The 141,435-nt window shown below is 49.4% G+C and overlaps 7 protein-coding genes, 1 long non-coding RNA gene and 1 pseudogene across 17 annotated transcripts; 5 read left to right on the top strand and 4 right to left on the bottom strand.

The window, feature by feature from the left end:
• The first annotated feature begins 1,709 nt into the window (after positions 1–1,709).
• LOC120667160 lies at positions 1,710–3,507 on the top strand (annotated as a pseudogene).
• A 34,892-nt stretch (positions 3,508–38,399) lies between these two features.
• On the top strand, positions 38,400–40,413 carry LOC120667159 (AAA-ATPase ASD, mitochondrial-like). The gene has a single exon (XM_039947213.1). It carries the CDS (start codon positions 38,533–38,535, stop codon positions 40,063–40,065), a length of 1,533 nt encoding a protein of 510 aa, XP_039803147.1. The 5' UTR covers positions 38,400–38,532; the 3' UTR covers positions 40,066–40,413.
• Positions 40,414–40,599: 186 nt separating this feature from the next.
• On the bottom strand, positions 40,600–43,700 carry LOC120668089 (protein NUCLEAR FUSION DEFECTIVE 4-like; the record flags this gene model as incomplete). The annotated part of the gene is made up of 2 exons (XM_039948034.1): positions 40,600–41,930; positions 43,218–43,700. Coding segments are annotated over 2 exons (1,635 nt in total), but the record flags the coding sequence as incomplete, so codon positions are not given.
• Positions 43,701–45,750: 2,050 nt separating this feature from the next.
• On the top strand, positions 45,751–48,394 carry LOC120667158 (1,4-dihydroxy-2-naphthoyl-CoA thioesterase 1-like). The gene is made up of 2 exons (XM_039947212.1): positions 45,751–46,311; positions 48,060–48,394. Exons 1-2 carry the CDS (start codon positions 45,949–45,951, stop codon positions 48,228–48,230), a joined length of 534 nt encoding a protein of 177 aa, XP_039803146.1. The 5' UTR covers positions 45,751–45,948; the 3' UTR covers positions 48,231–48,394.
• A 552-nt stretch (positions 48,395–48,946) lies between these two features.
• Positions 48,947–54,436, top strand: LOC120667156 (pentatricopeptide repeat-containing protein At1g18900-like). Of its 2 annotated transcripts, none has more exons than XM_039947206.1 (3): positions 48,947–49,214; positions 50,477–50,573; positions 51,546–54,436. In XM_039947206.1, exon 3 carries the CDS (start codon positions 51,549–51,551, stop codon positions 54,117–54,119), a length of 2,571 nt encoding a protein of 856 aa, XP_039803140.1. In that variant the 5' UTR covers positions 48,947–49,214; positions 50,477–50,573; positions 51,546–51,548; the 3' UTR covers positions 54,120–54,436. The 2 variants fall into 2 exon arrangements, with proteins under 2 accessions (XP_039803140.1, XP_039803139.1); XM_039947205.1 differs by having other exon boundaries at positions 48,979–49,209.
• Positions 54,437–54,490: 54 nt separating this feature from the next.
• Positions 54,491–63,129, bottom strand: LOC120667157 (uncharacterized protein YtfP-like). Of its 4 annotated transcripts, none has more exons than XM_039947207.1 (16): positions 62,016–62,159; positions 60,650–60,968; positions 60,385–60,576; positions 60,161–60,274; positions 59,958–60,045; positions 59,719–59,864; positions 59,526–59,627; positions 59,160–59,231; positions 58,970–59,069; positions 58,244–58,326; positions 55,603–55,680; positions 55,427–55,525; positions 55,272–55,322; positions 55,146–55,202; positions 54,971–55,067; positions 54,491–54,882 (listed from the first exon to the last, which is right to left on the bottom strand). In XM_039947207.1, exons 2-16 carry the CDS (start codon positions 60,797–60,799, stop codon positions 54,794–54,796), a joined length of 1,518 nt encoding a protein of 505 aa, XP_039803141.1. In that variant the 5' UTR covers positions 60,800–60,968; positions 62,016–62,159; the 3' UTR covers positions 54,491–54,793. The 4 variants fall into 4 exon arrangements, with proteins under 4 accessions (XP_039803141.1, XP_039803142.1, XP_039803144.1 ...); XM_039947208.1 differs by having other exon boundaries at positions 55,026–55,067; positions 62,016–62,155; XM_039947209.1 differs by having other exon boundaries at positions 54,501–54,882; positions 55,026–55,067; positions 60,650–60,952; positions 62,016–63,129.
• Positions 62,862–69,171, bottom strand: LOC120667155 (plasma membrane ATPase 1-like). The gene is made up of 21 exons (XM_039947204.1): positions 68,633–69,171; positions 68,059–68,178; positions 67,865–67,963; positions 67,610–67,747; positions 67,373–67,507; positions 67,101–67,280; positions 66,803–67,009; positions 66,559–66,678; positions 66,362–66,481; positions 66,152–66,274; positions 65,918–66,022; positions 65,654–65,798; positions 65,272–65,436; positions 64,952–65,190; positions 64,837–64,869; positions 64,529–64,610; positions 64,278–64,438; positions 63,941–64,126; positions 63,677–63,859; positions 63,412–63,590; positions 62,862–63,129 (listed from the first exon to the last, which is right to left on the bottom strand). The coding sequence occupies exons 1-21, from the start codon at positions 68,684–68,686 to the stop codon at positions 63,033–63,035; spliced, it is 2,871 nt and encodes a 956-aa protein (XP_039803138.1). The 5' UTR covers positions 68,687–69,171; the 3' UTR covers positions 62,862–63,032.
• A 3,613-nt stretch (positions 69,172–72,784) lies between these two features.
• On the top strand, positions 72,785–89,391 carry LOC120667154. Of its 4 annotated transcripts, XR_005672086.1 has the most exons (6): positions 72,785–72,972; positions 73,640–73,733; positions 74,409–74,468; positions 74,570–74,800; positions 74,915–75,049; positions 88,497–88,813. It is a non-coding gene; the product is annotated as an uncharacterized LOC120667154 (long non-coding RNA). The 4 variants fall into 4 exon arrangements; XR_005672085.1 differs by lacking the exon at positions 88,497–88,813 and adding an exon at positions 88,882–89,391 and having other exon boundaries at positions 74,409–74,800; XR_005672084.1 differs by lacking the exon at positions 88,497–88,813 and adding an exon at positions 89,008–89,388 and having other exon boundaries at positions 74,409–74,800.
• Positions 89,392–94,491: 5,100 nt separating this feature from the next.
• Positions 94,492–105,734, bottom strand: LOC120667153 (uridine kinase-like protein 3). Of its 3 annotated transcripts, XM_039947200.1 has the most exons (16): positions 105,538–105,734; positions 105,197–105,363; positions 105,008–105,099; positions 104,704–104,773; positions 104,501–104,616; positions 104,036–104,132; positions 103,581–103,660; positions 103,185–103,379; positions 102,957–103,040; positions 102,819–102,879; positions 102,161–102,221; positions 101,723–101,816; positions 101,580–101,652; positions 100,535–100,617; positions 95,157–95,347; positions 94,492–95,007 (listed from the first exon to the last, which is right to left on the bottom strand). In XM_039947200.1, exons 2-16 carry the CDS (start codon positions 105,357–105,359, stop codon positions 94,998–95,000), a joined length of 1,470 nt encoding a protein of 489 aa, XP_039803134.1. In that variant the 5' UTR covers positions 105,360–105,363; positions 105,538–105,734; the 3' UTR covers positions 94,492–94,997. The 3 variants fall into 3 exon arrangements, with proteins under 3 accessions (XP_039803134.1, XP_039803135.1, XP_039803136.1); XM_039947201.1 differs by lacking the exon at positions 105,538–105,734 and having other exon boundaries at positions 105,197–105,384; XM_039947202.1 differs by lacking the exons at positions 94,492–95,007; positions 105,538–105,734 and having other exon boundaries at positions 95,156–95,397; positions 105,197–105,359.
• Between the last annotated feature and the right edge of the window lie 35,701 nt (positions 105,735–141,435).

Here is a 141,435-nt window from a genome sequence, read left to right as displayed (position 1 = left end):
TAATGCTTGCCGCCTCCCCCAGTCGGCCAGTCTCCTATCACTGGCGCGGGAACGGGCAAGCTGCAAGCAGGTTGAAATGAATGCTGCCGCGGCCGCGCTCCTCCCTTCCTCATCCCTCACTAATCACTATTGTGTTCTGCCTCGTGCTAGAGTTTTGTTGCTGCTGGCGCGGAGGTCGTGGTGCGAGGTGATCGTCATCGACTTGGTGCGTGCAGCTACGGACGATCTCCGCTCTTGGCAAGCATGCGCCACCGTAGGACATAGGGCAAGGGCGACAAGAGTTGCAGTTTCAAAGAAGTAACTTGTTCGTAAGAATTTAGCAAGACATCAATCTTGACATTCTCAAATTGTTACAGTATATAGTCCGTCTCAAATTGAGCAATACATTGAATTTACAATCCCAAATTGACACCGTACCAATTTTGAATCTGAAATCAACATCATTTGTTTACTGGCTGCAACTGGGGGACCACCAGATCATTCTTGAACTCGCGATATTTATGGACGTATGCTTAGACCTGACTGATGGGTACCTCCTATCTTTTTGACTCTCTAGAAGCACATGCATGCACTACTAGCTCTTCTGTAAGTGGGCTGCATGCCATGACATGCTCTGACGCTCATGCTTACGTACACAAATCCTTTGAATGTAGTACCAATTAAGGAAACTTGATCCATCACCAAGCCGCCTCTTCTCTCTCCTCTCACGTGTAGTATATTTATTTATGTTCCTTAATACTACTACAATACACTGTGTTCCTTAATTCATAAGAAACACGTACCTACTACACATGCGCTTGGCGTTTATTTATTTATTTTTTCATATCAAGAAAACTAGACGTACAGCCCGCGCATTTGCGCGGCTAGTATGAAAAGTTCAAAAATTCACATATTGTTGTATTCTTACTTAAAGATTATATTTTTTTTACCATACATTACCCTATTCATTATCATAAATTATGTCTTATTGTTGGTTAAAATAATTTAAATATGATCTACATGTAATAACAATTTGATTTTTTGAGCTTTAATAATATTATACATATAATTATTCTTATTTTTGTTTTATTTTGATTGATTATTGTTAGCTTTAGTTTTTATTAATAGTATATATTTGTAACTGATACATAGCTAGCTAATTGGTATTTTATATTTAATTTTTCATAATGGCATTGGTGGGTGATTTTTACTTAGGCACAGGGGTATTTTAGGCTAATTTTTCATAAAGTCATTGGTGGGTGATTTTTAATTAAGCACCGGGTATTTTAGGCTAATTTTTATTATAATGGTATTGGTGGGTAATTTTTATTTTTTCTATTTTTCTCCGATTAACGTGGGAATTTCTAGACCTTGAGAGCGAACGTGGAGGCTTCGTTTGTTAGCCAAATAATAAGATAATAGATAAAAGTGTGCTAGCTAGAGAATAGAGAATATGTTCCTTCGACCTTCTTTCGTTTTTTAGACCTTCGTTTGACTATTCGTCTTTTCTACAAATATTTATACAAATAGCCAAATCTTCAAGTTAGATTTAAGAGACTCTTGATAATAGACGTAAATGTATTCATTTCACTTCATTTAACTAACTGATTAATTAAATAATATTAATCAAAGTTGAAGAAAAAAAATCAACGGTTTCATATAAAAAAAGAACGGAGGGAGTATATACCTTGTTCATCGTGATGATTTTGCATCAATCCATCTGTGCTGTGGTTACATACAATACAATACAATACAATGGAGCTGGCGGCGGAGTCGTTGGTCGGCGACGCTGCTGATGTTCCCCCGTACGGCTCCGGCTCCGCCTTCGGCTGGGCCGGGGTGTGGTCCACCCTTGCTAGCCTGCTCTTCCTGTGGTCCATGGTGCAGGACCACCTCTCCTTCCAGCTCGAGGACCACCTCGCCGCCCTGGCGCGCCGCCGTCTCCCCCTACGTCACCATCACCATCGACGAGCACGCCGCCGACTCCTTCTCCCGCAGCGAGGCCTACCGAGCCGCCGAGGCCTACCTCAGCGCCACCTGCGCCAACCGCGCCGCCAGGCTCCGCTCCGACCTCCCCGACGGCACCGACCGCGTCACCCTCGCCGTCGACGACCACGTCGAGGTCGTCGACGACTTCCGTGGCGCCAGCCTCCGCTGGCGCAAGACCAAGACGCTCCGCCGCACCAACGTCATCGCCTGGAACCCGCGCGAGGAGGAGCGCCGCGCCTACCGCCTCACCTTCCACCGCCGCCACCGCGCGCTCGTCGAGGCCGCCTACCTGCCGCACGTCCTCGCCGAGGGCCGCGCCGCCACCGTCAGGAATCGCCAGCGCCGTCTCTTCACCAACAACACCAGCGCCGACTGGGCCGCCGCCGGCGCCGAGGACGGGCCCCGCGGCCCGCGCCCCCGCGTCTGGAGCCACGTCAAGCTGGACCACCCCTCCACCTTCGCCACGCTCGCCATGGACCAGGCCAGAAAGCAGGAGATCGGCGACGACCTCGAGATGTTCGCGACGGCAAGGACTACTACGCGTCGGTGGGCAAGGCCTGGAAGCGCGGCTACCTGCTGTTCGCCCCCCCCCCCCCCCCCCCCCCCCCGGGGCACCGGCAAGTCCACCATGATCGCCGCCATGGCCAACTTCCTCGACTACGACGTTGAGCTCACGGCGGTGAAGAGCAACACGGAGCTCAGGAGGCTCTGCATCGAGACCACGGGCAAGTCCATCATCGTCATCGAGGACATCGACTGCTCCATCGACCTCACCGGCAAGCGCAAGAAAAGCAACAAGAAGGACAAGAAGAAGAAGAAGATGCCGCCGTGGGACAACGACGACGGCGACAAGGACGGCAAGGTCACGCTCTCGGGGCTGCTCAACTTCATCGACGGCCTCTGGTCGGCGTGCGGCGGCGAGCGCATCATCATCTTCACCACCAACCACAAGGACAAGCTGGACCCGGCGCTGATCCGGTGGGGCAGGATGGACATGCACATCGAGATGTCCTACTGCTGCTTCGAGGGCTTCAAGGTGCTCGCCAGCAACTACCTGGGTGTGTCCGACCACGAGCTGTTCGGCGAGATCCGGCGGCTGCTGGAGGAGGTGAACATGACTCCGGCGGACGTGGCGGAGAACTTGATGCCAAGGTCGAAGAAGAAGGACGTGGATGCCTGCCTTGGGAAGCTTGTCAAGGCGCTCAAGGAGACCAGCAGCAGGGAGGCGGCATGGGCCACCAAACCACTGGCTGGACACAAAGATGATGAGGACAAGGACGAGGAGGGAACCGATAAAGACAAGGACGATGACAGCGATATAGATAAGCAGAAGGGCCGAGGCCCGGTAGCCGGCCCAAGCACGGGCGACCCGGCACGGCCCAAGCACGGCACGGGCCCGAAGACACTGGGCCCGGGCTAGGCACGGCACAGGTCCCGGGCTGGGTTTGGGCTGCCAGGCAGGCCCGTCGGGCGGCACGGCACGGCCCGCAATTAGTGGAAGGCACGGTAGAGGCATGTTAGCTTATATATAACTATAATTATATACTTATATATGAATTTATAACTTGTCATTTGTCAATAAATTAACTTATAGATGTAACTTATGTGTTTTTTTAATATTTATGAACTTAATGATATTTGAGAAATGATATTTAGATTATACGATTCTTTAAACATTTGTGAAATTGATATCTTCATATGTTTATGGGCCATTTGGGCCGGCCCGACACGTCATTTTGGTCGGGCCATTTTGGCTGGCCCGGCACGAAAATAGGCCCATGGGCTGGGCCCGGGCCGTCGGCCAAGCACGAAGCCTGGGGCAGCCCGGCATGATCGAGCCGGGCCGGGCAGCCTGTTTGCTCATCTATAGACAGCGACGACTCCGACTCCGACCATGAGGAGGCCGAAAGGAAGACCAAGAAGAAGGAAGACAAGACAAATGGATAAATAATTTTAACTCAATATGTAAGTACGTACATATATAGGAAGTAATACTGGATATCATTCTTCATTAGCTATAGCTCTATAGATTATGTTAAGCAGCTTCAAACTGCAATATATAAAAAGTTGTGCATATTTGACTAATATAATGAAGGAAGATGGTGCTGTGAAATGTAAAATAAGATGAATATATAAATCCAAAGGTTCATTTGCGATCTATAGAATTATAGCCCACAAATGGTTGTACTTTTTTAAGTTGCGAGGATAGTGGTGGGGTTGTATATGCTATAGAAAATTGTTACGAATGCTCTTGAGTCTATTTGATCAAGCTCCGATCCATGTAGCTCCTTTTTCAACCTTGAGATGAACTCTTTGTGTGTGTGTGTGTGTGTTGGTAAAAAAAAACACAAATAGAGACGCAAACTCCTTTCTTGCTTTGTTGGACGGAGCCAAAGGCTGCTTATTATCAGAATGACTTGAATGTAGCAGCGGGCGGAGCCTGAGGCGGTTTATTTATTTTTATATTTTTATATTTTTGTTTTTTTACAAAAATATATTTTCGATTTGGAAATTTACAGAAATATACCCCGGCCGCCCTGCTGTCGGGCGGCCGGGACCTGGCCGACCGGCAGCGGGGCGGCAGGGGCATTTTTGAAAAAAAATTTCACGGAGAAAATTGCGCCCAGGTCCCTGGAGGCCAGTCGCCCGGTGAAGCGTCCCCTCATAAGAGAAGACTTATATGTGTTACAAACATCAGTCTCAGGAGGCTGATGACACATTTATTACATCAGATGGTTCATTACCGTACAACTCTACGCGGTAGTGAGCAGAGAAGCGCCACTATCGCGAGGATTATAATCCACACACACGCAACGATATTAAATATAAAAAAATCATCATAGTCTTGTGCCATGCGGTATCTCCTGCGGGTGACCCTAATCCACAGGCAAAGGCTGGGTGCAGGACGGTACCCTACTCAACGTCCTCTGGAACGAAGTTTGGGTCTTCCTCTGTAAAAATTAAGAATGGGGTGAGTACAAACGTACTCAGCAAGTCCAACCACACCCACGGAGGGGGTATAAACATAATATAATGCACAGGGTAAATTAAGGATAAGGCTAGGGTTTGATTTCCGGAAAGCAATATTTTATGCAGGGGTTCTTTTGAAAGAAACATTTTTCAAAAGTCAGTTTTCTTGTACCGAGTAACACGAGGGGTTGATCCACACAGAAAGGCCGGGCTCTGCGTGACAGATTCCGCCAATCCATCCATTGTTAGCCATCTGGAACAGGGCAAGAACCAGTGGTGAGTGTTTGTGTGAAAGAAGGATTAAGGAAAGACAAGTCCTAATGTGAAAGGGCCAGAAAAAGGGTTTCGCTCCTAGGGTCACGTCCTACGGCCAACCTACGGCTCTGATACCACCTGAAGCGTCCCCTCATAAGAGAAGACTTATATGTGTCACAAACATCAGTCCCAGGAGGCTGATGACACATTTATTACATCAGATGGTTCATTACCATACAACTCTACGCGGTAGTGATCAGAGAAGCGCCACTATCGCGAGGATTACAATCCACACACACGCAACGATATTAAATATAAAAAAAAGTCATCAGAGTCTTGCGCCATGCGGTATCTCCTGCGGGTGACCCTAATCCACAGGCAAGGCTGGGTGCAGGACGGTATCCTACTCAACGTCCTCTGGAACGAAGTCTGGGTCTTCCTCTATAAAAATTAAGAATGGGGTGAGTACAAACGTACTCAGCAAGTCCAACCACACCCACAGAGGGGGTATAAACAGAATATAATGCACATGGTGAATCAAGGATATGGCTAGGGTTTGATTTGCGGAAAGCAATATTTTATGCAGGGGTTCTTTTGAAAGAAAGCATTTTTCAAAAGTCAGTTTTCTTGTACCGAGTAACACGAGGGGTTGATCCACACAGGATCCAAGTTTCAAGCTGCTACCGGACTCCTCATCCGCCGTAGCACACGGCACAACTGCCGGACACATTTCCAAAACAACTCACGCCAACCCATCCCACAATAAACACTAGTTATGTGACCACACCGTAACTCGCCCAGTACCGTGGGCACGACTATTCGAATAGATTCTTAACTCTGCAGAGGTGTGCAACTTTACCCACAAGTGGGGTACCACAACTCGATCACCTTAGTGTCGGTGCAGATCCCAACAAAGCCATTACCCACCTTAGCTAGACCTGAGTAGCCATCACGGGATGCACCAAGGGGTCATTGACCTATCACAGAGCTTCTAACCGGGGCATAAGTCACACAGAGCTAATCCCTTCTCCTTGATCACCCGTTGCTCTCAGCTCTCCTAATGGCTATCAGACTAACTAGTGGGGTTTATGCTAAGTCGTTGCCCATACAACGGTCGAGTGGTTTGCACGATAGAGGAGTTAGGTGAGATGACACACCAACTCGGTCCTTAGTGGTGACAAGATGGATATCTCCCTTCCTTGCTCTGCCACACAGGCACAAGCACACCAAACGACAAATCACACAGAAATGCCATCCATCCCGTCTAAACTCATCTTTCGAAAATCCACTTTTATCCCTTCCCACACACACACACATTTTCTTTATAAAACCAGTTGTATAAAGTAGCAGGTCCTAAGCGTTCTAGTATCGATTAACGTCCAAGCAAAATCAGACATTAATCTAGGTGGTCAAGGAATGGTTATAACAAATCAAGGTGTGGCTATCCAACCGTGTTTTCAGCAGGCAAAACATATACAATTTTGTAAAATAGGCCAATAGGTTGTTTTTATAAAACTAGGACAAAAGCATGCATCAAAGGATGGGATTGAATTTGCCGTCTTCGAAGCCTTCGGGGAGGTCCTGGTCGAAGCACTGTCCTTCGGGCTCGGTGTCGTGGAACTGGTCCTCGATCGCTGGCTCGCAATACTGCTCGTCAACAGCCTCTCCTTCGTTTACACCGTGGTCTATGACGCACACAAACAAACACACAATCAAGAAAAGAAATAAAAGTTTTATCGTTGAGCTCGAATCGGAAATAATTAGGATATTGAGTTCGGAGTAATATTTTCTGGCGGTTTCCTAATGGCATGGACAAAATTATGTCATGAGAGGTGTGGTAAAGTTTTAGGTAGATCTGAGGTCATTTGGCGCATGAAATGATGGGTTATATAAAGGTTTAAGGGTTAAATAAGGGGTCAGGGACCTGTTTGTAATTATTTCTAAGGGTGGAAGGGCTTGATTGTAATTTCTAGAAATAACCGGGACATACTGAAAAGGTGTAGGGGTTTATTTATAATTAGTTTTATATGGTGGAAGGGTCTATTTTGAAATATAACAAAAGGGGGGTTTCTTTTGCAAAATGGTTAAAAGGGTGGGGGTTCTTTGGTAAAAGGAGGGAAGGACTCTTTAGGAATTTGAGAGAAGGGGGAGGGGCTTTTGGGCAAACTGCCCTTCTCCTTCCTTTCCCCCGCGCAGAACAGAGGAGGGGTAGGGGGGCGCCGACGTCCCAGGCCACAGTGGCGGCCGGGAAGAGGGGGAAACGGAGGAGGGGAGCGAGGGGGTCCGTTTCCCTCACTTACCCGGAGCAGAAGCGGCTTGTGGAGGGGAGCGATGGAGGCCGGCGGAAGATGGCCGCAATGGCTATGGCGGCAGCGCAGTGGGCAGTGGGAGGGGGCGCGCGGAGGCTGGGGTGGCCGTGGTGGCGAGGGAGCGGCGCGGGGCCCTTTTTATAGGTGAAATAAGGCGGTGGGGAGAGCCGCGGTGCGGTCGGCCGGCGAGCTCCGCGGGCGAAATTAATGGCGGGTGGCCGCGTTGGGTTGTCGCGGAGCGGTGTGTAGCGGCGAGGGCGTCGAGGCCGCTCACTGTGGCACGTGGAGGGGGAGGCTGGGCGCTGCTGCTAGGCGACGCACGGCGCGGCGGTGCACGTGGAGCAGCGGCCGGGCGTGCGTGGGTGAGCTTGTAGCAAGGGCGAGTGGGGTCGGGGCACGGCGAGCGGCGCGGGTATGGCTCGGAGAGCGGCGCGCGCACGCGGGGGAGGCAGCGACGGGCGGCATGGCATGCGACGCGAGCACGCGGTGCGCGTGCGCGCGTGTCGTGGCTCGGCACGCCGAGCGCCGCATGCGCGCGCGCGGGCACACGGGCAGGCCGATGCGGCGCGCATGCACACGGGCGAGCGGGCACTGCGGTGTGCGCGAGCGCGGCGGCCAATAGCAGGCCGGAGCGGGGAGGGGCGCTCGGGCGGTCGGAGGGTGGCGTGGCTCGGAGGCGTGCGCGCGTGGGCAGGCGGCCGATGGGCGCGCGCGTCCGCGTGGGCCAGGTGCGGCGGCGGGCCGAGCATGGAGGAGGGGCGACGCGGTTGGGCGTGTGCGACAGGGGAGGAAGGGGGGCCGGGGCAAGCCGGGCCAGGCCGTGCTTGGGGCAGAGAGAGGGAAGGGAGGAAGGAGAGGGAGAGAAATAGAAAAGAGAAAAAGAAAAAAGGAGAAAAGAAAAGGAAAAAGGGAAAAAGAAATGGAGAAAAAGAAAAGAGGAAGGAAAGAAGGGCGCCGGCGGGATTCGCGGCAGCGGTCGCAAGGCCGGTCGCGCACGCGCGGCGGTGCAACGCGTCGTGCGGGGCAAGGAAAAGAAGATGGGACGTTAATTGAATTCGGGTGTCGGGTTGGCGAAACGAATTTCCGGGAATTAGGGTTCTGGGTTTAAAGAGTAATTGAGCTCAACGACGAAAAAAATATTTTTAGCGTGCGATTTAATTGGTAGATTTTTTGGGATGTCACAAACCTACCCCACTTAAAATGAATCTCGTCCTCGAGATTCGGTTAGCTCCTAAACAGATGGGGAAACTCCTTCTTCAGAGCATCTTCACGTTCCTATGTCGCTTCTTCTACTCCATGTCTGCTCCACTGGACTCTGCAAATCCGTACTTCGGAGTTTATTATCCTCCTAGTGACCGTGTCCAGAATCTTGATTGGTACTTCCTGGTATCGCAAGTCTGGCTATAAATCTATCGTTTCTACTGGCACGCGTTCTGCCTCGGGTACCCTCAAACACCTTCTTAATTGCGAGACATGAAACACTGGGTGTATATCCGACATTTCCTCTGGTAGCTCCAGACGGTTTGCTACTGCTCCGACCCTTTTCAGAACTTGGTACGGTCCGATGTACCAAGGGGCCAACTTTCCTTGTACTTGAAACATCCGAGTTCCTCGAATAGGTGAAACCTTGAGATACACGAAATCTCCTGGGTTGAAACTTATTTCCCGTCTTTTCTTGTCAGTGTAGCTCTTTTGCCTTGACTGGGCTGCCTTCAACTTTTCTCTAATTTCAGCAGCTCTTTCTTCCGCTTCTTTTATAAGTGCGGGCCCGACCAGGGCACGTTCTCCAACTTCTGACCACATCAGCGGTGTTCTGCACTTCCTTCCGTATAGAGCTTCGAACGGTGACATGCCCAAGCTTGCTTGGTACCCGTTGTTGTATGAGAACTCGGCATAGGGTAAACTCTGTTCCCAATCCTTGCCATAGGTAAGGACACATGCTCTCAACATATCTTCCATAATTTGATTCACTCTTTCTGTCTGGCCATCCGTCTGTGGGTGATAAGCAGAGCTGAAATCTAATTTGGTGCTCATGGCTTTATGTAAACTCTTCCAAAACCTAGAGGTGAACTGGGTCCCTCTATCTGAAACAATGCGGCTGGGCACACCATGCAACTTCACTATGTTCTCCACATAGAGCTTGGCTAGCTTTTCCCCACCGTAGTTGGTTCGTACGAGTATGAAGTGAGCCGCTTTAGTGAGTCGGTCCACTATTACCCATATGGAGTCATGTCCTTTCTAGGTCCTAGGCAAACCCACTACAAAATCCATTCCTATCTCGTCCCACTTCCAAAACGGGATGTGTAAGGGTTGCAACAACCCTGCTGGCTTCTGATGTTCGGCCTTGATCCTTTGACAAATATCACAACAGGCGACAAACCGTGCAATATCCGCCTTCATCCCACTCCACCAGTATTTTTGTTTTAAGTCCATATACATTTTGGTGGATCCTGGGTGAATGGAATATGCCGAGTTGTGAGCTTCATCCATGATTATTTGCATGAAGTCGCCTTTTTGGGGCACACAAATTCTATCTTTATACCATAAGATTCCCCTATTATCCACCCTAAAATCTGGTGCCTTATTTTCTCCTGTCTGCCTTTGGATTTCCATCAGTCCCTTGTCCGAACTTTGTGCCTTTCTGATCCTATCCTCTAGTGTGGATTAGACGTTCAGCACTTGGCTGGAACCTCGAGGAACAATATGCACATTCAATCGTGTCATTTCCTCTCGCAGATGATCCTCCTTGGTCCATATGATTTCCGACTTAGGGCATCGGCTACTACGTTTGCTTTCCCCGGGTGGTAATGGATTTCCAAGTTATAATCCTTAACCAATTCCAGCCATCTTCTCTGCCTTAGGTTCAGATCCGGCTGGGTGAAGATGTACTTCAGGTTCTTATGGCCGGTATAAATTTCGCACTTATTTCCAATCAAATAATGCCTCCAAATTTTAAGAGCGTGCACTACGGCTGCAAGTTCCAAATCATGGGTCGGATAATTCTGCTCATGAGACCTGAGCTGGCGGGAAGCATATGCAACGACTTTCCCGTCTTGCATCAGTACACAACCCAATCTTTGTCGGGATGCATCACAATAGATGACAAAATCCCGATGAATATCCGGTAGGGTTAGTACTGGAGCGGTCGTCAGTCTTCGCTTCAATTCCTGGAAAATTCTTTCACACGACTCCGTCCAGGTGAATTTCTTCTCCTTCTTGAGTAGCTCTGTCATGGGCCAGGCTATCTTGGAAAATCCTTCAATGAATCTCCGATAATACCCAGCTAACCCAAGAAAACTTCTGATCTCATTGACGTTGGTCGGTTGCTGCCAGTTGGAAACTGCTTCGACCTTCTCGGGGTCCACTGCTACTCCTTCCGCGGTCGGAATATGACCATGGAAGGCTAGTTTCTCCAGCCAGAACTCACACTTGCTGAATTTGGCGTATAGCCTATGCACTCTCAACTTTTCCAAAACTACCTTCAGGTGCTGCTCATGCTCCTGAATACTTTTCGAGTAAATAAGTATGTCGTCGATGAAGACTACGACAAACTTATCTAACTCGTCCATAAATATCTTGTTCATGAGGTTCATGAAATAGGCAGGGGCATTTGTGAGTCCAAAGGACATCACAGTGAACTCAAATTGCCCGTATCGGGTGACAAAGGCTGTCTTTGGGATGTCGCTCTCTCTAATCTTGAGCTGAAAGTATCCTGACCTTAGATCAATCTTGGAGAAGTACTTGGCTCCTTTCAATTGATCGAAAAGGTCATCAATCCTGGGGAGGGGGTACTTATTCTTAATGGTGACTTCGTTTAGCGCCCGGTAATCCACACACAACCTCATACTCCCATCTTTCTTCTTGACAAACAGGACTGGGGCTCCCCAAGGCGACGAGCTTGGTCTGATGAAGCCAATTCATTGTAATTCTTCTAACTGCTTCTTTAGTTTTGCCAATTCGGAGGCTGCCATCCTATAGGGTCTCTTGGCTATAAGGGCGGTTCCAGGGACAAGGTCAATGACAAACTCTATATCTCTATCTGGTGGCATCCCAGGGAGTTCTTCCGGAAAAACATCTGGGTACTCATTTACCACTGGGACTTCTTCTAAGGACTTGGCTTCCATGCTAAACACCATCGGGTCTGATCCACTTACCCGGGTATGGCAGGTCACTCGTACTCCTTCCGGGTTTGTCAGGTGTACCACCTTGTCCGTACAACCTATGAGGCCATTATGTCGGCTTAACCAGTCCATTCCAAAGATCACGTCTATCCCCTTAGACTTAAGTACTACTAAGTCTGCTAAAAATTCTACCCCACTTAAATTGATCCTTACCCATAGACAACCTAGTTGACACTTAAATTGATCCTTACCCATAGACAACCTAGTTGACACTTGATGTCACCTCCAGGCGTCCGGGTTAATAGGGGTGTCTTTAGTAGTACTGTAGGTATATTGTGCTTTTCCACAAAACTTGAGGATATGAATGAGTGTGATGCTCCAGAATCAAATAATACTGTTGCAAGAGCTGAGCTGACTAGGTACTCACCGAGCACTACGCCCTGAGCTCCCTGAGCCTCCTATGCATTGATGTGGTTGACGCGGGTGTAGCGAAAATGGCCTCTCATGCCATATTTCAATATAATGTTTTGGCGATTGATGACACACACAACACTTGGACTAATGTGATTGTTAAGATGACTATTCTCAGGCTTTTAGGTTCAAGTGATGACAAAGAGAAGAGAGGCGTAGCAAGGCCCGAAGGGCCACCCCTACGGGGGTTCCTCTTCGGTCCAAAGGACAAGAATCGAAGAGACTGTGAAGAAATTCAATACACCGGTTGAACCGACGTTAAGGAAAAGACACACGCCGGTGTAATTGTCCAGAAGCTGGAAACTGAAGATACACTCACCGGATTAACCGACGTTGAAGAAAATGCATACGTCGGTGCATTGCCAAACGAAGACCGATGAAAATACATACACCGGTTGAACCGACGATGCATCGGTCAATTGCATCGGTTCAGTTGTCCAGAGAGGTGGTTTTTGGAGGAACGTGAAGAAGTTACAATCACCGGTTAAACCGACGCTAATTTTACATACACCGGTTGATTGCATCGGTTAAACCGGCGATACACTGGTTAATTGCTAACGGCTAGTTTTTCACGTAGCAGTTTACATACACCGGTTAAACCGATGATGGCTTTTGGGGTACGTCGGATTAACCGGCGTTACGCAGTTTTCTGGCAGCTTTTCTCCAACGGCTATATTTGCTTGTGCTGCCTATATATACCCCCAAGGCCGGGTCATTTGAGAGTGCTGGAGTTCAAGGAAGTATACAAGAGCTAAAGATCATCTCCAACCACCATAGAGCTTCATTGTACATCATATAGGCTTAAGCACACTTGTGAGAGTGCTTAGTGCTTGTTTAGGCTTAGTTCTTGAGAGAACTAGCTTGAGAGAAAGTCTTGCTGCGGCAAGCAACTTGTGTACTCGTCGTGTGACCCTCCGACTTGGTGTGGAGTGGCAACGACACTTTGTGCGGGGAAGGAGGCCCCTACTTGGTGTTAAAGCTCCAAGATAGTGAAGACGGTGCCGTGGTGACGCTTCGAGATAGACGGTGGCGGTGACCTCGTCTTTGTGACTTGGCGTCACTTAGCCTTTGCTTGTCGGGAGCCTTGGAGGCGTGGCAAGACGGTGATCAAGCGAAGAGACTCGGCATCCCACTTGTTCTTTGTGAGCAAGTGGCCGTGGACGTAGGGAGGGACTTTGGTGTCCTAACCGAACCACGTTAAATCGTGTGTCTTGGTGTCTTCACGGGAGTTTGCATATCCTCTCCCTTACCGCTTTACTTACCGCATTACGTTTCCGCATTTACTCTTTCTTGCTTACCTTTACTTTCCTAGTTAGTTTGATTAGGATTGGCTATAGGTTGCAAGTCTTTTGGGATAAGTAGAGGGTAGCATAGATAAACCTTAGTCATAACTAGCATGTGTAGGACGTGTTAGGTTTATCTTATGCAATTAGATTGAGCCCTAGGATAGAAAAGCGATTAGCGACCCTATTCACCCCCTCCCCCTCTAGGGTCGGACACCCCGGTGATCCTTACAGCGGGCTCGTCCAAATGACTGCTGGGGCTGCCTCATCTGCTGACTGTTGTTGTTGGTGTTGTTGCTGTTGCGGATGGGCACTCGGTTGGCACCTGACAGCACTGGCCTTGGTCCATTCACTGTATTGGAGAAGGCTGATGTAGCAGGCTTGTTCTTGGCATACGGGCAGTTGACGATGAAATGCCCTGTCTCTCGGCAGTTGAAACAGACCCTAGCATTACTGTTGTTGGTGGTGACCTAGCTTACATTGCTCTGCGGGGCCTTCATGGTGTTCTGGCTCCGGAATTGTGTGTTAGAGGCTTGTGCGCCTGTCACTTGAGATTGAGTCCTATACTGCATTGGAGCCTGATACCTTGGTGCAGTATAGTTGAAGCTTCTTGGTTTCTGGAAGCGATCCTGCTGACGAGACTTGCTTTCCAGAAACTTGCGCTTGTTATCTTTCCTTTCATCAATTTTGGCCCTCTCTGTAAGAATAGCCTTGTTCATCAGGGTGTTGAAATCCGGGTAGATATGTGGAGTAAGCAGGGTCCGGAGTTCTGGGTTTAATCCTTTCTTGAACATATCCTGCTTCTTCTCATCGTCATTCACCTCTTCTGGGGCATATCGGGCCAACTCCATGAACTGATGGTTGTACTCTTCCACCGACATGCTTCCCTGCTGCAGAGCGTGGAACTCATCTGCCTTGCGCTTCATGGTGGCCGAGGGGATATGATATATGCGGAATTCCTTCACAAATTCCTTCTAGGTGATGGTGGAGGCATCTTCGGCGGCGGCACAATAATTCTCCCACCAGGCTAAGGCAGTCCCGGTGAGTTGGTGTGCTGCCAGCAGGACTTTGTCTTGGTCTTGACACTCGAATGGCTCGAGCCTCCTCTGAATCACACGCAGCCAATCGTCTGCATCCAAGGGGTTGCTGGATCCGGCAAAGGTAGGCGGCTTGGTCCTCAGAAAAGCCGTCAGCTTGTCATTCATGGTTTGCTCTCGGGGTCGCTTGTTTATGAGAGCATTGGCTAGTGTTTCCAAGATGATGGTCTGGTTGTGAATTATCTGGGCTAGATCTCCGAGGGGTGGAGGTGGTGGCAGTGACACTTCTCCTTGATTCTCTCCTCGGTTCTGACTCACTTCCTGTTCATCCTGGGGAGGGTTCTGTCCATTCGGCTGCACTCCCGTGCCAGCGACTGCAGGGTTCCGAATGCGGGAGGCCCTCGTAACGCCTCGGGAAGCCATCTATAGATTGGGTAGAGTTCTTGTGAGATTGGGATTAAGTGATGTTTAAGTTGTTTAATTCGTATTTTTGAAAAGGCAGAATCTACCTTCTACCGATAAGCACACAAACAACAAGCACACACATCACAAACAACAAGCACAAGCAACTTTATTACAACAAGGAGGGTACAACACGGGCAAGACTAAAACGCGTACTACACGACCGGGTACAGGTTCACCCTCCAGGGTACAACTTAAGCCAAGGAAGCTGGGAGTGTACAACACTAGGATGGCATCGGGCATTCTACTCGCGGGGTGAGCCTTCTTCCGGGGCGCAGTGTGCGAGTAGTCCTTGTTCGCCGTCCTCTAGGTTTCCATTTGCCAAGGGTTGCGTAGCAGTTTCTCCTTCATCGGCGGCAGTAGACCTTTCAGGGTTCTCGGGTGGGGCTTGTGGGGTTATCACGAGTGGTCCCCATCCTATGACGGGTGTCCCGAGTAGAACTTGGTCTTCCCCAATTGCCGGGACTAGGGTTCCACTTCTGGTCCATTCTTGCATACGCCGGTCTCGGGCTTGCCTGAGGCTCTCCTGAGCAACTGCTTCACTGCTGACCGCGGCTGCGGCTCTTGCCTCGGCTTGTGCTGCTCGTACCTGTTGCAGTCTCACCACGAGCTCTGCTTGCTCGGCTCAATGGGTCTGCTCCCTCAGAATGTTGGCTTGCTCGTCAAAGAGCTGATCCAAGGCTGCTAGGTAGGTAGCCACTTGGTACAGAGGGTCCTCTTCATGGCGGCGGCGTTCCAGACTTCTCATTCGTGCTTCCCAAACTGGGGTTCTGATGGCCGGCGGAAAGAACCTCATTGGTGTGGGGGCGAGGTGTCTTTCAAAAATCCGGCACAGGTAACGGAGCGCCTTTCTGACGGCCAAGGGATAGGTGTCTTGGTGCCTGAATCCTATAGCGGTCACTCACCACGGCTGGATGTCGGGGTAGCGATCAATCCCGGCGATGACCAGGATCACCCTGCAGCGGAGGGTACCATGGTGCTCGTACTCTCTGCTATAGTACCTTGGGCGTTCCGTAACACCAAGGCTTTCCAGGGCGTTGATCAAGAGACTGGGGAAGCCAGTTGCAGCTTGGCAATTGCCCTGGGTCCATCCTTCCTCAGCCATCTGAAAACAAGGATAGGGTGAATAAACTTGCACAATTATTTGGGGTACACAAAGGGAGTAGATGATATTTATTATTGCAACATGGTGGGATACAGACTTCATGGATACACGATTATTTGGGCAAAGGTTCTAGCTTGGGGTGCTACTTCTATCATGGGGATTCTTCCTCGATCCTAAGAGGGCGCTTCTTCAGTGGAAGATACTGATCCATCACGTCATCTTCGGTCTGAGTACCTTTATCCCAGTGGGTTTCTTCGGGTTCTTCTTCTTCGGTCTGAGTGCCTACATCCCAATGAGTTTCCATGGGTTCTTCTTCTTCTTCCTCTATCCACCCACCTATTCCTCTGCGAGCCTCGTACTCTTGCATCCGGGCTTGGAGAGCGGCTAGGGAATCCTCGGCGCGTGCGGCTCTCATCTGTTGTTCTTCCAATTCTGCCTCACATTCTTGCATTTGGGCTTGGAGAGCGGCTAGGGAATACTCGGCGCATGCGGCCCTTGTCCGTTGTTCATCTAGCTCTTGGGTTGCCTTCTCTGCCCTGTGGACTTGTTGCTTCAGTTGTGCCGCTTGTTCGCGGTAGAGCTCATCCAGGCCGGTGAGTTAGATGGATAAGTGGGAGACCGTATCTTCCAGGTCTTCTTCTTCTCTTCCGAGTCCTCTCATCCGGGCAATCCATGTGCGTCCTCTTCCTTCAGTCCGCGGGAAAAATCCCATAGGAGTCCGCTGAAGGTGATGCCTGTAGATCACGCGTAGACGTCGCAGGGCTTTACGGGCGGCTTTTCGATAGGTGTCCGGGAAGCGAAATCCAGTGGTGGAGATGAACCAAGGGTCCACATCTGGGTAGCGGATGCTCCTTCCCACAAAGACCAGCAGGTCGCACCGAAGAGTGCCTTTGGAATCGTAGTCCCGGTAGACAAACTCTGCTGGGTCCACAACTCCGATGCGTTCCAGGCTGAGTATCAACAACTTAGGAAGGCCGGGCTCTGCGTGACAGATTCCGCCAATTCATCCATTGTTAGCCATCTGGAACAGGGCAAGAACTAGTGGTGAGTGTTTGTGTGAAAGAAGGATTAAGGAAAGACATGTCCTAATGTGAAAGGGCCAGAAAAAGGGTTTCGCTCCTAGGGTCACGTCCTACGGCCAACCTATGGCTCTGATACCACCTGAAGCGTCCCCTCATAATATAAGACTTATATGTGTCACAAACATCAGCCCCAGGAGGCTGATGACACATTTATTACATCAGATGGTTCATTACCGTACAACTCTACGCGGTAGTGATCAGAGAAGCGCCACTATCGCGAGGATTACAATCCACACACACGCAATGATATTATATATATAAAAAAAGTCATCAGAGTCTTGCGCCATGCGGTATCTCCTGCGGGTGACCCTAATCCACAGGCAAGGCTGGGTGCAGGACGGTACCCTACTCAACGTCCTCTGGAACGAAGTCTGGGTCTTCCTCTGTAAAAATTAAGAATGGGGTGAGTACAAACGTACTCAGCAAGTCCAACCACACCCACAGAGGGGGTATAAATAGAATATAATGCACAGGGTGAATCAAGGATATGGCTAGGGTTTGATTTGCGGAAAGCAATATTTTATGCAGGGGTTCTTTTGAAAGAAAGCATTTTTCAAAAGTCAGTTTTCTTGTACCGAGTAACACGAGGGGTTGATCCACACAGGATCCAAGTTTCAAGCTGCTACCGGACTCCTCATCCGCCGTAGCACACGGCACAACTGCCGGACACATTTCCAAAACAACTCACGCCAACCCACCCCACAATAAACACTAGTTATGTGACCACACCGTAACTCGCCCAGTACTGTGGACACGGCTATTCGAATAGATTCTTAACTCTGCAGAGGTGTGCAACTTTACCCACAAGTGGGGTACCACAACTCGATCACCTTAGTGTCGACGCGGATCCCAACAAAGCCATTACCCACCTTAGCTAGACCTGAGTAGCCATCACGGGATGCACCAAGGGATCATTGACCTATCACAGAGGTTCTAACCGGGGCATAAGTCACACAGAGCTAATCCCTTCTCCTTGATCACCCGTTGCTCTCAGCTCTCCTAATGGCTATCAGACTAACTAGTGGGGTTTATGCTAAGTCGTTGCCCATACAACGGTCGAGTGGTTTGCACGATAGAGGAGTTAGGTGAGATGACACACCAACTCGGTCCTTGGTGGTGACAAGATGGATATCTCCCTTCCTTGCTCTGCCACACAGGCACAAGCACACCAAACGGCAAATCACACAGAAATGCCATCCATCCCGTCTAAACTCATCTTTCGAAAATCCACTTTTATCCCTTCCCACACAAACACCTTTTCTTTATAAAACCAGTTGTATAAGTAGCAGGTCCTAAGCGTTCTAGTATCGATTAACGTCCAAGCAAAATCAGACATTAATCTAGGTGGTCAAGGAATGGTTATAACAAATCAAGGGGTGGCTATCCAACCGTGTTTTCAGCAGGCAAAACATATGCAATTTTGTAAAACAGGCCAATAGGTTGTTTTTATAAAACTAGGACAAAAGCATGCATCCAAGGATGGGATTGAACTTGCCGTCTTCGAAAGCTTCGGGGAGGTCCTGGTCGAAGCACTGTCCTTCGGGTTCGAGGTCGTGGAACTGGTCCTCGATTGCTGGCTCGAAATACTGCTCGTCAACGGCCTCTTCTTCGTTTACACCGTGGTCTACGACGCACACAAACAAACACACAATCAAGAAAAGAAATAAAAGTTTTATCGTTGAGCTCGAATCGGAAATAATTAGGATATTGAGTTCGGAGTAATATTTTCGGGCGGTTTCCTAATGGCATGGACAAAATTATGTCATGAGAGGTGTGGTAAAGTTTTAGGTAGATCCGAGGTCGTTTGGCGCATGAAATGATGGGTTATATAAAGGTTTAAGGGTTAAATAAGGGGTCAGGGACCTGTTTGTAATTATTTCTAAGAGTGGAAGGGCTTGATCGTAATTTCTAGAAATAACCGGGACATACTGAAAAGGTGTAGGGGTTTATTTATAATTAGTTTTATATGATGGAAGGGTCTATTTTGAAATATAACAAAAGGGGGGTTTCTTTTGCAAAATGGTTAAAAGGGTGGGGGTTCTTTGGTAAAAGGGGGGAATGACTCTTTAGGAATTTGAGAGAAGGGGGAGGGGCTTTTGGGCAAACTGCCCTTCTCCGTCCTCTCCCCCGCGCAGAACAGAGGAGGGGTAGGGGGGCGCCGGCGACCAGGAAGAGGGGGAAACGGAGGAGGGGAGCGAGGGGGTCCGTTTCCCTCACTTACCCGGAGCAGAAGCGGCTTGTGGAGGGGGGCGATGGAGGCTGGCGAAAGATGGCTGCAATGGCTATGGCGGCGGAGCAGTGGGCAGTGGGAGGGGGCGCGCGGAGGCTGCGGTGGCCATGGTGGCGAGGGAGCGGCGCGGGGCCCTTTTTATAGGTGAAATAAGGCGGTGGGGAGTGCCGTGGGGCGGTGGCCGCGGTGCGGTCGGCCGGCGAGCTCCGCGGGCGGAATTAATGGCGGGTGGCCGCGTTGGAATGTCGCGGAGTGGCATGCAGCGGCGAGGGCGTCGAAGCCGCTCACTGTGGCACGTTGTGACACCCCGGCCTACAAATAGTACAAGAGAAGTTGAGAATCTCTCAGACGAAACAGAAGAGTTATGCTCTAGTTCCTTGTTCCCGGATTTATGCCACACCTATCTGGAGTTATCAGCAGTAATGCCTGTGCAATGTTGTCTAAACAGGATAGAACCTTAAATAATGGAGTTTTTCTCTCTTCCTTGACCTTACCTGTGTTTCCTCTTTACCCAGCTCAAATGTCGGCAGAACAAAAAGACCTTGGAGACAGTGCAATGGGTGATGGTGAGAAAACTTGCCCATGTTGCCAATTCTATGGTGTTCCTTGTCGTCAAGTTCGTGCGACTGAAGATGAAGCCACAACTAGGAGGAACCAGAGGTTGTTCTCCGGTACAAAGAGAAAGATGTCTCATCAAGAGCAGCTAGCAGAGGATTCCCTTTTCCTCGACAGTCCATCGGTCGAAGAGCTACAGTCTAACCAGAAGAGAAAGGATCCTAAGTGCTCTAGAGATACACAGGTCGAGAATCAAGCTCTCCATGATTATGTTGATGGGTTGACTATCACTATGAAGGTGATTCAGCCACGTAGTCACAAGGAGTCCAAAGAGCAGGCAGCAGAAATAATGCAAGATGCGATGTTAAGTTCACAGGGAAGTCAACCAAGTAGCGCCATTCACCACCACCGCAAGTGCTACAAGTACGGACAAAAAGGTCATTATGCCAAAGGTTGTCCACAGAAGCGTCTTTCGCCGGCTCCACGGCAGGCGGGACAGCAGGGGCGCCCAGCTCAGCCCAGGGCGCCGCTTCAGGGCAGAGTGAACCACGTGACGGCTGAGTCAGCGGCCAAGGCTCCTAACGTGGTTATTGGTACGTTCATGGTCAACTCCCATCCAGCTACAGTGCTTTTCGATACTGGTGCTACTCATTCATTCATCACCAAGTCATATGTTGAGCAGCATAGTTTCTTTACCACCCCATTAAAGAAGTATCTGCTAGTCTCTTCACCGGGAGGGGAGTTGAGATCCCATATTGTTAGCCCTCGAGTCAGTATAGCCATAAGGGGGGCAACGTTCAGCACTGCTCTGAGGGTGCTAGACACCAAGGGTATCGATGTGATTCTGGGAATGGATACTCTTGCCAAGTGGGGAGTCAGAATTGATTGTGCTCATCGGGCAGTTCACTTGACAGCATCTGATGGCCAAGAGGTGACAGTCAGTGCTACAGAGCCTTCTGGTTTTCTTCATCAGATGGAGGCTAGACCCACGGATGGTATTCGCGTGGTGTCTGAATTCCCAGACGTCTTTCTGGAAGACTTGCCAGAAGAAGGAAGAGGAGTTGATGAAGACATATACTAATCTCTTTGCTAGCCAGCCCAGAATCTCGGGACGAGATTCCTGCAAGGGGGAAGGATTTGTAACACCCTAATTTAATTTTCCTAATTAATAATAAATTTAATTGGCTTTAATTAAATTTCTAAGGTTTATTGTGTTTAGTTTGGCAATTAATCTAATTTTTGTTCCATAAGTAATTAAAATTTATCATAGGGTTAAAAAATGTTTGTTGCATTCATGCTGGGGCATCTCTTTTATTGATTGAGTGTGGTTTGAATTCAAATTTCAATTTGAATTCAAATGTGTTTGGTTTGATATAGAAATAGAATAGGAAAAGAGGAAAGAAAATCAGAAACCAAACCAGCCCAGCTCCTCTTTCCATCTCTCCCTGCGAAGCCCAGCACCGCGGCCTAGTTCCCAGCCAGCTCTCGTGCTCAGCCCGGCCCAGCAGAACCCGCAGCAACGCAGCGCCAGCAGCTGCGCGTCGCCCCCTCCTCTCACCGACAATGCGACCCCACCAGTACAGCTCCCTCCAGCGTCCCCTCTGGCTGACCAGCAGGCCCCGCGTGGCAGCCTCCCACCGACGCACCACGCACTCAGCCCGCGGACTCTTCCTCGCACTGACAGGTCGGCCCCGCGCCCTGCTCGCCCCACCTGGCAGCCACCACGGCCCACCTCCCGCTCAGCTCAAACCCAGCGCAGGCCCAGCCGCGACCTCCCTCCGCGCGCTCGCCTCAGCCGCTGCGCTCCCGGGCCCGCACGCCAGCGCCACTCTCGCTCTGCATCGCTCGCCCCGCCGCTGACCAACATGGCCCACCGCTCAGGCCCGTCTTCTCCGGCCGCGCAACGCTCCCCCGTGATTTCCTCCTGTGATCTCCGTTGCGACCCGGCCGGGCACGCCTCCCCGGGATCCCTGGCTCCCCCCCTTAAATCACCCCGCGCTCTACCCTGCGCCTCACCCCGCCCTCGTAGCCGCAACCAAACCCTAGTACAGCACCGCCGCGTTCCCGGAGTTGGAGCAGGGGACCAGCGCCGCCGAGGTCTCGCTGTTCCGCCGCCAATCCGTCACCGCAAGCCGACGCAGGAGCTTCTTCGTGTGATTAGCAGCGTCGCCGAGCCCGCCAAACTCGAACTCAGCCCCGCGCGCACAGGAATCTCTTCCGTGGCCGCCACCGCAGGTGAGCTCGGCTCCGAGCCATTGCTCAACCCCAGCGATCCTCCAGCCGTGCTGACCCTTATCCTAGGAGCGCAGAGCACCGCTGCACTCGCCTGTGGAGTCCCGGAGCCGGAAGCGCTCGCTTTCAATCTTCTTCCACGAGCTCGGCTCTGCACCGCAGCCGGAGCTCAACGCCGACCACCCCTGCGCTGTACCTCCGGCAAATCCCAGCCCCGGTGAGCACCCCCGTGATCCCCTCCTTCTTTTGCACTAGTTATCCTAGCGCGTAGATCCACCTTGAGCGAGATCACCGCTGCCGGTGCGCCGTGGGTCCGCCCGCCGCCATGGATCCGCCGCCCGCTCGTTGAAGTGCGGTAGCTGGGTACCTGGGTAGTTTCGCCTGGCCGTGCGGAAGCTTCTAATCCCAAAACCCAACCTGGATCGGGCCCGGAACCGTGTTGTCGCGGCACACCGGCGACCAGGGCCGCCTCTCACCACGGCGAGCCACGGTCGAGCCCAGAACAGCCATCCTATGCCCTCCAATGGGTTAGGTGTCGCGTACACATCCTTTTGCACCAAACAGAAGCTCGAATGACCCTCCGTAGCGCCCGAATCGCCCACGCCGGCGAGCTTTCGAGCAGCGCCGCCGTTGGAATAGGCTCCGGCGACTCCGCGCCGCCGCCCCCTCGCGACCCCAGCCCTGAGCTTCCCGATCTCGCGCGGACGGATCAGATTAGAGAGGGTGTACCGGTTCGCTGGCCCTTTTGCTAAAGAACCCTTGCAGTTTTCCAAAATAAACCCGCGGTCCTTTTTAGTTCAAAAGAAATTCCAGTTAGGCCCAGATTTTAACGTTTTAGCCCCTGAGTTTTACCAGAATAGAACCCGCAGTCCACACTTGACTTTTTTGCGAGTTAGCCCCTGAATCTAAGGTTTAATTATGTTTAGACCCTCGATTTTTGCAGAAAACCCCCTGGAACTCCAGTTTTCTTACAAATAGGTCCCTGAACCTTGTTTTTAGCCTAGATTTTGCGTTTTAGCTCCGTTTTGGGCGTTCTTTATGTCCACGCGATCATTGTAATGCGTAGAATTGTTTTAGACTTGTTTAGTGTGCTGTTTTCATGTATTGATGTACTGTTTCTTAGCTTTTGTTAGTGTTTGCTTGTATGTTTATGTTGTGTATTATTTTTGGCCATGTGTTCGTGAGTAGACGCTGATCCATCTGAAGAGCCCCAGTACCAGTACCCGAAGCAGCCGTCTTCTGACTAGTTTGAGCAGCAGCAGGAGCAGTACGAGGAAGGCAAGTACAACATGAACAACCTATCACTTTTAAATACACTTTCATACTGCATTTTAATATTGTATGCCTATAAGGATTTCCTAGCCACATTTATCCTTTATATATATCCTTGGGTTGCATTTTGGTTAGTTGTGCTAGGTGCCGCGCTATAACACACTTGGTCCTTTTTAATTAATTTGATTAATGGTATATGCAACTTAATTCTGAGAGTGGCCCTCTGTGTGGCTTGAGTGGCTCACTTCTCATTTAAAATGGGTTTTTGTTAGAAACATGGTTTAGGGGGCCAGCACGGTGCTTACTGCCTGGTTGGCCACTCTCCATAAGGACCGGTTCATAGAGCGACAATCTGGGACAACTGCGCTACCACAAGACTGGAATGGGACGGTCTTGGCGTAATAATTAGGTCTTTTTGGTTTGGAGTAACTTACCGACGGGGCAATGGTGGTAAGCTTCTATGTCCCTCATACTGAGTGGCCTCGTCGATGACGCCCACTAGACCTGCTCCATAGTCGCCGATCCAACCCTCGCGGTTACTCCTTACCAACGAGATTCTTTGTAAAGGCCTCGTAGTGAGTCGCTAGTCATCTCACCTAAGGAAGTGTGATGAACAACTAGTGTAGCTCACAACTTGTGGGTAAAGATGTGCAACCTCTGCAGAGTGTAAATCTGGTATACTAGTCGTGCTCACGGTCATGAGCGGCCCAGATCCTCCTTTTGATTAGTGGGGTTAACTCCTTCCGACGAGGGGGTGCCTCTCGGGGTTACCTTGGTGGTTGTGGTTTGGTTCTCAGTAGTAACATGTTTAATCTTGATTAATTACTATGTAACTGGGTTTAAGGTAATTCATCCACTTGTAGTAAATAACTTTAATAAAATTTTGCCAAGACTTAAAAGCTAATGCAGTCAGTCAGCCAACCTTAGAGCCTCATAGTTTGTGTTATACTTGTTGAGTACAAGTTGTGTACTCACTCTTGCCTACTCTACTCTTTTTCCTCTTGGGATACTCTACTGCAGCTCAGTTCCTGCCGACGCGAGGGAGTTCACTCAGAGCTACCAGGACTACGAGGACTTCTAGGCGTTCGTCTCCCAGTCGACGTCCCTCTGGCGCCCAGCTTCCGAGAGGCTTCGTATTTGTACTTCGCTTCCGCTGTATCAGACATTTTTTCATTAATATAATAAATAAAATTCGTATTCGCTTTATTATATCTTTTTACGTGATATGTGCTGTGATATACTGTTCATTCTGTTGTATATACGTGTGACTTGATCCTGGCACGTATATGATTGCTCGGTTTATGTCCTTTTATAAACCGGGTGTTACACACGTGGAGGGGGAGGCTAGGCGCTGCTGCTAGGCGACGCACGGCGCGGCGGTGCACGTGGAGCAGCGGCCGGGCATGCGTGGGCGAGCCGGTAGCAAGGGCGAGCGGGGTCGGGGCTCGGCGAGTGGTGCGGGTACAGCTCGGCGAGCGGAGCGGGCACGTGGGGGTGGCAGCGACGGGCGGCACGGCGTGCGACGCGAGCACGCGGTGCGCGTACGCGCATGTCGTGGCTCGGCGCGCTGAGCGCCGCGTGCGTGCGCGCGCGGGGGCGCACGGGCAGGCCGAGGCGGCGCGCTTGCATGCGGGCGAGCGGGTGCTGCGGTGTTTGCGAGCGCGGCGGCCAGGAGCAGGCCGGAGCGGGGAGGTGCGCTCGGGCGGTCGGAGTGCGGCGTGGCTCGGAGGCATGCGCGCGTGGGCAGGCGGCCGCTGGGCGCGCGCGTCCGCGTGGGCCAGGTGCGGCGGCGGGCCGAGCGTGGAGGAGGGGCGGCGCGGCTGGGCGTGCGCGACAGGGGAGGAAGGGGGCCGGGCCGTGCCGTGCTCGGGGCAGAGAGAGGGAAGGGAGGAAGGAGAGGGAGAGAAATAGAAAAGAGAAAAAGAAAAAAAGGATAAAAGAAAAGGAAAAAGGGAAAAAGAAATGGAGAAAAAGAAAAGAGGACGGAAAGAAGGGCGCCGGCGGGATTCGCGGCGGCGGTCGCAAGGCCGGTCGCGCACGCGCGGCGGTGCAACGCGTCACGCGGGGCGAGGAAAAGAAGATGCGACGTTAATTGAATTCGGGTGTCGGGTTGGCGAAACGAATTTCTGAGAATTAGGGTTCAGGGTTTAAAGAGTAATTGAGCTCAACGACAAAAAAATATTTTTAGCTTGCGATTTAATTGGTAGATTTTTCGGGATGTCACACCCGGCAGCCGGGCGGCCGGCCCCCCAGGCCGCCCGGCAGCGGGGCGGCCGGCCCTGGCCGCCCCGCTGCAGGGCGGCTGGCTCTCCCACCCTTATATAAGGGTTGGCTGGCCCCCCACCCCTCATTTGCATCACTAAAATTCCAGAAACCAAGAAAAAATAGGGAGAGAGGCGAAGCCCTGCCGGATTTTCGAGCCGGCGACTGCAGGTAACCAAAATTCTTCTACGCTTTACAAATAGATTATGTTGTAATTATTTTTGTTGAAACAGTAGATTAGCAATCAATTTAATTATTGTTAGGAGTGATTAGTGGTACATTTAGGTGCAGTTACTTATAATAATTAGCGTTGATACAGTACATTTAGTGTTAGATTAAGTATTAGAAAGTACTAGAAAATTGTTAGAGAAGTATTAGAAAGTCTTAAAAATTGGAAGATAATATTAAAAAATTTTAGAAAATGTTAGAAAATTGTAGAAAGTATTTTGTTGAAACAGTATTTTAGCAATCAGTTTAATTATTATTAGGAGTGATTAGTGGTACATTTAGGTGTAGTTACTGATAATGATTAGTGTTGATATAGTATATTAGCATTCTGATTGCTCACTTGTGATTGGCAGGGCTCAACACCATGGCATCCTCAGGATCCACCTACATTCCATGGAGTAAGGTGACAGAAACAGTCCCCCAAAGAGTCCAGGTGCCTATGTGTTTTTGCGGATCCTTGTGCAAACTAATGAAATCAAGGATTTTAGGGGACGACTTTGGCAAGAGGTTCTTCATGTGCGAGAATTACGAGTACGACCCGCCCAAGCATTACGGCAAGGACCGAGCAAAGGTACTACAAAACACTATCAGAGTTTGTCACTTTCAGATCTAGTAATGACTTCTAACATGATTTGGGGAAAGTCTCCACCGCCTCTATGTGATTTCGTGCAGTGGTTAGACACCGAGCAATCTCAACAGGATAAGGACCACGTGTAGCGTCAAGCAAAGTGGGCTGCACAAAGGTGGCAACGAATGCTGCATGAAGAACAGATGGCGGAGAAGAGCAAGAAAAACCAGGAAGAGATTCAGAAGAGGATTGCAGATGTGGAACGTCAGAAGGCAGGGGAACGTGAAGCTGATAGGGAGAGGAAGCGAGAGAGGGCCCGCCGTGCTAAGGAAGCAGGGTCTGAAGCTATTAGAAAGGAAAAATATCCCCGGTGTACTCAGTAAAGCACCACCATGTAATCCCGGCATTTTACATTTCCTAAGGCATGTTAGGTTTACTCACAACACAAGGTTATCGTGTTGCACATGTCATGCTTTTCATTGTTCAAGTACCTAGTAGTACGAACGCCTTAGGCCTCTGCTTTGTAATCGTAGCATTGTTTACAAAAATGTATTGCAAACCGAAAATTTATGATTCGTAACTACCCTTCTATTTTCAGTACACTACATTCAGTGAGTAATTTAAATGAACCAACCTACACATTTAGAACTGCAACCAAGAAATCTTACTACACAAATACCTTCATAATATTACATGCTACAATCTGGTGCAAATACATATCCATACATAACGAAATGTAATTATCACATACATGTTGGAATACATATCCATATATCTGGTTCAAATACATATGCCCACATAACGAAATCTAGACACGACGGGCTCCAAAATCCGGAGGCAATCCATCGGTGGGATTTTCAGAAGGTCCAACCTCAGCACCAGCATTATCTTCTTGCATTTTAGGGCACTTCTTGTAAGTGTGACCATCTGCTCCACACAGGTTGCATCGTTTTTTCTTCTTTCCTGCCTCAGACTCATCCATTCCGTTACGGATACGAAGTGTCTGCAGTCGACCTACCCCTCTCCTAGCATCTGGATTGGGAATGTACATTGGAGAGATATTTGGTGTAGTGAATGACCCAGACTGCCTATGCCATATATCTCATGGCCCCAAGTGTGCACAACGGTTTCTTTTCTGTAATATTGTGAAACAAAAACCCCAGGATCCAACCCAGATTCTAAACATGCCGCAAAGACATGGGAGCATGGTAAGTGAAGAAGCTGTGGCTTCTTGCATCTGCAAAAAACCTTGCCTTCCAGAGTTATCAAGCAATCCTAAACAACCCTTTGTCTGCGGACACCCTGCCCTGTCCTGTCCTTCCATGAAACCTCAAACCTTTGATCATTCGTGCCCATGGAGACCACTCTGTGATATTGAGCCTTTTCAATCTTTTCTTTCTTGTAGTTAGGGACCCTATTGCAAAAAATCACTCCTGGATCATTAAGTAAGACAACAGCTGCCTGGTACCGCTCTCTTAAGTACCTTGTGCATCCGTACATGATGAACTCAACTATGCCAACAAGAGAAAATCCATGAACATGACGCATTACCATATTGTAACACTCTGCGTGGTTGGTTGTCTCGATCCCATATCGACGACCACCAGTGTCGTATAGAATTGACCACTTCTCCTTAGGTGCATCCTTAATCCACTGTGTGAAAGGTCCACCGCCAGAACGTCTCCGGCTGGAGGTTGAGGCCTGTTCCTTTAGCAGCTCGGCGCGCATGTTATCTAGCACCTGCCACAATGCATCAAACTTCTGCTGCTAATTCTGAGTGCACAACCTCTTGAACAAATTCATAAGTTTCTTATTCTTGAAGCGCTCATAAAAGTTTGCACCCATATGCCTTATGCACCACCTACTCACAACATCTGGCCATAGAGTAGGTTGTCCTCGACTTCCTTCATGTAGTTGCCTTATTGCTGCTAGAAGACCTGCATGTCTGTCACTGATGAGGCAACCATTAGGCCTTCCAGCAACAACGTGAATCTTCACACATTCAAGGAACCAGTACCAGCTCTCTGTATTCTCATTCTCAACAAAAGCAAAGGCGATGGGAACCACCTGCTTGTTGCAATCAACTCCAATCGCTGTCAGTATTGTCCCCTTATATCTTCCTGTCAAGAATGTGCCGTCAATACATAGAACAGGAAGACAATACATAAATGCCCTCACACATGCACCAAGGCAGAAGAAAGCACGAAACAGAAACCCAGGTCCCCCATCTAAACTCGGTACAATGTAGGTATCAGTCGCGCTTCCAGGATTTCTCTACACAATTGCTGACAGCATGTGAGGCAGGCTATCATATGATGCCTCATATGTGCCGAATCTCATCTTAAACACCTTTTGTTTTGCCCGCCAAGTCTTTACATAGCTGATTTTATATTGAAAACGGTCGTCGATGTCCCTAATTATCAATTTTGGCTCATAATCAATTTTGTCCAGAATCACCCCATACATCTTCTTGGCCACGAAAGTGGATGTGATGTTACGGTGAGTTTGCGCAACAACAGTTAATCTACATGTATGTGGTGTAACAATTGAACACTCCCAGTGTGTCTTGTACTTGCCCTTGTAGGCATGTACTCGTCATGTACAATCGCCATTGACACACTTCACCTCATATTCTTTGCTGCTAGACTTCACAACTCTGAATTCCTTCCTCAACGATATAGCCCAAAGCTTCACAGCTTCAATGCTAGGATACTTTGCCCCCTGCACAACCTCATTCTCTCTGTATTCGTACTCATTACTCTTAATATCCTGTATCACTGGATTTTCAAAACCTTTGTCTCGCCATTCACCTAGCAACGGGTAGTCCTCATAGTCTGATGAGTCCCCACATTATTCCATCATTCGAGCCTCCTGGTCTTCATTCTGTACAGTTTCCACTATTCCAGGTATCCGCTCCCCCTCATCAGCTAAACCTTGCGGCTCAGGTTGAATGACATGCACGTTCTGATCTTCTTTTTCTCCTACCTGATCAGCTATACCTTGCGGCTCAGGTTCTGTGACATGCATGTTCTGATCTTCATTTTTTTGTTCCACTGCTTGGTTCATATGAGATGATGTACTTGTTGACCCTTCACCGAAATGGGCTGCCTTCTGGTGAATCTGAATTAGCATTGCAAGAGGCCACCCGCGGTCAAGAGCTGCTTGCATGTAAGTCCGCCATTCTTGGTGTTTGCTACAAGCATCAACTCCCAGAAATCCCATTCAGTTCCCCAATTCGTCACAGTCTGAACGGTTAGGAAATGAGTCTTTGGATTCACATTGAATATCTCGTGAAGCCATTTGCGTATGGAACCAAAACTCCTCTCCAAGGGTTTATCTATTCCGCACTCTCTTCGTTCAAAAGCTGATAGATCTACTCTATACGCATCATGAGAAATATAGTAGTCACCATAATAAACTTGAAAACGAAGCTTGCTCGGCATATCTGGACACACAATTATGATATTAAATTGATTGCTAATCTACTGTTTCAACAAAAATAATTACAACATAATCTATTTGTAAAGCGTAGAAGAATTTTGGTTATCTGCAGTCGCCGGCTCGAAAATCCGGCAGGGCTTCGCCTCTCTCCCTCCCTCTTTTTTTGGTTTCTGGAATTTTAGGGATGCAAATGAGAGGTGGGGGGACCAGCCAACCCTTATATAAGGGTGGGAGAGCCGGCCGCCCGGCTGCCGGGCGGCCGGCCCCCAAGGACCTGGGCGCAATTTTCTCCGCGAATTTTTTTTCAAAAATGCCCCTGCCGCCCCGCTGCCGGGCGGCCAGGTCCCGGCCGCCCGGCAGCAGGGCGGTCAGGGTATATTTCTGTAAATTTCCAAATCGAAAATATATTTTTGTAAAAAAACGAAAATAAAAAATAAAAAAATAAAAAACCGCGAGCTTGAGCGTGTATATGGGCCAGATGCACGAACGAGGCATGGCCCAAGTGGTGTGTGGATGACCGACCGGCAGCAGCAAATGCATTGCTTGAATCTCTATTTCAGAAAAAAAAAAGGAAGAAGCAATGTATGAATCATGCATGCATGACGCAGGCAGCATGATATCTTAACCATGGCGTCATGCTTATGTGGTCAATTACCTCTGATAGACATAATTTAATATGTATCATGACATATGCAGCATATATGGATTGTCGTATTAGAGCACATACAGTAGTTTATTACTCACTCCATCCCAAATAATTAGTAGTTTTGCCTTTTCTAGTATATAGAAGATTTTACTATACATCTAAATATATATAATATATAGCTAGACGTATAGCAAAATTTATGTATCTTGAAAAGTTAAAACGACTAATAATTTGAGATGGAAGGAGTAATTAATAAAGTTGATAGAATATATATATATATATATATATATGCAAATTAATTATTTGATAATGATCGATCAGCTCTCCGGCCGAGAATGGACAATTTATATTTGTAAGGTAGGTGTAATTGAAGATGTATCGTGGATCGATGACGACGCACGCGCACATTTGGGCGGCCGCTGAATGATTTTAATTTCAAAGCAAGCAAATTCTTCATTTGCTACCTGCTTTAGTTGCTATCCGGCCCGATTCTTGTCTCCCTCATCTGCTTTCACGACGATCCTTCCGACAAGACGACGGTAACAAACAGCCGTTGACTCTAATATAAGCTCCGAGGATCCGGCCGGCCGCCTTATGATGACCGATCGCCATGGAGTCAGGCCTCGTGTCGATCATACGGTGGTGAAGAGGTGAACTTGCACTGCTGACCACCCCTGCTGGATCGGACGGGCGATCTGGAAGACCATCGTCTATCTTTGATCATGCACGACTGTACTGATCGCTCATGGCAGCATGCATGCCATATCCACCTCCTCGCTCTGCCACACCGCAAACAACTGTACCTTCGCAGGGTCGGCAAGCTCCCTATCCATGTTGTTTTTAACTAATGAGGAGCTCTGTCGCTCAATTAAAATGGATGAATGAAATCATGTAAAAAGATTAATCAAACGAGATGCCCACGGAGCACTCGACTGGCTAACCATCCCTTGCGACCCGGTTGAGCACAAACATGATGCACTACCATGGGTCATCATAGATCCGGTTATGAGGTTTTTGAGGCCCGGGGCAGAACTAGAAAGAAGGGGCCCAACCCAATATATTACTTGTGAACTAATAATAATACTAGCCTGATGCAATATTTTATATCAAACAATTTATAAATATTACCTTAAAATTTCATCTAGCATTTCTCGATGATTTGATGATAGCATTAATGTTGATTTGATCCAATAATTTCTAGCATTGCCCTAGCGCGTGAAAACCTCAAATAGATAACATGGCATTAGTAACGGGCGCTAAAAGCTAGCAGGCCCCAGCCCGATCACGCCACCACAACGCCCGTTACTAATAATCCACAATAGTAACGGGCGTCACTAACGTCCGTTACTGGATTCTGGGCCGTAACGGTTTCTGCACGCAACCAAACGAATGCGGACATTATCAGTAACGGTTGCTTAAAATCCGTTACTAAAAATACAAAAATCCATAACGGTTGGTTTAACCCCTGTTACGAATGGCACAGACATGAGTAACGGCCTGCTATGGCCATTACCGATGTCTTATTTTCGCAACGTGGGGGAGGACCCATTACGTATGTTGCTCAACGCCCATTACAAATCGTCTAGCAATGATTGACGTGGAGCACTGTAGCAATGATTGACGTGCGGCATCATTCTAGCACTGTAGCCTCTCGATCGCCGGCGTCGTCCACCCGGCGCCGGCGGCCCTTTGCCGTTGAGACTGCCGCCGCTACGCCCGCCGGCGGTGCCTCTACTGCGACTGGCCGCACTCCGGCTCCACCACCACCAGCGACCTCCGCGCTGCTCTGCTACGCCCGCCGGCACCTCTGCTCTGCTCTACGACCGCCGGTGGTGCTTCTGCTCACCCGGACCGTAGACCGCCGCTGCTATGCTCTGCGACTGCCGCCAGCGCCTCTGCTACGACCTCGGGCTGCCTCTACTGCGAGTTGGGTCCACTTGGCTCCACCGGCGACCCCGCCGGCGCCTCTGCTCCACTTGGCTCCATCGGCGACCCCATCGGCGCCTCTGCTCCACTTGGCTCCACCTCCGTCGCTCCACCGTGTAGCCTCCCCGCCGACAGCAGCACATTGAGAGGGTATGTAATTTGAGCCTCCTAATCCTCCTAAGTAGTTGGCAAACCTCTAGTAGAATTAATATTTATCAAATACAATCAAAATACTCATGTTGATCCATGTTTTCAAGTTTTTGCTGAAGCCTTTGTAACACTTTGTTTCATAGTACAAATTTTACCAATATGAAATGAACAAAACATCTTGTGTGTAATATACTTGTTGATAATTCAATGAAGATATATTATTTCTTTCAAAATAATTTATTTTTTGAACTTGTATATGGCGGTTGATCGGACTTGGATTTACAGACAGCCCCGAGTTTGGGAGACCTTCCTAAGTGGGGTAAATGGTTTCCTTGCTCAAGCAGAGGCGGACATGAGAAATCGGGGTGTGCCTTCAATGCATTGCCCCTGTGTTGACTGTCTGAACCAGAAGAAGTTTGGACAACGGGACAACATTTTCCATTATTTGATCACACGTGGATTCAAAAAGAATTACATGTGTTGGAACAAACATGGTGAGGAAGGCCTTAATGAAGACGAAGATGGATGCCTTAATGAAGAGGTAGCGCGACGCCATGCTGAAGTCCATAATGAAGGTGAAACGAGTAACTATTGACTTGACTCATTGATTTCACATTGTTACAGGGTAGAGCATAATGGATTATATCCCTTGATTTGTCATTATTATAGGGGAAGAAGAATGCGGCAATTATGACTTTGAGGAAGATGAAGCATTCCCACCGGGCGTGATGCAGCATGAGGAAATGACTGACCAAGAAGTTACGGGTTTCAACTATGATGATTTGCTGCCTCGTGTGAACAATGTTGATCAAATGTTGAGAGATGTTGAGTTTCAGGGCGTGTACACATCTTCAAAATTATCGAGGCTGAAGCAATTCGTCGAAGATTCAAAGAAACCCCTGTACCCTGGTTGTCACAACTCACAAGTACTCTCGGCTTTCTGGTGATCTCAAACTTCTGCAGCTTAAGGCAAGTCATGGTTGGACCGACAAAAGTTTCAAACAACTATTGGATCTGCTAAAAGACATGCTACCAGAGGGAAACCAAGTGCCGGGTCTGTCTATGAGGCTAAGAAGATAATCTGTCCTTTGGGTTTAGAGGTGGAAAGAATACATGCATGTAAGAACAGCTTTGTGTTGTTCCGTGGAGAGTATGAGGACCTTGACAATTTTCCTAAGTGCGGGTTCGGTCGTTTCAAGAGGACAAAAGATGGTGGAGATAATAATGCTGAGGACGGGAACGAGGCCGTGGAGATCAGAGGCAGGAAGGGTAACAGAGGGGTCCTGTGAGGGTGGCATGGTATTTTTCACTCATTCCCCGCTTAAAGCGCATGTTTGCCACACGAAAAAGAGGCCCAACTCTTGCGTTGGCATAAGGAAGGCCGTAACAAGATCGGGGATGGCAAGCTTAGGCACCCAGCAGATACAGCACAGTGGGGTAACATTGATGCCCACTTTCCTTGGTTTGAAGAAGATTGCATGAACATTCGGTTCGCTATGAGCACAGACGGGGTGAACCCATTCGGTAATCAGAGTTCAACGCATAGCACCTGGTCTGTCGTGTTGTCAGTATTGAACCTTCCACCGTGGCTCTGCAAGAAACGTAAATACTTGATGTTGTCAATCTTGGTCTCGGGGCCAAAGCAACCCGGTGACCGTATTGATGTGTACTTGAGGCCCTTGGTTGATGACACAGTGGGGTCACAGCTTTTTGTAACGGGCTTGGTTAAGGGCGCGTTACGATTCTGTACTGTGTGTAACGGGCATGCGCCCGTTACCTTTATACTGTCATTTGTAACCCGATAACAGTAATGGTTGCTATGCCCATTACGGAAGGGCCATCCGTGCCCGTTACAAATCTGTGTTTCTCACGTAGTGGAATGCTACTGAAACCTGATGGACAATGGTTCTAGCTCCAGTATGATCTGAGGCAAATTATCAGGCTAGAGATAGAGTGCAGATGCATACAATTGTTATCGCCATAAATTAATAGGGTTAATTAATGGGCCGCGAGTGAGTTGGGCTTAATGAAGAGATTGAAGAAGGCTTACGAATCGGCTCCTGCGTGAGCATTTGGGCCCTATGGGCCGTGTGTCATTAGATTTAGTTCAGATTGAGTTAGAGGTAGAGTCTGATATGGACACATTAGTTTAGATTGTTTTCCAAGTCTCCGGACTATAAATATGTACCCTATGATATTCGTAAAAAGAGAACGTCATCACGTTTTGCAAACAACAACTCTCGGCGCACCGCCACCCCTAATTCTAGGGTTTCATCCAAGTAAGCGCCATGCTGCCCTGGTCGCTTCTTGCGATCAGGGCAGTGTTGTTCTTGCTTTTACCTTGGTATTACTCGTACTGAAGCATTTTTTATGGCGAGTAGTACTAGTTATCTTAATGTTCGTAGCATGGCTTTTAGTAGATTCATTATGCTTTTGTTGCTTACCATCTACGAATATCATGTTGTTTCTGTGCAGCCACGTTTTAATTTTATGCTAATTCTTGTTGCATAGAATTAGTTGCACGGAGACAACACCCTGCTTCTTTTCTATCTAGTAGATCCAATCTGCTACGGTTTGTTCTTATACTTAAGAATTAGCTTAATATCTGCTAGGTTAGGCCCTGCAAACGGATTGGATGTTCCGGTGATGTAATAGATGCTTTATTTTAGCATTGATAGGGATTGTTCCGGGAATCGGCTCTTGCTGGTTCTTAGGCCTCTGTTTTTTATTATGGTTTAGTTATCTGTTATGTTCGCTAGGCCTGGTTACGTGTAGGACGTTCCGATCTAGTGGTGAAGCTTTTACTGTCGTGGATCGGATCAGCTAGATTTAATTGAAGCAAGTTTTTCATAATTATTTGCCTTATTTATCAATATCCGGATACAAGCAGATCTAATCTGACACTGGGACTCGATCGGCTCTTTAAAGCCAATGCAAGAGTCGTCCCGGGGAGCCGACCACGGCTCGGACTTACGTTTCCACGTGTTTGTGTATGCAGGCAAATCGTTGCAAGCACGTTCGCACCTTCCTGATTGGGTATAGGTCAGGTGGCACGCCTTACATTCTCTGGAATCCTCGGCGTGTGCCGGATTGCAGGCCGTTGTCCGAGGAAGCAGTGCCTGCCAGCGCCCCGGCGACCTCCCGGCTCTTCGTGTTGCCTGTCGCTACTCCCCGGTGGGTTTTGACCGACAACAACAATATATATATGAATTTTGACTTCGAAGATGGAAGATCAATGAAGGGGGCAAGGTGCTAGTATCAGATCGACTTACGATTTCACAATTCACATCAGGCTCTGGCGTAGTCCTGGCCGGTCGCCAGCGGCCGGTGCATCTTGACAATGCAAATAGATATCGAGTTTGCCGGCAAACGACAGTCGATGTTAGAGGCGAATCGCATGACGCGTGTGAGATTGGAATCCGATCAGTATGAGTAGTCGAAGAGCTAGGACCATACTAGGACTCGAGGAGTCGGAGTCGCGCATGATGGAGCAACGGTTTGGTATGCGAATCGTCAATTAATCTGATTGATCAGTGTGAGATTAGCTGGCTGCTTCTTGCTTGTCGTTTGGATATAGTCTAATTGCAAATCTACAATACCAATGCTGTGTACATTCATTTGGAGGCCCCTACATTTGGGGGGGGGGCGCACGACTCGATCCCCCAAGGGCCGGGCCTGGGTCATCGTTGCCGAGTATGGAAGCAAAGCTACCAACAGTTCCGACTTTCGATGGCAGGCCACCTACTGACGGGTCCAAAGACGAGGCTGCAGCCGATCATCGCTGGCAAGTTCAAACAAGAATAGCTCCGACTTCCATTCATGAACCCCCACCTCATGCAGACCCTTTGCAGAGCCCCAGACCACGATGAGAGGGGGGAATGTCATCATTGCAGAGCCACGACCCCGGTGCAACAACTCTGATTTCACGTTGCTAGAACTGCCTCCACGCGTCCACCAGGCGTCGAGAAGCGCAAATGCCGAAGGAGACATCAAAGCCATGGCGATGATCCAAGTGCAACGCCAAGGAAGCAACGCCAATGGCGCCACCGTCGCACGTCCACTGCGGACCGGGCTTTCACCCTTGGATGACAATGCTAGAAGAGAAGACAGACGTCCCCAACTGGAAAAGTGGCGCCCACCAGCATCACCGTCGTTAAGGCTTTCGCTCGAAGAACCCTCTAGCACGACATCGGGCCTAGAAGCACCCCCATACCTGCCAGCACCTCCCTTGTCGTTGTCCCACAACGCCACAGAGGTCGAACAGAGGGGTACCGATGCGCTAGCTGCTTGTGGCAACCACATAGCTATGTCGTCTGCCACCCCTCTGTCCATGCAACCCGTAGAGCCGGACTTGATTCCACCGCCCGCGAACACCGCCACACGTCGAGGTCACCGCCGACCGCCAACGCCGACACTGACACCCTTCGCCATTGCTGCCGACCTCCACCAGAAGCCACGAGGCTCATGTCCCACCATGTTGGGTGCAGCCCCTTGCCCTGAGGGCAACAAATCCAGCCACAAACCTGGCGTGCCAGGCAGACGCCCCTGCCTCCGTCCTCGAATGCCCGAGCCGGTGCGAGCAGGCAAGCCAGGTCGAGAGCACCATCTGCGCTCCGCGCCTACATGGGCTCCGACTACCGCCGCCACAACCACCGCCGCCCGCCACGCCTCCTGGCCAGGGTTAGCCGGATCCAGGGCACCAGATCAGGCCACACGAGCCACGAATCCATCTGCCAAGGCAGCCTAGGCCGGCGCCACACTGCTAGCGAGTAAGGAGGTGAGGGGAAGGTGGAGAAGGAACATCTACCACCATAAGAACCCGCCTGGCCCTGGCCGGTGCTGCAGGGGCGACCTAACCGAGCTCCACGCAGCCCGAGCTCGGCCCCACCTCACTGGACCACTACTACTGACGCCACCATGCGAGAAGAGGCCCCGCCGCCGCCATCCCGGCAAGCTATGCGGTCTTTCCGGTGTCCTACTCTGGCGGCGGTGCGGCGGGAGAGGGGGAAGGAAGGTCGAGGCGGCAGCTAGGTTTAGGTTCAAGGCCTCCCGAGTCGCCTGCGTGGGTGGTGACACGGGGCAAAAAGGCAGAATCCCTACAAGCCCCATCCATGTCTACACCTAGAAGCCACAAACCTATCCCGAGTCGGATCCCCAAAACCCTAATTGGAACTTTTAGAGTAATAATTTTTTTAAGGTTGGCCGTTGCGTGCCGCTTAAGAAGAACAACTCGCTAGAAAGCCATACGAATCTCCAACCAAATTTACAACATAGATTGCTGATAATTCTGTTTGGATCACAGGACTAAACTTTAAGCCTAAACTTTAGTCCATACAAGGCGGACTGAACTTTACTCATCACACCATAACTAATCCATTAATTTTTAAAATCGACCTAATTCGGATTAAAAGTAGCTAATAGGAGCGAGCCAACCATCTGAGAAATTAAATGACCAGAGCACTTGTGCACCTAATCCCGTCACACATATGCAAAAGGAAAAAAAGGAGAATAGACTTGCTGTGCCTTCCAAATAGACTATGAACTAACTTCAGTCATCTAATAAAGTTTAGTCCGGACTCCGGACCAAAATTCAATTCTAGCTGATGAAATACCAAATTAATCAAGTACGTTGTTATGTCTCATCATCGATGACGTACTTGGGCGGTTTCAGTTTGAATTCTGAAAGCATTCAACAAATTGTATATTTTTGCTCCGACAGCGGCCGTCGGCAGCTTCATCATCACCTGCTCCGGATATGATCCTTCGCCTTAATTACCACGATGAGTCGAGCAGGCAGCCGTTGACTCCAAGTCAACTCTAGCTAGTACGATGTCTATATAAACCAACTGCCGGCCAGCAGCAGCAGGCAGGCATCGATCATCTGAGACGTACTGAGAGATCGAGATGAAACAGTGATCAGTGCTAGCTCAAGCTGATCGATCGAGCAGCAGCCGGCCACATGGCGGGCATGGACAAGTGGACCGGGTTGGGGTCGGCGCTGGCCAGCTTCCTCTTCCTCTGGTCCGTGGTGCAGAGCCACCTCCCGGTGGCCTTCCGCCACCGCCTCTCCACCTGGGCCAACAAGCTCGCCTCCTTGTTCAGCCCCTACCTCCACGTCACCATCTCCGAGTATGGCGCCGAGCGCTTCAACCGCAGCGACCTGTTCCTCGCCGTCGAGGCCTACCTCTCCGACGCCTGCGCCCGCCACGCGCGCCGCCTCAAGGCTGAGCTCGGCAAGGACAGCAAGAACCTCCAGGTCTCCGTCGACGACAACGACGAGGTCACCGACACCTTCAACGGCGTCACGATCTGGTGGTACGCCGCCAAGAAGCTCCAGAGGTCCCAGGTCATCAGCTTCTACCCCGGCGAGGACGAGCGCCGCTTCTACCAGGTCGTCTTCCACCGGCGCCACCGCGACCTCGTCGTCGGCTCCTACCTGCCCCACGTCCTCGAGGAGGGCCGCGCCGTCACCGTCCGGAACCGGCAGCGCCGCCTCTTCACCAACAACCCCAGCAGCGGCTGGAACCCCTACCGCAGCGGCAAGGGCGTCTGGAGCCACGTCCCGTTCGAGCACCCGGCCACCTTCGACACGCTCGCCATGGACCCCGCCGACAAGGAGGCCATCGTTGACGACCTCGAGGCGTTCCGGGACGCCAAGGACTACTACGCCAAGGTCGGCAAGGCGTGGAAGCGCGGGTACCTGCTGTACGGCCCCCCGGGCACCGGCAAGTCCACTATGATCGCCGCCATGGCCAACTTCCTTGACTACGACGTCTACGACCTCGAGCTCACGTCGGTGAAGAACAACACCGAGCTGCGCAAGCTCTTCATCGAGACCACCGGCAAGTCCATCATCGTCATCGAGGACATCGACTGCTCCATCGACCTCACCGGCAAGCGCAAGGATAAGAAGGCGGCGGAGAAGAAGTCATCGGAGGACGAGGCCGACGGCAAGCCCAAGCTGCCGACGGACGCCGACAAGGACGACGGCACCAAGGTCACGCTCTCGGGGCTGCTCAACTTCATCGACGGCCTCTGGTCGGCGTGCGGCGGCGAGCGCATCATCATCTTCACCACCAACCACAAGGACAAGCTGGACCCGGCGCTGATCCGGCGAGGCAGGATGGACAAGCACATCGAGATGTCCTACTGCAGCTTCGAGGCCTTCAAGGTGCTCGCCAACAACTACCTGGACATCACCGAGCACGAGCTCTTCGGCGAGATTCGGCGCCTGCTCGAGGAGACCGACATGTCGCCGGCGGACGTGGCCGAGAACCTGATGCCCATGTCCAAGAAGAAGAAGAGGGACAACAACGCGTGCCTGGCGGGGCTAGTGGAGGCTCTGAAGAAGGCCAAGGAGGAGGCGGCGGAGGCGGAGGCTAAGGCCAAGGCGGAGGCGGAGGCCAAGGAAGCCAAGGAAAAGGAGGAGGCAGAGGCGAAGAAAGGCCAAGCAGAAGACCAAGGGGACAAGGACAAAACGTCGGAGGGATAGATGATCAACGGAGAGATCATCAAAGGATCGGAGCAGGTGAAAAATAATGACAACAACTAATAATAAGGTAATAATGAGCTTGCTTATTGGTACGTGATGGAGAATGCTGAATTATTGAACTACTATGCAAGAAGCAATGACCTTTCGTACCCAAACACATGTGCAAGTGCAAGCCAAACAAATCCAGGAGCCTAGCAAGTGTTGTGTGACCGACGCCGACCCTCTCAATCCTCAGCAGTCAAGAGCTAGCACATCAATGCAACTAGTATTCTGCTACATCTACAGCTACAGGCCGTCAATGCAAAAAGTAATAATTAATCTAGTGAGAATTCGTCTTTGTTTTGTGCAGTGTTGTTATCTTATATTCAAGGTACTTTTACATTCTTGATAGCAAGTAGCGGGCAAGATTGCTTCCATGTAAGTCGTACGTCTCGTCTTCCGTGTATATCATTTTCTGCTCACCATTCGCTGTCATTCAGCTGGGACTCGGACTGCGTGCGTGCCACCCAGTTTATAAACAAAAACAAGGAAATATGACTATATATATCGATCCCATTCAGCTCAAAAGTCCATGTATAGATGTTCTCCCTCTTCTTGAAATGAAAAAAGTATGTTCAGGCTATACAAACGATGGCATGCTATATATGCATCACTTGCAAAAACTGTGGATACAGTTTATTAGGTTGTTGCAACATGTGCAGTTTACATCGATCTCATTTCTCAAGGAAAGACTTCAACCTTGCGTATACCACCTGCCTATAGAACTTCCTCGTTCTGATGAACAGCACAAATGCAACGGCAGACCCAAACAAGCACACACAGGCCATGATAAAAAAAGATAGCGCAAAGCAGTGCTTACCTTGGCAGGCATGCTCATCAGGTGGCGACTCCATGTCATATATGTAACCCACAACCCGGACCGAGAGGATGTAAGACCCAACGGGGCTTGCAACGGCCACCATGTTGAAGATGGTGCCAAAGTGGTTCAGCCCGAAGATCTCAGACGTTATGCTCGGCATAAGCGCCCACTGGCACCCATAGCACAGGCCAACTAGCACGGAGCCGATGTAGAGCGATGCAGCAAGGCCGGAGGAGATGATGACATGACCCACACTCATGATCAATAGCGTGGCGCCTATGAAGAATGGCCTACCAACTCCTCGCTGGCGAAGGAAATGGTCCGAGATGAATCCTGCGCCAAACCTCCCTGAGAAGTTCCAGATGCTCCAGAGCGACACCAGTGTACTGGTCTCCTTGCTCGTGTAACCAAGGGAGCCGCCGATCTGGCTGATATTGTTCACCGTGGCCAGACCCGATCCCATCCCGCAAGCCATTGCTAGGAAGAGCAACCAGAAGTTCAGTTTGCCCATGGCCTGTAGCACATTCAGGTTTTCTTTGCCTGCTGACAGGTCTAGGTTAGATCCCCCGAGTGCAGTACTTGAGCCGGCACTGTCAGATCCCTCTGCCACCTCTTCCCGGAGCAATCCGATTCTTTGTTCTGAAGTTGATTCCTCATGCTGCATTGATTCTGGCTTCTGGGCCTTTAGAGCAACGGCTACTGGAGATAAGACTAGCAGCAGGAGTATCACAAAACAAACACTCTGCACAGCTGACCTTATCGTGAACACTTGATCACAGATTATGATGATCATTAGGTATGTGGCAACAGTAACAGCGATGAGAGAGAAAGCATCTAGGAACTTCTTGTTGTACCGTTCATGTGTGTTGTGGACGTCGACAAAATACATGAGCAACAAAGTGATGGCCGTGGGCAAAATTGCCAGCATCAGTATGAACCTGGTAGGATCAATATGGAGAGTGCGGTATAATTGGACAAGTATTGCCCCACTTAGGCCTAGAAAACCCTGTTGCATAAGTACAAAAGTTGAATTCAGGTAAGTTGCGGAGAGAGAACACTGACAGCATCAGTATGGAAGTGCTTGGATCAATAGGAATTTTCTGTTCTGGGACTGTGGGTTGAGTGAAATCATCAATTCCGATAGATATTATGATGCACCACAATTTTAAGAAACAAATGTGCCTTAAGAGTGACCTCTGAGAATGAACGAACTGATGAAGGCTATGCTTGGTATGCTGTATAGTCAAAACAAAAAATCACTGGACACTCTTGAGTCTTGACAATAACAACAGACAACAGATAAGATGAGAAGAGACCAATTTAGAGGTTTATATATGATGATTATATTGCAAAGAAGGTTCAGCAACTCTAGACAGATGATAGAATCTCTGAGATGACTCAGTCAGTTTGAGGAGTACAGAGGCAGGGTCCCATTGATGGGTCAAAGGCAGTGTCAAACATATTGTCCTATTATTGTTAGTTACAAAGATTCTAGAGTTCTACACTGGATCGACATCTAGGCATATAAGATCGAGTACGGGTATAACTTCTAGTAGATAAACATGGGTTTCATCCTAGTTCTAGTATAACAGAGAGAGAGGAAGGTATGGAGATGAAGGTGCAAACCATCCGTGGAAGGGGGCGCAGAGGAGCTCGACCCCGCGGGTGCCATGGCGTCGATGGAGTCGAGGATGGAGGCGAGGAAGTCCGGGTTGGCGAGACGTGGATCCGGCGGCGACGATGGGCGGCGAGGGTACCGGTACCCTTCGGGCCGGTACCGACACTGGCCGGGAACGGCGGCGTCGGTGGGGAACGTCGTGGCGGCGCTGGGGTGCTTCCCGTCGGCCTTGCGCTCCCTTAGATCGGTAGGGTTTGTGGGAGAGGGGTTTGACAGCGATCACGGACGCCCCGGCCCCCTCCTATTCTATATAGCGCAGGCGACGGGGGCCCACCAGCCATAATGACTGGGCGCCCCCGATCAGGGCGCGATCAAAGGGGATTTGGCCCGACCTTTGGATCGGGCCTGGAGATCATATCCAACACTTTGAAAGATCAGTGCATCTCTGAAGCTATTTGGGTAGGGTAGAGGAACCATCTGAAGCTATTGAGTGGATGAATATCAGTTGTGTGGATTGAAATATACATAGCCAGATAGCCTTGCGTTGGGGACGACTGGGCAGAGCAGAGCACAGCAGACAGCAGAGCAAAGAAGAGCAGAGCACAACAGACAGCAGAGCAAAGAAGAGCAGAGCACAAGAGAGGAATACAGTAAATCATAGGGTAAATGACCTGCCTTCATGATGCCGATTAATGTGCCTCGGCGATCGGGGAAGTTCTCGACGGCGGATACGACATCGGCGGTGTTGAAGAAGGTCTGCGCCTGCGCGGCGAGCAGCATGTAGACGCACATGAGCGGGAGCGGCGCGGGCGCGATCCCGGCGACGGCGAGCCACATGGGGAGGTACCCGGCGGCGCAGAGGACGGCTCCCGCGAGGAGGACGAGCCATGGGCGGCGCCTTCCCGCGGGCGCCCACGCGGCGAGGAAGCCCGAGAGGACGCCGGCGTTGGCGCCGACGTCCTTGAAGAAGGCGACGGCGTCGAGCGCGGACTGGTCGTAGCGCTGGGAGGCCTTGAGCGCCGGGGAGTAGACGCCGAAGCAGTAGGAGCTCCCCGCGCAGCACTGGATGAGCGCGCTGGCGGCCAGGGCCGACCAGCGCGTCCGCGCCCGTGGCGGCGGCCGGAGCAGGCGGAATCGGAAACGGAATCCGGAAGGGGATTAGTTTGTTTGTTTTGTTTTTTCCCCCTTCCACCGGCTTCTCCCCCACTTTGTTGGGAGAAATTTCTGAATTTTACCCCCAATTCCCGGGCCTCACGAGATTCACACGCAGTAATGGAAAATAAACTTCAATTTATACTTTTTAAACTATAATTTAATTTAATTTATCTCGTAAACTATATCATTTAGCTCATTTTATCCTATTTATAATTTATAATTTTTCTTTTTTTACATAAGTTGAATTTTAATTTCAAATTGGATAATAGTGAACATCACTGTGCATACTAAAAAAATATTACAATTTTTATAGTTATTTTTCATATAATTTTGAGCTATAATTATTAATTTATTCTTAGATATCCTAACTTATCAAAATAATAATAATAAATATGATAAATTTTTCCTAATATGTGTTATGATGCGTACTATGGTCTTGTGAAGAAATTGAAAAGATAAATTGTATTATGGGTAATTTGAACCAAAGAATTTTTTTTCATTCCTAAGCTTTTACAGTGTACATACGAATTGTTTCAATTTGGATATATTTTCTCCAACTTCTCTTCTTTCTCTTAAACTTCTCTTCTTCTTTTTTAACTTTTTATTTATCAGCCCTTTTGTGCCCCTGCCTTATCCCTTCAACATGAGTCGATCCCTTCGAAACGGTTGGGACTGCCCTACAGCTGAGGTCTGGCTGACGGTAGCCAGACGCAGGGTTTTAATATTCAACCGGTGTCCGGTAACCGCCGGCCTCCGGTACCGGTATACCGGTCCGGTTTGGCCGGTTACCGGTCGGAACCGGTGGAATTCAAATTTGAATTCAAATGGTGCAGTTCAACCGGTTCGTACCGGTATACCGGCCGGTTTGACCGGTTTACCGGCCGGTTTGACTGGTAACCGGTCAAATTCAATTTTTTTGTTTAAATTCAAATGCCCGCAAAGTATACTAAATAAATGTTTGTATAACATATTTTAGTCTAAATGAACCATCCAAACCTCTTTTGTACTACTTTTACATTGTATTTGTATACTTTTGTATGCTCATGTTTTTTGTTTAACTTCAAATCCCAGCAAACTATAATAAATGAACGAATTTTTGAGAAAATTTGACACCATTAGATTCGTCGCACCTTGAAGTATTTTTAGGAATTTTTTGGGAATTTTTCATTTTTTAAATTCAAATTCAAATTTTAAATTTGGACCGGTTTCATACCGGACCAAACCGGAACCGGGCCGGACCGGTTTGACTGGTAACCGGTCAAACCGACGGTTTGGTGAACCTTGGCCAGACGTCGTCCAACCAAAAATATATTGCAATTCAAAAACAATGCCGCGACAAGGAAGGAAGAAAGGAAGGAGGTGGTTGGATATATAAAGGTAGGATGATACGTGTGCTTAACTAATTGATGGGGGTAGGTGTGGTCTTGGTATTTAATTACTTCTACCTATGTTAGAGCAAGGTTAATATAGTATAGTTGGCTGGTAGTTATAAAAAATCTTTGTAGCATATCTCATAGCTTATTTGTATAATAGTTAGCTTTTTATAAGTTACATAGTCTACTTATCTCTCTAACAAAATTTATTAATTCTTATGCCGAATCCGGTTGTAAGATTACAATTCGCATCTTTTCTCCTCTCCTCCACTCAGCATTCAGCATGCACAACATGTTATTATATTTGCTCTTATTAGATGGACCATTCTCAATCCACCACCCAGTCGCTACAGCTATTGCTTATTCTTATTTTCCATATATGTTAATTTTTTAGCACGGTGGCATACTCTTCCTCCATTTCAAATTATTATTTTTTTTATCTTTTCTAGGTGTATAGATTTCGCTACTCATCTGATATTTAGATTTGTAGCAAAATCTATACATCTAGATGAAAAAATAGAAAAAACTAATAATTTTAACGGAAGGAGTAAATATAGAGATGTACATAGAAATGGAGAGTTTGGAGAGACGATGCGAGGCGACCACTACTAGTATGTGTCCGTCCAATAACACCACACCACCTCCCTATTGTATTGGATTGGATGGGTATTATATATTAGCTGGTGCTTGGTCCTCCTCCTCCACTTGTTCCTTGCAGTCCTGTCGTCTGTCGGTCATCCTTCCTGCTAAGTGCTAACCACGCACAAGATAGAAGATAGAAGGGAGGAGTTCTCTATCCTAGTATTTTACCTACCAAACCTCCTGCTCGATCTGCTCTCCCTCATCCACTCAATTCCTTCGATCACTCAATTCGATCCATGGATGCTCACCGGCGGCAGAGCAGCAGCAGCACCACCACCGGTGGTGGTACTAATAATAATAAGACGGCTGAGCTCGACCCTGTGCTCCACTCGATCGGCTTCGAGATCGAGGAGGTGTCGCCGTCGCAGCTGACGGGCCGGCTCCCCGTCACCGGCAGGTGCTGCCAGCCCTTCAAGGTGCTCCACGGCGGCGTCTCCGCCCTCGTCGCCGAGGGCCTGGCCAGCATGGGCGCCCACATGGCCTCGGGCTACCGCCGCGTCGCCGGAGTCAGCCTCAGCATCAACCACTTCCGCAGCGCCGCCGTGGGGGACGTCGTCCTCGCCCGCGCCGCCCCAGTCCACGTCGGACGCTCAACCCAGGTTAATTAAAATAAATTAGTACGTCCTCAGTAGAGCACGCATGTACAAACAGCAAGCAACCACAACCTTAATTAATTAATCCTAGTATAATAATCTACTTTGCCACTTTGGGGCGTCTTGCTTGCCATTCCGTTCGTCTTATCCGCAATGAACAACCTCGCTCCACCACCCCATGTTTGTGCTTGCTTCCCGGCCATGACGCACCCCACCAGTATAACTGCATCCACAACTAACGACAATGCTAGCTGTACGTACATGAGATGGTAACGGACCATGACGTCTGTGGTCTTTTAACTATTCAACTTGATCCTTATATATATTTAACTTAAAATTTTCTAACTTAATTTTTATATATTTTTAGTTCAAAATTATATAAGTACTTAGAATCCGGTCTTTTAAGATCCATCTCTTAGATTATATATCTAGACTAAATTTTATGATCCTAGATACAATATAGGAGTATATATATGACTATTCTTCTAATAAAGTTATTACAAACTAATAAAGCAGCTATAAAAAAAGGGAATCCCGGCATCTATATATAACTGGCTAATAAAGTAGCTAGAAATTAAAATTTTACTAGCTAGGTGGGAATTAAAAGGTCCGTTCCCGTTTAATTTTGCGGCTTGACTAGCGCCCGGATGTCCGATGGGGCTCTTCCCATCAAACGCATGTCCCAACATCAGCTGATGTTGCATCCAACATCAAACAAAATTTTGCAACCTTGAGAATCTACATTCACAATATTTAAAAGCAATGATCACAACATTCAAAAACAATGTTCACAACATCAAAAAAATCATGCACAAAAACACAAAAAGAAAACACTCATCCCCCCGCAGCTCACCTCCTGCTGCAACATACAACGATGTTGCATGCAACATCATTCATTGTATGTAACATTGCAACATCGGCAGTTTCATTGCAACATGATAAAAGAATGCTTACAAAATAAAAAAATATCATTTGCAACATTTTAAAAAAATAATGGTGTGTTGGTTCTTTTTACATCTCTATCATTGAAAACATCGATAAACAAGGCATGCAACATCTAAAAGAACAATTTGCAACACAGAAGCACCAAACATCTATTTGTTTTTCCTCCTCCAACTTCCACATTGCTTCTGCTGCACCTCCTCGTCAGCCCACGCCCCGCACCACCGCCGGCCGGGCCATTGCCGGCCAGATCCAGGGCGATCCGCGCCGCCGCCGGCGGATCCTGCAGCACCGTTGCGTGGGGGCGGCTGGGGGTGGTGGGAGGCAGAGGGCGGTGCAACGGGAAGCCGGGGACAGCGCCGGGCGCGGGGCGAGCCGGCGATGGGCGAAGCGACAGCGTGCAAGGGGGACGTCGAGCGGCAGGGGTGGCAACAGCGCGCGAGGGGCGGCGGCTAGCGCGAAGCCGACGATGTGCGAGGGGGGCGGTAGGCGGTGGGCCGTTGATGGCGGGCGGGACGCACGTAGGACGGGAAGAGAGAAGGGGAGGAGAATATCGATATGAGAGTGAGGAGGAAGAGAAAAAAGAGAAAGGAGGCGCCCGGTCTATCGGACATCCTGCTCTTAGCATTACCATTTATTTTATCGATCAAAAGATATGATGACGATAATTGAGCACAAGAGACACGCACTGCTTGTATTGTACATACAAATGTATATACAATATAACGATGAAGAAGAATTGATTGCACTTGCTTTGCTTGCATATATATATATATATATATATATATATATTTATTTATATGTAACTGCAGGTGTGGGAGGTGAAGCTGTGGAAGGAGGACCCGTCGGCGCCGGGGAAGCAGGGTCCTCAGATCTCGGAGTCGAGGGTGACGCTGCTCTGCAACCTACCCGTGCCGGAGAGCCTCAAGAACGCCGGCGACGCGTTCAAGAAGTACGCAGCCGCCAGCAGCAGCAGATTGTAGATGCATGCATGTATGTATGTATGATGTACATCGCATTGTAGTATGTACTCGGTCGATCGATGATGGGTCGATATGACGATGATGCATCCATCTGCTTCAATAATTGTAGCTATTATTGTCCGGCCGGCGATCGATCCGATTCCAGCCAGAGCCAGCTAGCTGTTCTTGTTGTTTCTTAATTTATTATGCTGCTTGCACTGCACTGCACCAGAAATATATTGCCGTGAAAAATAAAACCAACAAAATTTAAGTCAAATATTGCCTAGCTTGGAGATTGGAGAAAGAAGGAACCAACTTGTGACTGACGGCCGCGGGAAAACCGACATGTGTGAAATTCAACAAGCTCCATCGATCTGCATTGCCTTTTTTTTTACTTTACAACCAAATGAAACCAACCAATTTGTTTACTTTCATTTGATTTGATCCCTAAATGACTAATTTCGTTGGGCAAAATATAATATAATACAAAGTTTAAGGAAGGGATTAGCCATCATCAACGACGCAGCAGATCTTTCCTTGGAGCATGTAGGTCTTGCAATCCATCCGTCCATCCTTGGAAGTTGACTAATCTAAAAAAAAAATGACTTGCGTAGGAAGTTGAAGGAAGGAGCATGCAGAAACACCCTCGCCTTGTGCCAAAATCCACCACCAACCAGCATTCCAGCAGTGGCAAAGGGACCTCTCTATATATAACCAACACCACAGGGGTAGAAAAGGAAACCTCTTCTTCCTCCTGCTCTGCTGCTGATCTGGTTCTCCCTTCTTCCTCCCTCTGCGCCGCCGCCGGTCCAAGGAAGGACCCCGCCGCAAGAAAAGAAAAACACGCCCGCCGCCTCCCTCCCGCCTCCATGGACTTGCTCTCCTCCTCCACCCTTCCTCCACCCCCCTTCTGCTAGCCAGGCGCAGCGGTGGCGTCGAGATCCACCTCCTCTCCTCTCCTCTTCGAGGGCTCATTCTCGGAGAGGCAATCACCTCCTCGGTAAGGTAAAGGAATTCTCTCCTTCTTCCTCCCTTATTAGAGAGGGCCTACAGTACTAGTTCGCTAGGATCCTGCTGCGACTGCGTCTGCTACCCGAAAAATCAAATCTTTCTTCCCCCCTCACTAGTCACAACCCAAGGGGGGAAAATCAGCCTGCAAACGGTGCGGCTCGGAGCGCCCCTGAACATGAATCCTCCGCTCCTCCGGTGTCCAAGGAGGTTCAGGGTCGAACCGCCCCTTAGGTACAGCTGCCCCGTCAAATCCGCGGGTAGCCGGGGGGCGACCCACCTGCACAAGTGCACCACTCGACGGCTAGCTGCTGCCTCGGCGACGGTAGGCAGCTGTGTATTGGCTAGGCGATGGGACATATCGATGAGAACAGCAGGGGCGGTTCGGGTCACCCCAGGGTCAATGGCTCACGGACTCAATTGCACCTCTTTTATTTAGGGGCGATCCGCTTTGATCCGTTACCTGATTTAAGGGGCGGAGCGAGTCCAGGAAGGGATCGAACCGGACCCCTTGCAGGCCGAGGGGGAAAGGAAGGGTCCGTTTCTTGCGACTCCGTTAGCTCCGCCACAGTGCTGGGATGCGAATTCCATCCTTGTTTTCCCATGCACCTCCTATAGTTATACATGCCACAAAGAACTAGTTTTGTTGCATTCTTCTGCTTCGCATCAATGGCACTTCCATACATTCAGGACTTGCTTTTGCCTGCATGCCACTTCAATGTCACTTTTGGGCATAAAAGCTGAAATTAAGGCCCAAAATGCAACTTCCCATTTTGGACTTATTCTTAGCCCCTCCAACCAGAAACCTGCAAACTGCGCCCGTCTTTGTACAAGTACAACTAATAACTGGCATTTCCAAACGGCTGAAAATGACGGGAGAGGGCTCCTTTGGGTTATGGCAGTAGCCATGTAACCTGATCTATTGGTATCTGGCAAATATGTGCTGTTATTTTCTTGCTGAACAAATTTATGTCCTTGCTTGACCTAACATTCAACTTGTCTTCGAATTATTTGATTATCTGCTTATTTCAGGAGACCTTTATGTGCTGAGTTTTGCAAATGGATTCTAGCCTATAGAGCCAACCTTTTTAAATTGTGGTGCTGTCCTTAACTGTACCACCTTAGGACTTTCTTTCAGAATCTAGGCTAGAATTTTAGTGAGTATAGTAGGTTATCTGACTTTGTCCTACTGGTTTGATATACTGCTAACAGAACTTCCTAAACCTTGTATATTGATTTGCATTGCCTTTTCCTTTCAGGTCTACCATTGAGGGGGGCACATGAATTTAAGTGGCGGTTAGAAGCCTACGACTCTACATTGACGTTGCTGGAATTTGTGGTTTCATTTACTAACCAGTATGCCCTCTCTTCTTGCCCACCCCTCCCCCTCTTTCTCGCTATTTCTTCTTTTGCTACTATATCTGAACATAGATGGTGACGAACAAAAAACGTTCTGCAGCATTGGAGTCACCATTTCTCACCTTATATGAGTTGTCACCATATCCAGTTGCTTTCATATCCTTCACATAAAAAAATGTTTTCTATTTGTTCAAATCAAAGACAAATTGGCTGCAAAAAATGAGTACAAGAAGTAGCTAGCATTATAGTCTTGTATGCACCATCCCTGTTGTTGTGCTTAGCAATGCTTCATTACCAGTTATATGTTATGATTGCTAAGATTCAACAAAATAAAACTTTGGTATCGATATTGTGAATACCCATATTACTTTAGGCGGTTAGATTGTCATCCACTTGCATTTCTAAATGTTACTAGGCTCTTAATCTTCAAAATGGATAAATAATGAATTACCATGGCCGTTTTATATTTTCTGTAATTTTATCCTTGCCCAGCTGCCAACAAAAAAAAAACCTTGCAATTTCCACGTTAAAAAAATATCTTAACGTTGCTGGCATACAAATCTCGAACCTAATATTGTTAGTCACGATGTTAGATAGATTTGATATATCGGGATGGAGGTACAAATGTTACTCCATATTTTCATTCATGTTGCACAGTCTGATTCTGGGATATTTGTAAATAGAAATCCTTGCTCTGCGGCTTGCGATATGCTATTTGGTTTTGGTTTTGGTTTACTTTTGCTCGGATATTTATCTTCTCTATTGTCAGTAGCTTCTGTTCTTTTGACCTGGTTGATAAGTCATTGCGCTTTAGGTTATTTCAAAATACAAATAGTTAACCATCACTCAAAGGAGTGTTATTTTGAATCATTTTGTATGATTATCTTATCAATTTCATAATTCAGAAGTGCAACCTCGTAGCTGTTTATAGCTTTAAGAGTGCTTACACATTGTTAACTAAATTTGCAGTTCATGTTGAGGACAAAGCAACTCGGGACCCTAACTCAGTGTGCGAGATCCTTCTATCTTAATGGATCAAGATGCGGTAGCACAGATGGAGCTTCATGCTCTTGCCCCGAGGATGAGAATTATGCTCCAAAGAGGCAGGCTGCAAGCGGTATCGAGCAGAAGTCTCGTTCAATGCACAAAGCTTCTGTGAAGACTCAGCCTCCTGTACAGCATGTTGTTGGATCAATTGGTCAGTCTACTGGCCATCCAACTCCGGCTGTTCATGCCATTCCATCCACCCCACCTCCAGGAAAGGAGCCTGCATCTAGTGACAAAAGCAATGGTCGTCGTGATCATCATAAGATTCTAGGAAGTGATTATGTACAACCATCTAAGCAGACAGCCCGAAGCATTTCTCAGTCTGGAATTGCAGGAGCTGGTGTATATTCTGAGCTGGTTAGTTTCAGGTCCACATCTAATAATGGAAGCACCGATCAGGCTCCACAGATGGGTGCTAACTATTCTTATCAGACTTTATCTGATACCCATTCTTCTAATAACAGAGCACATAATCAGCATAGCTTTCCTGAGGCAAAGCTGCCTTATAAGCCTTCCATGGGTAATGATTTTGAGAATGGGGCCCCAAGAGCTGGCTGTGCAAGGCCAAAGCAAAGTTTTTCTGGGCCCTCTGTTTTTGCTTCTGGTTCACCGTCGCAAATAAGGAATCAAGGACGTCCTGGTCAGCACTATGCAAATTATCACTCTAATAATTCAGAAGCCAGGCGGGATGAAGTTCAAACTCGGAACCCATCAGGTCTGAATGGCTTTAGTGGAGGCAATAAATTTCAGAGTCCTACTGGAACACTAAAAGCTCATGGCGGAGGACCCCAATCTAACTTAAGATCATTGAAGTCACTGAGGGCAGTTGAACAGTACTACCACACACTGCAGCAGATGAAATGGGGTCCAACGACAGAACATGTCCTCGATAGTCTTCATTGCAAGATAGATGCATTCCAGGCTAATCAAGTACTCAAGCTTCTGCATGACCACACTATTGCTCTTGGTTTCTTTCAATGGCTAAAGCGGCAACCAGGGTTCAAGCATGATGATCATACCTACACAACTATGATAGGCATCCTTGGACAAGCCAGGCAATTTGGTATAATGAGGAAGCTTCTTGAGGAGATGAGCAGAGCTCACTGCAAACCGACTGTGGTAACATACAATAGAATAATACATGCATATGGTCGTGCTAATTATCTAAGGGAGGCTGTTAAAGTATTTGAGGAAATGCAAGAAGCTGGTTATGAGCCTGATCGGGTTACATATTGTACATTGATTGATATCCATGCAAAGGCTGGATACCTGGATGTTGCAATGGATTTATATGGCAGGATGCAAGAGGTAGGCCTCTCGCCAGATACATTCACCTACAGTGCCATGGTTAATTGCCTTGGAAAAGGTGGTCAATTGGCAGCTGCTTATGAGCTTTTCTGTGAGATGATCGAAAATGGCTGCACACCTAACCTTGTTACATACAACATCATGATTGCGCTCCAGGCCAAAGCAAGAAATTATGAAAATGTTGTTAAGTTATACAAGGACATGCAAATTGCTGGGTTTCGCCCTGACAAAATAACATACAGCATTGTTATGGAAGTTCTCGGCCATTGTGGCCACCTGGATGAGGCTGAGGCTGTGTTCATTGAGATGAGGCGTGATTGGGCTCCTGATGAGCCAGTATATGGTCTTTTGGTTGACCTCTGGGGCAAAGCTGGCAACGTCGACAAGGCACTAGGATGGTACCAAGCAATGCTTCAGGATGGTTTGCAGCCTAATGTGCCAACCTGCAATTCGCTCTTGAGTGCTTTTCTGAAGATAAACAGATTTCAAGATGCCTATATCGTGCTTCAGAACATGCTTGCCCAAGGACTTGTTCCATCTCTGCAGACTTACACCTTGCTGCTCAGCTGCTGCACCGAGGCTCAGGCACAGATGGGTTTATGCTGCCAGCTCATGTCGATCACTGGACACCCGGCTCACATGTTCTTGCTGTATTTGCCTGATGCAGAACCAGGTGGCCAGAACGTCAGGGATCACACTGGTTATTTCTTGGACATGATGCACAGTGAGGACAGAGAGAGTAAAAGGGGTCTAATGGATGCTGTCATAGACTTTTTGCACAAGTCCGGCCTCAAGGAGGAAGCAGGCCTTATATGGGAAGTTTCTGCACAGAAGAACGTGTACCCGGATTCTGTGAGGGAGAAGAGCTCGTCTTATTGGCTTATCAACCTTCACCTGATGTCTGAGGGCACTGCAGTGACTGCCCTTTCCAGGACGCTTGCCTGGTTCCACAGGCAGATTCTGACAATGGGTACTGCCCCTGAAAGGATTGACATTGTCACCGGCTGGGGCAGGAGGAGCAGGGTGACTGGGTCCTCGCTGGTTAGACAGTCTGTTCAGAAGCTTCTGAACCTCTTCGAATTCCCATTCTTCACCACTCGCGGAAACACTGGCTGCTTCGTTGGCTGTGGAGAGCCGCTCAACAAATGGTTGCACAATCCTTATGTTGAGCGTATGCATTTGTTGTAGTGAGGTTATTGCTGAGCCAGAAATAAAAGGACCTATTTAAGCAGGTGCGGTTTTATGGAAAAATCAGCTTGGAATGGATAAAGAATCGCGCACCTGCTTGTTTTGGTCCATAGGATGTGTTAGTCAGGTCAGGTGTAGCCTTGTAGTCAAATAGTCTATGCTTGGAAAATATTTATTGTGATTGTGGTAACATTTAGATATATTATTGTTCGTTTAGCATAAAATTAAATTCGTCTGGATTAGCCGGTGAGAATTGTTCCATCAGGTGTTCCATGTTCCAAGTTTTCTTTTACTTAAAAGTGACAGGTTGACATGCACCGCTCACAGGAATCTTGGTCGAAAACTAAAGTACTGAATGTTGACAGTTGAGATAGAAGAAAATTGCTCGATGTGCATTCTGATCAGTCAAGTACAATTCACAGCTTGTTCAACTAGATTGTAACTACCATCTTTCCAGACTGCACGTTGTATGCCTAGATTGACTCTACATTGACCCCATGTTAGGCTAATGTTACCTTCCTGGTGTCTTTCAAAAAACAAAAGCTAACTAATCTTGGTTATCTTGGATATCTTCAAAATTAGTAATATCCCTGAATCATCACGCAGCTTGCAGTCCCCAGATGATCTAAGAAGATTCTTTCATCGCTCAATCCACATTTTCTTCTATGATCTTTCTAGTTGGAAGGACTGGTTCTTGTAGATTGCTTGTCAATGCCAATGTGGCTATGCTTGTGCCAGCTATGTACCCACCAGTCCATGCATTCTGTGGAAAACAAACAACTAATGCATTACACTTCTCACCGAAGAGTTTATGTTTCCATTCAAATTAGTCTCCAGAGTCCAGACTGAACCTTTTTGCTCCCGCAACAGAGGTAAACAATTCTTCAGGAAATTTATACAGCTTACCTGAAAATTGAAACCGCCAGTGACCCCGTCGACATTAAGTACCTGCCGCAAAATCACCTTCATAAGGTATATTGTGTTATTGCTAGTCCTAAATACTGTGAGTTCATGATCGATATTTACCTCTCCAGCAAAGAACAGATTTGGTTGTTTCTTGCTTTCCATTGTGCCAAGTGATATCTATAACAATAGGGACACAAATCAGGTCTGTGTGATTCATGTTCAAGAAAACTGCAGTTAAGACTGAACCTCTGAAATTGGAACACCTCCGGCAGTCACAAATTCATCTTTAAATTGTCCCTACATATGATGATAGATAATTGGCAGTTAGTCTTGGCAAAAACATTGTTGCTGCCATATTTTAGACGGGGAAATTTCAGTTGGCATATAATGATATTGCACACCTTCCCAACAACCTCAAACATCCATTGTTTTAACCGAACAGCTATTGCACTTAGATGATTATTTGACATCGAGGCCCAGTGCATATCACCATTTAAACTCTGCAAAGACAAGACTTCACCTGATGAAATATCTGATTAAAGCGATGAGTAAAGGGTTATTTCAGTAACATTATGACCTCCTGTTCTAGCAGGAATCTCCAAAATCTTTTCACTAGCCCAAACTCCATGGGAAAGGTGTTATTTACTTTGTGCTTCTGCAGGGACCAACACTTCTTAGTTAGTATAAAAAAACACTCTTTAGTTCAACTTTATTGTTAATTGTTGATAGAACTGGTCATTTTATGTCCTGCAGAGATTGTGTGCCTAGCATGCTCATTTTTATCTATCAGGGCAGAATTACATAACGAGGATGACAGGGTGCAGTTGCAAGTGGGAGCGGAGGACCTCAAGATGAGGGTGATGCAGCTCCACCCGTGTGAAGCCCCTGCAGAAGACACACAGGAGTGGTTCTTCTACAGTGAGAGGAATCACGTGGAGTCAAAGAACAGGAGATCAGTTGTCTATCATGCTGTGTCAAAGCTTGTTATTCTGCATAACTTTTGTAGCTCCTACTGTCTGTCTCTTGTATTGTTTGGAAAACAGTTTGTTCTTTTGCCCCCCTAGAGAGTCAACCTGCTGCAGTTGATGACATCTGGGATGACCCCTTTGTCGGTTAGTTTGTGTAGGAAAGGTAGGATGCGTATAATGTGGTCGATGTATTGCATTGAGCCTCTTGGGCGGTATATATAGAGTACAGAGACTTGGGGGGCAAGGCACCTCCCCGATACATATGGCAGTCCGGGATTACATATCGTAACCTACCAAATATACTCTAACATCCCCCGCAGTCGTAGCGGTAGCAACACGAACGGTCAGACTGGAGAACAATGGAGACGTATCCCCCCTACAGTCGGAACTCCGATGCGAAAGCTTTGACTGGAGACTCATGCAGATGATAGCCCTTTAGTGCCGTAGTAGCCGAAGTCGAGGTGGACGTGGTCGAAGCCGTGGAGGGGCGCGGGTCGAAGCGTCGTCGAGGTGCTCGAGTCCACAAACTCAGCAGCTTCTTGCCGAAGACAGCAGCAGGACGGTGCGGCGGATGACGATGGTAGACGGCGCAGTTTGCGACTTAGGTCACGCTCAGGACAGGGGTGGCAACGGCGTAGGTTGCAGCAAGTGTCGCGCTCAGATCAGGGGTGGCGACGACGTCTTCCTTCAGGAACATCGGCGGTGATGTCCGCGCGAGAAAGGCTGGAGGCGCAGAGGCGTATCGAGCGCCTGCTTGACGAAGACCGGTGGCGAGTGGCGCCACCGCCTGAAAAAGGCGACGACATCGGTAGGGTGGCTTGATCACGAACGTCGTCGCTGCAGCCTGGAAGGCGCAGCAACAACCTCGTCCTTCGGGAGGGTCGACGATGAACGGCGACGAACGGCAGGGCGACGCAAACCGATCTTAGATCGAAAAAAAATAGCAGCAGCATCAAGGCGAACCTGCGGGTACAATCTCGGGTGCACCAAGTGATGCCCTCCCAAACCTTATCCTCATCCGCCTGTTGGCCAGAGGGCAAAGGAAGGAAGGGGCAGGAGCAGCCCGAGCGGCTCCTCTGCTCCGGCCGCGCAGCAGCCCGACGACCCCCAGAAGCCGCCCCCGCAGCCGCGACCTTGCGGACGGCGGCATAGCGTTGAGGGAGGAGGGGAAGCAGGCTCGCGGCGGCGCGTTGGAGAGGACCGGTGGTGGAGGGTGGCGGCAGCGCTGCGGCCCGGCGTGGACATCAATTGGCGATGCGGCGGCCCGCCGGCCCCGATGGTGCAGTGGCCTGGCATCCCCGCGGTGGTCCTCCGCAGCCACACACTCGCACTCATGGCAGCGGTGCGGCGGCGCTGGTAGGAGTCGGGGCGCCTGGCCTGATGCGCGGGAGGGGCGGGCGGATCCGGATGTGGAGCCGAGGGGGACGACGACGCGGAGGCGTGCAGGCCCAGTGGCGCCCCCATGGCGATGTGGTACCCGACGGGGACGTCGAGCGGTGCCGCCATGGGGCGGCCAGGGAAGAGGTAGGTCCTTCTGCTGCTGGTTGACGACGACGGCGGCGCGGATCAGAGAGATCTGCGGCGCATCCTACGAGGGCGCTGCCCCCGGCGGAGATTGATCTCCCCGGGGGCGGCGCGGGTTGCAGCGGAAGCGGCGGCGGCTAGGTCAGGATCTAAAACCTAGGCATCTGATGCCATGTAGGAAAGGTAGAATGCATATAATGTGGTCGATGTATTGCATTGAGCCCCTTGGGCGGTATATATAGAGTACAGAGACTTGGGGGGCAAGGCACCTCCCCGATACATATGGCGGTCCGGGATTACATATCGTAACCTACCAAATATACTCGACAGTTTGCAACAGTTTTTTGTGATTTCGTTCTCAAGTAATGAAATCCAGGATGACCCCTTTCTGGGGAAAAAATAGGAATGTTCAGGGGAGGAATGTTTCTCTAATGAATTAGAAGGTCATTTAAAATGTTAATCAAAATGCTCCAATGTGACAGTGACCAGGAAGCTACAATTATTATCAGTATTGGTAATAATGCCAAAGCAAGCCAAAGAAAAGCTATGAATTAGTAAGATTCAAACTATTGCAGGAATTTGCGAGAGATGACTTTTTTTTCAACTTATTATAGCAGAGACAAAATCAATAGTAGTGCGCCAGTAACAAATGCTGGTCCTGACATGAAGATCTAAGGCACTAACTTAAGCATATGTAAATGCAATAATGTAAGGGAAGAAATGAACCGCATGCTGATCTTTGTAGCGGAACAGGATGCCTTTCACGTCCTCAATATGGATGTTAGGTATGAAGTCAACCATAACCTTTCCTGTGTTGAAAGAAATGTATAGATTTCAACAAGGAAAATGGATGCTATTGACTGTAAGCTTTCCTGTCCTCAATTTCATGTGTTTGATGATAGACAGAGGAAAAAAAAACTAAAAATGAGCATTGGCTGAAGAGGCAAAGCAGTAAAGCTTGGATCATTTTTCAAAAAAAGCAGTAAAGCTTGGATAACAGAACAAGGAGAACGTGATATGCAACATATGTTGTTTACTCGACGGGGTGCCATAAAGTGCTAACCATCTCACTTATTAGGAAAAGAACAAACATTCTAAACAATAATAAATTTGATATTACAAAGTACTATAGTCTATCAATGTCCAAATTCTCTTAACAGCGTTATAAAATTTCTAATATGAAATTCAAATATAGTTGCATAATTAAGAAATATGCTAACATGCATAATTCCCTAAATGAAAATGTTAAAAGCCAACCATTTCATTAAAGTAGTAAATGTAATAAGGGAAGAGTACAAGATCTGCATCTTCTGGATGTACTGAGTACAATAATCCCTGACCATTGCTTCACAATACAACAATGATAAGGGGTTAAAATTAGATATATCACAAGAGTGTCATCGCCCAGTTGTGAATCTACTGCATTTTCTGTGAATTTTCATTGCATTGTACCTTGGTAGTTGCACTGATGTAGTTCACGTGCTCCCCATGCAGACAAACGCAGAACAACTGGACCACTGAGCCCCCAGTGCGTAACTAACATAGGCCCAATCTGTTAAAGGCATTTAGTGTAAGCAAATGCGCATGACAAGTTGACTGCCTATCTCATCAACCCATAGCTGAAAATAAATGGTATGTTCACCTGAGTTAATTCCGGAACATTTTTTTGCACGCCATCTAGCTTCAATTTTGCTTTGACTACTGGAAATGTAACCTACACAGCAGAAGAAAAGGGTAAAAGATATTGCAGTTCAGTACTGCTGTTAACTCGAGAAACAAAATCCAGCTGTGTAATCAGGTTCCTGTTATAAGGCACAAGTCTTGATGCTTAATCATGTTCCTTGGTAGAATAAACTATAAAAAAAATAGGTAAATACACAGACGAAACTTATGCAATTTGGCTGCACAAATTCTGAAATATCACCCTTTCATTCGAGAAACACCGCTCTTTTATTACTGGAGAGTAATTCTTAGCATCAAAATGGAAATAGCAGTTGTGGATGCATACCCCAGCAAGATCAGCCAATCTCTTGTCTGCAACCTTAAATGTGAATAAGCTGGGCACTGGTGAAATAATGGAATGGCCGAGTTGTGCAGCTATTGAATAGCCCTACAGGTAATAAAATGGGTAAGGATGCAACTTTGTGCCCTATGATATTTTGACAAGATGCAAGGATGGGCGTAAACAGGAACTCCCAGACCTGCTGGCTGCTACCTGTAGCAACCAAGACATAGTTAGCAGTGATGTAATCAACAAGATCAGCAGTACGCTTCTCAACCTTGAGGACAAACTTTCCATGCTGAGTCACAGATGCACTGGACACAGCTTTGCCAGCCTGCAGAGAAACTTCACCGTTTGGTTTTGAATTGGTCAGGGAGTGACTGACATGTGGGGAAATTAACAGCAAAGTTAATATCAAAGCCAATTAGCAGAAGGTACCTCCAAGTCTCCTAGCTTCGTTTAGCAGGCAGTCTACTACTGAAGCTGAATTGTCAGTGACAGGAAAGACTCTTCCATCATCTTCCGTCTGACATGGCAATTAGCAAGGGGAAGGGAGCAACATCAACAGTTTGCTTCAGAGGAATGCACACACAGACACAGATGCTGAGGCAGATGTGATGTCAACAAAGCTTGCTAGCTACCTTAAGCTCCACACCATGGTCTGTGAACCAACGCATGGTATCCTGCGGGCCATGAGCGGCAAAGAACGATCCTCTGAGCTCCTTGTTCCCCCTAGGATAATTTCTGGCCAGTCCCTAAACATTGTCATGTGCCAAGCAAGCAAGCAGGCTTATAAATGAATTAAGGATAGACCGATATAGCAAATGCTAAGAAGCACGAGGCTGGATTGCGCATATGCACATACCACGGGCTCAAGATGATGGCCATTGGTCACGTTGCAGCGGCCACCGCCGGAAACCTTGACCTTGGACAAGAACCTCCCTTTCTCGATGACGACGACGTTGAGGCGGGGCGCCAGGGTCTTGGCCCTTATGGAGGCGTAAACCCCCGCCGCGCCGCCGCCCACCACGACCAACGACTGCTCCTCGTTGTCTCCCTAGACACATCGGCATCGCATGGCGTGAGGCGTGGGGGGTGGGGGGTGGGCGGCAGCTGTAAGATTGATTTACCTGCTGCTCGTGGGCGTGGTCGCCCGGGGTTGCGCAGACGAAGGCGGGGGAGGAGGAGGAGGAGGAGAGGTGGCTCCTGCTCCTGGAGAAGGCGGTGGCGCGGCGAGCGGTGGCGAGGGTGGGCTGGAGACACGGCGGCCATGGCGGCATTTCGCCGAACAGCTTGCTATCTGCCCCTCCGCTGGCAGCTGGCTGTAGGAGGTCGGAGCTCGCCTCATGAACTAGGCCGGTTCAGTGCTATGGCCCGCAGCACCACTTTCACTCCCTGGGCCTAGTTGAGCGGTTGGGCCGGAGCTGCTTCTCCTGCTTCACGATATACCTAAGATAGTATTGGATCCTCTTTTTTTTTAAAAAAAAACAATTATAATGATCCCTTAAAAACCTAGATAACATTGGACAATATCTGGGTAATTTCTGTATAAAATGTAACTGTATCATCTTTATACTCCTTGCAACGTACGATTGTTCTCCTTCAAAACTATCCAGATGGTTTCTTTAAAAAAAAAACTATCCAGATGCTCTAGTCTTTGATGTGTGTGTTTCTGGCCGTCACACAGCTAGGGGTGGTAATGGGCCATGGCCCTAATGGCTTCTTCACAGCCCAATAAAGCCCTTAAAATTTTTAGTTCAAAAATACATATATTTAGAGCCCGACCCTTTTAGGGCCCGATCCTTAGATTTTCTAGTTCAAAATGTTGGGCCCTTTACCACCCCTACACACAGCAAAGAAAGGAAGGAGTATTACCCAATAAATACCCACACATATCTTTGCAGCAGCTCCAACCATCTGGCTGTATGATCAGTGAGTGTTATAACACAACTATACAGCTTTGGGTAAAACCATGTAGGAATTCCCAGTTACCATAGACTAGTAGTAGTAATACAAATTCAACTGCTAGTACATGGGAGCGGGAAACAAAATCCATAGTCCCCATTTGATGCAAGTGGTAATCAAATACATGTAAGGGGGTGTTTAGTTAGTGAAAATTTTTGGATCAAAGGTCACATCGATTGTTTGACCAAATGTCGGGAGGGTTTTTCGGGCACTAATTAAAAAACTAATTTCAGAACTCACTTGGAAACCACGAGACGAATCTTTTGAGGCCTTTGACCACATCATTAGCACATGTAGGTTACTGTAGCACTTATGGCTAATCATGCACTAATTAGACTTAAAAGATTCGTCTCGTCATGTACATCCAAACTGTGTAATTAGTTTTATTATTTAATTACATTTAGTGTTTCATACATGTGTTTAAAGGGGAGGTGAAAAATTTTGTGTGAAAATTTTTGGGAACTAAACGGCCCCTAAAGAAACAACAATGATATACAATAAAGGAACTTGAGCCAGCAAGATGATGATTACCTGGTAGCGAATCAGCCTCCCATGGTCGGGGGTGACGGCTTGGCACCTGGCGCTCAGCTAGCTCTCGGTCCTCTATCGTTGGTGAGGTCGCCGAATTGGTTGAGGCCGTACAGGTGGTTTTTCCCGGCGGCGGCGGCGTTGAGCCAGACGACGACGCGGTTGCGGGTTGCCCTTGAACAATCTGTACCGGCACTCCTCCTACCGACGTCTCGATCTGTAGGCCTTGCCGTACTTGGCCTTCCATCCCACGAACATCCGGCGGGTCTCCTGCTCGTAAGATCGCTCCCCAGGCCGGACCCCACCGTACCCGCGTTGGATCTCCTCCTTGCCGTACTTGGCCTTCCACTCCACGAACGTGTCCGCTGCCGGCGGCAACACCAGCAGCATCGGCAGCGACACCAGCATCGCCGCCGCAAGAGCAACCGCTGCTGTATTCCTGTTCAGTGCTATGGGCCGCAGCGCCACGATTCTACTACTTTGGGCCGTACTGGGCCGAGTTGGGCCGGAGCTGCTTCTCCAGCAGGCAACAGGTACATCTGCAGATCTGGAACCATGCACATTGTTGAAGCATCTCAATGCTGACCTTCCTTCCCCCACTTCAGTTCCAGCTCCATGCATGATGCATTTCATTTCATTCATTCATGGAAGCTGAGGCCCGCACATCACATGCCATGCCATGCCACACAGAGCTAGCCACCCAATCACAGGAGTTAGTGATCTGCCTGATTGATGAGCCCTTGCCCTCACACCCAATCATCCACAGCAAGAGAGAAACAACAAGATCCCATTTCCCATCCCCTTCAAGCACTTATGCAGGATAGGTATAGGATAGGCGACAAAAAGACAGAATACAGAGAGATCAAGCGATTCCGTCTCATTTCAAGTACTTGTCTGGGGATGTGACTCCAGTTCAGTTAAATAAAACAAAGAGAGTCCAGCCACCGTAAAAGTCACACTTCGGTGGCCAAAAAGAGAAAGAAAGATTTTTTTAAAAAAAACTTCTGGGGACAGGCGATATCAAACCGTGTAGGACTGCTGGATGGTCTCAATGTCGAGCCCCTTCAGCTTCACAACAGACTCCACATGTCCCTTGAGTGTGTGAAGCTCCCGCAGTCTGCAACAATCATCCACAACCCCATCAATCAACTTCACATAATTATCAAGCAACCTTTAAGTACCTCTTTTCCTCAAAAAAAAAATCCTTAAAGTTCCTCTTAACCATTGCCTACCAGTAGCGTACCACAAAAAGCACTTTTCATCCCCACAGATGGATCTATCAGTAGTAATAATAACGCATTCATGGCGAAAAAAGGACATGGGTGGGCCTAAAGATAGTATACATAGGAAAACACTAACTATTGCTGGTATTGAGCAACAAAGTCATTTGTGGCCCTACCTTGCAATCTCAGCCCTCCTCTTCGCCTCTTCAGCCATCTGGTTCAGCTCATTGTACCCAGCCTTCTCTGGGAACATCTTGGCATCCGGTGCCTGCAGCCCATGGAGGGTCCTCTGTGCATGTGCCCACTTCAGCTCCCTCTCCTCCTTGCCAAAGTCCTTCTTCCTTGTGAATGCAATCTACAAGAAGATGATGCACGTTAACCACACACGATACCCAACACTCCAACACACACCTGGCACAATGCATATTATTAGTTGATTACCCTTTGCTCAATGACCAGATCCCATGCTTTCCCACTCAGAGCATATCGGATGAGGAACTTGATGATATCGAGCGGGAAGTAGAAGATGATGTTGTAAAGCCACACAATACCAGCCCAGCCCCACCCAATGCCTTTGATTGAAGTGAATGCCCAGTCAGCGTACACAGCAATCAGCGTAGCAATCTGCAATCAAACGTGAGATTTTAGCTCGATGCAACTTAAAACTCCCGACGTACCTCAAAAGGAAAGGGACTAAGAGCTCACCAGCTGCGCAACCAAGAATGCAAAGACCAGTAGAAACCCTGGTCGCTCAACAAATGACCAGCTCCGGGACCTCGTCACGAAGATGAGAGCTTGGCTGATGGTGCTGACTTGCAGGTAAACAGCAGAGGCAAGCTTCTGGAAATCATCTTGAGCAGTCTTCTCAAGGCTTTCAACATGAAATATTCTCTGAAATATTTAATTGAAGTAAGAAAAAATAAGTAAAGGTCCTGAAGAGTATAGAAGTTCTCTAGCCAATCCTAATGTTTTTTTTTTTAAAAAAACCATAGATTCACTGAAATCCAAATGCAGTTAGTTAACTCATGACCAAAATCCTTACTGGGAAAAAGTCTGTCTTGTATGCAGCCCAAAAGAAGATAACAGTCATCATTGCCTGATATCCACCGAGGACAACTCCAGTTGTGAAAATTTCAGCCAGCTTCCAGCTGTCAGGTAGTGGGGATGGTTTTACACGATCCTTTGATATAGTCATTATGGTACCTATTCATCACACCAAATGGTCAAACAGCATTAGAACTTTTCCTCGTTTCTACTTCAATTTCTTTCAAAGACAAAGAGAGAGGAAAGTACCATCATTTAGAATTGCTATGATTAGGACCATGAATGGTGGGAAATCAAATTTCCAAATGAGGGCAAGGAGCATAAATCCAAGCTGTCAAGTTTAAGGAAAAGGAAAGTGGTAGTTAAGTCTTCGAGCAATATTGCAGGATCCATGCATGTGATTTCAAAGCTAGATGAATATATTATACGAGGCAAGCATGGGAATATCACAAACAGTTCTGATTCTGTTGAATTCGGTAGAATCCCTGAATCAGGATGCAATGACCTAAAAGTTTCAGCTTGGAAGTATTGACTACTGACACACAAGGAAAACTTACCACGATACGGATGGTTATCGACACAGCATAGATCTGCCATTATAAAAATGCATTAGAAAAATAGCACAAGGAAAAACATAGCATAATTGAGAGCGGACTTCCACTTCTAGCATACCGTGTAATTCTTCATACGCTGGAAAATTGCGCGACTGGTGAGCACAGCACTAATGATAACACTAAGTCCAGGTTCCGTGAGGACAATATCTGAAGCACTCCTGGCTGCATCAGTTGCGTCAGCAACAGCAATACCAATATCAGCTTTCTTTAGGGCTGGAGCGTCATTTACTCCATCACCAGTCATTCCACAGATATGCTTCCGTGCTTGCAGACGTTTCACAATCTCATACTTGTGTTCTGGAGATAAACAGTTACTCAATTAATCCAGAATCAAATATTTATGCCTCCTCCCAACAATTCATTACTTAAACACCATACCAGGGAATACACCAGCAAAACCATCAGCTTTCTCGATGAGATCATCAACTGGTAGAGCAGCAATAGACTCATCCTTGTTTTGTCCTAACAAAGCAGAAGAAGGATACATATTTGTACCCATTCCAAGGCGACGGCCTGTTTCCTTTCCAATTGCCAGCTGATCACCTGAAAATTAGAAAACAAATCAAAACAATGGGGAGCAAGAGAAACCTAGAGGAGTCATGTCAGTGTGATGAAGCCCCCACCAGGCCATAATGTACTTCTATCAAAATATGTTCTGCTGATGAGAAGGATTACATCGAAAGCACATTCACTCAGAAATATGAAGTTGTATAAATAGAAAGGGAAACATTTCTTTGATACTGTTCAGCTGGTTGTAAACCTGTGATCATCTTGACATTAACTCCAAGGTTGAGTGCCCTTCGAATTGTTTCAGCGCTGTCATGTCTTGGAGGGTCAAAAAGTGGCATGAGACCAACAAAGTGCCATGGGCCACCAGGACTTTCTTTCCTCCCCTCAGGTACTTCCTACGTAAGAACCGAACAGCTCACCACTAAGACAACATATGCATAAAACTGGTGAATCTATAAGCTACATCCAAGATATGCAAAGTGTATAGCAAGCCAAGTGTGCATTGTCTTCTCACCTGATATGCGACAGCAAGTGATCTAAGTCCACGCTCTGCAAATTTATCAATCACAGCATGAACCCTCCTCTCTATCTCTGACTTGTTGTGAGCCAGATGGAGAATCTGCAATTCATTCATTGAGTATATAGCATGATGTTATATGCAATGATATATAGATCTGAATGAAATGCTTTCATAAAGAAATGCTGAGATATCAAGGCATAATTAGTTAATGCTTGATTCATGTGGTACCTGCTCAGGTGCACCCTTACTAACACGGAACATTTTGCCATCACTGTCGATGTATGTCAATGCTGTTCTTTTGTCAGTAGGATTGAATGGCAGGAAGTGAACTTCTTGGATACCAGCACGTGCCTTCACGAAAACATAGACAGACTCAGCTCATCAAGTAAGGAATGTAATGATCAGTCTCTGCTTAAAGCCTTTAATAATGCAGCATACCTCTTTAGGATCAGCTAGCATCCCAACTATAGCAGTATCAATAGCATCTTGGTTTTCTGTACGGGATGCTCTAGCAGCCATGAGAATCACTTGATCCTGAGTAATGCCTCTTTCAAAAACCTGGATTACAAACTTAAAGTTATTTAAACCATACATGAGATAGCTAAGAGAATGCTAAATGGTTGTTCTTGTCTCACTTCAACAAGGTTCTTGTCCACAGTAAGCTTGTTCAGGGTCAATGTTCCAGTTTTATCACTGCAAAGAACATCCATGCCAGCCATCTCCTCAATTGCAGTCATTCTCTTTGTGATAGCTCCCTGGATAAACATTATTAAACTAATTAATATTATATCAACAGAGATTAAAAAAATGTAAAATGTGATGATATGACCACCCATAGAAAAATAGAACAACAACAGATGTGATGACCCATTAACAAACCTGTTGAGACAAACGGTGAGACCCAATAGCCATAGTTACAGATAAGACTGTCGGCATGGCTATGGGGATGCCTCCAATGAGAAGGACGAGGAGATTGTCGATCCCAGGGCGGTACGCCCTGTGCTGAATAGGATACATGACAATGATCTCAACAAACATTCCCACAGCAATTGAGCATATACAGAAGTTCCCAATAGACGTCAAGACCTGCACCAATCAAGTAACAAATATAAGCAATGGTTTACATTGACAATTCGGTCCAGAATACATGCATATGAGATAAAGCTGTCTATCTTGCCTTCTGGAAATGGCCAACTTGGTTCGTCGAGTCAACAAGGTGTGCAGCCTTTCCGAAGAAAGTGTGAACACCAGTGGCAATAACAACAGCTTCAATTTCACCTTGTTTGACCGTCGAACCAGAATAGACGCCATCACCAGGACCTTTGGTGACCGGGAGTGATTCTCCAGTAAGGGCAGACTAATTTCACGCAAGAGAAGTTATGAGGAAAAAGATCACTATGGATCATCAAAGGCTAAATGGTTTAAGAAAGTGATGACAATGCAAAGAACCTGATCAATCTTCAAAGGATCCCCCTCAAGGAGGCGTGCATCTGCAGGTATAATGTCTCCTAGTTTAATACTGACAATGTCTCCTGGTACAAGAATGGCTGCCTCTTCCTCAGTCCATCGGCCATCACGAAGAACCTGATGAAAAAATAAGTCGGTTCAGACCTTTGTAAGGGCTCAGTAGACACAATCTTCATGCAAAACATAGCCAGAAACAGCATAGAGTGGGTGGTAACGGACCTTGGCTTTAGGAGCAAGACGAGCCATGAGGGCAGCCGCAGCATTACCAGCATTGTTTTCCTCGATGAAACTTATTGTTGAGTTGATGACAAGCAGAGTTATGATACCAACAAAGTCCTGCCAATCCGGTGGTTTCCCCTGATGACATAATCACAGGACAACTAAAATTAGTAAGGTACACCAACTAAAAGAAAACAGGGGGGAAAGAGCTTGAAAATGGAATTTGAAGTCTGTCCACAGGTTTCACTGTCTTACCCCTCCGTTGGCAAGAGCAATGGCCATGATTGCTGCAGCCTCCATGACCCAGGAGAGTGGATTCCACATGAATCCCAAAAACTTGAGAATTTTGTTCTCCTGCGACCATCAAAATCCCAAATTGAAGCAATAATTACAAGTGTGAAGCTGACAATTCGACACAACCCGCGTGTCGAGAGAAAGGGTAATCAGACCTCCTTCTCCTCGAGCTTGTTGGGGCCAAAGATTTCAAGGCGCTGCTGCGCCTGCTGGGTGGAGAGACCCTCGCGGCTGCATCTCAGATGCTCGAACACCTCCTCAAGTGGGCAGTTCTCCTGCAGAAATGATGAGCAACACCAGTTGAGTGACGCAATTCCATACCTCGACAACTCAGCTGATGAGCTGAGCAACACCCTCACTGAATTGTAACAAGTTACAGGTATGACCAGAATCAGACAGTAGCAGAAATATGTCAATGTCTCTACGACGTAATAATCCTTGGACCCAAAGGACGAAGTGGAGCTCCGAATAGATTTGAGAAATAGGCAGAGAAATGGAAAAAATCCCTATGCCAAAATGTCACCTATAATTCGGGAATCATCCACAGAACAAGGACCAGCATACAGGTTATCAAGGCCTTTGCTAAAAGATGGGATTTTCGTAGACCACATGAACAGTAATCTAGGAAAAAGGAGCCGAGAAAGAACAGAAAGGCGCAGGCTTTAATTTCCCAAGAAGTCGCCCGTGCAACAAGCCAAAGAGAAATTTGGGGAGAAAGTAGAGCCATACCAGGTCGACAGCCTCCTTGAGGACGGCCTCGAGGTTGCCCTCCTTCTCAGCCATGGAGACGGGCTTCCCTCCTCACGGATCTCCTTCCCTTCTCTCCTGTCCGTGCTGTTCCCCTTCCAGATTTATATGCAGCAAACAGGAAAGCGCAGCTTGCTGGTGAATGTGGCTTTTCACCTCTGCGTAGATGGATGGAAGGGGGTTGGGTGAAACTGCGTGGGAGGGGAGGGGATGAGGTGGCCTGGCAGGGGTGGTGAAGAACTGGCGAAGAAGAAGGGTCAGGCCAGGGTGACAGCAAGTAGATAGGAGTGGGAGTCCACAACAACACACATGGGATGGATGGGACACGCACGCCCCCACCCAAGAGCAAGCAGAGGAGAGAGGAGACAACCAAGATCCTGTGTGTTCTGTGGAGCAAAACAAAATCAAATGGATAAAAGCAAGAGCAAGCATGGAAACAAAGCACAAAAATGAAATTTCTATTTCATCGTTGGACTTCTTCTTTTGAACTGATAGTCTGATACAGATGTGTCCTGTGGGGTCTTGGGAAACTTGTGGTTTGGTGATAGAGAGACTTATTATCTTGGCTTGCGTGTAAAATGACGACAGAGTATTTTGCATCACGTTGTACCTTTTCAAGGGCATGTAGAAATCCTTTGATTTAATCTGAAAACCTGTTTGAATGGAAACAGGTATTTTGTCCATGAACCATGCATAGTTCTAGACCATACATATATGTCACTTTCATCTCTTGAATGTCACTCGTCTTGTGCTTTTTATGCGAGGAAATGAAAGATTGCACTGCCCTACTGTTGCAATTAACCTCTGGCGAGTGCTAATTTATGGTCGACCGTACGGGAGGAGTCTGTACGGTCGATTTTCCGACAGCTATTTTTTTATTTTTAGTATTTTTTGTCGTTTTGTGATAAAAAAATTTCTAGAAAATTTTTCAAAGAGAAAAAAATGAGGAAGCGAAAAAAATTTGACGAGAAAAGTTTGGAAGAAAAAATTTCAAAGAACAAACAAAATAAAATTTAAGGAGAAAACTTTTACATTAAAAACGAAAAAAACTTTGAATTTTTTTTTGCATCCAAACGAAAAGAAAAAGGTTCTGAAAAAAATCATCCAAAATTAGAAAAAAAAAATTCAGAAAAAAATTTGCAAAAAAAAAACTACGCGCGGTGCTGCCTCCTCGCTGCTCCGCCGCCGCGGCTGTGGATCCGGAGCCGCTGCCACCGCGAAGGGGGCGGAGTTGCGGCGCGCGGAGGCTCGCCGGAGGGAGGCGGAGGTAGACGTCGGAGGGAGGCAGGCAGGTCTGGCGGCGGAGCGCGCGACGGCCCAGGTGGGTCGGCGACGGCGCGCGGCGGGGAGAGCGCACGACAGCCCAGGAGAGCGCGTCCGCCGCGGCGCGCGGCGGCGGGGAGCAGCTGCAGGAGAGGCGCCGGATTTTAATGGGAAATAGAAGGATGAGAAAGGGGAAGGGGAAGGAGCGGTGCAATGAGTCCGCATATGGCGCTAGGAGTGGGAGTGGGTCGAGTCGACCATGAGTTTGGAAACTCACGGTCGCTTGTAGATTCAGCATCGGGTTAACCTCTGGCGTACTACGTCTTAGTGTTAGTGTTAGGTTGGTTGTTACAGCTATCAAGCAATCAACGATAAAGCTTGCACGATGAACTTACATTAAACTGCTTAAGACGTGGTGAAGGAGCTGAGCACCTGCTGCACATACATTAATTATCTAGTATTCTAGTTTGTGTACCAAATCAACACTTTTAAACGGGGAAGTTAGGACGATGAGTAGTAAAATGGCAGTCGTCTGCAAGCAAGCAAGATTTGACCCATCTCAGCAAGCTCAAAGCAGGCGAGAATGCATGGCTGACCTGACCGCCTGTACGGACCGTACTCTGCTGGTGGTTAGGGATAGCAACTTTACCCTTTGGCCTTGTGACCTTTGTTTGTCAGAAATGAAGGAAAAAAAGGAGAATATATTACATGAAAGCAATTGCCAAATCTCGGCGGCCAAGCCAGAATGCATTGGCATTCTTTTTGTTAAAAAGAGGGGAAAAGCATGGCATCTTTAGATTAATTTGATGATGCGAATATGCGTGTTTCGTTCTTGTGATCGAAGCTGCCTTGACAAGGTGATAAATTTTGTTATAAAATTGGGAGCTAGCATCGAGTTAGAGAAGGACATGTGGCGCACATCGATCGCCTGCTAGGTGCTAGTTAGTTCCACTGGTTTATTCTAATTATTCAAATATAAAAAAAAAGATTAGGTCAAAGTGTTAGTGGTCGTAATCATTACTATGTTCCTGACAGCACGAGAAGGATAAAAATAAAAATTGACAGACAGCTGCTTTTGGCCCCTGGAAGGAAGACGGGATCGCTTGCTGCTTAATTCGCGCCATCTGTATGTATAGTAGGGGTAGGTAGGTGACAAATGACATCTACGTGATCAGTAAGTCTATTATTGCCCTGCTTCTGCTTCGTTTTATTCTGCCCGTCAATGTACATGGCGTGTGGTTAATAAGTAAAAGGAAATTGCATGTATCTACACTATAAAGGATGAAAGAATTGAGAATGTTTCTCACATACATTAATTCACCCATCCCTCTCACAAATTTACTCTTGAAGGCCCACATGAAAGAGCTAGATGCTTGTCCAGATTTGGTGGGAGTTAAAAACAGCATCAAGGAAATTGTTTCTGCCATACGCCGTGTTTAATTCCTAAATTCAAAGTTCAATTTTTTTTCCCGGCTCCTGCATGGAGACTTAAATTTAGATGAAATAAAAAACGCATTGTACAGTTTGTCAGTAAATCGCGAGACGAATCTAATAAACATAATTAGACAGTAATCAGACGCAAAATTGCTACAGTCACCCCCAGATCCGGCTCAAGACCTGAGGTCGCGCGTCGCCCCTGCTTCACGCGGCCCCGTCACCGCGCCACTCCTCCTCTGCCCCCATGGCCCCCGTCGCCACGCCACTCCTCCGCACCAGGCCTGCACCGCCGCCGGGGATGAGGCCGCATCCCTCCGCACCCGCCTCGCCGACGACAAGGCCGACGCCGCCACGCTGCGTTCCCGCGCCAAGCGACTCGAGTGCGCGGCCACCTCGCGCGCCAGGGACTTCGGCTCTGGCGGCGGGCCCCCGCTCCGAGGCCGCGACAAGGAGGAGGAGCGGGCGCCCACGACTATGGCTGGGCGTTCGGGTAACCCGACAATTTCGGGTCGGGTTTTTCGGGTTTTAAAAAATTCGGGTTTTAGAAAATGAAACCCGATGAGCCTCCGAAATAAATAGAACCCGAAAATTTGGGTACCCGACTGTTCGGGTTCGGGCTCGGGTTTACCCGTACAGCCCGATTTCAGTTGTAGGCGACAAAATCATGACACAGAATCACAGATGCGGAGCATATTGGCCAAATCGACAGAACAAATCAGGCACAAATCTTGCACAAATCAATAGATCAAATACAAATGAGCTGAAATAGCAACAAATCGCATCTAACTTGGAGCCTTGAAGGAGCTCCAGGCCTCTAGCAGCAGCTGCTGCTCGTCGGAGAGAGGAGCAGTGGAGAGCCGGTGACGAGCTCGAGAGGGGTCGCCGCCTCGCCGGGCTGGGGCGCTGCCGCCTGAGTGCCTGACGCGCGCTCTTGCCTGCTTCACGTGCGGTAGCTGCTAGAGCCTGAGGTCGGAGGTCGTCGACGCAAGGTGGCGAGAGGCGGAGGCGGAGGCGGAGGGAGCCAGGGAGGAGAGGCGGCGACGGGACGAGCCGAGCGGTTGGGGGCTGGGGAGCCGGACTTGAGGTGTGCGTGCGTGCTTGGGGCCTGGGGGGCGGCTGGGGGTATGGGGGTGCTAGGGTTTAGGTGAGACTCGGGCAGGCCGGCAGAGGAAATTTTACTCGGATCTCGGTGGGCTTTGCCTGGTTGGTGGGCTGGGCTGAGACTAAAAATACTTGGCTTGAAAGTTGTTCGGGTTTTTCGGGTAGTTTGGGTACCGTAACTTGAAACCCGAATTACCCATAATAATTTCGGGTACCGTAGGTTGAAATCCGAATTAGTGTTCGGGTTTTTCGGGCTCGAGTTTTTCGGGTTCGGGCTCGGATTTTTCGGGTTCAGTCTTCGGGTTTCGGGTAATTTGCCCACCCATACCCACGACGCGCGTGGGGAGTAGGAGCAGGACGCTCCTGGGGAGCAGTTGGACCAGGTCAATGACACTACCGGCGCCAAAGTCCTCGCGGCCGCCGCCGCGCTCTACGCTCAGCGGCGCCAGAAGCACGACGACGACTTCTACACGGTTACCTGCACCTCCTCCACCTTTGACTGCCACCATGATTAATCTCAGGTGCCCTCTCTTTTTTCCCATGGTGAATCCCCAAGTCCCTAGATGCTGGTGTTTTTTCTTTTGCTGCATCTGATCTGAATATGGATGTAAAACATGCGTGTTTGGACATTGGAGAATATGCAGGGTTTTCATCTAGACATGGCGACAGTAGAGTGTGCCAATGAATGTTTATCACCTATATCTTGTATGTAGAGAGATTTGCTCTCTGGTGCTTATAAGAAATTAGAGTAAAGAGAGAAATTCACATTTTGTCAATGTTACCACTTAGTGTTAATTGATTGATGAGATCTCTATGCGCTCACAAGAATTCAAAGTACTGTGAGTGCACAAGATACTATGAGAAGTATCTCAGGCAAAGATTTAGTTGCCCATAGCAAATATCGCAAAATATGGCATGCTAGCAATGGAGTTGAGCTATGCCATAATTTTCTTGCTATTCCTTGGTTTTATCTCTGAAGTTTCCCTTATTTTTGAATTATTTAATCTTTGTAGCTATACCGCTGGTTTAAATGGATAGATAATGAAGGAGAAGAGTGATATTCGTAGAGATTCTGTTTACTTATCTGATAGAAAAATAGTAAATGGGATTTGGGGGATTATTGTTCTGAATTCATTCCGGTTAGCCTTAGGCCATGCCATGCTTTTGATTTGTTTCTCCTGTCCACAGCTTGACAGTGATGGTGGAGTGAAAGTTGAGGGCGAGAAAAAGATGATGAAATAGCAGCATCAGTTAAAACATTCAGTGCTAGGCATCCAAATTGGTCAGTATATAATCTCTTCTGTTACATGCTATTCAAACATGCCTCCATATTGTTACAAGTTCTTACTAATAATTCATACGATGAATATTGATGATTGCGGAGAGCATCTATTTTAGCCTCATGAATTAATGTTTGCTCCTGATTTAGTTGTAGTTCTGGTGCTGCTTGAAACTACGATTTTTGTGGAATTATATTCTTATTCTTTTTATGGAGCAAGCATATTCTCTATTTCTATTGAGAACTTGCAATATATATATATATATATATATATATATATATATATATATAAGGGCGTACCTAGTGCCGTAGGCTTCCCGCACTGTGCGGGGTCTGGGGAAGGGTTGTTTTTAAGCCCCAAGCCTTACCCACACAAATGTGCAGAGGCTGGGGCTCGAACACCCGGGACCTTCCGGTTACAGACGGTAGGCTCTACCGCTGCACCAAGCCCGCCCTTCATATATATATATATATATATATATATATATATATATATATATATATATATATATATATATATATATATATATATATATATATATATATATATATATATATATGCATGAAAATTGACTCAGCCATGTTCTTTTTGTCAAAAGGTATATTAGAATAAATCTATATGTATTTTTTGTTCATAAATAAATTTTATGTTTAGCGAGACACTCATCCATGTAACAGGACGCAACAGTCATATTTGTGGCATTAGTTTTCAATGTTGCTGTTCTGGAGGGATTGATGGTGTGGAGCAATACATATCTCTCATTTAATCAAAATAAGAAAAATGCTACATGCAGTGTAAAAGGGATTATAAGCAGGGGATCCTATTGCAAATCCTGTAGGTTATTTCGTGCCCAATCGCTCCTGGCTAGCGAGATCGTGTGTGTATCGTGACTGCTCCGCTGTTGAGATATTGCCGCGCCTTATCTGAGCTCACCTAATTGGATATTGCCGCGCCTTGTCTGAGCTCACCTATGTACTAATCGTGTGTGTGCATCTCCTGAAGAATCAGATAATTCCCTGGAGGCTCTCCGTGTTCTTGATATCATACTGAGGCAGCATTCTGCGAAACAGTACGTAACTACCTATCTTCATAGATGACTATAACTTGATTTAAGTATAGTCTTTGGTCAGGCTTTTATATGACATTTATAATCACTGTGATATATTTTTCTCACTATTTGCAGGGGCTGTCTTATAGTCAGGCAGTCATTTTTCCATAACAACCCTTCAAACTTTATTGAGTTGGGTGGTGGTGTGATGGGTTGTCGTGGATTTCATTCAAGCTTTCGTGGCACACAGAGTGGATTCCCTGAACATTGGTATGCATTTGTAACATCCCAAAAATCTAACAAAAATAAATCACGCGCTAATCCCTGTTTTGTCGTTGAGCTCGATCCCTTCTTGTCTCATCTTCCGCCTGACTTCCCGATACCCCGAGGAACTGAGCCGGCACCCAAATCATCCGCTGTCCCATCCCTGTTTGGCCCTCGGCCTGCGCGTCGCACGCGGCCGACACACGCGTGGCCGACCGCGGCCGCGATCAGCGCCGACGCACTCGCCCCCTCTCTCTTTATTTTCTCTCCCCTTCTTTTCTTTTTCTTTTTTCTTTTCCCATTTTCTTTTTCTTTTCTTTTTCTTCTCTCTCCTTCCCTCTTCTCTTCCCCCTTCCTTTCTTCTCTGCCGCGCGCGCCTGGCCCGCGCCCTCTCCTCCTGCCCCCTGCTCCACCCGGCCGCGCCCTCCACCGGGGCACGCCACCCTTGGGCCCCGCTCTCGGCCGCCGCTGCGCTCAGCCCGACCCCGCCCGCACGCCGCTCCAGCACCGCCCGTCTTCCTCACGCACGCGCCCTGCTCCGCACGCCCGGCCCCGAGCGCCGCTCGCCACGCGTGCCCGCTCACCCCGCCTGCCCGAGCGCGCGCACGCGCGCACGAACACGCCACGCCACGCCAGCCGCGCAGCCGTACCACGCCGACCGTGCGCCCGCCTGCTCAGCCCGTGCGCGCGCCCACACCACGCACGCGGCCGCGCCGCGACCAGAGCGCCCGCACACGCCACGCCGCTGCTGCCCGCTGTTGACACCCGAACAGCGTCGCCTGCGCGCGGTCGCCGCCTCCTCGACGCGTCACGTCCCGCCTCGCAGCGCACGCCGCCCTGTGCGCACACGACGCCGGCGACCCTTCTACAGCGCCGCCGTTGACGCCGTCGCTGCCCTGCTCCCCGCTCCACCGCCTTAACCGCCTATAAAAGGGGCCGCGGAGCGTCCCCGAGTGCCCCATCCCCCACCAAGAGCCGCAGCCGCCGCCCTAGCTACCCCTTGCTCCGCTAGCACCGCTGCCCCGCTTCAGTAGCGCCGCCGCCGCCGGCCCGCGTCGCCCCGCCTCTGAGCGCCGCCCCGGCACAAGGTGAGGCCGGGAATCAACCCCGCAGGGCCCCCACCTCCTTTCCCCTCTACCCCGGGCCGCCGTCGAGGCCCAGGGCGGCCGAATCGGCCGCCGCCGGCGCGCCCCTACCCCTCCCCTGTTCTGCGTCGGGGGGGGGGGAGGAGGAAGAAAGGGCGTTTTTGCCCATAACCCCCTCCACTTTTCTTTAATCAGTAAAGAGAACCCCGCCCTTTTAAGCCCTTTTGCAAATAAACCCTTACCCTTTGTTATATTTCCAAAACAAACCCCCCACCTTATAAACTTAATTACAAATAAAACCCTGACCCTTTTTAATTAACCCAAGAAACTTCTAAACCAAGCCCTTGCTTACTTAATTTTAATTACAATTAGGTCCCTGAACCCCTGTTTAGGGCCTAAACGCTCCCCTGACCTATCATTTTATGTGCCTAACGACCCCGGATTAACCTAAAATTTTACCCCGCCTCTCCTAGCTCAGTTGTGGCCATACCATTCAGAAACCATCCAAAAATAATACTCTATGCTCTATATTTCATGTGTTCCCGTTTCGAGCTCGACGACAAATCTTTGTTTTCTGTGTTTTGATTGTGTGCCTGTTTGTGTGCGCTGTAGACCACGGAGTGAATGAAGGAGAACCCGTTGACGAGCAGTGCTGTGAGCAGGTGAACGAGGACCCGTTCCGTGACCCCGAGCCCGAAGGACAGGACTTCCCCGAAGGCTTTGAAGACGGCAAGTTCAATCCCATCCTTTGATGCATGTTTCTGTCCTAGTATTTATAAACACAGCCAATGGCCTGTTTTATAAAGTCGCATATGTTTTACTTGCATGAAAACACGGTTGGATAGCCACCCCTTGATTTGTGATGACCATTCCTTGACCACCTAGATTAATGTCTGATTTTGCTTGGACGTTAATCGATATTAGAACGCTTAGGACTTTACTCATAATATGATTTATTTGAATAAGAAAATGTGTGTGTGTGGGAAGGGATAAAATGTGGATTTTCGAAAGATGAGTATGGACGGGATGGACGGCATTTCTGTGTGATTTGCCGATTGGTGTGCTTGTGCCTGTGTGGCAAGGCAAAGAAGGGAGATATCCATCTTGTCGTGTCTAAGGACCGAGTTGGTGTGTCATCTCACCTAACTCCATTATCGTGCAAACCACTCGACCGTTGAATGGGCAACGGCGTAGCATAAATCCCACTAGTTGGTGTGGTAGCCATCAGGAGAGCTGAGAGCAACGGGTAACTAAGGAAAAGGGATAAGCCCCGAGTGACTTATGCCCGGTTATACCTAAGTGAACGGTCAATGACCCCTTGGTGCATCCCGTGATGGCTAGTCAGGCTTAGCTATGGTGGGTAATGGCTATGTTGGGATCTACACCGACACGACGGTGTTCGAGTTGTGGTATCCTACTTGTGGGTAAAGTTGCACACCTATGCAGAGTTAAGAATCTATTCGAATAGTCCGTGCCCACGGTATTGGGCGAGTTATGGTGTGGTCACATAACTAGTGTTTCAGTGGGATGGGCTGGTGTGAGTTGTTTTGGAATTGTGTCCGGCAGATGTGCCGTGTGCTACGACGGACGGGGAGTCCGGTAGCAGTTTAAAAATTGGAAACTCCGTGTTACTTCTGAAATTGATTTTCATAAAGGTTTTCTTTAAAACAAACCCCTGCATAAAATATCGTTTTTCTGCAAATTAAACCATAACCTTATCCTTGATTTACCTAGGCATATTATTCTGATTTAACCCCTCCGTGGGTGTGGTTGGACTTGCTGAGTACGTTCGTACTCACCCCATTCTCACTTTTTACAGAAGAAGACCCGGACTTCGTTCCAGACGACGCCGAGTAGGGTTATCGTTCTACACCCAACCTTGCCTGTGGAACCGGCCCCGTTGAGATGCCTCCGCTGTCGCAGTACTCTGAGCCCGTAGTAGACCCTATGTGGTTCGCGGTCTGGTGTTATGTCGTAGCCTGGTTAATTATTATCATCATCTGTATCGAGTGTCCTCCAAGGTTTGTACGGTTTTGAACCATCTGATGTAATAAATGTGGCATCAGCCTCCTGGGACTGGTGCTTTGTATCACATTTAAGTCTTCTCTTATGAGGGGACGCTTCAGGTGGTATCAGAGCCGTAGGTTGGCCGTAGGACGTGACCCTAGGAGCGAAACCCGTTTTCAGGACCTTTCACCTTAGGACTTTTCTATCCTTAATCCTTTCCTCACACAAATACTTACCCTTGGTTCTTGCCCTGTTCCAGATGGCTGACAATGGATGGATCGGCGGAATCTGTTTCGCAGAGCCCGGCCTTCCTAAGTTGTTGATACTCAGCCTGGAACGCATTGGAGTTGTGGATCCGCCAGAGTTTCTTTACCGGGAGTATGACTCCAAGGGCACTCTTCGGTGCGACCTGATGATCTTCATAGCAAGGAGCACCCGCTATCCTGATGTGGACCCTTGGTTCATCTCCACCACTGGATTCCGTTTCCCGGATACCTATCGGAAAGCCGCCCGCAAAGCCCTACGACGTCTACGTGTGATCTACAGGCATCACCTCCAGCGGACTCCTATGGGATTTTTCCCGCCGACTGAAGGAAGAGGACGCACATGGATTGCCAGGATGAGAGGACTTGGAAGAGAAGAAGAAGACCTAGAAGACACGGTCTCTCACCTATCCATCTATCTCACCGGCCTGGATGAGCTCTATCGCGAGCAAGCAGCACAACTGAAACAGCAGGTCCACAGAGCAGAAAAAGCAACCCAGGAGATGGAGGAACAACGGTCGAGGACTTTCCATGCCGAGTATTCCCTAGCCGCCCTCCAAGTCCAAATGGATGAAAAAGAGGAAGAACTGGAAGAACAGCGGGCAAGAGCCACACGCGCCGAGGACTCGCTAGCCGCTCTCCAAGCTCGTATGCGGAGGTACGAGGCTCGCTGGGGAATAGGCGGATGGATAGAAGAAGACGAATAGGAAGAGCCCATGGAGACCCATTGGGATGTTGGAACTCAAACTGAAGAAGAAGAACCTGAAGAGACCCACTGGGATAAAGGAACTCAGACCGAGGATGACATGATGGATCAGTATCTCCCACTGAAGAAGCGCCCTCTTAGGATCGAGGAAGAGTCTCCATGATAGGAGTTGTCTCCAAGCTAGAACATTTGCACTAATAATAATCGTGTACCCATGGAGTTGTACCCCCCCCCATGACGCCATAAATAAAAATCATCTACCCTTTGTGTACCTTAAATAATTGTGCAAGTTTTTCACCATATCCTTGTTTTCAGATGGCTGAGGAAGGATGGACCCAGGGCGACTGCCAAGCTGCACCCGGCTTCCCCAGCCTCTTGATCAACGCCCTGGAGAGCCTTGGCGTCACGGAACGCCCAAGGTACTACAGCAGAGAGTACGAGCATCATGGCACTCTCCGCTGCAGGGTGATCCTAGTCGTCGCCAGAAGCGACCGTTACCCCGACATCCTGTCATGGCGAGTGACTGCTACAGGGTTTAGGCACCAGGACACCTATCCCCTAGCCGTCAGGAAAGCACTTCGTTATCTGTGCCGGATTTTCGAAGGACACCTCACCCCCACACCAATGAGGTTCTTCCCACCAGCCATCAGGACTCCAGTTTGGGAAGCTCGAATGAGGAGCCTGGAACGATGCCGCCATGAAGAAGTCCTCCTGTACCAAGTAGCTACCTACCTAGCCTCCTTGGATCAGCTCTTTGATGAGCAAGCCAACTTGCTGAGGGAACAGACCCATCGAGCCGAGCAAGCAGAGCTCGCACTAAGACTGCAACAGATCCGAGCAGTCCAAGCTGAGGCAAGAGCCGCAGCAGCGGTCAGCAGTGAAGCAGTTGCACAGGAGAGCCTCAGGCAAGCCCGAGACCGGCGTATGCAAGAATGGACTAGTAGTGGAACCCCAGTCCCGGCAATAGGAGAAGACCATGTTCTGCTCGGAACGCCCGTCATAGGATGGGGACCACTCGTTGGAAACCCACTAGCCCCACCCGAGAACCCTGGAAGGTCTACGGCCACCGCCGCAAGAGAAGCCGCAACGCAACCCCGGGAAAACGGAGGTCTAGAGGACGGAGAGCCAGGACCACTCCTTTCCCCGGAGGACGTGAGTTCCTTTCCGAGGGAGGAACCCACACAAGCCAATGAGTCTGCCTGAAGCGCGAGCAACCGACAAGGAATGAAGCCGTGTGGTCCGAAGAAGTGCTGTGCCCCTTTTTCTTTTAAAGATGTGTACCCGGACGTGTAGTACGCGTTCTAGTCGTGTTCCCATGTTGTACCCTGCCTTGCTTTAGTGAAGGTTGCTTGTTTGCCTTGTTGTGTGCTTGTTGTGTGTGCCCTTCGGCAGAAGGTTAATTCTGCCTTTTCAAAAATACGAGTTAAACAACTTAAACATCACATAATCCCAAGCTCACAAAAACCCTACCCAATCTGCAGATGGTTTCCCGGAGCTTCACAAGGGCCTCCCGCGTCAGGGACCCTGCAGCTGCTGATGCAGGAGTACACCCTGACGGGCAAAACCATCCTCAGGAAGAACAAGAAGTGAGTCAGGGCAGAGGAGAAAATCATGGTGCACAGCTGCCACCACCACCACCACCACCTTTCGTGGACCTGGCACAAGTAATCCATAACCAGACTCTCATACTGGAGACACTGGCCAATGCTCTAGTGAACAGGCAGCCACGAGAGCAGACCTTTAATGACAAGCTGACAGCTTTTCTGAGGGCCAAGCCACCCACTTTTGCCGGATCCAGCAACCCCTTGGATGCAGATGACTGGCTCCGCGTGATCCAGAGGAAGCTCGAGCCATTTGGGTGCCAGGATCGAGATAAAGTTCTTCTGGCTGCACATCAACTCACCGGGACTGCCTTAGCCTGGTGGGAGAATTACTGCGCTGCTGCCAGAGATGCCTCCACCATCACCTGGAATGAATTCGTGAGGGAGTTCCGCCGTTATCACATCCCCTCGGCCACCATGAAGCGCAAGGCAGATGAGTTCCGCGCACTTCAGCAGGGGAGTATGACGGTGGAAGAATATACTCACCAGTTTATGGAGCTGTCTCGATATGCGCCAGATGAAGTGAACGACGACGAGAAGAAGCAGGACATGTTCAAGAAGGGACTAAACCCAGAACTCAGGACCCTGCTCACTCCTCAGATCTATCCTGATTTCAACACCTTGATGAACAAGGCAATCCTCACCGAGAAGGCTAAGATTGATGAAAGGAAAGAGAACAAACGCAAGTTTCTGGAGAGTAAGTCTCGCCAGCAGGATCGTTTTCAGAAGACCAGAAGTCTCAGCTACAACGCACCAAGGTCCCAAGCCCCAATGCAGTACAAAACTCAGTCTCAAGTGACAGGACCACGGGCCCCTAACACACAGCCCAGAAGCCAGAACACCATGAGGGCCTCACAGAATAATGCGAGTCAGGTCACCAACAACAACAGCAACGTGAGAGCCTGCTTCAACTGCCGTGAGACGGGTCACTTCATTGCCGACTGCCCCTATGCCAAGAACAAGCCGGCTACTTCAGCCTTTTCCAACACAGTGAACGGACCCAAGCCAGTGCTGACCGGTGCCAACCGAGTGCCCCTCCGTGGCAACAGCAACAACAACAACAACCAGCAGAGGCAATCCCAGCAGTCTTTTGGACGAGCCCGTGTCAACCACATCGACGCACAGGAAGCTCAAGGAGCCCAGGGCGTAGTACTCGGTGAGTACCTAGTCAGCTCAACTCTTGCAACAGTACTGTTTGATTCTGGAGCATCACACTCATTCATATCCTCGAGCTTTGTGGGGAAACATAAAATACCTACGGTACTACTAAAAACACCCCTATTAACCCGGACGCCCGGAGGAGACATCAGGTGTCAACTGGGTTGTCTACGGGTAAGGATCAATTTAAGTGGGGTAGAGTTTCTAGCAGATCTAGTAGTGCTTAAGTCAGAAGGGATAGATGTGATCCTTGGAATGGATTGGCTGAGCAAACACAATGGCCTCATAGGTTGTACGGATAAGGTAGTACATTTAACAAACTCAGAGGGAGTCCGAGTGACCTGCCATACCCGGGAAAGTGGAGCAAACCCGATGGTGTTTAGCATGGAAGCCAAGTCCTTGGAAGAAGTCCCAGTAGTGAATGAGTACCCTGATGTCTTTCCCGAAGAACTTCCCGGTATGCCACCAGATAGGGACATAGAATTTATCATTGATCTTGTTCCTAGAACCGCCCCCATAGCCAAAAGACCCTATAGGATGGCAGCCTCTGAGTGGGCAGAGTTAAAGAAACAACTAGAGGAGTTACAACGGATTGGCTTCATCAGGCCAAGTTCGTCTCCTTGGGGAGCCCCGGTTCTATTCGTCAAGAAGAAGGACGGAAGTATGAGGTTGTGTGTAGACTACCGGGCACTAAATGAAGTCACTATCAAAAATAAGTACCCCCTTCCCAGGATCGATGATCTCTTTGATCAGTTAAAAGGAGCCAAGTACTTTTCCAAGATTGAACTAAGGTCCGGATATTTTCAGCTCAAGATTAGGGAAAGCGACATCCCGAAGACAGCCTTTGTCACCCGATACGGACAGTTTGAGTTCACAGTGATGTCTTTCGGACTGACAAATGCACCGGCCTATTTCATGAACCTCATGAACAAAGTGTTTATGGACGAGCTAGATAAGTTTGTCGTAGTCTTCATTGACGACATACTTATTTACTCAAAGAGTATTCAGGAGCACGAGCAACACCTGAGGGTAGTTCTAGAGAAGCTGAGAATGCATAGGTTATACGCCAAATTCAGCAAGTGCGAGTTCTGGCTGGAGAAAGTAGCCTTCCTTGGTCATATTTTGACCGCAGAAGGAGTGGCAGTAGACCCCGAGAAGGTCGAAGCAGTATCCAACTGGCAGCAACCAACCAATGTCAGTGAGATCAGGAGTTTCCTCGGATTAGCTGGGTACTATCGGAGATTTATTGAGGGATTCTCTAAGATAGCCCGGCCCATGACAGAGCTGCTCAAGAAAGAGAAGAAATTCACCTGGATGGAGTCGTGTGAAAGAAGTTTCCAGGAGTTGAAGCGAAGATTGACGACAGCCCCAGTGCTAACCCTGCCGGATATTCATCGGGATTTTGTCATCTATTGTGATGCGTCCCGACAAGGACTGGGTTGTGTGCTGATGCAAGATGGGAAAGTCGTTGCATATGCTTCCCGTCAGCTCAGGACTCATGAGCAAAATTACCCGACTCATGATTTGGAGCTTGCAGCCGTAGTGCACGCACTTAAGATCTGGAGGCACTATTTGATTGGAAATAAGTGCGAAATCTTTACCGATCATAAAAGTCTGAAGTATATCTTCACCCAACCAGACCTAAACCTGAGGCAGAGAAGATGGCTGGAATTAGTCAAAGATTATAATTTGGAAATTCATTATCACCCAGGTAAAGCCAATGTAGTAGCCGATGCCCTAAGTCGGAAATCCTACGGGCCCAAGAATGACCATTTGCGAGAGGAAATGGCACGATTAAATGTGCACATTGTCCCTCGAGGTTCCAGCCAAGTGCTGAACGTTCAATCCACTCTAGAAGAAAGAATCAGGAAAGCCCAAAAATCGGACAAGGGGCTGATGGAAATCCGGAGGCAAACCGGAGAAAATAAGGCCCCAGACTTTCGAGTTGATAATAAGGGAACGTTGTGGTATAAAGACAGAATTTGTGTGCCCCAGAAAGGAGATTTCAGGCAGATAATCATGGATGAAGCCCACAACTCAGCCTACTCCATCCACCCAGGATCCACCAAAATGTATATGGACTTAAAACAGAAATATTGGTGGAATGGGATGAAGGCAGATATTGCACGATTCGTCGCCCATTGCGATACTTGCCAAAGAATTAAAGCTGAACACCAGAAGCCGGCAGGATTGTTGCAACCCCTACCCATTCCGGTTTGGAAATGGGATGAAGTAGGAATGGATTTTGTAGTGGGCTTGCCCAGAACCCAGAAAGGACATGACTCCATATGGGTAATAGTGGATCGCCTTACTAAATCAGCTCACTTCATACCCGTACGGACCAACTATGACGGGGAGAAGCTAGCTAAGCTCTATATAGAGAACATAGTGAAATTGCATGGTGTGCCCAGCCGAATCGTTTCAGATAGAGGGACCCAGTTCACCTCAAGATTTTGGAAGAGTTTGCATAAAGCCATGGGCACCAAGCTAGACTTTAGTTCCGCTTATCATCCGCAGACGGATGGTCAGACGGAAATGGTGAATCAGATTATGGAAGATATGCTGAGAGCGTGTGTTCTCACTTATGGCAAAGATTGGGAACAAAGCTTACCGTATGCCGAGTTCTCATACAACAACGGGTACCAAGCAAGCTTGGGCATGTCACCGTTTGAAGCTCTCTACGGAAGAAAATGCAGAACCCCTCTGATGTGGTCAGAAGTTGGAGAACGTGCCCTAGTCGGCCCCGCACTCATAAAGGAAGCAGAGGAAAGAGTCGCCGAGATTCGAGAAAAGCTAAAAGCAGCCCAGTCCCGACAAAAGAGCTATGCGGACAAGAAAAGACGGGAAATAAGTTTCAACCCAGGAGATTTCGCGTATCTCAAGGTATCACCCATTCGAGGGACCCGAAGATTTCAGGTACAAGGAAAATTGGCCCCTCGGTATATTGGACCATACCGAGTTCTGAAGAAAATTGGAGTAGTAGCATACCGTTTGGAGCTACCAGAAGAAATGTCGGATATACACCCAGTGTTTCATGTCTCGCAATTAAGAAGGTGTTTGAGGGTACCCGAGGCAGAGCATGTGCCAGTAGAAACGATAGATCTGCAGCCAGACCTGCGATATCAGGAAATACCAGTCAAGATTCTAGACACCGTCGCCAGGAGGACCAGAAACTCCGAAGTACGAATTTGCAGAGTTCAGTGGAGCAGACACGGAGTAAGAGAAGCTACGTGGGAACGCGAAGATGCTCTGAAGAAGGAATTTCCCCACATATTTAAGGATCAGTCGAATCTCGAGGACGAGATTCATTTTAAGTGGGGTAGGTTTGTAACATCCCAAAAATCTAACAAAAATAAATCACGCGCTAATCCCTGTTTTGTCGTTGAGCTCGATCCCTCCTTGTCTCATCTTCCGCCTGACTTCCCGATGCCCCGAGGAACTGAGCCGGCACCCAAATCCTCCGCTGTCCCATCCCTGTTTGGCCCTTGGCCTGCGCGTCGCACGCGGCCGACACACGCGTGGCCGACCGCGGCCGCGATCAGCGCCGACGCACTCGCCCCCTCTCTCTCTTTATTTTCTCTCCCCTTCTTTTCTTTTTCTTTTTTCTTTTCCCATTTTCTTTTTCTTTTCTTTTTCTTTTCTTTTTCTTCTCTCTCCTTCCCTCTTCTCTTCCCCCTTCCTTTCTTCTCTGCCGCGCGCGCCTGGCCCGCGCCCTCTCCTCCTGCCCCCTGCTCCACCCGGCCGCGCCCTCCACCGGGGCACGCCACCCTTGGGCCCCGCTCTCGGCCGCCGCTGCGCTCAGCCCGACCCCGCCCGCACGCCACTCCAGCACCGCCCGTCTTCCTCACGCACGCGCCCTGCTCCGCACGCCCGGCCCCGAGCGCCGCTCGCCACGCGTGCCCGCTCACCCCGCCTGCCCGAGCGCGCGCACGCGCGCACGAACACGCCACGCCACGCCAGCCGCGCAGCCGTACCACGCCGACCGTGCGCCCGCCTGCTCAGCCCGTGCGCGCGCCCACACCACGCACGCGGCCGCGCCGCGACCAGAGCGCCCGCACACGCCACGCCGCTGCTGCCCGCTGTTGACACCCGAACAGCGTCGCCTGCGCGCGGTCGCCGCCTCCTCGACGCGTCACGTCCCGCCTCGCAGCGCACGCCGCCCTGTGCGCACACGACGCCGGCGACCCTTCTACAGCGCCGCCGTTGACGCCGTCGCTGCCCTGCTCCCCGCTCCACCGCCTTAACCGCCTATAAAAGGGGCCGCGGAGCGTCCCCGAGTGCCCCATCCCCCACCAAGAGCCGCAGCCGCCGCCCTAGCTACCCCTTGCTCCGCTAGCACCGCTGCCCCGCTTCAGTAGCGCCGCCGCCGCCGGCCCGCGTCGCCCCGCCTCTGAGCGCCGCCCCGGCACAAGGTGAGGCCGGGAATCAACCCCGCAGGGCCCCCACCTCCTTTCCCCTCTACCCCGGGCCGCCGTCGAGGCCCAGGGCGGCCGAATCGGCCGCCGCCGGCGCGCCCCTACCCCTCCCCTGTTCTGCGTCGGGGGGGGGGGGGAGGAGGAAGAAAGGGCGTTTTTGCCCATAACCCCCTCCACTTTTCTTTAATCAGTAAAGAGAACCCCGCCCTTTTAAGCCCTTTTGCAAATAAACCCTTACCCTTTGTTATATTTCCAAAACAAACCCCCCACCTTATAAACTTAATTACAAATACAACCCTGACCCTTTTTAATTAACCCAAGAAACTTCTAAACCAAGCCCTTGCTTACTTAATTTTAATTACAATTAGGTCCCTGAACCCCTGTTTAGGGCCTAAACGCTCCCCTGACCTATCATTTTATGTGCCTAACGACCCCGGATTAACCTAAAATTTTACCCCGCCTCTCCTAGCTCAGTTGTGGCCATACCATTCAGAAACCATCCAAAAATAATACTTTATGCTCTATATTTCATGTGTTCCCGTTTCGAGCTCGACGACAAATCTTTGTTTTCTGTGTTTTGATTGTGTGCCTGTTTGTGTGCGCTGTAGACCACGGAGTGAATGAAGGAGAACCCGTTGACGAGCAGTGCTGTGAGCAGGTGAACAAGGACCCGTTCCGTGACCCCGAGCCCGAAGGACAGGACTTCCCCGAAGGCTTTGAAGACGGCAAGTTCAATCCCATCCTTTGATGCATGTTTCTGTCCTAGTATTTATAAACACAGCCAATGGCCTGTTTTATAAAGTCGCATATGTTTTACTTGCATGAAAACACGGTTGGATAGCCACCCCTTGATTTGTGATGACCATTCCTTGACCGCCTAGATTAATGTCTGATTTTGCTTGGACGTTAATCGATATTAGAACGCTTAGGACTTTACTCATAATATGATTTATTTGAATAAGAAAATGTGTGTGTGTGGGAAGGGATAAAATGTGGATTTTCGAAAGATGAGTATGGACGGGATGGACGGCATTTCTGTGTGATTTGCCGATTGGTGTGCTTGTGCCTGTGTGGCAAGGCAAAGAAGGGAGATATCCATCTTGTCGTGTCTAAGGACCGAGTTGGTGTGTCATCTCACCTAACTCCATTATCGTGCAAACCACTCGACCGTTGAATGGGCAACGGCGTAGCATAAATCCCACTAGTTGGTGTGGTAGCCATCAGGAGAGCTGAGAGCAACGGGTAACTAAGGAAAAGGGATAAGCCCCGAGTGACTTATGCCCGGTTATACCTAAGTGAACGGTCAATGACCCCTTGGTGCATCCCGTGATGGCTAGTCAGGCTTAGCTATGGTGGGTAATGGCTATGTTGGGATCTACACCGACACGACGGTGTTCGAGTTGTGGTATCCTACTTGTGGGTAAAGTTGCACACCTCTGCAGAGTTAAGAATCTATTCGAATAGTCCGTGCCCACGGTATTGGGCGAGTTATGGTGTGGTCACATAACTAGTGTTTCAGTGGGATGGGCTGGTGTGAGTTGTTTTGGAATTGTGTCCGGCAGATGTGCCGTGTGCTACGACGGACGGGGAGTCCGGTAGCAGTTTAAAAATTGGAAACTCCGTGTTACTTCTGAAATTGATTTTCATAAAGGTTTTCTTTAAAACAAACCCCTGCATAAAATATCGTTTTTCTGCAAATTAAACCATAACCTTATCCTTGATTTACCTAGGCATATTATTCTGATTTAACCCCTCCGTGGGTGTGGTTGGACTTGCTGAGTACGTTCGTACTCACCCCATTCTCACTTTTTATAGAAGAAGACCCGGACTTCGTTCCAGACGACGCCGAGTAGGGTTATCGTTCTACACCCAACCTTGCCTGTGGAACCGGCCCCGTTGAGATGCCTCCGCTGTCGCAGTACTCTGAGCCCGTAGTAGACCCTATGTGGTTCGCGGTCTGGTGTTATGTCGTAGCCTGGTTAATTATTATCATCATCTGTATCGAGTGTCCTCCAAGGTTTGTACGGTTTTGAACCATTTGATGTAATAAATGTGGCATCAACCTCCTGGGACTGGTGCTTTGTATCACATTTAAGTCTTCTCTTATGAGGGGACGCTTCAGTATTCATCCTGCACCAGTACCATGTAACCAGATTGCTTGTCAACAACAATGATTGTGAAGCCAGGTCCTATTTTTTATTTTCTTCTTGCTAACCAGAAAATCAATCATCCTAGCAGAATTGACTGGCAAAAGTTAATAAGTTGCATCTATTTGATAACTCTATTTTGGATCCATGCATATTCAATATAGGCCAAGCGTGCTCTCAGGAACTTGAGGATCAAAACAATTCTATAGAATGCATAATTCAAGATTGTTGGTCTTAGTGAACAGAATTGCAAGGAACAGACGAGAGAACATATTTTCTTACCATCTTTATTTTTCTCAGTGCTTTGCTTGGTATTTGAAAAAAAAGTGTATATCAAGGAATATACTTATTTTTGAATTATTTAATCTTAGACATGTATATTAAGCCATCTACATTTAGATTTTGATGTTTTATTTTTGATAAAATGGTTGGATCAACATGTTTCTTATGGAGCAGCACGTTCACTTGATCAAATAGTGTGAGATTAGACATCAGATGAGATGAAGGTTGGAGAGATGAGATGAGATGACTACTGCATATGCATACAAACTGAACCAAGTTTGAATATGACCCATGTTTCAGAAACCATAATTTTCCATGGATCCAACGGCAGCTAGAAAACAAGCGACGTGGCCCAATGGCTGGCTTGAGCTTGGTCCAGCTCTAGAGGTTTAGAGATTGATTCAGTTTGAATATGAGCTGAAGTGCATGTCTGGCGTGAGTGGTTACAACAATGTATCACTTAACCTCCCCCTCCTTCTTGCTTCCCAGCCCCTGTGTAATCTATCTCCCTCGGTATGCCGAGGAAAATGCTTGTATCGACCCAACAAGTTTCAATGAATAGTAGGTGGGGATCCCCCCTCCGATACCGTTAAAAAAAATGAATATGAGCATGATAAGGGGTACAGGGGTAGTGTGCAGCTTACTCCTGCACCTCCGGCATAGGAAGCAGAACTTTCTGACTGAAGGGCAAACCAGTTTACCAGTGCTGGGAATTCGATCCCTTAGCATCCTCTAAACGATCGCCCTCAGTTATGTATCTAATCTTGTGCTGAATGGATGGCTGCTAGCTTACTACAGATAAATTGTTTGTTTACCTTTTCTTTTTCTTCTCATGACCAATCTGTGGGGTTTTAAAGGCTGCACTAATCCCCAATTAGGATGTGTGCTTTTTTTTTAAAATACACGGTGTGGCCTCACTCTGCAACCCAACGTTGCTCTCAGTATCACCTGATATTCTTCACCAAGCTGCCACTAATAATATCTACCATTTTTTTTGTTCCTAACGAGTGTGTGCATTGCAAAATTAAATCTTCTGCAGGAAACATAAAAGCCAGACATGATCATAAACATGGACTAATAAAAAAAATCAATTCACCTCAAGGACATGTTTGCTAGCCAAAACAAGGTGAACAATCTACTGGTCAAAATCAATTTGGTTGCTCTTCTGACTACTTTTGATACGCTTGTATCCTTGATTTGAATATTATAGTACCATCGATAAGTTCTGTCAACCCCTGGGCCATAAGATACTTGACATGGTGTGGCTCAGTACTAGATAGATTATAAGTCTCATGTTACTTTTAAATATAATTACTCTTTAAACACGTGTTATTTTTAATATAATTATTTTTTAAACACGTGCCTGTGACGCGTGCACCTCCACTAGTTATATATAATACGTAACTTTTGTTAACCTTCTCTGTCAATACGCCCCGTCCCCTTTTTACAAAAAAAAAGAATTTTTAACAAAAATAAGAAGAAGGAAAGTTACTAATAATATGCCTTCCGATCCTGAGTCATTATTAGTTAGCTAGCTGATGGTGTACTTACCGGGTGATGGATGGATCTGCATGGCTGGACTGACCTCACAGCTGCATGCCGCTGTAAGTTGTCCTGGACTAATCTTTTAGCTAAGTGCACAAAGAAATTAAAGAAGAAGATTCGGTATATATGTAGTAGAACATGTAGGCCACAAACAAGATCAGGGGAGATCTATTGACAGCTGAAAACACCTGCATATATATGTCATTGATTTAAATTATTTGCCAGCAGCGATGTAATTAATTGAGTTGAAAATCATGTGCATTAGGGCGTCCGCAACAGCGGGTGATTTGGCCAGCGATTTGATTTGTTTAATGGATGAACAGTTGACGCACAGTGCCCACTAGCGATTCCTTCATCGCTAGCTCGCACGCTCGCCGATGCTGCTCGCTCTCACACGCGCGCGTCCCAAGCGCCTGCTGCCCTCCTCTCTTTCCTCCAAATCGCTCGCTCAAATCGACAGACTGCTGCGGACGCCCTTATACTGATGGCATCATTATATTTGGATCTTAGTTATATATTTTTACCGCCTAAGGAACCCGGTTATATATGGCGACGAGTAGTAACAAGTTGACAACCACAGCAATTTTAACAAGCCCTTACTTTGTTGTACTACTTTACAGTGCACTGAAGTAGTAATTAACGCCCACGTAGGATAGATAGATGACCAGTTATATTACAAAGTGGTGCATCACGAAAAGGGATAGGATTAGGACTGCTCATAATTAACCGAAGACCGAACCGAAAAGACCGGGACCGAGATCGAAAAGACCGAGACCGAAATGTTCGGTCAGCCGTTCGGTCCTGGCCTCCAGGTAACCAAACTTTCTACAGTTAATTCGGTATTTGGGCTCGGTTAACCGAACTGACCAAACTATGTACAAGGTTCATTAGGTAGCCCAAAAACAACCCAGTCTAATAGAAGTGTTAATCCAAAATATACCCTAGATATATAAACAACTGTAATTCTATGTTGGTCTTTTCATCTATTATGTACTGCTTGTGATTTGCGCTTTGGAAAGAGGCAAAATGTTGTCAAAATTTCTAATTAATTCTACTATCACATGCCTTTTTTTACTGGTTTCTGCAGTGGTCGGTTAGTTCGGTCATGACCGAGACCGAACCGAACTAACTGAGACCGAAATGTCTCGGTCCTGTGTTTTAGAAAAGACCGATCGGTCTTAGATTTCTAAAGACCGAACTTTGATAAGGACCGATGAACCGAACCGATCGGTTCAGTCTGACCGATTGCCCACCCCTAGATAGGATATTCCAATCCAAAGTTGTTCACCACAAACATATAGAAAAACTAGAATCGGTCCATTATTAATTATTTGCAACCAGACAAGTAAAAGTATTCATAACTATGATGGTTTTGTTTAAAAGAAAATAATATAAAATGAGCTGAGTTGCTGATCACAGCACAGCATTCAACATATATAGCTAGGGTCCAGATTAAACTGCATCCATGGACCGAGTCCTAAGCAAATTTGTTGTAAACATTTTGATGGGCTACTTCAGGGCCAATGAAAGTGAAATGAAATTCAGGCGGCGGATTTTCTCTCTTAATGAAAAACGTGCTCAGGCACGGTCACGGAAAAAAAATTCAGGCGGCGGATTCTCTCCCCTCTCGGTGACCTTAAAAGATATAACGGGGAGAAGAGAAGAGAACAAAGTAAACTAGGTCCAGTTGAGGCCTTGCTTTTTTTAAGAAAATGAAAACCTTTCAACCTTTCCCTCTTCTTTTCAGAAAGAAAAAGCAACATGGTTATAAAGCTGAAGCAAAGGCGAAACGAACTAACGACAATGCGCTTTAGGTGGTGCAATCATAAACACGCACTTTAGGCAACGCTAACAATGTATCTTGGCCTGCTCGTCGCTTTATGTGTGTTGTGTTACTCACAAGAAGGCCTACTTAGTTCCATCTCATCCTTTTCTTTTTCCTCTCATTTAGAGCCAACTTACATATATCATTTTCTTGCTCCTATAGTCGATTAATTCCATACATTTAATTTATATATGCTCTTAATTAATGTCTTTTTGATTCAGGAGTAAACCAAAAAGAATATGAATTAAGATTGTTTGCCACAGTTGGTATGGTGTTGGTCTGATTCCCTCTTCTCCCTTTCCGCGCGGGTTTGTGTCTCCACGACGACATGTGTAGATTGGTGGTTGGTCGCGACGGCTCGGTCTCTTTCTGTCTGTGTCGCGTGTTCCACCGCTTTGAGTGGTTGAGTTCCCCGTGTTGACGTCCCAATCCAACCGGGTGAGTTTGAGTAGTTGAGATTCCCGTGTTGACGTCCCAATCCAACCGGTTGAGTTTTTTTGTTTTTTGTTTTCTTTTTCTTTTTTCCTGGCTATGACCTTCCAGGGTCGTAGCCTTGTACTTTTCTGCTATATCAATGAAATGCGCACTATCTTGTGTGGTTCGTTAAAAAAATGGAGTAGAAGTGTAGAACCAATGCAAACACCTCTTTAATAAGGGGTGCTTTCTTTATTGCCAATAAAAAAGACAACCATGAAAGAATCGTGCGGTACTGCTGGATAAAGAGGTTGAGGTTGTTGCGTTGGCCTTTTTTAGAGCAGATGTAAAAAAAAAAGTGAACTAAGAGCAACTCCAAAAGACTCTCTATATTCATCCTAATTATTAGAAATAGAGATTTTGGTGAAAAAATAGCCTCCAAGAGCTTCTATAAGTGGTTATCCAAATATAGCTATCGTCTATTCTGAATTTCTCGCTAGCCAAAGATAGATAGCGAAAATAGCTCTCTAGAGTGTAAACAAGGTATTAAAAAGCTGTTGGAGAGTGAACATGTATAGAGAGCAATTTTTGTGCACATGACTCTCCAAATGATTATTTAGAGAGTGAAATTTAGAGAGTGGCCAATTTAGATATATATGATTTCCTTCTTTCTCTCTCATTTGCTGATGAGTGGACTACACATGCACATGTGGATGTGGTGTAATCTATTTATTCAAAAAAGATGTGGTGTAATTTCAGACGGAATGAAAAGAGTACACATGCTTTGGAATAAAAGCATCCCATACCATCGCATCCCATGCACATGGTTTGAAAAGTGGTATTCCATTTTTCAAAATTAAAATATTAAGTTTAAACTAAAAAATTCATAAGTAATTCAACTTAAATAAAAAAGATGCGAAACTCGTGCCAATATGTTTTCCTAAAAATGTAACCTATTTATTGGCACTCTACTTGTCAGTTATTCGGATTCAATTTTTTCATGTTTCTAGTATTTGTTTGCTTGTAGTAATGCCTATTATTTTTTAATAAATAAGATACAAACAGAGCAATAATACATTACAGTTTAGAAAAAAAATATGTGCACTAGTTTCATATTTTTCTAATTTAAAATAAATTACTTTAATTTTTTATCTAACTAGAATTGTTTAATAAAAAGTTAAAAATACAAGCCCACCTTTGAAACCATCCGAAGGGCACTTGTCCGGTTGCGATAGTTGGATGTCCTTTACTGTCCGATTTTTAGTTGAAGGTTGAAAGTCGTACTTTTCCGATAGTTCACGGGAATAAAATAAATTTTTCATATATATATATATATATATATATATATATATATATATATATATATTGTATAAGCCTCACAAAATAAGACCACGCCGTCAGGTACGAGGTTTTTTTAATAGAGTAGGTTGGAGACAAGTAGCGTAGGCTCCGGTACATGAGGAGTTGGTGGATAGGTTAATCCCTCCCATGTGTTTGATTATTACGTAGGAAATGCATATGATGTGAGCAGAGAAACGCTAGCAAGTTCATATACTTATAGAAAAAACAAGTTTGGTATATCCTGATTTTTCCTCTCTTTTTTTTGACAATTGATGGAGCCATGTTACACATGCTAGTTGTTCACACAATGGAGAACCAACCAGATCACAGGATAGCAGCTCTTTTGGAAGCTATCTAGCCAATCATCATCTGATTAACTTGCCATCACCTGGAGACCCTGCTGTCTTCTGTAGTATGATGGATCAGCTGATGATGGCGCGAACAGCTCCTTCAGTCATCCTGATCGCTTGACACTGACACTATACATGAGATAATAATCTGACGATCAGAGAAGAAGCGCAGGTCAGAGTTGAGATAATCTGCCGATCCGGCTAAGAAGCACAAACGTTACTAGCAAGCATGGAGAGTGGAGACCTGATCCAGAGATCAGAGTTGAAGACGAAATCAAATGAAGCAGCTTTCGGTGGTCACAAGGAAAATTTAATGGTTGACATGGCGGCTACCATTTTAAGGATTGATTCATATGATCCTTGGGGGTATGAATCAAGAAATGGTGAAAACGCATGACACAGATAGGTACAGGAGGGCCTAGCTCCTTCGAAGGTTAACCCGGAGCTGCAAGTTCCAATGAACCTCTTTTCCTAGTTTACACGAAAGCAAAACCATCATCCCCTGTATAGTAGAGGCTGCTGAACAAGACCCTCTCTACTCTCTAGTTCCAAAATGGGCTGGAGACGAGGTTGCTTAGGAGATGACATCCCATGGCACCGGAAAATGGAATGGCTCCAATTGTTTTAAGAAGCGAGCTTATGAGATGAGGCATCCCAAGACCCTAAGTCTGTAATGTTGTATGGTACACAGTTACCAGTAACGAATACATTTGATTATAATATGGGCATTCCAGAGTTTTGAAATGCGAACATAAGTTTCTCAAAATTTCGAGAATATGCCACAGCTGGGGCTTGCTGTGTCTGGGAAAAAACTCTCACAGAAGCCTGCACGGTTTAACAAAAAAAAAAAGAGCCTGTCAGCCACTTTCATGCCAATTTTCACGGATATGTTCTTGCAGATACAATAGCTAAGCGATAATACTTGAGTCTGACGAAATGAATGAAGACACTTAGGAAAACAAATAACAGCTCACCTGACACGATTTTTATCATCACAGAACAAAGGAGTTGATGACTGATAATCGTCTGTCCCAAAGTATCTGTCTCCAAACTCACCCATTCCAGGGATCACACGAAAATCGTCGTTTAGACCAAACTCAATCTCCGATGTCACGATCTTCACTCTTGGGAATCTCTTGCTCACCACATGCACTCCTTGGGGAGCCTGGGAGAGCAGCAAAACAATTCCACTGATGAGTTTTATGGTTTTCACCACTGCATCCGAAGGTAATTAAGGCCTCAGTTAAACATGTGTCCAACTGTCCATCTATAACTGTGATGAGAAACTAAATTTGATAACTACACTGAAAATGATATATTCTCAGTAACACTAGTAGTTGCAGTTACCAAATTGCTTCAGGCGCACGGGAGCTACTGGATCGGCAGCTACAGCGCCGGCCGAATAGGAGGGTTAGTTGGATAAGTGTTGGCAGGTTCAGGGTTGTTAGCTTGTTAGTTTCTATATATGTCGTGCGTGTGTTGGAGTCTGTAAGCAAGTAGAGAACCCAAAAGAGATCAGAGCCTCCAAGGGAGGGCGATCTGGGTTAACTTGCATCCATCTGTAAGCTGTCCTCGTGAGTTCGATTAATAAAGGTCCTGCCGTATCATCTTTGGTATTCAGAGCCAATTTTTTCCACCACGCCTCCCACCCATCCCACCCTCATCTGCGCACGCCCGGCCGCCATGGCTGAACCCTCCAACTCCGAGCTCAAGGAGTTGATCAACAGCATCCTCACCAAAGTCACGGCCGTCGAAGGCGAGGTGTCCTCGCTGAAGGTCGACCAAGCCCGCCTCCACGTCGCCGTCAACAACGTCCAGTCCGAGCGGATGGAGCACACCGGATCATCCGCGGCGGGCACCAAGGGCAAGAACGTCGTGGGTTCGTCCTTCTCGCCGTCAGCACCACACAAGCTTCGCTTCCCCATGTTCGACGGAACGTCGGACCCGATCACATGGGTTCATCGTTGCGAGCAGTTCTTCCGTCAAGCCCAGTCCACCAACGACGACAAGGTCTGGCTTGCCACCTACCACTTGGAGGGCATCGCCCAACAGTGGTATTACCATCTAGAGCGCAACCAAGGTGTGCCGACCTGGCCGCGCTTCGTCGAGCTCGTCAACCTCCGCTTCAGCCCTCCGATACGTAGCAATCCGCTGGGCGAGCTCATCAACGTCAAGCGCACGGGCTCGGCGGCCGACTACCAGGAGCAATTCCTCACGTTCCTCGCCCGCTGCGCCGACGTGACGGAGCCGCAACAGATCGCGATCTTCACGGCCGGCCTCGGCGACCCGCTCGGCGTCGACGTCGAACTCCAGCGACCTTCCCTAGAAGACGCCATGGGCCAGGCCCGGGCTTTCGAGCGCCGGCTCACCGTCACGGACGCGGCGCCGTCCGCCGCCACGCGCGGCTCAAGCCGGCCCGCGCCGTCACGCTCCACGTCGTCAACGACGTCGCCTCAACGCTTCGCCAACTCGCCGTCGGCTACCACACCCAACTCTACGCCGCAGCAGGGGTCTCGTCCACGGCCAGCACCCGGCGCGCGCTTCACCCCCGAAGAGATGGCCAAGCGGCGGAAGGCCTCTGCTTCAACTGCCCAGCCAAGTTCACGCGCGAGCATCTCAAAGAGTGCACCATGCGCGGCATCTACCTACTGGAGGTCGAAGGCGAGACGGAGCTCGACGACTCTGACAGCGACGTGCAGATCTCCGCCAACGCCATCACCGACGTCGCCTCCAGCAAGACCATGCAGCTCCGGGTCGCGCTGTCCTCCGGCGAGCTGCGTGCGCAAGTGGATTCCGGTTCCACGCACTGCTTCATTGCAGAAGAGGCGGCCCATCGCGTCGGCCTCGTTCCGACCCCGCGACCCGGCATGACCGTGGGCGTCGCGAACGGCGACCGCGTTCCCTGCGCCGGCGTCTGCACTGCTGTTCCAGTCCTCATCGGCGACGAGCGCTTCTCCATCGACTTCTTCGTCATCGCGCTTGGAGGACACGAGATGGTCCTGGGCTGCCACTGGTTGCGCACCCTAGGACCCGTGCTCTGGGATTTGGAGTGCCAGTCCATGTCGTTCTGGCGCGTCGACCATCGCGTGCAGTGGCACGGCCTCGACGCGCCGACCGGCGTCCACGCCCGCACCCTCGACTCCGGCAACCTGCTGCAACTCCTACTCGCCGAATTCGCCGACATCTTCGCGACTCCGCAAGGTTTGCCGCCGGCCCGTGCTTCCGATCACCGCATTCACTTGCTTCCAGGCACGCCCCCGGTCGCGGTGCGCCCCTATCGTTACCCGAAGTTGCTCAAGGACGAGATCGAGAAGCAATGCGCCGACATGCTCCAACAAGGGATCATCCACCCTAGCACGTCGCCGTTCTCGTCGCCAGTGCTGCTCGTTCGCAAGAAGGACGGCACGTGGCATTTCTGCGTCGACTACTGCGCCCTCAACGCCAAGACCGTCAAGGACAAGTTTCTGATCCCGGTCGTCGACGAGATCCTCGACGAGTTCCGTGGTGCGCGCTTCTTCACCAAGCTTGACTTGCGCAGCGGCTACCACCAAGTCCTCATGCACCCCGACGACATCGCCAAGACGGCGTTCCAGACGCACCATGGGCACTTCGAGTTCGTGGTGATGGCGTTCGGGCTCACCAACGCCCCCTACACGTTCCAGGCCATGATGAACGGCGTCCTGCACGACTTCCTGCACCGCTTCGTCCTTGTCTTCTTCGACGACATCCTCATCTACAGTGCCACTTGGACCGAACATCTTTAGCACGTGCGCGCGGTCTTCAACGTCCTGCGCGCGAACCACCTCGCCATCAAGCAAAGCAAGTGCACCTTCGGTGAGCAGGCAGTGCACTACCTCGGCCACATCATCACCGGCGATGGCGTGACCATGGACCCGGTGAAAGTTGAGGTGGTCGTGGCCTGGCCGACCCCGACGACGGTGCGTGCCTTGCGGGGCTTCCTCGGGCTCACCGGCTACTACCGCAAATTCGTGCGGAATTATGGCGTCGTCGCGCAGCCCCTCACAAAGCTTCTCAAGAAGGAGGCTTTCCTCTAGTCGCAGGAGGCCGACGCAGCCTTCCATGCGCTCAAGCATGCGCTGACCAGGGGGGCGGCACTCCAGCTACCGGACTTCGACCAAAGCTTCGTCGTCAACTGTGATGCTTCCGAGTCTGGCTTTGGTGCGGTGCTACACCAAGACAGCGGACCCATTGCGTTCTACAGCCGCCCTGTCGCGCCCCAGCACGCGAAACTCGCGGCGTACGAACGCGAACTCATCGGCTTGGTCAAGGCGGTGAAGCACTGGCGTCCGTATCTGTGGGCGCGACCGTTCGTCGTGCGGACGGATCACTACTCCCTCAAGTATCTCTTGGATCAACGCTTGTCTACCATCCCTCAGCATACTTGGGTAAGCAAGCTTTTTGGGTATGATTTTACTGTGGAGTACAATCCAGGCAAGAACAATACCGTGGCGGATGCCTTGTCGCGCCGGGACGAGGATGCCGTGGTCGCCTACGCTGTTTCGTCCCCGACCTTCCTCCTCTTCTTCTCTTCGACGAGTTTCGTCGTGAGGCGGAACACCTGCCGGAGGTCATCACCGCCAAGCAGCAGATCGAGCAAGGCGAGGCATCGGCGGCCTGGATGATCGTCGACGGCCTGGTACTCCACGACGGCCGCATCTTCGTGCCGACGTCGTCCGCGCTCTGGCCTCAGCTCCTGGCCACAGCCCATGGCGCCGGCCATGAGGGGATTCAGAAGACACTCCATCGTCTTCGCGCGTACTTCTACAACCCTCATGCTATGCGCCTGGTACGCGACTACATCAAGGGGTGCTCGGTCTGTCAACGAAACAAGACAGAACACCTCCATCCCGCTGGCCTTCTTCAACCTCTGGAGGCGCCGAGCTCGGTCTGGGCGGACATCGCCATGGACTTAGTCGAGGGATTTCCGCGCATGGGCGGCAAGTCCGTCATCCTCACCGTCGTCGACCGCTTCTCCAAATATGCGCACTTCATCGCTCTCAGCCACCCGTACACGGCGATCTCAGTGGCACGTGCCTTCTTCGACAACATCGTGCGCCTCCATGGTGTGCCTTGCTCCATCGTCAGCGACCGTGATCCTGTATTCACAAGTGCGTTCTGGACGGAGTTGTTCAGCTTGGTGGGCGTCAAGCTGCGTCTGAGCACGGCCTTCCATCCACAGACGGATGGCCAATCCGAGGTGACCAACAGGATCATCGGCGTCTACCTGCGTTGCCTCGCCTGTGACAGGCCCAAGAGCTGGCTGCGGTGGTTGCCGTGGGCCGAGTATTGCTACAATACATCCTTCCAGACGGCCTTGAAAACCACTCCATTCCAAGTGGTGTATGGCCGGCCCCCACCATCGCTGCTCTCCTATGAGCCGGGGCTCGCCAAGTTGCCTGTTGTGGACAGGCAGCTCATGGACCGCGATGAGTTCCTCGTCGACGTCAGGGACCGGCTTCTGCACGCCCAGGACTTGATGCGGGCACAACATGATCGTCGACATCGGGAAGTCGAATTCCAGGTGGGGGATTGGGTTTGGCTTCGGCTTCACCAGCGCCTCGCTGCCTCCATCATTGACAAGTCTGCAGGCAAATTGGCACCGCGATTCTATGGGCCGTATCGCGTTCTGGAGCGCATCGGTCCGGTGGCCTACAAGTTGGAGTTGCCTCCGCGTTCCCGCATCCATTCCGTCTTTCATGTGGTGTTCCTGAAGAAGTATGAGGGTGCACCACCGGCGGAGATTGTCCAGCTGCCGCCTATCAACCACGGCCGAGTTCTTCGTGCTCCAGCAAAGGCTATTCGCGCCTGGCTAAACCGCGGCAACTGGGAGGTGCTGATTCAGTGGATTGGGCGTCCTACAGGTGACGCTACATGGGAGAAGCTCACTGAGTTCACGCAGGAGCATGCGGAGTTTCAGCTCGAGGACGAGCTGTTTCGCAAGGAGGGCGGAAGTGTTGGGGACGCGTTTGTTGGGCATACGTATTCCAGGCGCAGACGCACGGGAGCTACTGGATCGGCAGCTGCAGCGCCGGCCGAATAGGAGGGTTAGTTGGATAAGTGTTGGCAGGTTCAGGGTTGTTAGCTTGTTAGTTTCTATATATGTCGTGCGTGTGTTGGAGTCTGTAAGCAAGTAGAGAACCCAAAAGAGATCAGAGCCTCCAAGGGAGGGCGATCTGGGTTAACTTGCATCTATCTGTAAGCTGTCCTCGTGAGTTCGATTAATAAAGGTCCTGCCGTGTCAGCCACAGTTTTACTATACTTAAGAGATGAGAAACACAATTTTTCCTATATGTTAATACAAGAAAAATGCTCAGCACTTTAGACAACTTACTGAGATAAGATTGAGGAATATAATATTTGCTTCCTGTACACCCTTCTTCAATAGAAGAGAGATGGCTTGAACTGCTGAATTTCCTGATGAACATGATTAAATGAGATGACATTAATACCCAAATAGCTCGTGTTCCCCCACAATGATAAAAAAAACATAAAACAAATAAAATTAAGATAACACACTTAATTTTATGCCATTTGCTAATAGTACATAAACATATATGGAGAATGGAATGTTTTTTCTTCATAACTGCTATAGAGAACTCAAGATATTTATATAGGGAAATTATGCCTTCTACTTTTTGATTGAGAGCATTGAAGTGCCTCCTGTCTATGTGCTGGAGCCTTACCAAGTAATGGCTGCTCCAGGAAAAAAGCTTAAGGTCAGTTAGGATTCGAGCCTAAGTATTGGTTGACTACAACTCAGCTGGAGTTCGAATAGCTTGAGCTTTTCAAACAGCCTCAGGAACCGGCACTGGTGGGTGCTCGTTGCAATGACTTCCATACAAGAATTGCTTCTTTTTTTTAACAGATTGACCCCATTGACAAATGGGTTCCGCAGTTAAATCACACAGGCTTAGATGAGATCAAATAAAACTAGGGAGATAGAGACATTCTGCGGAAATGTTCTGTTGTTAAGCTAAGCTGCTTTTAGATGTGTTGTTTTTGTGCTAATAGTGACAGAATAATTTCAGAAACTTATGCAGGGTCTTAAAATATCCTTTAATTTCATGCAGCTCAATATATTGAAATCACTGTCAGGAGAAGGTATACACTAAGAACCACAATACAGATTTATGAAACAGTATGAAATCTATAATTTGCTAATCAACACAAAGTTTATTATAAAAACGAAAACTCAACATCATCATATTAGTTTAATGGCTTTTAAACACGAAACATTCGGGCAAAGGGATGCATTGACAGAATGGACAATGGTACTCATGAGCATAAGAGGAGCAGGCAGTTGAGATTTTTATAATTTCCGTCCCATGAAAAGTAGTGTAGTCCAGTGCGTATGTATGTAGGAATGAACAACAAACCTGTTCCCAGTATGGGGTCCAAAAGGAGAACATGCCTATTTGCAATATCTTTGGGTAAATTCTGATAGATGAGCTGCAAAGAGATTCAGATCTTAGTAATTTGACTCAACCTGACACAAGCAGCAAAATCGAATAAACCTGACCTGCTGCCCATTGTCTCCTTCCCTATGAATAAGAATCTTCCCAATCTTTATACCTTTACAGCAAGCACGTAGTGCATTCTCCATGCTTTCACCACTGGAAAGCAATTGTAGCACATCATTAGCAAAATACAATATACACACCTTAATACGAGCTAAATTTTAGTGCGTGAGTGGTTCAGCTAAGCATTTTTATAGATAATGCAACTATATTGCATTTGTAGGAAGAATACCATACAGTATGCATAAATGAGACTGAAAACAATGTTCAGTACTACCAATAGAATCTGTGAAGTGCTGGTGTATAATGATATCACTGGGATACTGTCATGTCATGGTATAAAAAAACCAAGAAGTTTTTGCGTTGTGTGAGTGCCAAAAGTTAGCTCAATTAGAGCCTCAGAAAGTATAGAAGGGAAATATTTTCGAAAAAGTCGGTACCTTCTAATCACTGAGATACCACACAATCTTTTGGAGAACTCCACCCCAGTGTAAACAGATCCTGAATGCATAAGAAAGTGCATCAGGGAAAATATATAAAGCACTGACCATAAACTTAAAGAGTACAAGTAATGTAACTGCACTAAATTGGTTTGTTACAGGAAAACGGAATTAAGGATTATGGAGGATGATAAATCACTGTCCCCAATAAACATAAAATAACATCTAATACCTGCACCAACCATGTCAAACTTTTCCTATGCTGCTAAAGCATAGAATTTTGAGTATGCAGGCAAGTCTCTGTCAACTGAGGACCAAAAAATGGCGGTACTCTGGCTATGCCAGTTTGGACAAGAAAAAAATATGGGTTCCGGAACTTTCCAATGATCTTGAGTATTAAGTTCAAAATCATAAGCAAATGATCAATGCTATTTGCTTGAGTGCAAGCTAATGGAAATAGATAATAAGGACAAATCATATTAAAGAAGGAAATAGGATGATAACAGCATGCCATGCAACGATTTTGTCAGATTCAAGAACCATGTAAGCTTTATACTTTGTCATTTTCTCTTCAAACATGTTACCCATCGCATTTGAAGAGGTATCTCATATGCACTACAAGAGCAGAAGGAACTAACCACAGTGCAATACTACTTACCAGTCGGAGTGATGACTTGCTTTTCCTGGAATGGAAGATGACCAAGACCATGCTCGACAACCTATTTTTCACAAGGAAATTAAAGCAACCATGCAAAACCACATAAAAGAAAACTCATCAATACAGGTGTATACTGACCAATCGAATCAACCGGTCAGCATAAAATATGAAATCATGTGTTGCTGTGGCAGCATCCCTTATAATTGTGTGCATGCCTCGTATCTGAAAGAAAGCAGCATGAGCAGGCTGACAGTCATACAAAACAAAAAGGTAATGAAAGAATTTCATATTACATTCAATTTACCACAGTGAATCAAAGAACGGGCAGCTTTACAATAATAAAAAATATATGTTAACATTAGGTACCTGATAAGTAGTCTGAATTACATACAAATTGGGATGTACTTTACAAAGATCATGTTGTCCAAGTTTAGTCCGTATATGCTGAACAATTAGGTCAATTGCCACATCATTATCTCCACCACGTGGGATGATAATATCAGCATATTTCTTCGTTGGGAGGATGAAATCTTCAAAAGCAGGCTTAACAAACTTTGAGTACTGCAGGCAAGGAGTGGCATTCAATGATAGATTAGCAAAAATGACGATAAGAGTGTACATAACAGGTAGTCTAATGTAGGAATCAATGAAGAAAACAAAAGATGTTTTAGATCAAGAGGGTGCAAATATGTTAGATGTAGTGCGTGTGTGTGTGTGGGGGGGGGGGGGGGGGGGGGGGTTGCAATAGAGGAAGCTTGTAACCTGATCTAACACGGTTTTGATATCTCTACCCTTCTCAATAGTATCACGACGGATCCTCCTTGTTAACCGTACATCAGCATCTGAGAAACCAATAGAAATGAATGTAACAAAAAGCTATACACTGGTGCATATTGAAATTCTAGAGTCTACTAACAGGCAATACTATATTCACCACGTGGCACTGACTGAAACAAAAGTATAGAAACGAATCGGTAGCATGACAAACAAAGAGAAATTCTTACTGCTATGTCAGCAAGGTTGTTACAAAATCCTATGTGAACAGTGTATTGAATAAGCATGAATGAATCAGAATAAAATAATTTGTTGAAATTAATGAAATAATTAGTAGAGCAAGTTTTTATGTCAACAAAACAGATAAAAATGAATTTCCAGGATGTCAACTAGCAAGAGAGGGACAGCAAAATAACATCAGCTTATTATGCAAATATCGATACCTGTATCAACGAAGATCTTCATATTCATCAAATCCCGGAGGCGAGAATCATGAAAAACTAGAATACCTTCCAAAATAATGACATCTGAAGGATTAACCTGGCAGCAATCATAAATTAGGGATGCTTATAAAAATCAAGTATAACAAAAAAAAATGAATAGGTAAGGTGAAGAGATCAGCAGAAACCTAACTCTTTTTGAGAGAAAAAAAGGTATGGAACTGATGTGAAGAAATAAGGTGTTGGCCAAATAGTGTCAGGTAACACAAAAAAGTCTTTTAACAATAATATTTATCAAGTAAGCTGTAATTGGCAGAATTCAGAAATTGAAGATTCTTCAGAACAACGTGCAGATATTGATTGGCAATTTGTTGTATGTTAAGAGTTTTATAGAGCTCAGGACTATGAAACCATCAGTTTACCAGGTGGGGGTGGATTACAAATAGCACTAAACTTAAAGGGTAGTACCTTTCTTGCATTTGGGACACTCTTGTATGTCTTAAAATTGTAATTAGGAATGTCAACAGCTTTGCCACGCTTCAAGTTTTTCATGCACGAGAGAAGTAACTCTGTATCGAATGCATCTGAAATCGGAATGGAAACAGCAGAAGAATCAGTGAAGGATCTCTTGGGGCCAGGACAATAAATTCTTGTGAAAGAATGGATTCGACCTGGATGATCAAAGTTATAATCATGAACATGGATTAGCTCCTGATCAGTCAGTCCATAGTAAAAGGACTCCTGCAAATATATTGGAGAGACAGTCTCATTGCTCATATAAGATTGCAAATATATTAGTGAGATTAGTGTCACAATAATTTAACATTGAGGGATATAGTTCGTTTTCAAGCAAGGTATGATACTACGTTGGTCAGTAATGCTGAACTTGTATTATATTAGTATAATGCAAATATATATATGCCACGAGATGGGAGGTTAGATCAGAAAACATAGCCAAAGCAGTAATGTACCAACCTGTGTAACAACAACCACGCGCTGATCACGCAGCTGGTCGATGATCATTTTGCATACGGTAGTTTTGCCTGAAGATGCGCCCCCAGCAACACCTGCACCCAAAGCCGCATTAGAGCGTGCTGCATTCAGGGGCAACCAACTACAGTATTGGCAAAAAAAAGTTTAAAAAGGCAAATCAAGTATACTAACCAATAACAAAGGGCTCCTGGTGGCCATTCTCCAGGCCTGACGTCGTCGGTTGTTCCTCGGCGGACATGGAACCTTGGACGTTGAGCTCGTCCAAACGGAGTGCGGAGTAATGGACCCCCGCGGCGGCGGCATCAAGCACTTGGTCCACCGATTTGGAACCCATATACCTAGTGATTTCACCAGGGGCGTGTCAGGCAACTCCGCGAACGTGCTCGACGGCAGAAGAAAGAATTGATCTTAGGGGATCACCCTAATGGCGAAGGAAAGATTCAATTTTTATTGAGAGCAAGAGGGGAATCCATCAGCGGAAGCAGAGGCAAGCTAGGATCCTTGTTTCTTACCGACGCCGCCTGGGAGGAGGAGGAGCAGCGGAGAGGAGGGAGAGGGGTGGCGCAGCAGCCGCGGCGGAGGGACGGGCGGATCTAGATCGGGGAAGGGGAGGAGGTGGAGGCGTGCTCGGCGCGGCGGGCGGTGTGGAGAGGCGAGGGATCCGCTGCTACTGACAATAATTAGGGAAAGACAAGGAATGAAATACGGGACACCAAAGAAATGCCTCATTAAATTCATTTTATCACTTCCATAAATATAAATATAAATGGGCTTTCCTTTCCGTCTTGGCCTGCTGCCTACGAGTAGTAGTATATAACTTTTCTTGGGCCCTAGAAATCTATTATTATATATAGAACATGGTAGCCCTTCAAAAAAGTTAAAGAAAAACTACACTAGTAATCCCTTCTTTTTTTTATCTATAGACAGAAGCAATTATTAAAGTAGGAAGAGATAATTACCTGATCTTGAATCTTCAGGGATTTTCAAAGGCAATACTTTTACATCAAAGAAAGACTCTTTTTCATCCCGGAGACTATATTGACATTAGAAAACATGCAAAGTTTGACAAGCAAGTTGAAGGCACACGCCTCAAGCGATCTACTCCAGCCTGGCTACAAGCAAAGCAGGTATAATGCACGCACAACTAATTAAGGTGTGTTGATACAGAGTCACAACTTTGCTAGGGTTAGAACATAGGAGTATTTATCTATCTGCAACAGCAATCAACGTGGACAGATTAGGATGAGATGGCCCCCCACCCCAGGCGAACACTGGCATGCATGCTGAGTCAGCTCATGCGTGGCACCAGGAAACTTCCCGCTATTGGATTCGATCACTGTAGTACAGTATGCCGCGCAGCACGCGAATTTCAAGTTTGTTCCTCGATCCGTCGAATGAATATAATAGCTAGCTAGTATCTTTGTTCATCTTAATAAGCACATATATATACATATACAACATCTTTCCTAGTCGTCATCTAATCTTTGGCGAAAGCTAAAAATATATATAGAACTGAGCAGCCTCGGCGATACGCACGTGTTATTTATACTTTGGTGATAGCGACGCAAAAGGTTCATCATCTAATAGACTCGTTTCTTACTGAATGCTAATAATATATACTCCCTCGTTTCAAATTCCAGATCATTTTGGCTTTTCGAGATATATATATTTCTTATGTATCTATGTGCATAGTAAATACTATGTATCGAAAAAAATTAAAACGAACTATAATTCCAAAGAGCAGGGAAATGCTACGTATCTGAAAAAAATCAAAACGAACTATATTACTAAATAGAGAGGTGGAGTTTTTTTAGAAAAAAACTGGTAGACTAGGGGTAGCCAAAGCCAATTGGTATATGATGTCTCTGCCGGTGGATATAGTTTAGGTGCGTATAGATAAATTATTGTGCATTTTCTTTTAGGTGTAACTAAGCTATCTAGTAGCTGCATTGATGCACTAAGCTCATCCACCTAAGTAATGAGACACATGAGCGACGACAGTGATGAAATAGTAGGAGAGTAGTACGGAAATGTGAGCGAGAGTTATCAATTTTCTCAAGCTATGATCTCTATAGTATGAGTATATGTATAGTTTGTCCTTGAGACGTACTACAATGCAATCAAGAGCGAGCGAGGGGCATATGACTTTTTAGAATCTCCTATACTTGTTTCAGAACCCCTAAACCCACCCACCCTCAAGCACTGTTTTGTCGCACTTTTTTTGACTGGATTGTAGCTACCCCTCTGTCTTAAGTTATTAGTGGTTTGACCTTCAAAATATTTCTAGATATAAATATTTTGTTTGTAAATATAATAAATATCTAGGTGCTACGATGGTGTGCTGAATAATTGTGGGTGGGTAAGCCAAAATGAATTGCATTTTGGGCCGTACAACTTCGTTCCTTCTTGGTCGTTGTTGGCCTAGCTGCTGAATGTATAATCAAAATAACCTGGAATTGGTAGCCCATTATTAATTAGTTTGTTCCATTCAAATTCTATCTAGCTTAGACTACCTGCAGCGGCGAACGGTAAAACTCCCTGCAGTACACGCTACCGTAAAAAAGGTCTGCAGCGGCGAACTGAACAGCTCACATTACGGCTGCGGACGCCCTCGCGCATGCCAAATCTGGTGGGGGAGCGGACGCCCGCAATGTACCTCCGTGGCGCGGGGCCCACGTGTCCGCGCGCATCCCAACCGCCCGGCGGTGCCCCTGCAGGCGCGGCGAGGAGATCCGGCGGCGGCGTGTGGCCGGAGGAAGGAGGCCGGGAAGCTCGCCGTCGCTGTGCGCAATGGCCTCCGCTGCGCCATGGCCGCCTCCCCTGCACGCGTACGCCGCCACGCCATGGCCGCCTCCCATGCGCCTCGCCTGGACGCGCTCGCATCGCCGACGGCCGCAGCTGCTCCCTTGACGCGCAGCACCGCGCGCGGGCCGCCCTGTCGTGTCGCACGTAGCTGCAGGGCGAGCCGCGCGGAGGAGGGGCGCGTGGCGGCGACGTCCTCGCGGTCGGGGACTCAGAGCCCCGAGGAGGCGTGGGGGAGGTAGGGGCGACGCTTGCCCTCGACCGCGGTCGCCGGCCGCCGGAGAGGAGGGGGCGTCGCGCCATGCCCGTCGTTGCTTGCCGCCGACGCGCGCCGTAGCAGCACAGCGGCCCCCGCCGCGTGCCGGCCAGATCCCGACGCCGCCGCTGACGCACAACGCGAGGAGGAAGGAGCTCGCGCCGGCCGCGAGGGAGGAGGGCCACGGATCCGGCCGCCGGCGCCGACGGAGCGACGCAGGAGGAGGGCGGCGCGGTGGGGGAGGAAGTGGCGGGCCGGAGCAGGAAGGAGAAATGAAGAGGAAGGGGGCGGGGCGGAGCAGGAAGGCGAGAAGGGCCGAGGCGGAGCTTGCCGTGGCGCCGTGCCCGCTTGCACGCCATGGCCGCCGCGAGGGAGGGGCGGAGCTCCGCTGCGGCCGGCGAGGGCCACCTATCCGCCACCGTCCACGGCGTGGCGTGCGGCGGCCCGGAGGCCGCGGCAGAGCTCCGCACGCGCCGTGGAGGGGCGCGAGAGGCCGGCCGCCGGCGGTGCAGGACGAGGCCGGATGGCGAGCGCGCGACCGGATTGTGCGGCTTGCTCTGCGAGGTAGGGGCACCGGCGTCTCCGCCTCGCACTACTCTGGGCCCCGGCCGCCGGCGAGGGAGGGGCGGGGGCGGAGGGCCATGGCGAGGGAGCCACGGGCCGGCTCTGGCGCGACTGGCGCGAGCTCGAGCTCTGTCATGGCCGGCGCGGGTCAGCTCTGCCACAGCCGGCGCGGGCCGGCTCCGCCGCGGCTGGCACGAGCTGGAGCTCCGTGGCGGCCGATCCAGGCCTGCTCCGCCGCGGCCGGCGAGGAAGGGAGGAGGGAGAAGGGCCGGCGGGGAGGAGAATGGGCGCATCTGCGGCACGCGGCGTGGAGCAGAGGGGGTGGGGGCGGTGGTGTGAACGATGGGAGGGGGAAGAAAAGAAAGAGAGGAAAAAAACTGATGCGTGGGTCCACAAGCTGGTAGTTGATATAGAGGGTGATATGGAGTATGAATGGGTGCAGCAAAACTGTATGTAGAGTAGAGAATATGGATGACCAGGCAAGAATATTCTCTTTAGAGGATGAATATAGAGTAACACGAGTGCGGATAGCCTTATGATTCTCTATCCTCACTCGCTCCTCGATCTTCGACGAATGAAAACTGTCGGGTACCACGATTAGGGACACCCTAATCGTGATACTAAAATCACCCTAAAAATGCAAACACATATCAGGCAACTGAGCCCACGAAGGCCCACGGCCTCCTTCCAATCTGGAAGAAAGGAAAGGACTCAAAGGAGCCCAGCACGCGGCCCATCCGCACCCCCCCGGACCCGCGGGGTGATCTCCGTCTCCCTTGAGGGCTCCCATCGAGACCCTCGACCGCGCCCCGCGTCTCCGCCTCGCTCGAGGGTAGCGAGCCTACCCTCGGGGAGGCGAATCGTCTCCGCCTCGCTCGAGGGTAGCGAACCTACCCTCGAGCAGGGCGAATCATCTCCGTCTCGCTCGAGGCCACCCCTCGACGAAAAGGACAAATGGCCCTTCCGCTCACCCGCCCGTCGTACGGAGGCATTAAATGCCAACCACTCCTCCACAGCGCCCAGGTCAGACGGCGTTAGGCCGCCATTCCCCACAGTGGCTATGACCGGAGTCCCGTCCGCCAACTCCGGTCACTGCTCCGCTATGCCGGACGCTGTGGTAACATTGTGGGAACCTGCGACGCGGTACGAGACGTGCTCGGCACAGCTCTCGTTACTATTCTGCCAACTCCTACTGTTTGGACTCCACCTCACCTCACGAACGGCCGCGGACCCGTCCCCTGCCAAGGAGGGATGCTCAGCACTAGCAACCGGAGGACCGTACCTCCCCCCCTCAAGGGGTCCGGGGCCTCCACATGACTCCCGGACCCCTTTCGCGCACGCGCTAGCACTCCACCCAGGGGGCCCGGGACCGCCATGTGCCCCACTACCGCTGGCGCACATATATATGCAAGACCCTGGCCTGCAGGGCCCACAGAACACCGCCATGCCACATCTGGACGATGGTACACCCTACAGCGACGACCACGCCGCCTGCTGGGGCTGTCAGGACGCCGGCGCGATCTCCGCAAGACCGAGGACGATGCCCAGGACGACTGCCACGCCCCACAGTGTACTTCCCACAGTGCTCGACCACTGCACCCCCGCGATTCGGGTGAAAAATGACGACTTCCACGATCCCCTACGCATGTACACCGTCCCTCCTTGTGTATATAAAAGGAGGAGGCGGGCTTCCTTTAAGGAGGTGGCGGTCGGACCGATACGATAGTACGCAGCACTCAGCACCACTGAGCACCCGATATTGGCACTCGCCTCAAACAACTTCTCCTCTAGCAGAGACTTGGGAGCTTCCCTCCCTCTCTCGCCTCGCCTGTACCCCCTACTATAGGCACCTCCGGTGCAGGATAATACAGTGCCCTCGCACACCCCCTTGCTGGACGTACGGCCCCGCGGCCGGAACTAGGATAAACCCGTGTGTTACTGTGTTGCCTCTTGCATCGACATCTGGGACGAGGAAACACGCATCATCATCATTAGTTGGGTCTGGACAGCCGGGTCAGGACACCGACAGTTGGTGCGCCAGGTAGGGGACGGCTGCGTGACATTTTCTCTTTTGTTCCCATTTGATCTCTAGGGATGGCGAGAAGATCCAACCCATTCCCCATGGGCATCTCAGATCCGCTCCCAGCAGGATACGTGATCTGGTTCGGGAGCCTTGAGTTCAGAGCAACCGGCAACGGTTACCTCATGGAGCTCCTTTCGCCCAGACGAAACCCTGACACTCCGACTTCACCAGCCCGGCGCAATAGGCGCTCGGGCCAGCACTCGCGACAAGCGCGCGAGGAGCGGTGCCAGGTGGCACGCCTCAGCTCCCCCACGTGGGTTGAGGTTGCCATGTCACGGCTCAGCGTCGCGGTCGACAGGGCCACCGCTTCGTCATCACGTGCTTCGGCGTCAGCTATGCCGGCACCATCATCGACCGCAGCCCTAGTGCCTCCTGGGGGGGCGCGACTGCGGCGTCGCCCTTCCCCATTGGGATGCGCAACGCTGCCTCCTACGCCTCTTCGTCAAGCACCAACTTCGCCGAGTATGAGGATCTGCCGGGTCATCACCTCCTATCGATCCGCAACCTCATCGCATCGTCTCCTAACGACTTCTACCCCGAGACGGCGAGCTTGATCGCCGACGACATCAGCTTCTTCATGGACAACTTCACCGCCGAGGAGGCCGAGGACTACTCCGGGGTCCGCAACCCCGACGCTTTCCGCTCGTTCCAGTTTGCAGCAGCTTACTGCCTCACCTGCTTGTGGCAGTACCGCCCTAATTAATCCGACTCAAGTGCGCTAACCATCATCTTAAAGACAATCCCGGCTAACACGCACTTCAAACGGAGTAATTCGGCAGTGCTGTCGGGTAAAGTCCCGAAGAATCCACCTGAGCGTCGATCGAACCCAAAGCTTACATGTAACCCACACGAAGGTGAGTCCAGAGAGTACAACATTTCACAGATATATTACATTACAGAGTCTTAACTTAATTATTACAAACCAAGTTCGAAATCTTCGAAAGGTACTTGAAATTCGAATTGAAAGTAGTTCAGAGTTCACTGCAGCGGAAATAAAATGAGTTCTAAACGATGATACATGATGTCATGATGAAGCCCGTACATGACATCACTCGGCATTGCCATCACTGGCCGAAGTCGTATCCCACCCCACCGACCAACCAGGAGGTAAAACACACGGCCAAGTCAAACTAGCTATCTGATCTTCAAATGTATCACCTGAAACAAAGTGGAGCCACAAGCAAGGCTGAGTATACTAATACTCCGCAAGGCTTACCCGACTAGGATATATCTAACCCTCTAACTATACATGCAAGGATTTTGGCTTGAGGGGTTTGTTTTTGCCGCAAGCAATAAAGAGTAAGTCCTTATTTCCCGATTTTAACTTTCAAGTTCTAGTTTGATTAACCATTCTACATTAGCATCTATCCAATAGCATACATGGTGGACCAACAATTATTTTTCATCATTCAACCATATTTCTCATCATCGTTGTTCCACTTCTTACTCTATGTGGCAAAAGGGTTAAGCAGTCTCAATATCCGTGAGAGACGGACGATTCGAATCGAATTTGTTAACCTGGCCAGGCAGACCTAAACACACGCATGGGGAATGCAATCACCCACGCGACTTTTCCCCTTTTTCCCCGTGGCATGAAACAGGCCCACCGCCCTAGGGTGCCCTGCACCCGTGCGTGACCATAGACCAGACAGTGGGGAGTATGTTCCACGGCCGGTTCGATCAGGTACTTAAGCTTACCGATTACCATATTCTCGGCATGTGGTTAGTACGTTCAAACGCTTAACCACCACTACCACACACCGCGGCCTTATCCATTTTCACTAAACAGACGGGATATCACAAGTACACAACCCCGCCCGTAAACCTTATATTGCAGTGTGTAGTAAGCATTCAACTCCTATGAGCTCGCGAGTGACAGGAAATCACTCGACTTCTACCGAACCATTAGCATAGCCAACTAGCGACCTACACATACTAGTGTTCAAGCATAGGTACCTAGGATCATGCAACTAAGGCTCCAAACAATTCCTGCAACTTAAATGCACAATAAACAGGAATATAAATAGTTGCATAAATTAAAATAGGTAGGACATGCTCCGGGGCTTGCCTTCCTGAGCGGAGCTAGCCTTGGGCTCTTCTGAACTCGGGTTCAGGTCTTCAGTGGCTTCAGTTAGATTCACTTGAGCTTCACGCTGCTCACTCTCGGACTCCGGCACCAGCTCGTACGTACCGTCTGGGAGAGTAGTCGAATCTATATGAAATGCATATGTATGAGTTACTTTAGTGATACGATTTAATCAATTCTTCACTATAGAGTTGTAACCCAACACAACTCAAAATGATTTGCAACAGGTTATGTCACATCATTTTGGACAATCATTTATAGAGTAATAATCATTATAACTGACTCCACAAAGTAACTAGGGTGGATTGTACCTTTTATCCTTATGCAGCAAAAGAAAGGATTTTTCTCATTTATTACTAGGTTACGTATGTCCTTATCACAAATAATGTTAAACAGAGATTCTGGGTTTGAAATTTTTATGCAAGATACACCTCTGAGTAAAATGCCTACTGTGAAATTTTTAGCCTATTTCATGCAGCCCATTAACCATGAAAAATAAAATAACCAGCTACTGCTAGAAGCAAAAATGAATTTTACAGGTCAAACTATGCAAGTACTGGTAATGAAATTTTAACTGAGTGTTTTCTAACTAAAGATGAGCTTGTCATAAATTTTTCACAATTAAACAAGCATTGCACAGGGTATGAAAAATAGTACAAATTATTGTTGCATGGATCAAAATTAACTTCCACAGACTGTTATTGCAAGTTCCAGAGCCTCATCTTTTACCAGCATGGTTATAAACTAAATTCCATCTCCTAGAAAAATTATCAGATTTTTCTATGCAAAGAAACTATTTTTCTTGATTTAGTGTAAATATCTATACTATTAATTAGTTGGACTGGTTCCACCTATCTAAAATTTCTCAAAATTTTTGTACATTAACTAAATATCAAGTTAAAGGTACTGTAAAAGTTTGAGCTCAGTAAACCAAGTTAAACAGTATGTACAAACAAACTAATTTAAACAAGGCATAAAGGAAGATTTAAATAAACAGATAGCTAGGCACGTCAAAAGTCTATGAAACTTTTACACAAGGTTATCCATCTAACATTTACCCCACTGACCAAAAATGGATAACAACTCATGCTTGTAACTTGAGATCTAATATAAAGTATATTTTCTTTGTATTTTAAATGAAGTAAAAACTATTGAGCAAATGAAAAAGTGTATGTAACAAAAGTTGTAGATATCTTTGCTAGGATTCCAGAACAGTTGAGTTTGTATTTTTCCTATTTTTATACGATTTTTAAACGAATTTACAAGTTCACTGGAAAATCTAGAAAATACAAAAACACAGATTGCAAAGGGGCCCCTGGATCTGTCACTTAACCCCCTGGAAACCTAAAACAAATTGCGCCGGGGTCCCTGGCCGGAGGTAGGAGATAGGGGAGGCGGCGGCGGCCCGTTTCCCGGCGAGGAGGGGCTCGCCGGCGGTGGGGGTGGTGTCCTGGGGCAAGAGCTCGCCGAGATCTACCTAGGGGTGGGTGCTGTAGTCGACGGGGACGGCCGGAGCAGGGTCGGCGGCGGCGCCCAGGGAGCGGCGGCGGCGGCTGCTGCGGGCGGCGGCGCTCCGGTGCGGGAGGAGGGGCAAGGGCAGGCCAGGGAGCTTCACGGCGCCCTAAGGAAGCTAGCTCGGGGGGTGGATTGGAGTCGGAGAGGGGCGGAGCAGGGAGGTCCGTGGCGGGCGGGCGGCCGGCGGTGTTCACGACGGCGGCGGCGGTGTTCCGCGGCGCTGGGAGGCTCCGGGGAAAATTGGGCGGGCCTGGGAGTTGCCTGGGGGTGAAATGGAGCTCGCGGGGTGCTCGGTGGGGGTGGAGGAGGGGTGAGCTGGGCTCTCCACGAGAGCCGTAGCTCGGCAGGCGGGAATGGGGGCGCGGCGGCGCTGCGGAGTGGCGCGGCGGCGCTGGCCGTTCTAGGCGAAGGGGTGGGGCGTGGGCGTGGGGAATGGGGTGCGGGCGAGCGGGCACCCGCGCGGCGCGAGCTAAATGGGGGAGTGAGGGCGTGAGGAGGGGCTGGGCGCAGAAGAAGGGAGCGGCGGCGGTGCGGTGGCGTGCGGTGGCGTGCTTCGCCGAGCGGCCTTGATGGCGGTCAGGGCGCAGCGAGGGGAGGTCGGTGGCGTCGGTAGCGCGCGGCAATGAAGGCTGGCCGCGGTCAGCGGCTCGGCAGGGCACGGCCGGTCCGTTTGGGCGCCACGGCGGCGAGGCGGCGCATCGCCGTGCGCTTGTCGCGGCGTGCGCGTCAACGGGCAGGGCGCGGCGAGGACGGCGTGCGCGCTCAAGTGGGGTGGGGCGTCAGCGGCGCGCGGCCAGGCAGCAAGGCAGCGAGCGGGGGCAGGCAGCGGCGCAGCGCGGCAGCGAGCGCACACGCGGCGTGCCTGAACGCCTGCGCGCGCAGAGAGGGGAGAGTCAGCGAGGGAGAGAGAGAGGAGAGAGAAAAGAGAGTGGAGAGAGAGAAGGGAAGGTCAGCGGTTTGACTCAGTCAAAACTCAAGATTTTTAATTGAAACTCGAAAAATTTTGAACACGAAAGTTGTCCAAAATTAAATTTCCTACAACTTTCCTTTTAGGCAAAAATTCAATTGAGCGATGGTTTGAAAGTTTCAAATTTGAATTCATGTTTACTGATCCTGCTTGTTTTTCGGGGTTAACTCGAATTTTTATGTTAGAACTTGAAAAACTTTGAACGTGAAAGTTGTTTAACTAGTCAAACTCTACGACTTTCATGTTGGGCGAAAGTTCATTTGAACGAACATGTGAGAGTTGACTTTTTGGTTTATTCAAACGGAAATTCGGCTTTTACACGATCACCAAAACAGGGTTTACTGGGTCATTTGATGTTAATGGCATTGTTTAAGTAGGGCTAAACACCGGAGGTGCTACAGCCTACCCCCCTTAACAGAATCTCGTCCCGAGATTCAGATAAGCAAGCTAAGTGCAGGAAAGAGGTGTACCTCTAGTTAAATTCAGTAAACCGGGGAAATTCTGATTTAGGTAGCTTTCAGTTTCCCAGGTAGCTTCCTCTTCGGTATGGTGACTCCATTGAATCTTGTACATTCTAACTGCTTTTCTTCGAGTGACCCTTTCCTTTTGATCAAGAACCTTGATAGGGTATTCGACATAAGAGAGATCTGGTTCTACCACTATTTCTGTTTGTTCAATGATCTTGGTGGGAACCCGAACACATTTCTTGAGTTGGGAGACATGGAAAACATCATGTACTGCTGCAAGTCGAGGAGGAAGTCGCAGTCTATAGGCCACGGGTCCACAAATCTCAGTGATTTCATAAGGGCCAACATATCGGGGGGCTAATTTGCCCTTCACGCCGAATCTCTGCACACCCTTGGTTGGCGAGACGCGAAGATAGACATGATTACCCACTTCAAATTGCAAAGGGTCTCTCCTTTTATCAAAATAACTCTTTTGTCTAGACTGGGCGGCCTTTAAATTCTCTTGTATTACCCTCACCTTCTCTTCTGCCTCTGTTACGAGATCGGGCCCGAATACCACTCGTTCTCCGACTTGCGACCAGCTCAAAGGGTACGACATCGTCGACCATATAAGGCCTCAAATGGTGCCATTTTCAAACTCTCTTGATAACTATTGTTGTATGAGAACTCCGCTAGAGCTAGACATTTGTCCCAACTCTTGTCATAATGAATGACGCAAGCTCTCAGCATGTCTTCCAGGATTTGGTTCACCCTCTCAGTTTGCCCATCAGTTTGGGGGTGATAAGCTGAGCTTCGAATTAATTTTGTCCCAAGAGATGCTTGCAACTATTCCCAAAAGCGTGCAACGAACTGTGTCCCACGATCAAAAATGATTGTCTTGGGTACCCCATGCAAGCAAACAATGCGATCGAGATAGATCTCAGCATACTTCTTGGCAGTGTAAGTAGTATGTACCGGAATAAAATGTGCCGTCTTGGTGAGTCTATCCACGATAACCCAAATGGAATCATGCTTCTGGGATGTGTTGGGTAATCCAACAATGAAGTCCATACTTATATCTTCCCATTTCCACGACGGGATAGGTAGAGGTTGAAGCAAACCGGCTACTCTCAAGTGGCTGGCTTTGACTCTCTGGCAGGTGTCACATTCCGAGACATATTTAGCAATTTCCCTTTGCATCCTAGTCCACCAGAAATTTTGCCGAAGATCTTGATACATCTTGGTACTGCCCGGGTGAATAGAAAATTTGGAAAGATGTGCCTCGTCGAGAATTTGTTTCCGAAGATCTTGATTTTTCGGAACAACTAAACGACTTTCAAACCATAGGACTCCGTTATGGTCCTGACGAAAACGCTTATACTTCCTTTCTCCTTGAGAGAGTTTTTGTTTGATGATCCCAACACCTTTATCATGTAATTGGGCCATAATGATTTGATCATGAAGAGTTGGTTCAACTGAGATGTGATTTAATGTACCTTGGGGAATCATTTCCAACTGGAGCTTCCTCATCTCATGACAGAGGGTTTTAGAATAGGATTCCACGGACAGGCAATGGCAATGAGCTTTGCGACTTAGTGCATCTGCTACAACATTAGCCTTGCCTGGGTGATAGTGCACCTCAAGATCATAATCCTTAATTAATTCTGGCCACCGTCTTTGTCTCATATTTAGGTCAGCTTGAGTGAAAATATATTTGAGACTTTTGTGATCGGTGTAGATATTGCAATGAGTACCCATAAGATAATGCCTCCATATCTTTAGAGCATGAATGACAGCTGCTAATTCAAGGTCGTGAGTAGGATAATTCTGCTCATGGGGTCGAGGAGCTCGTGACGCATAAGTAATAACTCTATTGTCTTGCATGAGCACACAACCAAGACCAGTACCCGACGCGTCACAATACACGTCAAAGGACTTGGTATTATCAGGTTGAGCTAGGACAGGTGCTGTAGTCAACTGCTCCCTTAGGGTGTGGAAAGCCTTTTCACATTTTTCATTCCACACAAACTTTACTCCTTTCTTCAATAGTTCAGTCATTGGCTTAGCAATTCTGGAGAAATCCGGAATGAATCGGCGATAATACCCGGCTAAACCAAGGAAACTGCGAATTTGATGAACGGATGTAGGAGGTTTCCAGTCCATCACCTCTTGCACTTTGCTAGGATCCACGGCTATGCCTTCGCTCGAAATAGTGTGGCCCAAGAATTTCACACTATCTAGCCAGAATTCACACTTGGAAAATTTAGCATAGAGCTGCTGGTCCCGAAGACGTTGGAGAACAATGCGCAGGTGCTTAGCATGGTCTTCCTCATTCTTGGAATAAATAAGGATGTCATCAATGAAAACCACGACGAACTTGTCGAGCTCAGGCATGAATACCGAGTTCATGAGATACATGAAGTAGGCAGGTGCATTTGTGAGACCAAAAGACATGACTAAATACTCATAGAGTCCATACCGCGTGGAGAAGGCGGTTTTAGGAATATCACATGGACGAATTTTGATCTGATGATAGCCGGAGCGAAGATCAATCTTTGAGAAAATTCTAGCTCCAGCCAGTTGATCGAAGAGAACATCAATGCGGGGAAGGGGATATTTGTTTTTGATTGTCACCGCATTGAGAGGTCAGTAGTCCACACACAACCTCAAACTATCATCCTTTTTCTTTACAAAGAGGGCTGGACAACCCCAAGGTGATGCACTGGGGCGAATGAAGCCTTTGTCCAGAAGCTCTTGAAGTTGGATTTTTCACTCGGCCAACTCTTTAGGTGGCATTCTATATGACCTCTTTGAGATAGGGGCAGTGCCTGGTTGTAGTTCAATAATAAACTCAATCTCTCTATCTGGTGGCATTCCTGGCAAGTCATCCGGGAATACATCGGCGTACTCGCATACCACAGGAATTTCTTCTGGGTTGGATGTGCTCATGGCAAAAGCACAAGAATTGACACACTCTCGGAAGGGTAAATAGAGAGTAGTGGCTCCGTATTTTGGTGAATTTAGTTCAACAGCTCTGGCGGGAATATCTATTATAACCCCATGCTGAGTCATCCAGTTCATCCCCAAGATGATATCTATACCCTCAAGCGGTAGGAGTATAAGGTCGGTGTTGATGGTTAGGCTACCCAACTTGATTGGCACAAGTCGTATTATTTGATTCGAAGCAATTTTACCCCCTGGGGTTGATATCATGTATGACCCTTTCATGTGAATAAAATCCAAACCCACTTTTGCACCAAATTTTGCACCAATGAAACTATGCGATGCACCAGAATCAAATAATATAACTGCAGGCTTGTTGTGGATAGAAAATGTACCCGTCATCACTAGTGCGCCCTCTGGAAGTTCTGCAAGAGTGGTGAAATTGATGCGTCCTTGCTTGACCTGAACTGTTTGCCTTCTGCCCTTGTTCTTGTTGTTCTGATTAAAGCTTTGGCCCTGGTTTTGTCGCTTGTCCTGCTGTAACACCTCCGGTGTTTAGCCCTACTTAAACAATGCCATTAACATCAAATGACCCAATAAACCCTGTTTTGGTGATCGCGTAAAAGCCGAATTTCCGTTTAAATAAACCAAAAAGTCAACTCTCACATGTTCGCTCAAATGAACTTTCGCCCAACATGAAAGTCGTAGAGTTTGACTAGTTAAACAACTTTCACGTTCAAAGTTTTTCAAGTTCTAACATAAAAATTCGAGTTAACCCCGAAAAACAAGCAGGATCAGTAAACATGAATTCAAACTTGAAACTTTCAAACCATCGCTCAATTGAATTTTTGCCTAAAAGGAAAGTTGTAGGAAATTTAATTTTGGACAACTTTCGTGTTCAAAATTATTCGAGTTTCAATTAAAAATCTTGCGTTTTGACTGAGTCAAACCGCTGACCTTCCCTTCTCTCTCTCCACTCTCTTTTCTCTCTCCTCTCTCTCTCCCTCGCTGACTCTCCCCTCTCTGCGCGCGCAGGCGTTCAGGCACGCCGCGCGTGCAGCTCGCTGCCGCGCTGCGCCGCTGCCTGCCCCCGCTCGCTGCCTTGCTGCCTGGCCGCGCGCCGCTGACGCCCCACCCCACTTGAGCGCGCATGCCGTCCTCGCCGCGCCCTGCCCGTTGACGCGCACGCCGCGACAAGCGCACGGCGACGCGCCGCCTCGCCGCCGTGGCGCCCAAACGGACCGGCCATGCCCTGCCAAGCCGCTGACCGCGGCCAGCCTTCATTGCCGCGCGCTACCGACGCCATCGACCTCCCCTCGCTGCGCCCTGACTGCCATCAAGGCCGCTCGGCGAAGCACGCCACCGCACGCCACCGCACCGCCGCCGCTCCCTTCTTCTGCGCCCAGCCCCTCCTCATGCCCTCACTCCCCCATTTAGCTCGCGTCGCGCGTGTGCCCGCTCGCCCGCACCCCATTGCCCACGCCCACGCCCCACCCCTTCGCCTAGAACGGCCAGCGCCGCCGCGCCCCCATTCCCGCCCGCCGAGCTACGGCTCTCGTGGAGAGCCCAGCTCACCCCTCCTCCACCCCCACCGAGCACCCCGCGAGCTCCATTTCACCCCCAGGCAACTCCCAGGCCCGCCCAATTTTCCCCGGAGCCTCCCAGCGCCGCGGAACACCGCCGCCGCCGTCGTGAACACCGCCGGCCGCCCGCCCGCCGCGGACCTCCCTGCTCCGCCCCTCTCCGACTCCAATCCACCCCCGAGCTAGCTTCCTTAGGGCGCCGTGAAGCTCCCCGGCCTGCCCTTGCCCCTCCTCCCGCACCGGAGCGCCGCCGCCCGCTGCAGCCGCCGCCTCCGCTCCTTGGGCGCCGCCGCCGACCCTGCTCCGGCCGTCCCCGTCGACTACAGCACCCACCCCTAGGTAGATCTCGGCGAGCTCTTGCCCCAGGACACCACCCCCACCGCCGGCGAGCCCCTCCTCGCCGGGAAACGGGCCGCCGCCGCCTCCCCTGTCTCCTACCACCGGCCAGGGACCCCGGCGCAATTTGTTTTAGGTTTCCAGGGGGTTAAGTGAAAGATCCAGGGGCCCCTTTGCAATCTGTGTTTTTGTATTTTCTAGATTTTCCAGTGAACTTATAAATTCGTTTAAAAATCGTATAAAAATCGAAAAAAATGCAATCTCAACTGTTCTGGAATCCTAGCAAAGATATCTACAACTTTTGTTACATACACTTTTTCATTTGCTCAATAGTTTTTACTTCATTTAAAATACAAAGAAAATGTACTTTATATTAGATCTCAAGTTACAAGCATGAGTTGTTAGCCATTTTTGGTCAGTGGGGTACATGTTAGATGGATAACCTTGTGTAAAAGTTTCATAGACATTTAACATGCCTAGCTATCTGTTTATTTAAATCTTGCTTTATGCCTTGTTTAAATTAGTTTGTTTGTACATACTGTTTAACTTGGTTTACTGAGCTCAAACTTTTACAGTACCTTTAACTTGATATTTAGTTAATGTACAAAAATTTTGAGAAATTTTAGATAGGTGGAACCAGTCCAACTAATTAATAGTATAGATATTTACACTAAATCAAGAAAAATAGTTTCTTTGCATAGAAAAATCTGATAATTTTTCTAGGAGATGAAATTTAGTTTATAACCATGCTGGTAAAATATGAGACTCTGGAACTTGCAATAATAGTCTGTGGAAGTTAATTTTGATCCATGCAGCAATAATTTGTACTATTTTTCATACCCTGTGCATTGCTTGTTTAATTGTGAAAAATTTATGACAGGCTCATCTTTAGTTAGACAACACTCAGTTAAAATTTCATTACCAGTACTTGCATAGTTTGACCTGTAAAATTCATTTTTGCTTCTAGCAGTAGCTGGTTATTTTATTTTTCATGGTTAATGGGCTGCATGAAATAGGCTAAAAATTTCACAGTAGGCATTTTACTCAGAGGTGTATCTTGCATAAAAATTTCAAACCCAGAATCTCTGTTTAACATTATTTGTGATAAGGACATGCGTAACCTAGTAATAAATGAGAAAAATCCTTTCTTTTGCTGCATAAGGATAAAAGGTACAATCCACCCTAGTTACTTTGTGGAGTCAGTTATAATGATTATTACTCTATAAATGATTGTCCAAAATGATGTGACATAACCTGTTGCAAATCATTTTGAGTTGTGTTGGGTTACAACTCTATAGTGAAGAATTGATTAAATCGTATCACTAAAGTAACTCATACATATGCATTTCATATAGATTCGACTACTCTCCCAGACGGTACGTACGAGCTGGTGCCGGAGTCCGAGAGTGAGCAGCGTGAAGCTCAAGTGAATCTAACTGAAGCCACTGAAGACCTGAACCCGAGTTCAGAAGAGCCCAAGGCTAGCTCCGCTCAGGAAGGCAAGCCCCGGAGCATGTCCTACCTATTTTAATTTATGCAACTATTTATATTCCTGTTTATTGTGCATTTAAGTTGCAGGAATTGTTTGGAGCCTTAGTTGCATGATCCTAGGTACCTATGCTTGAACACTAGTATGTGTAGGTCGCTAGTTGGCTATGCTAATGGTTCGGTAGAAGTCGAGTGATTTCCTATCACTTGCGAGCTCATAGGAGTTGAATGCTTACTACACACTGCAATATAAGGTTTACGGGCGGGGTTGTGTACTTGTGATACCCCGTCTGTTTAGTGAAAATGGATAAGGCCGCGGTGTGTGGTAGTGGTGGTTAAGCATTTGAACGTACTAACCACATGCCGAGAATATGGTAATCGGTAAGCTTAAGTACCTGATGGAACCGGCCGTGGAACATACTCCCCACTGTCTGGTCTATGGTCACGCACGGGTGCAGGGCACCCTAGGGCGGTGGGCCTGTTTCATGCCCGGGGAAAAAGGGGAAAAGTCGCGTGGATGATTGCATTCCCCATGCGTGTGTTTAGGTCTGCCTGGCCAGGTAAACAAATTCGATTCGAATCGTCCGTCTCTCACGGATATTGAGACTGCTTAACCCTTTTGCCACATAGAGTAAGAAGTGGAACAACGATGATGAGAAATATGGTTGAATGATGAAAAATAATTGTTGGTCCACCATGTATGCTATTGGATAGATGCTAATGTAGAATGGTTAATCAAACTAGAACTTGAAAGCTAAAATCGGGAAATAAGGACTTACTCTTTATTGCTTGCGGCAAAAACAAACCCCTCAAGCCAAAAGCCTTGCATGTCTAGTTAGAGGGTTAGATATATCCTAGTCGGGTAAGCCTTGCGGAGTATTAGTATACTCAGCCTTGCTTGTGGCTCCACTTTGTTTCAGGTGATACATTTGAAGATCAGATAGCTAGTTTGACTTGGCCGTGTGTTTTACCTCCTGGTTGGTCGGTGGGGTGGGATACGACTCCGGCCAGTGATGGCAATGCCGAGTGATGTCATGTACGGGCTTCATCATGACATCATGTATCGTCGTTTAGAACTCGTTTTATTTCCGCTGCAGTGAACTCTGAACTACTTTCAATTCGAATTTCAAGTACCTTTCGAAGATTTCGAACTTGGTTTGTAATAATTAACTTAAGACTCTGTAATGTAATATATCTGTGAAATGTTGTACTCTCTGGACTCTCCTTCGTGTGGCTTACATGTAAGCTTTGGGTTCGATCGACGCTCAGGTGGATTCTTCGGGACTTTACCCGACAGCACTGCCGAATTACTCCGTTTGAAGTGCGTGTTTGCCGGGATTGTCTTTAAGATGATGGTTAGCGCACTTGAGTCGGATTAATTAGGGCGGTACTGCCACAGAATGGTATCAGAGCCGACTCTCGCGGTTTCACGGGCATGTACGGGCGTAAGTGCGGAGACATGAGCACGGGCGCGTGACGGGTCAGTGCGCGGGCATCTGGGATGCGCCGTTGGCACTGGACGCACGGACGTGGCACAGGGACCGTTGGCACTGGACGCACGGACGTGGCACATGGGCTGCTGGTACTGGACGTACGGGACGTGGCCAAGAGAGGACGTTCCTGGCTTGGGATTGACCGACGAGGACGTCGGTCTCTTAAGGGGGTGAGCATGTGACACCCCAACCCAGGGCTTAATAGGATTAATAGGATACTCATACCAACAAGTTGCAACTTCTTTTCCGGAAGCCGGTCTCCAAAGAACTCCGAGGTTAAGCGTGCTTGGCCCGGAGAAATTTGAGGATGGGTGACCGACCGGGAAGTTCTTCCCGGGTGCGCACGAGTGAGGACAAAGTGTGCAGAAAAAACTGGTGTTGGTCTGTGAGGACAGTCTATATCCTAGAAAGCAGCCAGATGTAAGCGGGCCCGGCCTCGGGGAGGCGGGACGTTACACTGCTCCATGGACTCCAGCGAGGGGGATTACGATCCCGCCCGGGAGTGCTTCATGGTCCAGCTTGCGGACGGGCAAGAGGACAACGCGCCGGGTGATGACGGGAACGGCGGGGCAGACGCGCAGGCAAACCAACCGGTGGCGCCGGCTGCGGACCCTTCTTCTTTGTCAAGCTCGGCGGCTCGGCAGGCACAGCTGGCGCAGCTCAAGGAGCTTCAAGCCAAGCTCGACGAGCAGCATCGGCAGACTCAGGAACTGTGCACTGCGCTCGAGCAACAGCGCACCACGCGTGGCGCACATGCCCAGGCAGCGGCATGCGTTGCCCGGGAGCGGATCCTAGCCGATGACAACGTCGACAAACCTCCGGAACTGAAAATGGCCGGCGAAAAACTTGTCGCTGCGGCCTACCTACTCTAAGCGATGCCCGAGCCATCGGCAACTTCGGGTCGCAACCTGCGCCGCGAGGCACAGGCGCTCATCGAGCAAGCTGCTGTGCAGCAGGCCGAGAGCTCTGCGTCTCACATGCGCTCGATAGTCCCGAAGCAGCCCGGTGGGACTGCACGCCAGCACCACGAGGTTTCGGTGCACACTCCACCAGGAGGGAAGGGAAAGGCAGCCGTAGCGCATGACACGAAGGCACCCTCGGTGCATAACCGCATCGGAAAGGCTCCCGCAAGGGAGCGACTCCACGACACGCGCGGGCAAGCCGGCAACAGCAACGCCCGCTACATCATCAACGGCAGGAAGTACACCCCTCGACGGGGTGGACGCTTCGACCCCGAGCACGACAGGGGCGAGTCACCAGAGCCTCCGGGCACCCGGGTGTTCAGCAGGGAGATTCGAACCGCGCCTTTTCCCCCACGCTTTCGACAGCCCACCACCCTCGTCAAGTACTCGGGCGAGACCGATCCCGCAGTCTGGCTCAACGACTACCGCCTAGCATGCTAGCTGGGCGGTGCGACGGAAGACGCGGTTATCATCCGCAACCTTCCCCTTCACCTTGCTGATGCCACACGAACGTGGCTCGAGCACTTGCCCGCGGACCAGATCCCCAACTGGGCCGACTTGGTCCAAATCTTCGTGGACAACTTCCAGGGCACGTACGTGCGCCCTAGGAACTCCTGGGACCTCAAAGGGTGTCGGCAGAAGCCCAATGAGTCCCTGCGCGACTACGTGCGGCGCTTCTCCAAGCAATGCACCGAGCTCCCCAGCGTCACCCACATCGAGGTCATCAACGCCTTCCTCGAGGGCACGACGTGCAGGAACCTGGTGCACGAGCTTGCGCGAAGCCGTCCCGCCAACACCAACGAGTTGTTCGACGCTGCCACCAATTACGCCGCCGGCGAGGAGGCAGTTGGTGCCATTTTCGACAACAAGCTGAACAAGCGCAAGGAAGATGCGCCCGCAGAGGGCGGCAACGCCAAGATCAATGCCCCCGCTAAGAAACAAAAGTGGGAGAAGAAAGGGAAGAAGCAGGCCCCACCAATCCAGCATGGACCGGGGCGGGCGGAAGACTCCGACGAGGCATTCGTCGCCGCCCCAGACCGCAAAGGACCTCGAGGCCCCCCTCGATGTGGAGGCGGCCTATTCGATAACATACTCAAGAAGTCGTGCCCTTACCACAAGGGCTCGGTCAACCACACCGTCGAGCAGTGCGAAATGCTCAGGAAGTACTACAACCGTGAAGCGCATCGTGACGAGGACAAGAAGAATGACACTGGCGACAAAGGTGGAGATGACGAGTTCCCCCCGGTAAAGAACGCCTTCTTCATCTTTGGTGGACCAACGACGAACATGACCACTCGGCAGTGCAAGCGTGAGCGCCGGGAAGTCTTCTCCGTCACCAAGGACACGCCATCCTACCTCGACTGGTCGAAGGACACCATTTCCTTTGGCCGCGAAGACCACCCCGACTACGTCCCACACCCGGGACGGTACCCGCTTGTTGTCGACCCCATCATCGGCAACACCCGCTTCTCCAAGGTGCTCATGGATGGAGGCAGCAGCCTCAACATCATGTACACCCACACCTTGGAGCTCATGGGGATTGGATTGAACAAGCGCCGAGGCCATACTCCCCACGGACCTGGAGTACGGGTCACCAAGGTTCAAGGCCTATCAAGAGCAGCAGAACCAGCGAGCCCGCGAAGACTCGCTGGATCAAGTGGACGAGACTCGAGATGTGACGCTCCTACACTCTGCGCGCTACCAGCTGTCTTTGCGAAGATATCAAGCGCAGAGAGTTCGGCGCCGAGACCTCAACAAAGGGGACTTGGTGCTGAGGCTTCAACAGGACAACAGGGGCCGCCACAAGCTCTCACCACCGTGGGAAGGCCCATACATCATCGCCGAGGTGCTCAAGCCCGGCACGTACAAGTTGGTGAACGAAAACGGCGAAGTCTTCACTAATGCTTGGAACATACGCAGCTACGTCACTTCTATCCATAGACTTCTGAGCTATTTGTATATCGTTTGTACTTGCATTTTCGATTTCCCGAAACAATAAAGGAGTATGCTTTACTTGTTTATTTTTTGGGAACCTTCCGGACCCTCGGGGGCTTGGATGCACACGAACACTGAGGTACGCCTGGCTTTACCCTCGGCAAAGCCAAGCCTCCCTCGGGGGCTACTACAGGGGGAACCCCCGAACGTCCCCAAAAAATGCCAATGTTTTTTTCGAAAAATTTCCGTCTCTAAGTTTCTCGTACACTTGGAAAAAACGGACGCGAGGCATAAGCAACTACGGTATGGGGCCGGCCGAGTCGTGGGGCCGCCTACGCCTCCGGGATACGGCACCCCCCTCACCACCCCACGACTAAGTCGCTTATGAATGCGAAATTCCTCGCAGAAGTTTACCAAAGTCGCATACAAGAACACGGAAGTAGAGTAAGAAAAATGAGGGCTCGAATGCACAAGGCCTCGATGGGCCACACTGTCGATTTACGATAATGAATTTCTTAATTCACAAGTACAATTACGACAAGTACTAATTCATTACATGGGCTCCGAGGCCCAGTCTCCCTACAGATTATCATCCCCCCTTTGCGGGTCTTCAGCAGTATCGAATTCGATTATCGGGGGGATGTCAACTTCGAGCTTCCTGGCCAGGACTGTGGTGAACTCCTCGGCGGCGGCGGTGGCGTCGTCCATGATGGCCGATGTGGCATCCACATCGGCGTTGTTGGGAATGACGTACCCCGAAGACACCCTCTGGAGGTCCATGATATAGTGTGTCGAGGCCACGGCGAGGGCTCGCAGGACACCGAGGCGGAAGGTGCTCTTGGCGTGCTCGGTGATCTGGCCACCTAGCTACCAGACACGGCGCCCTCCCCCACCGAGCTACCAGACACGGCACCCTCCCCCTCGAGCTCCTGGCACACGCTCACAGCGGTCCGCTCCAGGTCAGCGTACTCCGCCTGCGCCGCCATGAGCGCTGTGTTGACCTCCTCCTTTGCCACAGTCTCGTCTGCCACTCTTTGCCCCAGCTCTGATAAAAGGAATCAAGATAAGCTGTGAAAAATTAGAATCCAAGAACATCGAAATTTCGAGCACATACCCGCGATATTCTTCTGCGCCTCCTCCTGCTGGACTCGGGTGGCCTCCTCGAGTGAAGACAAGGAGTTCCCCTTCTCCTTGAGGGCGGCCTCCGTATTCCGGATGGCCACCTCCTTTCCCTCGAGGGCTTTGCCCTTCTCCTCTAGGGTCCCGGTGAGCGTGGCGACGGTCGCCTTCTCGTGCTGGAGCTCGGCCTCCTTGAATTGGAGCTCAGCCTCCTTGCGCTGGAGCTCAGCTTCCTTCTGCCCGAGCACCGTCCTAGAGCGCTGCAGCTCGGCGGTTTGCGCCTCAGCTTCCTGAGCCTTCTGCTCCGCTGCGGCCCTCTGGACGTCACACTCGCCGGCGGTCCGCACCAGTTCCTCCTCTAGCGCTTGCTGACGCGCCCCCAGATCCGTCATCTTGGTGTTGGCGTCGATGTTCTGGAGCACCAAGCCAGCATTGTGCTATCCAAGCCAGCGCACCTGAGAGTACAACCGGGTCATCTCAGCGCTCTTTTTGTGCGAGATGTCCCTCAGCCGCTGCAAGTGGAAAGGCGTGGGTAAAACACACGAAATCAAGGCCAAAATACGAACGAAACCCCGGGAGGGAGCTGCTTACCTGACTGATATGGTAATCCGTCGTCCTATGGAGCTCCAGGGCGCGATCGAGGTGGTTCAAAATCTAAGAGCCTACATCGATCTGCGCCTGCCAGACGGCCACCTCCTCCTGCTCATTGTGAAGAAACTCTAGTGGACCCCGGACTGGATGATTGCCCCGTGATTGGGCCCCTCGGACGTCCCCTTATTGAGCACCTCCTCGCAGGCCGACGTAAACTCGGCGATCTTGTCTGCGGCGCATGCCGCAGCAGCGGGGTCGATGTCCCTCGAGTCCCCGAACTCCTCGCTGCTATCCGGCAGCTGCACCACCGGCACCACACTTTTCGGCGCCGCCTGCGCCGTCACTGCCGCAACGACACCCTCATCCCAGGCCTCTGCAGGCACCGAGACGCGGGTTTCCTCCGCCACCGGCGCCCTTGGCGCCGACTCCTCTGCGACACCCTCTACCCCAGCCCTCGGGGGCGCGGGGACGAGGGTCTCCATCTCCGTTTGGCTGGCGGGGCGCTCCTGCGCGTCCCCACCAGCTCCTTCATCTGCGACCGCCCGGGCGGCGCTATCCGCGTCGCTCCGTCCAGCCTCGAATTCGACATCCGGCCGGGTGGCGTCATCTGCGCCGCCCCGGCCGGCCTCCCCCACGGCGTCAGCCTGAGCGGCTGCTTCAACGCTACTCTGGCCGCCATCGCCCCCATTCCCCGGCGCTCGAGCCTGTTGGGCTGCTTGGGCCCCTCGAGTCATCGCCTCCCGTAGCTTCATGGCCTCCGACACAATATCTACGACGGGTGGGGGCTGCGGCGCCGTGTGCGGCGTGGCGCGCACCCCGGTCTTGAGGGCTTTGGCCGGCGCGAGCGGGGCTGCATCCTTGGCAACGGCCCTGGAGCTGGAAATCGGGGAAGAAAGGCTGAGGATAGCAGGATTGGGAGATCGATTAGATGAACGCAAAGAATAAAACCAAAACCACTTACCCGGACCGGGCGCTCATACTGCGTTTGCCCGTGCCACTCCTTCGGGCCCGCGACACACTGACGCCCCTCGACGACTGATCTGAGGGTGTCGTCCTCGGATCGGCTTGAAGCCTCGAGGACGACTGATCCCCGCGCTCGTCGCGGACCCGTCGCTGCCCGTCGACCTCGTGGGCGCGGGGATCCCCTCACCCGTTGCCGGCAGGGACGACCTCCGCTCTGTCGCGGGCATAAATGATCTTTCGCCCGCCGCCGGCGTGGGCGACCTTCGTCCCGCCGCTGGCGTGGGCGATGTGGCAGCCCCGCCTAAATTAATCCACGCCACGGTACGACGCCGGGTCGTGAGCCTTCTTGCACCCGCATGTGGCCGCATGAGAACAACGTTCAAAGACAGTGGGGAGTATGTTCCGGCCTCGGTGCAATCCAATACTTAAGCTTACCGATTACCATATTTCTCGGCATGTGGTTAGTACGTTCAAACGCTTAACCACCACTACCACACACTGCGACCTTATCAACTTTTCACTAAACAGACGGAGTCTCATCCAGAAATATAGTGCCCTGACCCCGCCCGTAGGCCTTATAGTTGCAGCATGTAGTAAACATTCAACTCCTATAATTCTCGCGAGTGACAGGAAATCACTCGACTTCTACCGAACCATTAGCCTAGCCAACTAGCGACCTACACATACTAGTGTTCAAGCATAGGTACCTAGGATCATGCAGCTAAGATTCCAAGCAACTCCTGTAAACTTAAATGCGCAAGTAGATAGGAATAATAATAAGTTGCATAAATTTAAAATATATAGGACATGCTCCGGGGCTTGCCTGAGAAAAACACTAGGTCAGTGTTAGTTAGAGAATAACTGCTCAACGAGCATTTTCCTTCGGTCATGCACATCGGGATCCATCCGTCCATCTTCTAGACATGTCCACCATTCACCGTCTTCTGGTTCGGCTCCAACGTCACATTCTTCACGTGGTTCATCTATCGTATCTAAATGAAATGCAACAATGCATATGTATGAACTCAAGAAAAATGACACACGATGCATGAGTGCTCCTGATGCAATGCAATGCAATGCGACTAAAAAGAAAGACATGACTGGGCAATCATTTATCGAGTAAGCACCGCAATCAAGCTCAAAAGGCAAAAATGGGTTGGTGCTACAACACGAGAGTTCATTCAATTTTTTTAACCTGAAGTATTTTCTTTAAAAAGCATTACTACACTTGTTTAAGAAAAATTAAGCAAAGATATAAGGCAATCAGGAGCAAAAAGAAGAATTTATTTAACTAACAAGATACATGGAACCAAATGATATATAAAAGTAACCCGCATCTAGCCTTTAAAAGAGCTAATAAAACTTATACCAGATCAACATGAGTTACTAACATTAAACCTGTAGAAAAGAATTGCATAGCAACACTTAAAACTGGAAAGCTTTGGCTAGCAACTAAACAAAAGCAGAAACATGACTTGCAGTCTTAAACTTGTAACCAAATTTTACCAACATGATAGGGTTTTGATAAAGCATGCAACAAAAATTTATTAACATTTTTAGTGATAACAGAAATTAATTATTTTGGCCTTAGCAAGACAAGTGGAACAATTAAAAATCTACCAACATGCGTACAACTTATGGCCTGGAAATTTTATAGTGAACCACACATGCAATTATGGGGCTACTACGCAAATTTCATAATTTTTAGACTACCAGACCTGCAGATACAAAATAAACGAGCTTAAACAAGCGTTAAGCATGATTAAATCAATACATCCCAAAAACATTAAACAAACAGCAGGTTAAATATTTTTCCTAAGTTCTACATATCAAAACAAAGCTAAGACAATTGGTTCTATATTTTTAGCATGCTCCTAACTCTATTTATGCATTTAGCAATCCACAAAAGCATTTATCTTACATAAATAAAACTGCACAGAAAAATTTGTCAAACAACACATTTCATGGTTCTATCAGATATATCATAAAAAGATGAAGCTAGCAAAATTGGTTTTGCATTTTTAGTATTTCCCTACTATTTTCTATGGATTTTCAAAGTTTGCAGCTAAAATATTGAAAAGGCCCTTCGCGATACTATTCATACGAGTCTATGATTGTGCAGATAGCCCCCTAGAATTGCTCCTATTGTTGTACGAAGTCCTTGACGCAGATGAGAGCTGAGGAGGCGATGGGGACCTCAATTTTGGCGAGTTCGCTCACCGGCAGCTAGGGGGAAAAGGGGGAGGAGCAAGAGGGCGGCGAGGTAAACCTGCTGGTGGTCTCGATTGGGGTCAGGGAGGCCGGAGTTGGGCCGTCCACGGCAAGGTAGGGGCGGCAGCGGCGCTGTGTAGCAGCGGCGGTATTCCGGCGGTCGAGAGCGAGCAGGGTCGGGATGGGGAGGACCAGTGGGAGTTGGAGGAGGTGGTGGTGCTCTCTGTTTGGGAAGGAGGGGACCGCAGAGGTGAGCTCCACGGTGTGCTGCTAAGGGGTGGCGGCCATGGCATGGTGGCGCTTCTGCGCGTGCAGGGAGAAGTGGTGGTCCGGCCTGGGAGCTTCACGGGGCGAGGGAGATGCTAGCTGGGTGTTGGGTTGTGGCAGAGGTGGGCAGGGCAGGGGGTTTCACGGCGAGCTCGACTCCGCGGCCATGGAGGACGGCGGCGGCGTGGTCGTGCGACGGGTAGGAGAGGAGCTCGGCCCTGGGCTCGGCGCGAGGAGTGAAGAATCGAAGTCGAAGTTGGCTTCGACGACAGCTTAAGCGGCGACGAGAGCAGCGGCACGGCGACACGTGGACACGGACGCTGAGAAGCTGCGGCGGCGCGAGCAGAGGAGGAGATGGAGGTGATGGCAGTCTCGTAATTAACTCGAAGTTCCAAAAATGCAGTTTGTAAATTCAGTTTTTCTTCTTCTTCCTGGACTCAAATGAAAAACTCTTGAATACCAAAGTTGTTCAAAATTTTGAGATCTACAACTTTTGTTTTAGGCACTTTTTCATTTGAAGATTGGTTTGAAAGATAAAATTTGAAACTTGAGTGCATTTGAAAAGGTACTATATGCTTCGAAATTCAAATTTTTCTCCCATTTTTGTGTGGCAACTCGAAAAACTTTGAACACGAAAGTTGTTCGTCTTTGAAAACCCATAACTTTGGCTTTAGGCAAAAGTCCATTTGAGCAATGGTTTAAAATTTATTTTTAAAACCTGTTTGTTACAATTTGAAAGATAATTTAAACGTTTCGAACCTGTAATTTGAAGAACTTGTCATTTCATGTACAAAATTATACTTTCTCACTTTGACTTCAACTAGACTTTGGTTTATCGTGACATTAGTGACATGCCAACTCAATTTTTTATGCATGATGACAGGTTTAATTTCTCCTGCTTAACATTTTAAAAACCTGGGCCGTCACAGGCGACCTCCACCTCCGCCCCCGCGAGGGGCAGGTCCACCAACAACCCCGGTGTGGACCTCGCTTCACGCAGCGTCACTGGCACGTCCTCGTTGCCAGCCTCTTGATAGACCGGCGGCGAATCTGCGCCTGTTGCCGCCTTGTCATCACCCGGAAGGTTGACCTCGGCATCCGAGGTATCCTCCTCCTCATCCGTGGACTCGGGCGTAGCTGGCCGCGGCTTCCCCTCCGCGCGTGCGATTTTGCACGCCTTGTCGTGCTTTTCTTTCCTCTTCCTCTTCCTGTCGGCAGCCGCCTCCGTTGCTTCTTTCCGCTTCTTCACCGCCTCTGCATGCAGGTGGTTGACTTCGCGTTCCTCCGGGATCGGAGGCCTCGAAGGGTGGCACCTGCGGCTCACGCCCTGCAAAACGCAATCAAATCAGAGTCAGGGAGTGGGGAAAGGAATAGCACAAGTGGGCAACGGATCTAAATCGAGACTCACCACTGAAAGGTACCCCGGCTCGGGGCGCATCTTGATCTTCCAGAGATCGTTTGCGTTGTCGGGGAACTCCGCCACCGCATTCCTCGCCCTCCGGGCAGCGATGCCTCGGGGGAGCAGCACCATCGACGTCCTGGAGCCCGAGGCCGGGACACCGGGGGTGAGGCCGAAGATCGGCAAGCTCCTCTCCGTGAGAGGAATCACCCTCTGCCAGTGAAAGTTTGCGATGACGGCAGCCGCCGTCAACCCCTACCTCGCCAGGTGCACCAACGCCTCAGTGAGCACTTCGAGCCTGGCTTGATGCGCTGGGGGCAATGCCCCCCAGTCCCACTTCGCTGGTCTCTCCTGAAGCACCTTATTGGTGAACGCCGGGAGCCTGTTGCCGAAGTTGCGCAGGTAGAACCACCCTCGAGTCCACCCGGCATTGTTCGTCGTCATCTTGTTGGGGATGTACATGTTCTTCTAGCTTGGGCGCAAATGGAGCATCAGGCCGCCGGCGCGCGCGAACCTCTTCAGCTGGCCCCGCACATTCTCGACGAAGAGCTCGCCGCGGAGCAAGTGGATCCATAGATCCCAATGGGCTTCAATCCCCAGGTATCCCTCGCAGACAGCGACGAAGACCGCCGCCTGCGAGATGGAGTTGGGGCCGAAGTTGTGCAGCTCCGCTCCGTAGTACTCGCACAACGCCCGCATGAATCTACTGACGGGGACGCCGAATCCCCGCTCGTGGAGACGCACGAGGCTCATGACGTAGCCCTCGGGGGGATTCGGCTCGGTCTCCTCTGGCCGCGGGGGAATCCACGCCGGCCGCTCCAAGATGATGTTCATTGGTAGCAGCCGGTCGGCGACCAGCTGCTCCAGAACCGCTTCTATGGCGGTGGATTTCCCTCACGGCAACAGCTCCCGGACGTCTGACATTGCTTCGAACTACATGGGGATGTGGGAAGGCAAGCTCTGCGGTGCCTAAGGTGCGCTCTCGCTCTCTCCTTCTTCCTCCTCTCGCTCTCGACTGTCGGCTCAGGATGCGGGGGAGGTGGAGGAGGCAAGGGAGATGAAGGCAGATGACCAGGTGAGCCCAAACAATCCCCCCTTTTCTCGCTTTTATTCACCACGATGGGCGGATTCGCCGCCACGGCACGAATCCCCCGCATTGAATGCGATAGATTTTGTGTTGCTGACAGATGGGCCCCATGGCCGCGGAGTCTCCCACGCGCGCACTCGGCAATAACTATGGCGCGGTAACCGATTAGCGCGGCATGACTGTTGCATTGTTCCATCCGTCAGTCGCCGCCCACGTCGCTTCGTCTACCCGACATAGTCACCTGAAAAGGCGCGCCCGCATTGCACCACACGAACCAGGCCACTTCGTCCACGACCAGCGGAAGACCGTGCGCACACGACCAGCGACTCCGTGCCGCTTGCAAACCGTGACGGAATATTCCTTTCGGGGGCTCTTCACCCTCGAGGGAACCTTATTCCGAGGCCTTACTGATCAGGGGTTCGAAGCCTGGCCCGTCGAGGGTTCGACAGGCGCCCTAGATCGCCAGAGTCAGGGACTGCATGGACGTGTCGTACAAGCTACCCTCGAACGCGGAGTTCGAGACGTCCTACGCAGTGTTCAAGGACAGTCGAGGGTGCCTAGTAGGGGGATACCATCGAGGGAGAGCATCGAGCCCTCGGACCCTATCGAATGGGTCCGAGCCCCGCCTAGGCAACCTTTGCGAGCACTTTATGTGACGTGTCCACAAACCACGAGCCGACCCTTATCGAACAGGGCACGGACGTCCACTTGAACTACCCGATAACAGCTCACTGAAGCAGCCAAAGCTTGCGGCTCGAGCATGGGTAGCATGGTGCGCATCACCCCTCCTCCTTGCGGAAGGGCGACGAGGGCCGTAACAAAAGTCGAGGGTTCCCCGAACGCCTTTACGCAGGTCGGGGCTCGGGGGCTCCTCGCACACCACGGCTCAGGCCGCACCCTCGAATGAGTCGCCGACCGTCGATTACGAAGTTCCATGTGTTGAACCAAGACCCCCACTACTGACGCGCGCCTTTCAGATGGTTCAGCCGGACACTGGGTCGCTGTGCCAGCACAAAAAACGCCGAGGCCGGCTTAAAGGAGTGCCGATGCCGGCTGAAAAGGACGCTGGACGGCCACCTCAGTGAAACAACCAAGCAGGACGACGCTTATAGCCCTTGGATGAGTGCAAACACTCCTCCAAGGCCTCGGGGACTACACCCGCGGGTGCGCTGACACGCCCCAATGGAGGAAACTTCACACATTCGAGGACCAAAATCCCCTGTAGGGGTGGTACCCACCCATGCACTTTCGGTCGTCCTCTCCGCGAAAGAGAAGGAGACTTCATTGATCTTTGCGAACAAAGATTACAAAGGGTTACCGTCTTAAAGCCGTCGAAAAGTACAAACGCACTGCCACCTGTGTGGCAATTTTCCCTGTCTTGGGGAGGAGTGAGCGCCGATGAAGAGCACCGAGTCCTTGGCCGGCGCGACGGCCAGGCTGTTTGGGATTGCGAGGAGCAGCCCCCAGACCGCACGGGTCTAGCGGGATGCCCTCCTCGCAAGCTTTCTTCTAGCATCTCCTCCACCGAAGACCCAGTGGGGGGTCAAGCTGGCAGACAGCACCTAACCACACCATCTCCCCGAGAGCAACATTGTCGCCAGGAGGGACGATGCGAAGAACGGCCACCAAACCTGGCACCAACACCATGGTCAGGCGTTTCAACCCCCTTTCAGGCTAAGGGACATCGCAGAAGCAAGACCCCACGGGCCCAATGCTCTTCTGCTAATCCCACTGAAGCTAAGGGATGGTGCGCACGCCCTCTCCGGCTTTCCCCCGCCGCTCGCAAGCATTCTTCTAGCATCAAAGCCTAAAAAAGCCCGGCCACCCCATCTGGGGACCAGTCGTGAAAGGCAAAGGAAAATATTACGAGACTTAGGCGATGCTAGAAGTAAGAGCAGGGAAGTTGGAGAGGAAAGAGAGTCCCACGACCCCTATTTATAGCTGCATCAGGCGCCAAGCTTCAAGCCTGTCGAAGGGCGAAGGCTTGGACCGCCCGTGACGGCGCGGCTCCCCACGAGCGAAAGATACCCTCGGTTACTGTGCTGAGACATGACGGGACAAAGCAAAGCTGAGCCCTTGGACACTGAGCGGCGCAGCATCGGCGCTGGCCGATTGCCCTCGAACGGCACGTCGCAAGGCGACCAGGGAAAGCGGGGTGGAGACCCTGAGCGCGGGACAGCGCGGCAAAAGCACCGGCTGCAGAGCAACAGGCGCCATCGTAGCCCTGGCCCGCTCAGCACGCTGACGCGTCTCGTCCCCGAAACAAAATAAAAAGGGGCACGCACCCCGGAGTGCTCTCTCCGCAGGCGCACTGCCCCGACCGACGAGTTGTCACATCCGCCGGGCCGGCACCCGGGTGCGCCTGGCGGGAGCGCAGCACCGATCGATCACGTCAAGGGGTAAAATCGCCGAAATACCCTTTGGTCGAATCCCCTGACTCGACCAATGCCTCGGGGGCTACTGTCGGATACCACGATTAGGGACACCTTAATCGTGATCCTAAAATTACCCTAAAAATGCAAACACATATTAGGCAACTGAGCCCATGAAGGCCCACGGCCTCCTTCCAATCTGGAAGAAAGTAAAGGACTCAAAGGAGCCCAGCACGCGGCCCATCCGCACCCCCCTCAGACCCACGGGGTGATCTCCGTCTCGCTCGAGGGCTCCCATTGAGACCCTCGACCGCGCCCCGCGCCTCCGCCTCGCTCGAGGGTAGCGAGCCTACCCTCAGGGAGGCGAATCGTCTCCGCCTCGCTCGAGGGTAGCGAACCTACCCTCGAGCAGGGTGAATCATCTCCGTCTAGCTCGAGGCCACCCCTCGACGAAAAGGACAAACGGCCCTTCCGCTCACCCGCCCGTCGTAACGAGGCATTAAATGCCAACCACTCCTCCACAGCGCCCCGGTCAGACAGCGTCAGGCCGCCATTCCCCACAGTGGTTGTGACCGGAGTCCCGTCCGCCAACTCCGGTCACTGCTCCGCCATGCCGGACGCTGTGGTAACACTGTGGGAACCTGCGACGCGGTATGAGACGTGCTCGGCACAGCTCTCGTTATTATTCTGCCAACTCCTGCTGTCCGAACTCCACCTCACCACACGAACGGCCCCGGACCCGTCCCCTGCTCGGGAAGGGGTCCGGCGTCGCCACATGTTCCCCAAGGAGGGATGCTCAGCACTAGCAGCCGGAGGACCGGACCTCCCCCCCCCTCAAGGGGTCCGGGGCCTCCACGTGACTCCCGGACCCCTTTCGCGCATGCGCTAGCACTCCACCTAGGGGGGCCCGGGACCGCCATTTGCCCTACTACCGCTGCGCACATATATATGCAAGACCCTGGCCTGCAGGGCCCACGAAACACCGCCATGCCACATCTGGACGACGGTACACCCTACAGCGACGACCATGCCGCCTGTTGGGGCTGTCAGGACGCCGGCGCGATCTCCGCAAGACCGAGGACGATGCCCAGGACGACTGCCACGCCCCACAGTGTACTTCCCACAGTGCTCGACCACTGCACCCCCACGATTCGGGGGAAAGACGACGACTTCCATGATCCCCTACGCATGTACACCGTCCCTCCTTGTGTCTATAAAAGGAGGAGGCGGGCTTCCTTTAAGGAGGTCACGGTCGGACCGATATGATAGCACACAGCACTCAGCACCACTGAGCACCCGTTATTGGCACTCGCCTCAATCAACTTCTCCTCTAGCAGAGGCTTGGGAGCTTCTCTCCCTCTCTCGCCTCACCTGTACCCCCTTCTACAGGCACCTCCGGTGCAGGATAATACAGTGCCCTCGCACACCCCCTTGCTGGACGTACGGCCCCGCGGTCGGAACCAGGATAAAGCCGTGTGTTACTGTGTTGCCTCTTGCATCGACATCTGAGACGAGGAAACACGCAGCATCATCACTAGTTGGGTCCGGACCGCCGGGTCAGGACATCGACAAAAACTAACATGCATGCGAAAATAATGGGAGTACTATGGTCCATTGCCTTGGACAGCCACTGCACTAATATTCTTTCTATCATTTGGTCCCTTACCAATCTCAATAAAAATATTATAGAAGTGTTATGGTATTACCACATCAACAAATTTGTTGATATGACAGACTTATTTATGAGGAGAGAGTAGGGAGCGTTATGAGATAAGAGCGGAGTGTCATCACAATAACGCTCCTCCAACACAGTTATTAAGTTTCCAATCTATTATACTTCCTACTGAGACTTGTCTTAATAGCTTGCTTCGTGTCAGCTCTATCTAGCCACTGGCGGAGCTACGTTGCCGGCTACGTTTAAACTAACTGAATTTCCCACGCGTTGTTGCACAAATTTGAGTTTACAATTAAGATATTTGGACACATGCATGCATGGAGTACTAAATGAAGTCTATTTACAAAACTTTTCGTACGGATGGACTGTAAATCGCGAGACGAGCAGCCAAATGAGCAGTAATGGACATATGTATAATATGTGAGTTTCGGAGGGAGATCTTTCCTATCTTTTGAGATTCACCCTACAATATGGGTCAAAAAGCCAAAAAAATAAGTGATTCGTTTTTAGCCATTATAAAAAGAAAACGGATTCTATTTTTAGAATGAAATTAGGAATGATTATGAAATATAAAATTCTGAATTCTTTTTAGAAGTACTATTTTTTAAATCCATTCTATCCAACGAACAGTTCTTATCTTAACCGTATCGAAATGGATCATTCTGGATATTTAAAGAATCACAAATCGAAATACAGGTGGCTTTACTAGAAAAAGGAAATGACGAAGATGCTTACTGTTTGTGGTGTCATTACAATACTCGCTCGGATTATTATGTAGCGTCCATCGTCCTTAATCCGTCTGTTTGGGATCGCACGCAGAAAAGTCACCCGTGCGTGCAAACACACACACACACGCGCGCAGAAAAGTCAGGGAGTAGTAGCAGAGTAATTGGTTGGTACGCATGTATCTGATGGATTCCGGCGCCGGCTGCCTGTGATCCGTTCGTTCGGTCTCTGACAGCAAGTTTTTCTTCTTCATTCCTAAAAAAAGGGAGAAGCAAGAAAAAAGTGAAAAATAGTGTGATGCCGACATGGCTGCGTGCTTCATTCGTTATCGGGATCTTTGGAGAGCTGCGTCGGCGTGGCCTGGCCGCCGGTGCACTGCTCTGCGGCCCACACACGCGGCGGGCACATCGTTCATTAGTCAGTGTGAGTCAAAATTACGGATTCAGACGACCAGGAAAAGGACAAGCAATGGATCCAAGGGCAGCAGCAAGCAGCATACATACTTGTCGGTACCTCTGGACTAGGGTACCCCTCTTGTTGTGTCAAGACTCGCGTAGTTATCCATAACTACGCCCTAAGGAGCTGAGCAGTCGGACCCCTGGGGTACGACTCCATCTCACCAGACCAACGGTCCCGGACCCGCTTCCCGCTGGGGGACGGGTCCGGTGTCACCACGTGTCCCAGAGGTGTTACTGTGTCTAGACGAGAGCCTCGTAGTTATCCTTAACTACGCGCTGATGGCCTGAGCAGCCGGACCCCTGCGGTCCGGAACCCTTCTCACCTGGTCAGCGGCCCCAGACCCATTCCTTGCTAGGGAAGGGTCTGGTGACGCCATGTGCCCCGGAGAAGGGAGCGCTCAGCCAAAACAGCCGGGGGCCCCGGACCTCCCACGGGGTCCCGGACCCCCATATACTATCCGGACCCCTTAGCAAGGAGGGAACAGACACCCCGCCTGGGGCAGGTCCGGAGTCGCCCCGTGTCCGCAGGCGCAGGCACGCGCACGGCCGCGAAGCTTCCTCGGAAAGACTCGCCCACCTACCGCATTCAATACGAGAGACGTCAGTGCGCTCTGCCACAGCAGAGCCCGATGCGACTTTTGCCAGGCTGTACTGTTGATCGCGCGTTACCAAGGCACACAGTGCAGCCGCGGGCGCCGTCCACGCCACGCCGATGGCTACGCTGTAGACCTAACAGTCTACGCCGCAACCTACATTGCCTCAACGGGCGCCTCGCCGATGGGACAAGTAAAGACCCCCCCCTCGGTCAGAGAGTCTACAGTACGATGAAGCGTATCCGGGGAGAGATTCTCAACCACTGTAGCACCATTAATGTCTTTTTCGTGGTATACTATACATCCTCGTTGGGCCCACCTGTCGGGGTCCAACGCCTGTGTACGCATCTCCCTTGCACTATAAAAGAGAGACGCCCGTTAGAGAAGGACTCAAGTCTAAAAAAAGACTTAGAGGCAGAGGATAGACCCATCCACAGGCACAAGAGCAATACAACTCTCAGTGGACGTAGGGTATTATGCTCTGGCGGCCCGAACCACTCAAAATCCCCGAGTGTTCTTGTGTTCTTGCTTCATGAGTAGATCTGACGAATTGCTCGCGCTTCCCCGAGTAACCACCCTCTGGGATTAGACGGGTGCACTACGCCAGCCGGCTGTGGCCCTCCTCCTAGAGCCACGACATCTGGCGCTGTCCGTGGGGAACGCGCAGGCGTAGGCCAGATCACCGCTCACCTCCAGGCTTCTGATGTGGGGCTAATCCTCTGCAACAACGACGAGAAGATGAAGAGAGGCATGGCATCGCCCACGCCGCATGCCCTGGCACTGAAGCGGCAGTGCCCTCGGTGCGGTGGCGCACTGTAGCGGCGCCTGCTGTGCGTCGCCACTACGACACCTCAGAGCCGGCGCGGTGGCGCGCAGCGGCAACGCATGCTGCGTGTCACCCTACGACACCTTACCGTCAGCTCAAGGTTTTATCTCAAGCAACCACCGGGGGTCCCCTGCGGCGGCACGACGTCGGCTCAAGGTTTCCTCTCAAGATGGAGCCTGGAGCCGACGGCTGTGACTCGAGAAGGATGTCCGTCGCCTTCTCCCTCACCTGGCTCATGCCTCCCTTGGAGCTGCTGCAGACAGGCATCGACCTCCGCCGCAATGCGCGGGGGCCCTGTGCCATCACCAAGGTGGAGCCGGCGAACGATTGCCCTTATCCACGCTTCGTGCTCGTCCAAACGAGCACCCATCTTTTCGCTACACCAGGTTGTCAAGCTGGCTTCAACTCACTATGAGCGGCCATCGGGCTGGCTTCCGTCGGCAGCCGGCGACGGCTGGGCCACTCCCATTCAAAGCCAAAGAAATTGTTCTCATGCTATCTGAGCATGAAACAGTTCTTGTGCTGGGAAGGGCCCTGCAAGCTCCCGAGGTGATGCTGGATGATGCTGTACAGGCACGTCTAGGCGCCTTCGCCTCCAACGACTGAGAGGAGCCCCCAAGGTGGCAGTTCCACTCCGGCCAGGAACGTGCATGCCTTACCGGAC

Source organism: Panicum virgatum, chromosome 3N, assembly GCF_016808335.1.
Source record: "Panicum virgatum strain AP13 chromosome 3N, P.virgatum_v5, whole genome shotgun sequence".
Lineage (NCBI taxonomy): Eukaryota > Viridiplantae > Streptophyta > Magnoliopsida > Poales > Poaceae > Panicum > Panicum virgatum.
This window is presented reverse-complemented; position numbering and strand designations above follow the sequence as displayed.

Bases quoted from the DNA above. Each gene is read 5' to 3' on its own strand.
- LOC120667159 (XM_039947213.1), top strand. From the start codon at position 38,533: ATGGCGGGCATGGACAAGTGGACCGGGTTGGGGTCGGCGCTGGCCAGC.
- LOC120667157 (XM_039947207.1), bottom strand. From the start codon at position 60,799: ATGCCGCCATGGCCGCCGTGTCTCCAGCCCACCCTCGCCACCGCTCGC. The intron at 59,070-59,159 runs GTGAACATACCA...TGCCTTTAACAG, and splicing joins ATGTTCCGGAATTAACTCAG to ATTGGGCCTATGTTAGTTAC. The intron at 54,883-54,970 runs GTTCAGTCTGGA...TGTTTTCCACAG, and splicing joins TCTGTTGCGGGAGCAAAAAG to AATGCATGGACTGGTGGGTA.
- LOC120667153 (XM_039947200.1), bottom strand. From the start codon at position 105,359: ATGGGTTCCAAATCGGTGGACCAAGTGCTTGATGCCGCCGCCGCGGGG. The intron at 104,617-104,703 runs GTCGAATCCATT...TTCCGATTTCAG, and splicing joins TTATAACTTTGATCATCCAG to ATGCATTCGATACAGAGTTA. The intron at 103,661-104,035 runs GTATCGATATTT...TTGGTTTCTCAG, and splicing joins GAAGATCTTCGTTGATACAG to ATGCTGATGTACGGTTAACA.
- LOC120667155 (XM_039947204.1), bottom strand. From the start codon at position 68,686: ATGGCTGAGAAGGAGGGCAACCTCGAGGCCGTCCTCAAGGAGGCTGTC. The intron at 68,179-68,632 runs GTATGGCTCTAC...TCATTTCTGCAG, and splicing joins TCAAGGAGGCTGTCGACCTG to GAGAACTGCCCACTTGAGGA. The intron at 64,611-64,836 runs GTAAGTTTTCCT...TAAACTTGACAG, and splicing joins CGATAACCATCCGTATCGTG to CTTGGATTTATGCTCCTTGC.
- LOC120667156 (XM_039947206.1), top strand. From the start codon at position 51,549: ATGTTGAGGACAAAGCAACTCGGGACCCTAACTCAGTGTGCGAGATCC.
- LOC120667158 (XM_039947212.1), top strand. From the start codon at position 45,949: ATGGATGCTCACCGGCGGCAGAGCAGCAGCAGCACCACCACCGGTGGT. The intron at 46,312-48,059 runs GTTAATTAAAAT...ATGTAACTGCAG, and splicing joins ACGTCGGACGCTCAACCCAG to GTGTGGGAGGTGAAGCTGTG.